The sequence below is a fragment of the Cydia strobilella genome, chromosome 7, assembly GCF_947568885.1.
Source record: "Cydia strobilella chromosome 7, ilCydStro3.1, whole genome shotgun sequence".
Classification (NCBI taxonomy): Eukaryota; Metazoa; Arthropoda; class Insecta; order Lepidoptera; family Tortricidae; genus Cydia; species Cydia strobilella.
In genome coordinates, this window is record NC_086047.1 from 532,591 (window position 1) to 647,320 (window position 114,730).

General features: G+C 36.9%; 2 protein-coding genes and 1 non-coding gene across 3 annotated transcripts; 2 read left to right on the top strand and 1 right to left on the bottom strand.

Annotated features, from left to right (window-relative positions):
• Window positions 1-11,057: 11,057 nt before the first annotated feature.
• Window positions 11,058-78,221, bottom strand: LOC134742762 (neuropeptide FF receptor 1-like). The gene is made up of 9 exons (XM_063675949.1): window positions 78,016-78,221; window positions 48,394-48,536; window positions 33,455-33,681; window positions 31,617-31,719; window positions 29,301-29,398; window positions 26,713-26,881; window positions 26,297-26,412; window positions 16,545-16,625; window positions 11,058-11,234 (listed from the first exon to the last, which is right to left on the bottom strand). Exons 1-9 carry the CDS (start codon window positions 78,219-78,221, stop codon window positions 11,076-11,078), a joined length of 1,302 nt encoding a protein of 433 aa, XP_063532019.1. The 3' UTR covers window positions 11,058-11,075.
• Trnan-auu (transfer RNA asparagine (anticodon AUU)) lies at window positions 29,742-29,814 on the top strand. Its single transcript has one exon. It is a non-coding gene; the product is annotated as a tRNA-Asn (tRNA).
• Window positions 78,222-110,685: 32,464 nt separating the features above from the next.
• Window positions 110,686-112,330, top strand: LOC134742697 (uncharacterized). Its single transcript, XM_063675888.1, has 2 exons — window positions 110,686-110,908; window positions 112,220-112,330. The coding sequence occupies exons 1-2, from the start codon at window positions 110,705-110,707 to the stop codon at window positions 112,328-112,330; spliced, it is 315 nt and encodes a 104-aa protein (XP_063531958.1). The 5' UTR covers window positions 110,686-110,704.
• Window positions 112,331-114,730: the final 2,400 nt, after the last annotated feature.

Genomic DNA, 114,730 nt, shown 5'->3' on the forward strand with positions numbered 1-114,730 from the left:
AACTCTAACAATGACCCTCTTTCAGAGCATGAGAAATGAAAAGAAAAATGTCAATTTCTTTCGGTCATGCGATATTTGAGTAACAGAACCCCTGTGAATTTAGAAGTGCAAAAATTACTGCCTTAGGTGAGACGTGAACTCACGGCCTCTGGATCGATACTCCTGCGCCAACTGAGCCACCAAGACCTAGTGACGAGTACAAGCGAAATGCACGATAACTAAATGTCATCATTCTGATGTCAGTGTACGTTCGAATTGACCTGCTACTCTGGTTCGAATACATGCTCGACTCACGTCAAAAATCTGGAACAGCCGTCGACTGAAGGCCGGTCCCGTTCGGAGCCGTAAACAGTTCTTAATCCTAATGAAGCGACACGAACCACTTTATAGCTTTATGTAGCCTCAGATCCAGTTTATTGCTATCATGGAAAACTTCAAAACAGAGATTAAGTACTATATGCACTCAACTAATGTGAAAGTGTTCAGATATTTAAGAATTAGTCTTGAAACGCGTTTAACACATTCGGTGCGGCACGGCAGCGCAAACCCCAATCCCAGGTAGCAGTGACGTCAGCGACGTCATAATGACGTCATTATGAAGTCATTATGACGTCGCTGACGTCATAATGACGTATAAATGCTACCTGGGAAACTTACTGCCAGTGTTTTACCAGTCAATACTTCCCGTATAGAGAAAGCCAGATTTGATGCAAGGCCTACATTTTCGGTCACGTGGTCACGTTTTACATGATCTTTGGAGTCACACCAACCAAGCCGCCGCCATACAATCGAAATAACGCTCTCGAACCCGCCGTCAAAAGCCGCTTCCATACAATCGAAATAACGCTGTCGAACCCGCCGCCAAAAGCCGCTTCCATACAATCTAAATAACGCTCTCGAACCCGCCGCCAAAAGCCGCTTCCATACAATCTAAATAACGCTCTCGAACCCGCCGCCAAAAGCCGCTTCCATACAATCGAAATAACGCTCTCGAACCCGCCGCCAAAAGCCGCTTCCATACAATCGAAATAACGCTCTCGAACCCGCCGCCAAAAGTCGCTTCCATACAATCTAAGTTACGCTCTCATTTTAAAACGATATTCTGTAATATCATATCATATCATTTATTCAATGCAACCATGGTATTTTACAAAGATGTTAAAAGTCTAATCAAGTACAAACATGGACCCTACTAGGGTGTTGCTTTCTTACCCAGTAGGTAGTGGTGAATAATTGAATATTGGCTTATAACTACAAAAGCTACTATGTGCAATAAATATGTTTGAGTTTGAGTTTGAAAGGAATACCTACAATCTTAACATTTTTCATTATTATGTAAGTATAATATTGCACTCATCACATATCTGTGCTTCTGTACACAATCGAGGCTAAACTGACAAAATCATTCTATATACTCTGTTAATGAATTTATTGCGCATAATAATGTTTTAAATTAATATTAGTCAAATTTGTATTATAAATATTTATTACCTGGACATTACATATGAACTTAGTTATTTTATTATCAATTGCTGGGACTGTATTGTAATTTGTATTGAATTGTAAAGTTAACTTATTGTGCATCCTATTCTAGTTTAATTTAAGTTAATGTAGTTAGTAATTAATTAAGTTAATTTAAGGTAGTCTTATGTAATAAAAATTTAATGCACAGGACCCATAAGGACCCATTTGCATGCTGCCAAAAACAGCTAAAAAGGCTAGACCAATGTAACTTTTATAATATCTATGTAAAACCCTTTTTATGTGCAAATAAATGATTATGATTATGATGATTAAGGTTGGTCTTGGAAGAAATTCTGCAAGGAATATGGGCATAATTGTAATTAGGCCTTTAGTTTTTTTACAAATGTTTTAAGTTTTTTTTTCGTTTCAGATATGTTGGGGAATTTGATTAAAAATGTTTAATAACATGAAGTTTGTTATGAACATTCACGTAACACATACCTATTGCTAGAAATTGTAATACAAAGAAAATGAGCCAGATAACCAAGACACTTTTATATACCTAAATGTATACTATTAGCTTTAGTAAACTAACACATGTTAGATTAACTTAAAACTAACAATAGTAACAATAATGGAACCAGTATGTTGTCTTAATTAAACACATGAAATCAAGTGAAAGAAATAAGAGCGAATATAAGTTTTGTATATACTTCTACTCGCCCTAATTTCTTTGTATTAAACAATACCTACTCGTACCTACTTTTACTCGTATTTGTGATAATAAGGGTGAAACTTGAACAAAATCTACCTGTATGGTCGTGTAACTTTTACTAATTACTAGGCTTTGAAAGTTAACAATTTGTTAACTGTTAAGTTTAACTCTTTCACAAAATCATCGTGCAGAAGAAGCGGGGAACCAATTACTCAACTTGGCAGCTGGTAATTACAACCGTGGCGTATACAGTACAAGCAGCAACACTCTTAACTGTCCATCGGTGGACCTTATGGCTTATGGTTTACGAACAGTCAGAACAGTGTGGTCGATGGTACTTGCAACATTATTCGTTTGAAAGTCAACTGCTGTCCCTAGTCTAGTCGACAAGTTCAAAATGGTTCTTCTTTCGTGTCGAGGTTCCCCTAAACAGTGGATGCCCAGAAAACAGCCCTAACAGCATTAATACGTCATTATGACGTCATCGACATCATTATGACGCCATAATTGCGTCATTATGACGCCATAATTACGTCATTATGACGTCGCTGACGTCACTTTGCTACCTGGGAGCAGTGTTGACAGCCCTGACCGTCGCGTTCCTCAGGTCAAATTCCGAGCAGGAGTACGGGCACGCGGGGCATGGCATCAGGTGCGCCATAGTTTGCGGTGCTGTGTGTTGCAAGCGCATTGAGTAGAGTGGCCGCGAAGAAGTCCCCATACGGCCATGTTCTGTTTACAACGGCCGACCTGGGACCTGAGCCTGTTCAGCGCCTTCCAGATGGGCCATGGTTCCTTGTAGCCGTGCCTCTTCGTCCCACATCACGCTTAGGAGCCTGCTTGTTTATTGCGAAGCGAAGTTCAAAATGGTTAAAAATAGAGATATCTCTACTGCTTATAAAAATACGTGTGTTACCTCATTGGATTCGGAATGAAGTCTAGAAAAATGTGTTCGAAGCGTTTATTTACATATAAAAATTGCAAAGCTATAAAAAAAATTGTTTTTGGCCAATATCTCACAAGCTACATATTATCATCTAAGAAATTAAAACAAATTATTACTCAACAGGAGATAATTAATAATAAAAAAATCTAACTAGGATTTAAGGCGGTCGTCACACTGCTCCGCATCTCGCAGCGGCGTCCGTTGATGCGTTTTTTAACTTTGTATGTAGAATCTTGATTTTGCATAGAAAAATCGCATGGTACGACACACTGGCTCCGCCTCGACGCGCGGAGGTGCGAGACGCACGACGACTCGCGCGCTCGGAGGGAGACGCGGTGCATGCCGCAGGGTATGTCACACCGAGCTCCGCTCGCAGTGACGTACGGATTTTAGTGCAAGAAGGACGTAGACGCAATGGATATCGACGTCGATAAGTTTCTTTTTGAAACTTCGAAATATTGTTTCTATTTAGTTTTATAGTATCGGTTTTAATCATAATCTAAATTCCTTATGGAATTCATATAAAAGTATAATTAAAGATTGAAGTAGTAGATTATTACTTACTTGAGTGTAAGCACAGACTACATACTATTCGGTACTTTATGGTGTAAGCCAAAGCTTTTCTTCCGCCGTAATAGAACGTCGAAAATTTGTGTCCGCTTAGCAAATTATCAAATGACGCGGTTGACATACGGGTGCAATTAACATTTTTTTTCTTAAGGCGGTTCCCTGAGCCAGAAGGCGAAAAATCTCCTTATATGATCCTGTTTTTCTAAGAGGCGTTGATATTCGTAGACGTGGAAAAAATATATGTAGTTCTTGACTATATTATCTTTAATATCATAGCTTCCGATACACGAATTATGACACTTCGCTCGATACATTTAATTCCCAAAGTAACCTTTAACTCGGCCTTTTATTCAAACTTTACTCGGTTATTTATTATGTGATACTATAAATAAAAAAAGAAGAAAAAGCAATCTTAACTTAAATAATAATTTCATAGCTTTCGAATTTCGATATTGTAGGGTAACGTTTTTAAAATGAATAAAAATCGACAAAATTCGATCAAAATTGACACTTGGCGCGCATGGTTTTTCCCGTTCTTTCTTGCGAAATGTGACAGAGACAGCGGCAAACCGACGGAACGGCCTTAAATCTTGGAAATCTCTAGCAAAAGACCCATTTATAGGTCTGGTTTGTAAATAGGGATGTACCCGGTGTCTTCTGCGTTTTATGACTTGATTTTACAAAAACCAAACTTAAAGTATCACCGCCGCGTTCCGAATAAGTTCCGTTTCCATTTTATCGATAAATACCTCTAGCAACACAGCACTGTCTTCACCTTAACGTTCGAATGTGAAATTAACGCGAGACGGAAGCGCGGGACGTCGCGCATCGCAGCTCCGGACAGAGATGCGGAGAAAACTCGGACGTTGGTGCGTTGTCTCCGCATGCGAGTCCGTTGCTCCACGTCTCGCAACGAGACGCGGGGGCAGTGTGACAACCACCTAAGCGCCACTTGTACCATCCCCGATGTGGACCTGCCCGTGTCGGTGAAAGAAACCGAGGGGCTTGCCTGTGCAATTGCGAACGAAGTTCATGATCATCACGAAAGGATTCAGTAAATCCTTTCAAAATGTATTTTCGTCTATCAAAAGTATTCTGCAAAAAGGGAGATTATAATAATCCCTTTCTATTAAGGTAAGTAAAATATTAAGGTAAAAAAGGTTGTGGCAGAATGGATCTGACGTTCGACTTTCATTCCGGTGGTCGCGAGAAATCCTGGCTCGTACAGTCAATTATAAAAATAAGGGCGCATAATACAACTTACCGTAAAATGGGGTGAGTAGGCGTAAAACTGACATTCAATCCTCGATAACATAGAGTAGCGATCGAGTTAGATATGTTCTCTTGTTCTCTGAACGAATTCACAAGGGCTACGCTTTACGTATTGTGCTACTGTAATCTGTAAGCTAATGTATTGTACCTATTTTTTGTGTCAATTTCCATACTGTCGAATTAGGATTTCCTGTAATTGATGGTTGTGTGTATGTAAATAAATAAATAAAAATAAAAATAAAACATTTTATTTTTACATATGCAAACTAATTGCTGTATATAATAAGTGTTCCGGATGTTTGTATTTTAGTTTTTATTTTATTTTGGGTAGTTCCATTTAATAACTATGACGATAAACAGGAAATTCTACCTCACCCCGTAGTCCTTCGTAATTGGGGTGAGATGGGTTTTCATATAAAGGTGATTTTGGAAGATTGTTGGATCGATTTTTTTTATTATGAGTATTACTATAGCTCCATTTTAAATCGGAATACATTATTTTTGTAGCAGTAGCCATAAAACCCATCTCACCCCCTTTCATCCCTTCTCTCCCCATTCATAACCCAACTCTCCCCGCGAACCCTACTCACCCCATTTTACGGTACCCAAAAATATGGACCATAGTTTTTATTTCGCCGACATAAAAGCTATGGGACATATTTTTAGTAAGATTGGTACATTCTGACTGTGCCAATGAGTTTTTCGGTAAGTACTCATGTACGAAATATGTATCAATTGATGTTTACCACTAGTTTTTCGCTGAAGGAAAACATATCTAATGAGGAAACCTGTATAGTGTTCATATGTCTTTCATGTTATTTTAGAATGGCGCCATTCATTTATTACGTAAGACGATTTAAGCGAGCCCGTTTAAGCTAACTGCACAGTGTTAGATAGCATAGTGTGGAAGTATTATTTTAAACGTCATAATTTCATAGAAATTACAAAAAAAAACGCATCGGTGATCTTACGTAAGAACTATGAAAACGCCCCTTGGTAAGAAAAAATAAGATAATTATGCTCGACTCCCCTCCGCCCCTAAATCGTCTTACGGAATAAACGAAATAAATGTGCGTGTGTGTGTGTGTGTGTGTGTGTGTGTGTTTTTGTACTGCCATTTAATCGGTTAACCCTGGGTTAGTGGGATGGTGGAAGTGGGCTAATATAGAGGATATAATATAGAGCGGTACTGTCATAGTAAATTTTGTAGCCACAGTAAATTCACTGCCATTTATCGACACGCGATTAAAACTAAAAATAAAAATATCAAAAAAAATATTTATATGTGGACATTATTTTTACTGCATTAATTTTTTTTATATGATTTTGACCCATGTTCTTTCACTGATACTATCTATGATATGCGTTAAAATTGTTAACGCAGAGTAAGCCAAAGGTAGTGGCGCCATCTGATCGAGAATCAAATTTTCTTAATTTTCGAGGCACGTTTTTTCCTTAGACTGTATCCATCTATTACGGAGTTATATCTCTATCTATCTTTGGTTTTAACGCTTTCTACAAAGAAAAAAAGTCAAAATTACAGCTTAAGATAAACGATTAAGTTATTAGCTAATTGAGGCTCCTAGCGCGTTTATCAATAAAGGGGTTAGTCGCGATAAATGAAAGGTTGTATATTTTTTATGATTTATTTAATTATAAAAATCATTAAGAGTAGGTACTTAATAATTACATTCTTATCAAGTAGGTACATATATGGTACAAATAAGTAAGTACTATTGATAAGTACTATTAGGATTACGTTCATGAAAATATATATTAATACTACGTACATTTTGCTTGGACATTTTAAAATTGTCTGTAGAGTACTTACATATATAGTGATGGTGGAGCGTATCCAGAACAAGTGTGTTTGTTTTTTGTACTGGCGGAAATATGGTCCTTTCTACCCCTTAATTAATGTATGTTTTACTTACGTAAGTAGGGACAAAGCTATTTGTTAGAATGAGATAACGATATTCATCACTCATTCTTTAGTATAGCTGTGTATCTACTTACATAAGTAAAACTTACTTATCTTGGGCCTTACACCGAAATGTTACAATCAGTCGTCACCTTTACCTTCCAGTAATAATGGACTACTTACACAATACCAGAAACCACCAAATAATTGTAGTAACAAAGGCGTGTTCGCATAATAGGTGTACTGTATTATGCCTGACGACGGTACTATAGTCGCACACGTGCAAAGCTACGGCCGTTGTTTGAAATTGAAAGGAATTCCAATTTAAACCGTAGAGGTTGATTGAGCGGTTCTGTGCGTGGGCGATAAGATGCGTTGGGGTAAGATTGAAATGGTTTTTCATGAGGGGTAAGATGAAAAGTCGCCCGTAATGGCATACGGACGATTTTTGTCTTACCCGACCTTACCTAAAACTTGCGTACAAAATACCTCTTTGCCCCAGAACCCAGAACTAACTACACTCATGGACTTTAGAGGAACGCAAGAAAAAAGTTGAATTACTAATTTTGAAATTACTTTAGGTGCTAATCCATCACCTTTTTTTGCGTTTCTTGCCCATGAGCATATTAAGTATGTTTACCTAATGTTTTCTTGAAAATAAATTGGCAAAGTTGTTTATTATAAACCACGGTCAGATAAAAGGCAATTTCAGCAGTGCCTGGATAGAGTAAAAAAAACACAAAAAAAAAGATAAAAAAAAAAAGATTTTTTATATAAAAATTTTGGTTAGCACTATGCATTACAGTTTTGAATGATTCACGGTTAGTTTCACTAGACTTTTATTGACCGGGATATAGATTCGTGACCTGAGGTGACTTTCTAGGATAACGGTCGATCAATATTACAAATCGTAAAGTATTTGGTCTGTAGGTCAGTAAGTTTCGTTTTGTTAGAACTCAAGATAATAATTAATAATTGTAATTTGTGTCTAAGCGTACCCACTGTCGTGTGGTTAGATCGATTGAAAGAGGTTATATTCATTGTGCCAAATAAATGTATTTTGATCACATCTACCATTGTTACAATACAATGGTTAGAACTCCCTACATCATGCCCTCCCTACATCGGGAGCTCAAAAACAATACAAAAGGTAATCACGGTCTATATCCCGGTCAATATAAGTCTATCACTATGCATACTTATTTATTAGAGGTACAACCGCTAGTGCATAGAAGACTAGGACAAACAAAAGAACTTATATCCTATTTCGTATTTATCTTTGGCCTGTTTAGCTTGAATACATTCTTATTACTACTACATATTACTACTATATTAACATTTTTTTACTACTACTTAAACTAATAAAATACGTTCGTTTTCAATGAACACTTTGCCTCACTTAAATAAAAACTTATATTTAATTTTTTACAATATTTACTGTAGCACAAAAGGCTACTTTTACATAACTAAATATATCTTGAAAAACCATAGGAACCCGAATGTAGGTACCCTATAAAGTACATTTTAGAGTCACTATCCCGCCCCTCAACACTATAAACTCAATAATAGTATTTTTGAAATACCTTGGGTACGGTGACAGCCGTCATGTCAATATTTTTTTCAGATCACCTATTCGAAAAAGGGCTTATTCTTCCCCACTAGGAGGGATCAAAGCGGCACTTTTCTTCCCTGCTAGGAGGGATCAAAGTGGCACTTTTCTGTTCTAGGACACGATTTTTTTTTCTTTTTTGCATACTATTTTTTTTGGTAAATTAATATTTAGGAACATAATAATTTCCTCATATGTGATGTGAAAAACAGTATGTGTCACATGGTAGCAAAATTATTTTCCCCTCACTAGCTCGGAAAGCCGTCTTTTATCCTTTAAAACAAGCGGGGAAAAACGCATTTTATCCACTAGTGGGGAAAGTAATTTGACCTTGGATGGAGCGTGTTTAAGTAGCTTGACAGATAACAAAACGTAAAACGCTCATGATAATGGTTCGTTCGATATTAAATATCATTAAATAAATGGTTTGAGAATCTAATAAAAAATACCAAATTTAGCTTTATTTAATAATTTTATGTCATAAACCTTAAAATTCCATAAGAAACGTTACATTTTTTATAATGATGTTAAATATAATTCTGAACGCACAAGTTGAGTCGATGCAATTTCAAAACGCATCGTTGACATTTCATACGTCAGAACAGAAATGTCAACATTGTCAACAAAATTTCTACTGTTCTTCTCACCGGCTCACGTAAAAATCAGAATTTCTAGTGTTTTCTGTTATAATATCGTAAAAAAATTAGTGATTCCAGTGATGAAGATGATCTAACGCCTGTGGATGTTGCACTTTCCTCGCTATAGTGAGGGGAAAAGTTTTGTGTTACACACGGGTGCAAATGTATTTTACTTCTCGTGTGTTGAAACACTCGCTACGCTCAGGATTCTATTTTAGAACCACTCGCTTCGCTCATGGTTCAACTATAGAATCCTTTCGCTTGCTCGTGTTTCAATTCCACACTCGCGGTTAAAATACAACTTTGCACCCTTGTATAACAAATAACTATTCCATCTTGGGCGTTATCACTTGAATCCGTCACTACGCTCAAGATTCTATTTTATTATAGAATCCTTCGCTTCATTCAGGATTCAATGTACGCCCTCGCCGTAAATATGTCATTTTGCTCCCTTGTGACACAATCTACTATTTCGTTTCAGGCTCATAAATTATATGGAGATGACAGCTGTTACCGTACCCAACGTATGTGAAAAATACAATTTATAGCACATATATAATGAATAAAACCCGTTTATAAAACCACTCTTCAACATTTTTTTAGCGTAAGCGTCATCCTAGACCCATAGGCTAAGCTGACAAAAGGACGTCGCGTCACATATAATACATGTCGGCTTTTGACATTTGTACACTGCTACAATGAAGTAAATCAAGGGTTTTGGGCCTATTATAATTAACGTTGTCCTGTTGGTCATCCTAAATATTGCCGGGCGGATAGAGTGGGCAGATCTTCGTGAGCTCGGCGTCGGCAAATGCTGATGGCCTACCGCGAACCACGTTCGACGTGTTGCCTCTCTGTCGCACTTGTAAATTCGTATGTAAGTGTGACAGGGAGGCAACACGTCGAACATGGTTCGCGGTACCCTCTGGTGTGATACCGCTCTGGACCGAGAAAAGTGACGTGCTCTTGTGTTGGAGGCCTAGACTCATTTTGGGTCATCGCGCCAGCCAAGTAATTAGTAGCATAATTAACCTAAATACCTTATTCGTAATTCGTTTAACATTCCTTGTATATGTAAAGTTTGGGGATCCCTAAGGGTGATAGTTCCCGACTACTAGCCTTCACGTTAATCAGTTCTGCAATCGAATACTTTCCGGTGACCTTTAGACAAAGTATGTTTGACAAGTATGTTTCCAAGCATACAAATTTCAGGGTTCAGATTTCTTAACGCATTGTACGTTGCGTACGTCGGTTCAGTTTCTCCCTGCCTTTAATTAGTATGGTGTAAGGCCTTAAGGCCAGGTCACACGGGATGAATACGCAGCACGTCCCCGGCTCTACGAAACGCATGGTACCTACTGTCGTCTGTGAAGGGTTCTGTATTACGTATGTATAGATCTTGGACGGGTTCTAGCCAAGCGACAATTATTGATAGAAAAATTTGAAAACGTTCATCGAAAGTGAAATGCATCTGTCATCCTGATAATTTATTTCATTTCGATCGGCGTTTGTCGATGTACGATTGTCATCTTAGCTAAGCCCCCAGCCATGCGTACCGTTGCAGCATTTCGGCGGACACGTGCAAACCGTGCGGTCAAAGGTCTTAATTGTAATTTAGTTGTCAGCGCTTACGGTTCTTAACAAACACATCCCTCGCAACGTATCCTCGCACATATCTGGTCGTGTTACGCGTGGCGCTGAAGCATCTCGGTGGACAGCGTGCGCGGCGTGCCACGTGCGAACCGTGCCCAAGATATTAGTTGTACATTAGCTGTCAGCGCTGACGCATCTCGGTGGACAGCGTGCGCGGCGTGCCACGTGCGAACCGTGCCCAAGGTCTTAGTTGTACATTAGCTGTCAGCGCTGACGCATCTCGGTGGACAGCGTGCGCGGCGTGCCACGTGCGAACCGTGCCCAAGGTCTTAGTTGTACATTAGCTGTCAGCGCTTAAGGTCGAGTTTCGCGTGGCGCTGAAGCATATCAGCGGAGAGCGCATGCGGCGCGGCGCGGCGCGAGGAACGCGTCACGTTCGAGAGCTGCGTGCGCGCGTCCAGACCGTGCGCGTGCGCGAAGTGCCCGTTTTGCCGGAGCGCGTTCATCTGCAACATAGGGTAATGACACTCTTCTATTGGTGAAAGAATATACTTACATTTTTTGATAGATACTTATAATTTAAAACCATAGACCTAGCATTACATAGACAAGCTATACGCGTGCGCCCGTAAGGGATAGACATAGATGACGTCATAAACGTGGGGATACCATATTGGTAAAAATTACCCCAATATTTGATATCACGTTGGGGCGATTACCCTGGAGGCAAAGTTAGCTTGTTTGACGGTATTAAAAAATTGTTAAATAAAATGTCAATGGGCCGTCCTTTTTAGGCGTATAAACAATGAAATACCTCCTATAATTCGCGCAGGTGGTACAAAACTAAACATGTTTAGTAAATAAAACGTAAAATAAAATGTATTATGGGTTTTAATTTAAAGAAATCACAAATCGCAATCACACCAATTAATGTACACCACATTTAATCTTCACAACATTTGTTTATTTATTTTTTGGAATTAGAAGTACGAAAAAACTTCGAGGTCAAAATTACCCATAAAATTATGTTATTTTCATCTGGTATCCCTAACATGATTGTTATGCAGCTAAATTAAGAAGAAGTTTAAAAATGGCTGACCTCAGACTCCTACCTACCTACGTAATTTGGGCGGATAATTTTACAAATAATGTTTTGTTAATTTGCGTAAATAATTGTGATATTTTTATTGAAATCGTTTGATTCTACATTGCTTTGAGTGTAACGTAATTTTACGATGTTATTCTCACATGTTGCGTTAAGAGGAAGGTGTAAAATACCGTACTTACGTGTGAAAGATTATGATCACATATTTTTGCTCAGAGCGGCTATTACAGCCGATTACAGAACAATTCACCAGTATTTTATCAAAGTTCAAGCATTCAAAACGCTAACCATCACTATATTTCATAAGAGAAAGCACAATTTCATACAAAACAACGATAATTAAACAAGCAACGAACAAACATGACATGTCACGTACTTATTTGTTTGCCACAACCTCGGTTGTGGCAGCGGTGGAAAAGTGAAACTATGACAAGGACAAACAATAACAGCGCTTTCTCTGCTACTCCTACTGAAAGATACATAAGACTATCCCGTTCGTTCATTTTCCCCCACTCCTCATGACCGATCCAGTTATACTAGATTCATGTTTAAAACAAAACACTCATACTGCTCATTTTTTTCACTTGAGAAAGTCGCAAGCTTCGCAAAACTAATGAAAGGACGCTTAGCACGAAGATTGACCAGTCTGTTCCTATCTCTATCGCACGCGCGTAATAATATTGCTGTCTCGCCCATGATGCCGGCGGTCAATGACAATGTGCGAGCGGAACAGCTACAATTACAATTATGCGCGTGCGATAGAGTTAGGAACAGGTGGGTCTAAGCCATGTCTAAGCGTTCTTTCTTTACCAGGTATGTGAGCATTGTGAGCTTCACTGCATGATAATAAAGTGTTACTTTAAAATCTTTAATTTACTAATAATTAATTTATCCTGAAAGTTAAATTAAAATAATTTGTGTTTGTAATTTTTGCTCCTGTACCTGTATATACAAGAACATTAATTATTAACGATGTAAGTACCTATTAATTTGCATGCTTTTTAGCTAAAGAAGGTGAAACGATTGTTTATTTAACCTTACTCTTATTATACCTACCCTTTTTCTGCAAATACATATCTTCAATTTCTATTTCTACACACTTTCAATATTACAATTTATATTGCCAATTTTCTATATTATTATTGCTTTCCTAAATACATTTTAGTCTTTCAGAAACATCAATTCACAAGTTGTTGTTTAGACAAAAAGTAGGTAGTTAAGTTTGAGGAGTCGAATCTATTACTTACGGTAAAAAGGGCCTGAAATGTTTTTTTTTTTCTTTTTTATACCACGTCGGTGGCAATCAAGCATACGGCCCGCCTGATGGTAAGAAGTTACCGTAGCCTATGGACGCCTGCAACACCGGAGATATTACACGCTTGTTGCCGACCCTAACACTCCTTTCCCTCGTTGAGCTCTGGCAACTTTATTCACCGGCAGGAACACAACACTATGAGTAGGGTCTAGTGTTATTTGGCTGCGGTTTTCTGTAAGGTGGAGGTACTTCCCCAGTTGGGCTCTGCTCTAGATCTGGAATGACATCCGCTGTCCTGTGCCCTACCACACAAAGCGAGATGTCATTCACAGTGCCCATACCTCTCTTTTGGACGTAGTTTAAGGACATATCCGGGTCCGGACGCAGTTTAAGGACATACCCAGGTCCAGATTCTATTTGGCCCTGAAATAGTGACACTACAAGATGACAATAATGTGCGTAAGTACGTGTATATTGTCAAATAAAATGTCAGTACCGGTCATGTCAACGACTAACTTCAATACATTGTTTATTGAAATGCTACGCAATCCTTCGTCATTTTATTGTATTCAAAATCATTTTTGTTGCATCTTTGACAATATTTTTTGCCATTTTTATGGTAAAATCGTTTATAATTGCGAAATATTGTATTCTTGTTTACACCGGTGACATTCAATTACTTTTAACGTCTGTTGTCAAAGAGACTCCTTGCCAGTATAATAAATTAGTACCACTTTATATCCGCAACATGGCGGAGCTTAAATAAATTTTGTTTGTGAGGGTCTAAAAGGCACCTTGTATATTATTCGTTTGGCTTTATTCGTAACGAAATCACACAACTTTATTCTTGGCGAAACCCCAAATACATTTTATTGGCAATGTCAGATAAGTGATCGGGATCGGTTTAGCATAATAATTCGTTCTAAATTCAAAGTCTTGAAAAGAGCGATCTGTAAACATTAATTCTACTTGAACTTTTTTGGCAATACGAATTTGGAATTATTGGACTTAATAATTTTAAAACTAACAAAGTCAGAAATCTAGGGGTCACCATGGATCAGACACTTTCCTGGGCGCCTCATGTCACTGAATTGAGCAAAAAGCTGTTTGGATCGCTCCATTCTTTAAGGCGCCTGCAGAACTTTCTTCCACTTGACACCAAAGCCATGCTCGCTCGCTCTCTGTTACTGCCTTTACTCGACTACGGCGACGCTGTGAATCTTGACATGACAGAAGAACTCTTGGACAAGTTAGAGCGCTTACAGAATGTCTGTATAAGATTTATTTTTGGCCTACGGAAGTACGATCATGTATCTTACTACCGTCAAAAACTCAATTGGCTTCCAATCCGCCGGCGTAGAGATCTTCACACTTTCTCTTCTCTTCAATGTTCTTTTTACACCTTCTTCTCCTGTATACCTCTCTCAAAAATTTCAATTTCTGGCTGAAGGCAGTGGCCACCGTCTCCGTTCTAGCGCGAATTTATCACTTGCCATCCCCTCTCACAAATCTCGTGGATACAGCAAGTCCTTCGCAGTGCGTTCAGTGAAGCTGTGGAATGAGCTGCCAGTTTCGCTCAGACAGGCGCAATCGCTTGCGTCGTTCAAGGAGAGGTTAAAGAAGCTATGGTTATCTGATTGATTAATGTGCCTATATTTGTATTGTATGTTGCTTTATATTTTTCTACTTCTTTCCAATTTTTAGTGTATTTTCCCCATTCCTCTTTGTGTAATATATTATATGTTTATCCTATTAATTTTGTATGTATTTATATCCTTTATCTTTCTGGTACCTTGTTGTACATTTTGCTACATTTGTCACCCTCTTTTCACTTTCTCCTCTCATCTACTCAAAGGTTAACTGGAAGAGATCCCTCAAATCCTCGCCTTTGTACATCTTATTATTTGTACCATGTAATTTTTAATATGTATATTTGTACAATAAAGAGTTTACTACTACTACTACTACTACTAACACGGGACTTAATCGCGTACAAACTTACGATTATTTATGGGCTGACGTTTCGAACGTGACGTTACGTTCGTGGTCACAGGAATTCCTCGCCAGTCTGCCTGTGACCACGAACGTAACGTCACGTTCGAAACGTCAGCCCATAAATAAACGTAAGTTTGTACGCGATTAAGTCCCGTGTTAGTTTTAAAATTATGAGTGAAATTCGTGTTAGTTTAAATCAGTATATTGGACTTAAATATTAGTCTAAATGTCTAATTGTAAACGTTATTGTCTAAGCTTTGGATCGACTTGAACAGAACAAGGTGAAGGAGCGTCATTGAAAGTCATATTTTGATAAAAAAGTGACATTGTTGATGATTAAACTTTCGAGAGACATATTTTAAAATATTTAATAAATAAATATTTACGAAGGACCCCCGATGGGTTTGAAACATGTCGCCGATAGCGACGAATAATTCACGTGAGTTAACCCGTTTTCCTTTAAATATTGTTGATGATATAGTGACTGTCATTGCAAATGCCATGCAGAGTTGGCTTGGTCGAACTCTATAAACGTTTTATTTTTCCAATACACGGAAATGTCTATTGAAAGCCAGAATATCAAGCCATATCAGAAAAGTCTCATTGAAGTGAATATCTGAAGTATAGCATTGTATGGAAGCGAAACATGAACCATGCGGCAACGGGATAGCGGAAGCCTTCAAAATGTGCTTCTGGAAACGGATGGAAAAGATTAGCTGTGGAAATGATTGTGTGGAAGGTATATACTATCTTTAATCTGTCAAGTATCTATCGCGGCCTTCTAATTAGTTGATACCTATGACAGACGAAAAAAGACATGCACTGAGATGCCCGTGTAGTGCTCCGTTACCCTCGTGTATTTTGGATACCTGGAAGAATTTTATCCTGGCTGCAACCTCTGTGCGGATCTCGACTTCCGGAGGTGTCTTGACACTGACAAATTTTATCAATAAAATTATGTACGTATTCGTCCCATTCTCAAACAAGCTAGAAGGAGAAAAAATCAAATAATGAGGTTCTTGAATACGGTAAAAGGGAAGAGTCGAGATGAAGAAGTAAGAGGTTTTGATAACCATTGAGAATAGAAGAGGTAAGATGTTGGGACACCTTTTACGATACCAAGATTTCATTAAGACCATTGTAGAAGGGAAAGTTGAAGCAAGGAAAAGAGGGAAGCCAAGAAGAGCTTACATATTGACTAAGTTAAAGAAAAAGTAAACGTCGTGTCGTAAAAAGACAGAGGTCGTATCACCTCTTGTCGGTGGAGCCTCGCGTCTTAAAATCGGGTATTAAATACGTTATTAAATCACATTTACAATCGGGTCTATCGCGAATTTATTTTGTTACCTTTATTTACCGACCCGACCCAACCCGACCCGACCCGACGACCCCGATTGTAAATGTGATTTAATATGTGTTCAAAACGCGAAAGTTTTAAATGTCAAATACGTTAGTAGTTACTTGAAGGTAGCACCGCTTATGGGGCTCGTGGTAGAGCTCGTAATCACTGGACGAGCCCTCGGGCTTCTGCGTGCAGCGCCACTGGAACAAAAAATTGAACGTTAAGAGAGGGAGTGTAGTGTTCCCGATGAAGTTTCTCGGTATGGAGTGAAACATGACGAGTAATTTTCGACTTAAAGTAAGTACTTGAGTGATCGATCCGTTTTAATACTAGTATATTTAATATGAGGGCGTAAATGAGATGAAATGAAAATCTTAGGCAATTATTCGCCCATAGATAAATATAGTTTGTCAAGGGACTGTCTCATTTCAAACATAGACAGAGAGAATCATACTATCTTTGTCTTACACTAGTACTAGCACCCAAAAGAAAAGGATGAGTATAGTTTTTTGTTCCTATTTACTGACAATATTTGCTTGACCAACTATACCTTAAAACTAGCATACATGTTATTATTTTAGATACTTGTAATACGTTTAGTTGTTATTTATAGATAGATATATTTATTTCTAATTGGAAATTACATGTTATTTTCACTTAAAAATATCACAAATTCACAAAAAGATCGTCAAATGTAAACAAAAATTATAATAAGCAACAAAACAAAATATAAGATAATCATACAAACCAATAATGTGAACAAAATAGTAGTTTATGAGACTGCTACATAATGAAAGGCATCAAAATTCGAGTGTGGGTTTATGAAACGAACGTAGTGAGTTTCATAATAGAATCACACGAGTGTTTTAATGCCTAATTATGTACAGTTACATACACTGCTTTATCTACACACATATTATAAAATTCTATGATATATTCACTAACCTCATATTACAGCCGACATAGTTGCTCTCTGGCGGAATTCGCGGATATGAGGTGGCGTCTCCGAAATATCTTTATCGCAAATTTTACACGAAACTTCACTAGAGTTACTTTAAAAACAACAAAACAAATTATTTTTTACTTACAAACTAATTAAAAGATAAACTGCACGTCAAATGGCGGCAAAGAAAACTTTTTTCACGCATGTCACGCATCCGTAGTTTTTTTTTTTAATTCAGAGACAAACTAGAGTGGGGGTCGATTGCCATATCGTTCGATACCAAGCGAGATTTGTCAAATTTGTATGCAATTTACGAATCCGGTTCGTTACAGCCAAATATCATAATGCCCTTTTACATATTTTACTAAATCTGAAATTGTCTTAGTTGTAAAATGCCTAAATTCCCAAATTGACTTATTTTCAGTACAATCAAATTTCATAATAACATCCGATATCTAAATTCGATAGTTGGCAAAATGAACAATAACTTCAAATACCGAATTATTATTAAGACTTATTATTAAATGTATTAGTTTCATAATTACCAAAATTCAAAAATGCCTTTTATAGACAGGCCCAAAGATCAAAATGACACTGTCTCATTATACCTAAAATTTTAACCACGCAGTATAAAAATAGTAACAAGACGAAAATTGGGATGCCGTTGATTATTAATTTAATTACTCATTGCTTAAAAACTGTTAACTTCAACATAATGTTAAATATTTTCCATAGTTACTAAGTTTTAGATATTTTTGACAATGTGACGTTTTTGTATATAGTTTATTTGACTTTTAGACATTTTGGGAAATGGTATAATTAAAATTCATCAAAACATGATCAAGTCAAGTTTTAGACATTTTGGGAAATTTATCAAAACGCGATAGAGTCTAAATGAATTATAGTCATATTAAGAATACGGTAATTTAAGAAGTAGGCGTAAGTCATTTCGAGCTTTAGACATTATGAGAATAATCTGTTTTGACATTCTGATATTCTAGGAACACGTTATTATGATATTTGGCTGTAACGAACCGGATTCCAATTTACATTTCGTTTCGAATAAAACGTCATCTCGACTGATATTAGAATAGAGGTCAACTCAAATTTCTTTGTTTTTCAGAGATGTTCGAAATTTGAATAAAATAATGTTATCGAAATCGATGTTATTATTTAGCAATAATAACATTTTCACAGATAAAACATTTGCTGCAACAAAACAGTTTATCTTAATGTTGGCCATTATTTAAGGATTTTGAAGGCATCATAGAGGGTTTATGATATGTGTGTAGATAAAGAAATAAAATTTATAAATAAAATAGTCAAATTCCGAATTGAAGTAATTTAAAAATATAAAAATTTTAATGGTAATATAATGTGAAATTCAAACGCGATGTAGGTATATTGTTCTATGAATAAATGACTATGCACGATGCATGAATAAATGACTATTACTACATATATATGTAGTCATAGTCATATAGTCATAGTCATTTATTCATTGTCTATATATACAGACAAGTACTTCAAAATGCACGATATCTAGGGAATGCTCCCGGCCTCCCGGGGACTGAGTTTGTATGGCGAGAACCGGGAATTCCCGGTTCCGGTACTGTATTTGTACAGAAAACCAGTACCGGGACCACTCCCTGTCGATATCAGAATGACATCAGTAAGATGTCATTCAGATATCGGTGTACGTTCGAATTGGCCTGCGACAGGCATAATATATGGAGGCGACAAGGAAAGTTAAATTGCTAGCCGAATGTTCTACATACATGGGTAATTGATATTTATTTTGTGGAATTGAATTTCCCTGTAGGTCTAGGCGCATTCGTAATTTCAAAATACTAAATCGATCTGATATCAGTATTGTATCTCGCTCATACCCGGGTATAAGGCAACATCAATCGGGTTTTAGTGAAATCTGAATGGGTCTCCTGTTGAGATTGTTGTTATTATTTGTGGAGATGAAATACCATTAAGGGACGTTACGATGTAGCGAAGTGTACGTTAAGACTCTTAAGAGGGGGCGTAAAGCCACGAAATAGAGGGAACATTAATTAAACTAAACTATTTAGATATCATTTTGACATCAGTAATCCTACCGACTGCGCCATGTCAGGAGATATACAAGCGACACTTAGCGCCTCTTGCACCATCCCACTAACACGGGGTTAAGCGGTTAACCCAGTGTCAAATTGTACTGGTAACCATGTTAACTCCAGGTTTAACCGGTTTACGGTTTAGAGATTTGATGTATTTGCCGGAAATCGGAGAGCGCAATACAAGGATTTATTGTATCAACCTCCTTCACATTCTATTGTATACCACAGAAATGCATACAATATGTGTATAGTTATATTCAACAGTCTTCCTGATGAGCTAAAGCAAATCGATAGTAACCAATTTAGCAATAAGATTACAAAATGGCTGTCTGAACATTGCTTTTATAGTGTAAGGGAATTTTTAGAGCACAATAATTTTTTAAAGCAATTAGAATGATAATTTAAGTTGCATAAATTATGTATATATCTTGACATCTTATTATTAAATTATTTTCCCAAAGACTTTTAAATAAATTATACACTACATCCATTTTGTAATTTGACTTTTTATATAAAAAAATTAACATCGATATTAGTTTTATTTATTCATGGACATTTTATTATTTAATATTCAAATTGTTACCAACTTATTATTAGTTTTTTTAACAGGAATAATTACCCAATGTTTTCATTTCTGTCGTAATATTTTCTATATTGTACTTTAATTTTATGTTAAAGTTATTAAATTGACAATTATTTGCATGTCGTGTCCTCGACTGAATACTGATACATGTAAACCTTTTCTGTTGTCATCTTTTACACGTATTCTGGCAAATAAAGAAATTCTATTCTATTCTATACCCCGGGTTAGTGAATGATGCAAGTGGCGGTAAGTGATACTTTACTTATTTAATGACATCCTAATAATTGCACTATACAGAACCTTATCCCTCCTAGTATAGTTATATAATTATATTAAAGCCTAACCAGGAATATATGATCACGCGCCATGTTGCGGGATTTCACTGGTACTAATTTTTTCATACTATACTGAACTGTCACCCTATACATGAGAATAAACAGCGCCCTCTTGACAATGATCATATATTACTGGTCAGGCTTTAGTTATTTAGTTGTTTTTTTTTTTAATTTTATTTTATACTACGTCGGTGGCAAACAACTCCAGAGGTGTTACATGCGCGTTGCCGACCCTAACACTCCTCTCCCTCGAGCTCTGGCAACCTTACTCACCGGCAGGAACACAATACTATTAGTAGGGTCTAGTGTTATTTGGCTGCGGTTTTCTGTAAGGTGGAGGTACTTCCCCAGTTGGGCTCTGCTCTAGATCTGGAATGACATCCGCTGTCCTGTGCCCTACCACACTTAGCGAGATGTCATTCACAGTGCCCATACCTCTCTTTTGGACATAGTTTAAGGACATACCCGGGTCCGGACGTAGTTTATGGACATACCCGGGTCCAAAGATGGGTGGTTACAGTATCGAATAATACATCTAGATGTATCAGTAATTTGGGCAAGCAATATCCATCGTTCAGCCGTAGGGTTGGTTGATACTGTTAATAGTTTACGCCACACCTGGCATGAACGTTTAAATTAATCGCCCGAGGCCTCAAATCGGTTTGCCACTCCTTGTTTGAATCTTTTGTGCGCATGAGCTTTATACTAGTTTATAGTGACATGGAAAATAGTAGTATAGAGTAGAGAGTATAAGTATGCAACGATTTCGATAGCACACGCAGTGCAAGTGTTATTTTAAACGTCAAACTTGTATGAAGTTATGACCCAAAACTGAAAAGAAAATTAAACGAATAAAATAATTATCGTTCTATAAACTTGTTATTTAACTGTACAGCGAATAAAATCATTTAATTAAGAAAGTGACGTCACTAAGTTTGTGACGTGAACACGACGACACACGACGTCTTGTCACACAAGTCAACCCATGATAATTTTTTTAGAGTAACTGACCTTGTCCTGCTCACGTCGCATGAATCAGCCTGTATTAAATACAGGCTGATTCATGCGACAAATTTTGTATTTATATTCAAATAAATCGTTCTGACGATTGAGTATATATATGTATATAAGATTGTCAATAAACGTTTTTCCAGGGATGTAGGTATCGCAAGTACACACACAGTAATTCGTCCTCATTTCCCACTTCCTTTTCCTCAATTTAGATGTGTACATATTGATACTGTATTCCAGTCACATTAGAATAAGCGAGAGTTCGAATCAGCCGGCCAGTGAAATAGGAATTACTTTTTTTTTATTTAAACTTTATAGTATATATATATATTAGTTTAGTTAAGTTTAGTTATCCCGTATTTTGTTTTTCTTTAATGAGCTATTAAGTGGTGGCAACTGTCGGTTTATGAATTATATATAAGACACTAGTTATAAGAAACATGTACCGTTTGTGCCCAAATAAACATTTAAACATTAAAACATTTATTGCAAAATATATACAACAATGTACAAATCGCACTTAATGCTAAATGGCATTCTCTACCAGTTAACCATAGGGCCAAACAGAGACACCTACAATTGGTGCAGAGAGAGAAATATATTGAATCACTTACACAAGTTGAATTTTATACCAAATTCTAGTTAAATAAATACAAAATGAACAATAAATTGGACAGTAAAAAAAAATATTACAAAAAAAATTAAATCATTTTACGGTTTAGACTCACTTGTTTTAAACGCAACACACGGTCGTCGTGAACGCTGCTTGCACTATTAGTGCTTGAGAAAGGAGACCTAGGCTCTCCGAAACATGTCGCGCGAGTGACTAAAACAAGTGTCTAAACCGTAAAATGATTTAATGTTAGTATGTCTCACAACAGTTTAAATTCGATTACAAAAAAAATATGTATAAGACCTTTATTATCGGTGATTGTTATAGAGACATATATCTTTTTGTTTAGCTATTAGATATATAGCTCCTAACCGCCCTTACTGATGTTTGAATAATCAAGCAAATTGCTCTCTAGATTGTGAAATACGGACGCGATCGGCTTGTGTACTGGGGCCCGTTTCTCGAAAGATATTAGACTAATATTAATTAAGGCCAAGGACAGGAAAAACTGGCTGAATCTGGAGGAGGCCTTCACCCGTAGATGGGTCTCTACACAATAGAAATATAATATATGTTTTTAGTTTTATAAACATATTTTAATATTTTTTGTAGAGAATTAATAAAGGCTTTTTTTTTTATTTTTTTTTATTTTTTTTTTTTATTTTTTTTTTATTTTTTTTTATTTTTTTTATTAGTCCACAAACTGTCAAATCGTATGGGTTACCATGGCAACACACTAATAATAGACTAATACCGTTCGAGAAATGGGCCCCTGACCGGAGTTATGGATATACAATCTAACGATCACTTTATATAACTATTGCGCTACGGTAACTTTCTCATCAGTTTTTGAAGTACCTATAAAGAGAGCCTGGTTTGTATTCTATGAACGCCGAAATATTTCTAAATATTTTTTAGTAAACGAACAAACCTTATTAGGGATATTAAAAAAAATACGTACCTGAAGAAATATCTTTGTCTACTGGTTCGTTTGAAGTGTAAGCTCGCCTTCGCATGATACACATACACCTAATGATCATTAACAGTGGTCCGATACAGGTCCTAACGGGAATAAAACCAAACATACCTCAAAGATGTGGCCAATAATGCCTTTGTCTGGACAAATCCCCATTAGGACAAAGATCTGTCGAATAGTGGGCGTATTGTTTGTACAGGGATTCACATCCAAAATCTGGGTTTAATCGGGTGTTACAGATAAGATAAGATAAGATATTTCTTTACTGTACAACCGTGTTACAGAGGTGTTATGTGGTGTGATACATGTGAGTTTCAACGGTAACCCAATTCGGGTATACAATGGACACTTAAAACTAAATTAAAACTAAGAAACACTTAACTATTATACACGTACATAGCATAGCTATCAGTACAGGGGACACAGTATCATGAAGAATATAATTCAAAGAAATCCTTTAGTGAATAGAATTCATTCTTAATAAGCCATTTTTTTAAACTACGCATAAATTCTATGCCATCTAACATTTTCAATTCATCTGGAAGCTGATTAAAGACGCGGATGGCAGTAATATATGTGCTTTTATCGTTGACTTGAGTTTTATTATTGACTAGAGGTAGTTTTAAATTATACTTATATTGAGAGCGAAGGTTGTCGCGGAGGGAAGCTAATGTTGTGAAATAATTCTTGTTGTTCTTAATAAATTTACAGAGTTCGTATATATATATGCCAGTTAAAGTTAGAAAACCTTTGTCCTTGAAAATATTTCTCAATGATTGTCTGTAGTTCATACGATAGATAGTTCTTAAGCACCTCTTTTGCAAAATGAATGTGGACTGCACGTCTACGGAATTACCCCAGTATATGACACCGTACGTCAATAGAGAATATATGTTTGCGTAGTACGCACTAATAACAACATCTTCAGAACACGTTTCGGATAATATAGATAATGCGTAACATTGACTGGAAATTTTGCTATTGATCTTCTCTATATGATGTTTCCAGGTTAATTGAGGATCTATTGATAAACCTAAAAAAATTATATTGTCTACTTCTTCCAGCAAAGTGCCTGACTCCATCACATTCAAATTTGTCGGAATTTGTTTATAGTTCCTGAACTGCATAAGTGTAGTTTTTGTTAAATTTACTTTTAGGTTTATTGATTTTAACCAACTGACGACTTTCTTTACAGTGTTACTAATATTTGTGCAAAAAGTATCATCTATTGTTTCACCAGAAAATAAATAAACAGAAAAAATACAGATATTATTAAACCGCGATTAAAATAGGATTGGCAATTATATCGTTATTGATATTTTACAGAACATAAGGTGCTACTTTCTCGCACTAGTGCGGAAAGAGCACTTTCGTGCATATGTCGAAAGTTTAAAGGGCCATATGTATTGTAAAACGTTGTACAATACACGTGAGAATAGGTAATTCGCAACTCGTATCGATTTAAAACACGCAGGGAGTGTTCGGTCGTGTTTTAATTTATCGCCACTCGTTTCGAATTTCCTCTTTTCCGCACTTGTATCGTAAATAACTATATCATCATCATCATTCTTTCTTTTCTAGCCTTCAGTCGCCCACTGCTGAGCATAGGCCTCTCTTCGTATACGCCACTTATCCCGGTTATTGATATTATCAATGGTAAAATATGCAGATAAATGAAATTAGCTAGTAAAATGACGAAAAATTTAAACATCAAATTACATAGGTTCAATATGATGTAAAATACGAATGATGATGATGTATTACTGTTATCCCTCATTAGGGACATGGGGTTCGTAGAAGAATGCTCCATTTTTTGCGATCTTGGGCGGCGACTTCCAGCTCTTTCCAGCCGAGTCCAGTTGAACCAGCCGCCTTCTCAACTGATCGCCTCCATGTACTAGAAGGCCTCCCCGACCGTCTACTGCCAGCCGAATGCCAGCGAAGACCCTGCTTGGCCAGATGGTTGTCATTTCCGCCATTTCCTTGCAAGGACTTCCCGTCCTATGGGTTTCTGCTCAGTCATCTGCCATAGTCTGACATTTAAGATGGTTCGTGCCCAGTATAATACGAATACTGGTAGGTAATTAACTAGGTATTATAATATAAAAGAAAATATATCAGTTGTATCACCACCATTCCGTTTCCCGGCAGTTGCTATGGCCGATGGCGGAGGGGAGGGGGAGAGGCATACATTTAAACCGACGATTTTGATATAATCAACATTTCCCGGTAACCAGATATTTAATTTTAATCAGGCAGACGTGTCAGATAACTCTATTAAGCTCGCACGCACGTCAATAATTAAATGATCTAATACAGGTAACTACTTTGATATCGACAGATGGTTTTTATACATTTGATTTTCAATTTTAACACAAACAGAATAGAGTCCATGTTTAAAATATGCCACGCAATCGTTTGCTTCTTATAATATAGACTTTAATATTATTGAGCTAAGGTAGAAAATCAAAACAGCGACAAAGGTGCGCTGATACATCGTTAAGCAATAATTTGATTATCGGGCTTGCTGCAAATGTGGTCAATTTTGAAACGTTCCACTTAATTTAAGAGTTACCAAGTTTGAGAGTTACCGTTCGCGTTTAGTCGCCCCGGGCCCCAAAATATAATGGTAACTTTTTTATTTTATTTATTTATGTAATTTATATTAGTAGGTGTACTACGAGCAGTGACCTGGTCACCCAACTTACGTACCTATGTATGTGAAGTTCCAGCTAAATGGAATATTTGGAAGTGGGTGTAACTTAGCTTGCTGGATTTGACCCGAACATACAAACATTGCAAGTGAAATGACAGCTTGTAAAAACGGTCCACATGACTGAAACTTATCTGAGACGTAGCACTGACAACTTAACAGTTCCAGTGACGTATCCCTATGACGTATGACTCCGCCCGGAACTTTGAATACCGCGCGAACTGCTGTTTTCTAGTCATCATGATCACTATGGGGTCCTCGATCGGTATTACAAAAAACCGGCCAAGTGCGAGTCGGACTCGCGGACGAAGGATTCCGTACCATTACGGAAAAAAACAGCAAAAAAATCACGTTTGTTGTATGGGAGCCCCATTTAAATATTTATATTATTCTGTGTTTAGTATTTGTTGTTATAGCGGCAACAGAAATACATCATCTGAAAATTTCAACTGTCTAGTTATCACGGTTCATGAGATACAGCCTGGTGATAGATAGACAGACGGACAGACGGACAGCGGAGTCTTAGTAATAGGGTTCCGTTTTTACGCTTTGGGTACGGAACCCTAAAAATTAGTACAAATGTATTTACCGTGAATTTAGTTTGCTGGCAGACGCTCCTGCCGCACAGCAGCTTCCTCGCTGAGCGCTGGAAGTTTCTTGTCATCATACAGTACACTATGGGGTTGATCGCGGAATTCGCGTGTCCTAAAAAAAATATAAATCATTAATAATTGGGGACAATTTGTTTATTCACAATACTAAACTATTATCTGATAAAGTATCAAGCGGGAGGCGATGACAAAAAAAATTATAAACTTTATTTGCTGCCATTCCTCAACCCACCAACGGAGCGGCAGCTGACGTTCACGAGGATTCATCATACATAGCCGTTAACCGCTATACGAGTTTTCGCCCGGGAGGCGATGACTGATGAAATTTGCGCCTGGCTCGCGTTCTACATCAGCAACGCCAATAAAAAAAGCGGCCATTATGATTGTAACTCACCTAATAGTAAAGCGTAAGGCAGGAACATACTGAGGTCCTTGGCGTTGACCACGTACATATCCAGCAGCAACTGCATGATGTTGTAAGGGAGCCAGCAAAGAGCGAAAAGGACGGCGAGAAGCAGTAGTATCCACGCCACCCTCTTCCTTTCTTTCATTAGCCTTAGGCCCTGGTCACAAAAAATAATAATGAGGGAGCCTTGCTGAAAGCATAAAGAATGTTTACAGAATATATAGGTATAGTACAAATATCGGATTTCTAACGCGCTTTGCACTTGCTACTTATAAGTACTTACATATAAGAAAAGATTTTTTTTAATGTCACTTCGCAACCAATTTTTCGCATGATATAATTTGGCGAATTGTGGTAACTCAACAGGACAATTTGTATGATTTCCCAACCTAACGGTTACCAACAGTATGTTTGGACATCATCTACTCGACTCTTGATTATTTATTTTATTTTATTTTACTTTTGCAATTGCCAAAATCTGAATGTATGGAATTTTATTAAATTTTTTATCTTTTATCACTTTTACAATGTTATTATTTGATGATGATTATTATTATTATCTTATTTTATTTCTTTACACAAATTACGGTAGATATATTATAATGAAATGTTTTAATAGGTATTAGATAGTAAGTTAAACATTGTTGTTGTGCCCTAACAGGGTGTCATGAATTTACTTACTTTATTTGTAACACCTTATTTTATGTATCATGACTGTGCAATAAGTGAAATATGAAATATCTTAAAAAGCTGCTTTTTAAAACGCCACGTTTTAGGTAGCAGAATGACTTATCGTAAGTCTAATACAAAATACAAAAAGATTTGTTTGCAAGATAAAATCGTACGATGAAAAAAAGTCGGTTCTGGCTGTTTGGTCGCAGTTAACCTAAATACGCTTCTCCTCGTTTTGCTCGTCGTCGCACCTATGTATCTTGACTTTGTCTAATAAGCCTATCAAAAGACCGGTATTTATAGGCCCGTACTCCAAGGATCTACTTAACAATAATTCTATCAATTAAAACGTTATTATAATGAAAAGTTTTCAAAGGTTCGTTGTTTAATTGTGTTCGTTCGGCGAAAGCGCAGAATACAAGGAAAAAGTATTAATTGTAGTAAAAAATAACTCGATGGTATTATCTGTGGTGGTGATTCGTTTAAGAGCATATTCGGTTAAATATGTTCACATAATTTCATGTATATTGACCATAGCGACCTATGCCCCTTCATTAGACGTTTTTTGATTTTTTGATTATTATAAAAGTTAGGAGCGTCAAACGAATTCAAACGAAGGGACGTAGCTGTAGTTGATATATACATGGGCCCATTTCTCGAACGGTATTAGTCTAATATTATTAGTGTGTTGCCATGGCAACCCATACGACTTGACAGTTGTTCGTGGACTAATAATATTAGTCTAATACCGTTCGAGAAATGGGCCCCAGAAAAGGTACCCCACGTCCATACAAATTTACTGAAATTTTTCTGCAGCTGACTGTACATATCAACCTAGCTACATCAAATTGTGTCAAAATATATTCAGTAATGTATATATCCGGAGAAGAAAATGACGACTACGTTATTATGAAAGGCGGTTTCGGGGCGGTCGTCCACTTCGTCTTAAATAAAATACAACAAATTTAAGCAATTCACGTAGTTCACCAAGTCTACCTTAATAGTAGTTAATTAAATTATTAAACTACATCTTAATGAACCTGAAGCTTAAATAACTTTATCGATATTTACATTGGCTTATTATATCGCCCACTGCCATTGTCTATAGTCCGACAAGAAATTGTGGAAAATAAATGGGGGCGCCACTCTACTTAACTGTCATTTTTGACGTAAAATGCCTAAACATGGCAACAATTTAGGATGGATTTTTTTTGTTCCATTTTATTTAATTTCTACTGTTTTATGTCGCACTATATGTCACCATTAAAATATTTTGTTGTTTGTAGTTTCGGTTTCGGTTTATTTCGGTTAATTTGAAGTGGTGTTGTTTTATTCCGTATATCCAGTTGGTGTAACCCAGCTGGGCCCATTTCTTAAACGATATTACACCAATATTATTAGTCAACGAACTGTCAATTCGTATGGGTTACCATGGCAACACACTTATAATATTAGACTAATACCATTCGTTAATGAGCCCCTGAAATGTCGGATTAAAGGTAAAAATAATGAAATTATATCGCGTTAGACACATAACAAATTCTCAAATTATTAAAATCTGAATAAAGTAAGCAATTTAATGAGTTTTCGAAAGTACATCTCCTTACAACAGAGATTTCTCCTCTGTTATATTGTAGTAACTAATTATTTATTAAGAATATTACATATAACGTAATGTACCCGAGTATTGGCTATGAATGTAAATGTTAACTTGAGGCCTTTTTTTAATTTTGTCACCTAGACTTGCTATGCACACGGTGGAATAGTGGCGGGGATTGCAGTAGACCTAATCGCCGTGAGATACTAACTGCATTTTTATCTCGCGGCGAGATACTGCCGCGCCAATCATATGCTAGCCCGGCCGAATATAAAATGATTAAAAAAGCTCCTGTAAGGTGACTGACCTGTTGCATACTGACATTTCCCTCGTCAATGTCAAACGGCGGCTTCACGGAGCACAGCGTCCGGCCCATGAACGCGTAGGACAATATTGTTATTGAACCTGCAACAAAAACCAGATCTGGAGCTCATTTCTCGAACGGTATTAGTCTAATAATATTAGTGTGTTGCCATGGTAACCCATACAATTTGACAGTGCGTGCACTAATAATATTAGTCTAATAACGTTCGAGAAATGGGCCCCAGGTCTAAGCTTAATAGCATCGTTAGCAGACGTTTCTGCTCGAAAAAATATATATAATGGGTAGCACATCGTAACGTAACTGGTGAATTTCCAATATGACTTGGAACTTCAATGGCCGTTTAAGAAGTGTAACGCTCTTACGGTAGATGTCGCTAGGGTCCCCTAGACCAAGTAGTGGGAAGATTTGCTGACTATGGATGGGGTCTTGGTGGCTCAGTTGACAGAGCGCTGGAGTATTGATCCAGAGGCCGTGAGTTCAAGTCTCACCCAAGGCAGTAATTTATCCACTTTTAAATTTATTCTAAGCTTAACTATCAGAATATTTGAATCATGTTATTTAGTTATCGTGCATTTCACTCTTAATTGTCCGTACATTGTATTGGCGCGGGCGAGACGAAAGATAATTAAATAACATGATTCAAATATCATTCTGATGTGATGATGTCAGTGCACGTTCGAATTGGCCTGTATAATTACCATAATAGCATAATAACATAATACCAATTATAGCGGCAACAGAAATACATCATCTGTGAAAATTTCAACTGTGTAGCTATCACGGTTCATGAGATACAGCCTGGTGACAGACAGACAGACGGCCAGACGGACAGCGGAGTCTTAGCAATAGGGTCCCGTTTTTACCCTTTGGGTACGGAACGCTAAAAAATAAAACTAAAAATCATAAACATAACATAAAATACTAAAACATCAATTAACTGAACATATGAAACAGCTACCACCAACACAGGACGCTGACTGAACGTAATTACAAGGTTAAGGATATTGGCACCATTGAGATTTAATTACTACGTAGTAGTACCTAACAATAGTTCAATGATTGGTACAACGTTTCTAATTATATTCCATTCAGAAATTGAGAACTGATTTGTTATATTGATAGTTGATTTTGATTGAGATATATATAATTATAGGTCATACTGAGCAACTTCTACTACTCATAGTCTCAACCAACAGATGTCAGATCATGTTGATGTTTTCTATGAGAGAGCCAATTCCTTTTTCGCGCTTTCGGGGACGCATGAAGACACCCTTCGTGCGCGAGTCCGACTCGCACTTTACCGGTTTTTACCCTTTGGTTACGGAACCCTAAAAAAACAAAGTACAGCTGTGTCAGCTGTGTGCAAAATAATTGCAGTCAATGAGAAAATGAAATTTAAGGAAAAACCATTTTAGATTAATCATATCGGAACTTTGTTTATTATTCTTCTGCAAATCTGCAAATCAATTGTAAACTTTACTTAAATAATAATGACGATAAAAAAAAACTTGAGAACCGGCTTAAACTTGAAAAACTCAATGAAAAATAGGTATAGCTTGACGACCGGTCTGGCCTAGTGGGTTAGTGACCCTGCCTGTGAAGCCGATGGTCCTGGGTTCGAATCCCGAACAGGCATAAGGCATTAAGGGCATTTATTTGTGTGATGAACACAGATATCTGTTTCTGAGTCTTGGGTGTTTTTCATGTATTTATGTATTTGTATATTATATATATCGTTGTCTGAGTACCCATAACACAAGCTTTTGTTATTTGAGCTTCTTCTTCTTCTTCTTCTTTTTCTAGGGGCTATGTAAGGCTCCAGAGCCTATGTATCACTGCGACCATCTCTGATCTATTGTGATCGCCACCTACTACAACTCTCGATCCAAACCTGCAACTTCAAACAGCTGCAGGATCTTTTTGGTTTCGAGAGACTTTTACTGTGGGACTTAGTCAATCTGTGTAAAAATGTCATATAAAAAAAATATAGGTACAACTATGTATAATTATGTCAATTTAGTACTTGCCCATTATTTTAAATAGAATCTTTATTACACCTATGTTATCCAGAAAATATGCAACTTTTCATTACGACGATATCCCTCACTGATACTAAGGGTCCATCATTTCGACTTTGTTGTTGACTTTTGACTTGACCGACTACTTGGTTTGTTTGCTTACTTGAGGCTCTGTTGACAGTGCCGCCCGCCGCCGCCGCCCGACAACGCGTGACTGTCATGTAATTGAATGACCTTTCTAAACTAATAAAAAAATTCACTCAGAAATAAAGAAACTCACCAGGAATAGCATACACGAGGGTGAAGCTGAACATGCCGAACTGTTTCCGCGTGTCCAACTCCCCCCACTCCTCCGTGCAGAAGTGGACGTCTCTCGAAACTATCTACAACGAACACAAATATAGGTGAACCTTAGAAATATTTAAAAAACATATCATACAGTAAAAACTGCTGGAAAAGCGCTGGTGGCCTAGCAGTAAAAGCGTGCGACTTTCAATCCGGAGGTCGCTTCGGTAGGACTTTCAAACCCCGGCTCGTAGGTACTGTTGAAATTTATAACAAAACATAGTAAAATAGATAGCAAATGAGCAATTTATCACAATAATGTGAATATTAAAATAACCAATATATGGAAAATAATACAAATAAGTTTCAAAAATTTAAGTTTTTCTTGACTTCCAAAAAGGAAAAAAAATAAGGGTACCATTCGATTTCTTACATTTTATCAGAAAAAAGATTATCAAGCAACTATATACATAAACGCAATATTTCAGCGACTAAATCGCAATTTTACTTATTTTCCATACATTCAAGATGGGCTCTCAGTGACCTTGACGTCACGTTCACATCGTTTTGTTAGAAGCGTTTCAAGAGTGAAGTACGACTGTCAGACTTTGACTATCATTTCTGACTTTCATATTGCTTTAATGCAATGTGCCCCATATAGACATTTGATCTTCAAAACAAACCTGATCGATTGATACCATTAATGAAAATTTGTCATCTAGCCTATTTTTGATTCACGGAAGTTTTGTTATTAAAATCACTCACCGAAACGTTCAAAAGGCCTTTAGAGATAACAGGTACAGCTTCTCTTTGGACAGTGGCCACCTTGAGCAGTGGAATGAATATTAGCATGGCGGCACACCACAGCAGTAGCAACAGGAGGACTGCTTGCCGCCGGCTCGGGGGCCGGATGCGCGGCTTCTCAGTATGAAGCGAAGTTTATTATATGGTACAGTTTTGTTATTAAAATCACTCACCGAAACGTTCAAAAGGCCTTTAGAGATAACAGGTACAGCTTCTCTTTGGACAGTGGCCACCTTGAGCAGTGGAATGAATATGAGCATAGCGGCACACCACAGCAGTAGCAACAGGAGGACTGCTTGCCGCCGGCTCGGGGGCCGGATGCGCGGCTTCTCAGTATGAAGCGAAGTTTATTATATGGTACAGTTTTGTTATTAAAATCACTCACCGAAACGTTCAAAAGGCCTTTAGAGATAACAGGTACAGCTTCTCTTTGGACAGTGGCCACCTTGAGCAGTGGAATGAATATTAGCATGGCGGCACACCACAGCAGTAGCAACAGGAGGACTGCTTGCCGCCGGCTCGGGGGCCGGAGGCGCGGCTTCTCAGTATGAAGCGAAATTTAATATAATGGTACAGTTTTGTTATTAAAATCACTCACCGAAACGTTCAAAAGGCCTTTAGAGATAACAGGTACAGCTTCTCTTTGGACAGTGGCCACCTTGAGCAGTGGAATGAATATTAGCATGGCGGCACACCACAGCAGTAGCAACAGGAGGACTGCTTGCCGCCGGCTCGGGGGCCGGAGGCGCGGCTTCTCAGTATGAAGCGAAATTTATTATATGGTACAGTTTTGTTATTAAAATCACTCACCGAAACGTTCAAAAGGCCTTTAGAGATAACAGGTACAGCTTCTCTTTGGACAGTGGCCACCTTGAGCAGTGGAATGAATATTAGCATAGCGCCTAGCGGCACACCACAGCAGTAGCAACAGGAGGACTGCTTGCCGCCGGCTCGGGGGCCGGAGGCGCGGCTTCTCAGTATGAAGCGAAGTTTATTATATGGTACAGTTTTGTTATTAAAATCACTCACCGAAACGTTCAAAAGGCCTTTAGAGATAACAGGTACAGCTTCTCTTTGGACAGTGGCCACCTTGAGCAGTGGAATGAATATGAGCATGGCGGCGCACCACAGCAGTAACAACAGGAGGACTGCTTGGCGCCGGCTCGGGGGCCGGAGGCGCGGCTCTGGAGATATGGAGAGCCATCGGTCAACGGACATCGCCGCAATTGTGAATACGCTTGCTGCCACTGCTACACCTGTTAAAAAAAGTATTGTGTTCTTAGTCATATCACAGGGCGGACACGCTATACATCAAAATTCACTTGCGTTTCTATGTGGGAATGGCACGTCTGTACACGCGTCATGCGTCATAGTGCGAGTAAGTTGTAGGGAATGCAAACCGGTTTTTATTTGTATGAAATTTCGTTTAACAACCGGTTTTCCCATACAATTAAAAACCGGTTTGCATTCCCTAGTAAATTGCTTAAAAATAGTACTGAGCGGCCGGCGAACGGCCGTCAATCTGCTGTCGTGGGGCGAGGTAATTCGAGTCGGGGCGGGGCGGTGCGTGGCCGTTCTGTATGATAATACCAATACTTATTCTGTGGTCATATCATGCCAGTCGCAACTTCAAAATTTCTACTGGCTTAGGCTTTCTCAGCGACGGAATAAATATAGACGAAGCTATCAATTTTTGACTTCGAGAACCGGTTTATATGACTGACACATTTAAGTACAGTTTTTAACCGACTTCAAAAGGTGGTTCTCAATTAGTTTTTTTTATGTTTGTTATTCCATAACTCCGTGATTTCACGACCGATTTTGAAAATTCGTTTTTTGATTGAAAGTGTATTTAATATACAGATTGGTCCCGTTTTTTTTATAACTCCTCACTAGTGTAACTCCTCAAATCCTAAAGGCATACCATATAGAGATTTTTAAAATTTTATCAACAAAGTTCAAACCCATAGTTGTTATAAATATCATATCTCAATGCTTTTACAGTGAAATGCACTACAAGTCTGCATAGAGTAAGCCTTTCTCAGTAAAATGCATCACAAGTCTGCATAGAGAACCTAAGCGCATTTATACTCGAAACCTATCTACTCTTTGTTACATTTACATGAAGCATGTTTGCCGCGTAGCGGTGAGGCATACATTTATATCCACAGCAAAAAATGGAATACACGCTTGCATACGAATTTTAGGGGGCTCCCTCTGGTTGCATCATATTTTTAATTGTCATAACACTTTATGCATAAAATTGTAAGTTATAAAAATCATTAGTCAGAATTATTCCTGAGTATAACTGGGTTTTTGTCATGAATGAATTAGGTATGTCATAATTTTTTTAGTCACTAATTTAATTCGAATAAAATTTTAAGTCATATGCTTGATATCCATAATTGTTTTTCGTTCGAAGTATTGCAATGCATAATATTAATATAGACCGTATAAAAGAGGAGATCGAAGGAGAGGAGCCCCCTCCAGTAGGAGTAACGGTGTTATAAAAGAAACTAATCATAGATATAGATTTATTTAGTGGGTAGGTTAGGTTCGTTAGGTTTCTTTACGTGTCCGAAGGACAAACTGCGTAGAAATAGGAGCCCCGTTAGGCATTAGCGGGGCTCCGTCGAAATAAGTGTTTGGGCGGAGATTAGGGAAAAGGTTTTTTTCGAGGAATTGTTGAGTGGCTAAAATGAGTGTCTTCAATTATTTTTGTAACTTTATTAAAGAAAAAAAAATACAAAACATTTATACATAAATATTGATAAATTGTTTTGCTATCTTAAATCTGTCTTAAATTTGAATTATTTAGGTAGTAAATATGGCAAAATTGCAGTGCTGGTACTTGCTTCACAATTCGAAATTATATGAATGTTGCGAATGGTACTTTTTGATGTAATAAGTTAAGAATGAATTTCTTGTGTTACTTATCATTTTCTTTTATATGTTATGGAGGAGGGTGTATGCACGGCTATCAATAACTAGTATGAGACTAGTAAGAGTGAATATGTGATGCGTCGACCTGATCAGAGGCAAACTGATCGTGATATTAAATCCGTCTTGGTCAGGCTCGCAAAATCGTCCAACTCGTTGGGGGTGTTGGCATAAAAATTTACAACAGCCTGCGCCGTGAAATAAAAGAGGCGGCTTCTTACGAGCTATTTGTTAAAAAGTTGAAAGCGTTTTTAATTCACAAGGCATTTTTTACGGTGAAAGAATTTTATACTAATTTTAACATGAAATGATTCCCAATGTATTTTATTTTATTGACATATTTGTATTTTTGATTTTTAATGGTTTTTTATTTTTGACATTTGTATATATAACTATATTGTGTGTTGTGTATTTTTAATTTTATTTGTATTGCAATTTTTGACATGTGTTTTTGACATTAAAGATTGATTGATTGATTGATTGATATGCCTTAAAATCCTTAAATCATTATGGTTCAAAATTATTATGGTACAAAACGTTATATGTAATTACATTTTCACTTCAGCAGCTCGAACAAGCCTACTTTCGTCACTCCCTGGAGTGAGGAAAGTGCGACTTTCCTCACTCCAGGGAGTGAAACAATGTAGCTTTTTAATTTAGTAAAGGCCATGAACTTCATACTTTTATTACATTTTTTTTACGGTACGGTACGGTCCGGTCCGGTCCAGTCCGGTCTCGTCTCGTCTCGTATCGTATCGTATCTTATCGTATCGTACATATTATAATACTTTTTTTTCTGTTTATTCTGTGTAATTCGAAATACATTTTAACCTTTAATATGTTCTCACTACTGAGGTGAAAAATTATGTGTGCAACACGAGAGCAAAGTTATTTTACAAAATAAACACTCGCAAGAAAAACCAACTTTCCTCTCTTATTGCACAAATAACTATTATACGTATCGATAAATATGCTTTTAGTTTGTATCACATTTGATTCATTATAAATAAAATGTATATGACCTAAAAGTGTATGGCAACTGCTGAGTATGGCATCAAATATTATGGCTAAAAATGTATGACACAATATAATATGACTTTTGATTTGTATGCGCAATGATGATTATGATATGACTTTCATTTGTATGCAACCCAATATGGATCATTTTAAAGTGAATGAATAAATGATATCATTTATTTGCTTCAAGCTTTGAACACACAACTCAGTGAACGGCTGTACTAAAACTCGGGTCCATATTGGGTTGCATACAAATGAAAGTCACAGTGAAGTTAGTTCACAGCCGTTCACTGAGTTGTGTGTTCAAAGCTTGAAGCAAATAAATGATATCATTTATTCATTTATTTTAAAAACATGTTAATTTTACTGTAGGTATATACCTACCTACACTCTGAACAATAATTGTTCAGTGAAAGTTACTTCTACTTTTAATTATTAAAAGTCACAAAAACCTAGCGGCCGCCATACAATCGAAGGTACGCCAGGCGTGGCTCACTCCGCGATTTCGTCGCGTCGCTACAAGTACATGCGACCCACACCAATTTTGGTGTTTAACCATAGTAATTGCCGCACGCCGCTACGGAACGGACGCCTGCTCGCGTTTGCGCCACCCGGTCATATCTGTCGTAATGAGGGCTATCGTTTTTTTGCTCACCAGTTGGCGCCTCTGTTGATGGTGGTCCAAAAGACTAAATAACAGCTGTCAGTCATTGAAGTGACAAGTGACATTTGACATTTCGAACTATGGAAAACCACCATCTACACTAGCGCCCCTAGCGGCGAATTCATACGCGTTAGCCCTCATAGATGTGTTTTGGTAGAGTGAACCTTCTGTACCTATATAGTACTAATATTTATTCCGTGGTTACGCTCTCACAAAGAAAATACAGCGAGTAAAAGTTTTGTATATACAGGGTGGGCACAGGGATTCCGACAGACTTTAACCGTGGATTCCTGGCAGTGTTACGAAAGAAAAATGTTATATCAACATGGGTCCAAAATTGCCTAATTAATTTACTTAATTTCTGGAACAAAATAAATCAATTAACGATAGTACTAACTTGTGAACGTATCTTTAGTTTAAAAGAGTGAAAAAGACAACATGCGACACCAATATGACACTTTATGTCTAGTTTATAGCAGGTGACAGGTAAGTTTACTATTTTTAACACTTCTGCTTTGCATGTGTGATTGTTTGTGTCTTGGTATGTATGATTACGTCACATAAGGGCGTGTTAGCCTTGAGTTTTTTTAACTTCGAAATTACTTAAATAATTGAATATCTCGTAAATTAGGCTTTCTATGGCATTGTTATATTACTTTTTTTTATCCAAATAGGCACTAGAATTCATGGTTAAAGTGTGTCGGAATCCCTGTGCCCACCCTGTATAATACTAAACTTGTACTCGCTCTAATTTATTTGTTTTAGAACGAAAACTTCCCAGACTTAAATATACATATGTTAGGTAAATGTTTACCCCAAGTTTGAGGTAATTTAAGCACGTCGTTTTAAAATGAGAGCGTAACTTCCATTGTATGGGAGCGGCTTTTTAGCGGCGGGTTCGTGTGACTCTTAACGTAAACTGATCGTTATTTATGGAATCGCAATTTAAATAGCAAAAAATTAAAATGATTTTGATTTAGATATTTATTTTCAATAATTAATATATCTTCTTCTTCTTCTTCCTCGGTCCCTCATTGCTGAGGATCGCGACCATGTATGCTCCGTCTCCATAGTGTGCGGTCATAAGCCACATGAGTCACGCACTGCATGTTGCCGCCAACCACCCTCTTCACACCATCAGACCATCTCGTGGGTGCTTTTCCTCGCCCGCGCTTGCCATCCATTTGACCCAAGATAATCTGCCTTTCTAGGTCATGCTTCTTAGACCGCATGATATGTCCAAAAAAGCTGAGTGCGCGTTCTTGACATATTGTAGAGAGCCGCGTGGTGATTTTCAGCTCCTCTAGGATGGACTTATTGGTTCTCATAGCCGTCCAGGGTAGGTATGCGTAAGAGTCTTCGCCAACACCACATCTCAAAAGCGTCGATTTTTGCCCTGTCGCGACTTTTCAAACTCCACGTCTCGGCACCGTATACGAAAATCGAGAATACCAGAGATCGAGTCAGACGCACCTTGGTTGAACGACGAATGCTTCTGTTCCTCCAGATCTTGTCGAGGTTCGCCATAGCACTTTTGGCTATACCAGATCTACGGCGTATTTCGCCATCGCAGCCACCGTCACAGGTTATCAGCGACCCGAGATACACAAACTCACTTACTTTTTCATATTTTCTGAGTGCATCGGTGATGGGAAGTAGATTGGCTCGGTCTATCACCATTACTTTCACGACGATATATCTTACACGACACGAATTTATATTATGATCGTCAATATTATTTACTAATATCAAAGATGAATTAATAAAAACAATGATACAATTCATAAAATGATTGAACGATGAAATGATTTTATTCATAAAATTTCTTAAATAAGACAATGATATGATTATCAACAATTTTATCTATTCATGTAAAAATAAAATAAAGGAATAACTAAGTATGAGTATCTCCTGGCCCCTATTGTACCACGGTGACAGGTGCGACAATTGTCGACATCACTGTTACTGACGTCACAGGCCTCCATGGGCTACGGTTACCGCTTACCATCGGACGGGCGGTGTGCTTGTTTGACACCAACATTTTAATTAAAAAAAAAACTCCATTAAGTATATCGCCAATAAATAAGTACTTAATTATTTTGCGAAGCTAATGACAATTGTCACAAGACACACGACAATTGTCACGAAATTCCGACACAGAACTGACAGAACTCATTTCCTGTCAAGAATTAACGATTTTTTTTAAATCTTGTGACAATTGTCATCATCATCGTCATAAACTTACCTGTTTTTTGCCGATGTAATAAAGTTTTTTTAAAATAATACAGTGATGGTGGCAAACTGAAATACGGCCCGCCCGATGGTAAGCGGTAACCGTTTAAAAAATAGGACTAGGAATTTATGATACGGCGAATTCATTATGAAACAAATTAATTACTAAATAGAGTTGATACGTATCGCTTTCCATCCAGTTCGTAGATTAAACAAATAACCACTTTGATAAGCATAAGAAATGAAATATAAATTTTCTGAATCGGCTGTAGGCCTCGCCAAAGCTCGCAAGTTACTTTATGAGGCATTTCCCTACATGAACAAAATGTACTATTCCGAATTGGGCCTGTAGAGATGCAATGATTGAGCTGCTTGATTTGAATTCTCAGTTAGTAATAAGTATAATTATTATTTTCTCCTGATAACGAGTATACGCTCACACGAGTGGGCTAAACTCCAGTTTTTCAAATCTGATTTTTACGTGACCGCTTCTTTAAACGTAGTCCCCATTTTCCTCCCTGGATATTGACATTATGGGATATATTTCTACACAATTTATTGTATATTAATGTCTTAAGAATCACACTCATACGAAACCGCCGCCAAAAGGCCGCTCTGATTGCAAAATTTCGGTAAAAACTTTTGTTTATATTTGGATGAGCTGAGCTAGCTTTGCTATATTGTTTGTAGGTACACGTCATGATCTCATGATAGTAAGAATACAAGTGTTCTTACGTGAACCAATTCTGTTCATTGCGCCGGTAAATCTATCGACAACCCTGAATAAAGAATGACGTGCCCGCAGGGCTCGGAACCGGTATTTTAAAAAAACCCCGAAATAGCCCAATATTTTGAATTATTTTATGCTCATTACGTAGAATGACTGATAATAATATGACATCACGACTGAATCATGTATTTAGGAAACAATTTTGCATTATTAAAACGTCCTATTAAAAATGAAATTATAAACAAAAGAACGAAAAAGAACGTAATAATACCGGTATTTTTGTATGGAGCAAATACCGGTTTCCGACCCCTGCGTGCCTGTGTTAAAAGGCTTTCTGACAAAAGTGATCGATGACAGAAAAAGCAAATTTAATTTTCCAGCCACCAATTGGCAGCTTCCAATTTTTTGCTGGCATTTTATTTTAAAGCCAGACAAGAGAAAACGTGGCATATGACAGAACCAGCTTCAAAATAACAGAAAAAATAAAAAAATCAATTGTGGCCGGTAGGTACAGTATAACATATAATAAAGTGTATAATAATATGATTCAAATATCATTCTAATGTTCTACGTTCAAATTGGCCCGTGAAAACCAAATGACATCATTTTTGATTTCGAAATGTAAATTTGAATTGCCCTCCTTACCCTATCCGTATTTTTACTTAAATTTTAATTTATCTCAAGTTTAATAATAGGTTGTGCGGGTGTCCTGGCGCCAAGCCGGGGCTGCCGGGGAGCGCCATGGTAGAGTGTACTCGATCCCATGGCGCCCTCACAAACGGCAGAGAGGATACGAAACGCCGGAGTGGGTTTAGTGGGTAGGGCCAGGTTCTCCCTCCCCTCTCGCCACTTGAGAGGGGACAGGAGCGGCGAGTCCCACACACACACCCCCATCAAAGGCCTTTCTCGCGGCCGGGGAGACGGTGCGTAACAGCATTCGCCCACTCCGATAACAAAAAAAAGGTTATTATTAAACAGCCGGGCAAAAAAATAAATAAGCGTATGAGGATATGAGTAACATTATGATTGAGTTATTCATGAGTTTTTTTGTTGAACGGCCTGATTCGAACTTTAAGATACGTAAAAAATTTGCTAAAGATACGACATGGATCGGATATGTCAGTGTAAAAAGTGACGTTTCTTCAAACAAAAACCTCACTATTGACACTGACATATCCGGTCCATATCGTATCTTTAGCAAATTTTTGACGTATCTTAAAGTTCGAATCAGGCCGTAAGACGCGGTAGGGTTCGGGTCTCTTATGTAACTCGATCCACGGCCTTGGCGTTTGATCACAGACCACCTCAACAACATACTCGTACGACAATCGCGGACACCAGTCCACCTCAACACATAAGCGCTCCCGTACAAATTTAGCAGGTATGTGAGCGCGACCGCTCATTTCAGTTTCGCCCATAAATACAACCAGGAAAGCGATTTTTGAATTTCGAGCCCTCGATTTCGCATTTTCGCACAACTAGGTATTTAAATTTTACTAATAGAATTGAAATACCACTGGATTTCCAATTTCTATCGCTCGTATTTCAAAAATGAGTATTGCGCCGTTTTCCACACATTTTCGAGTGACGAAATCGAGCGCTCGAAATTCTAATATCGCCCCGCCATTACTCGTGTAAATTAATAGTACATTATGATACAAGTGTGCTAAGTTGGCCATTACACACGAGGCGATATTGTGCGCGCGAGCTATAAGCGAGCGCGCAATAAGAAAGCCTATGTGTGTAATGACCAACGCACACGCGTTTCATACGACGTTTTTCAACACACTTGCGAGAAAAAAAGAAACTCATATTAATCAAATTTTAATAGTTAAAACAGTTAGTATTGTGTGTTGTATCTGTCACACTGCCGGGCGGCGCGGCGGGCGCGCCGGTGCCCGCCAGTCTGACCAATTAAAGAAGGCTCCCTTTCCATGCATATTATTAGCAATCAGTTACCTTCTTAACTCAGTCGGATAATATAATGAAAAAGCACGAGTGGAATAATACACTGAAAGAGCACGCGTGTTTAATATCTAGGATTATGAGCCAAAAATCGGTGGAATAAAAACGTCGTTTTGAGCAAGTGTGTTGAAAAAATATTTATAAAGATTAGCTTTAGAAGTGTAAGTCGCCATCAGATATATCGGAGGAGCGGCCAAGGTGTTCACAATACCTGAACACGCACTCTAACGCTCTGACAATAGAGGCGCGTTCAGATATTTGTGAGCGCCTTAGCCGCTCCAATATATCTGATGGCGACTGTACCTAGGTTATAACAGTACAAAATGGTGTAAAATACAACTAAGTTGTGTTCGGATCGTAGCATTTTACAAATAGGTAAAGTTGCATCTACGTGTGGCGACCTTTGTGGCTACCACCAGTTTGGCACTGACATAAATGCTGTCGAGAACGTAACTTACTTTCTACTCGTATGCATCTCGCTCGTACTCGCATATTAGTGCGAGCGAGATGTATAGAAAGTAAATTACGTGCACGTTAGCGTATATGGCAGTTTTAACACTGTCTGTGACTGATGGTACGGGTGAGTAGTAGCTTTTAGTGCCCTTGCCTTGAGTACTATTGTGTTAAGTTACCACCGGGTTGATGATGAAAACTAATACTTGTACCAATATTTTAACTTTATTCGTTCGCTACCAACATAATAACAACCAATTTACATGAAATAAAACTATGAAAACGGATTATATCGCGTATATTGAATTTATAATACATCCCGACGTTTCGAACTCTTTACAGCGTTCGTGGTCAACGGGTGACTGAGGAAAAATTACAATGTGCAAAAATACCCACATACTAAAATAATGAACAATCATAGACTACAAACTTTAAGGCTGGTTGTACATGCAAAATCGGTTCATAAGGCTAGTTATACACTACAATTATTTTCAAGTAAAGATATATATATATATACGCGATAAAATAAAAAAAACCAATTTACAATAAATATTCCAAAACGTCTACACTGTAACTCGTCTGTACACGAACTGCCCCTTGTCACAGTGTACCCGCCTTTTAATAACAATTCAAGATGGAGGGAACCAGTGACAAGTAAGGGTCAACTGATACTCTTTTTTAAGCTAATCGTAAAAGTAAAAATGATCAAAATATAAGCTATTAATAAATAATGATCCTTACAAACAGTGTTGCTAACAATTGCTATATTAAATGATACGCGGAATTAGAGATGAGTATTTATAATGAGAGAATATAATATTTACACTGATTAATTACAATTGGATATACAAATAAGATTTAGGCTACCGTATTGTAGAAGGAAAATTTAGTTGTGTAGGAATGGTTGTGAGCAGCCAGTATTGTGATGCGCCACAAGCTCTTTGTAGACGCATCATGTTGCGGTGTCTGTGTACTTGTAGTCTGTGCCTGTGATTTTGTACGGTACGCTTTCGCTCAACAAATTCCGAGTAAATCCAATTGTCGCTTGATATTCAATATTTCTTTTTTAATATTTAGATCCGCCTTTTCTGTTCGGTACTATTTCTCTGAAATGTTTTTCAACGATGTCGGCAAGATAATACCGTACACGGCGGGAAGAATTGGATAACTCGATATAAAATTGAAGAAATTTGAAGCTCATGTAATTCTACTTTTTTATTTTTTTTATAGGTATTAAGGATAACAACAGCCATACCAAGACATGAGATTATGCTTACATAAAACAAGGTCAATAACAGTCATCTATTGAGTAACATTATGTAACGATTAAAAATAACAAAAATAACAAAACACAAGAATGTATAATACATTGTACACACAAATATCTCGAGTTGTTATCAATTTCATCTCGCCATGTACCGAATTTATTAACAAATTGATACAGATCGCACTTAAACTATCGTGACACATATTTCAAAATATTTATCAGTACGGTTTTTACTCACTATTATTTGCACAGTGCACGACGTACAACCGCCGCGGACACTCGTGCCTGAGGATGGATTCCCAAAGAATCCGAAACATGTCGCCAAAAGCGACTAAAAATAATAGTGAGTAAAAACCGTACTGATAAATATTTTGAAATTGATACAGGTTGAAAAATAAGTACAATCGGCGTCAAAGTCAGCGTAACGACTAGACTGTATTTTTAGCGATGGCCAGGATTTAAATAAAAATATTAAGAACAAATTGACTTAATTTATTTCGATTTTCACAATTATGATCTTTAACATTAAGTAGTAAACTAATCAAGTAATCGCAATAATTAATAACTAAGGGCCTGTTTCACAATGTCCAAGTAAAGTCCTGAATAATATACTTGCCACTTATCTGACGAATAAAGTCATCGTTGGCGTTTCACAATCTCCAAATAAGCTTTATCTGCTGGATAAAGTGCTTTTTTTGTAGGAAACCGGCGGCGGTTGTGTCGTAGCATGACGTCGTACTCAATCGTCATCTATCTCCTTTTAGTATCAATAATATCTATTGTTATATAGCTAACAAAAAATATATATTTATGTCTCTAAATATACTCTGGCAAACTCACTTTGTCAGTAGATAAAGGCGCGAAATTCAAATTTTCTATGAGAACATAACCCTTTGCGCCTACATTATTTAAATTTGACGCATTTTTCTGACGGAAATGGTTTTGGTTTTGTACACATACTTAATGTCATTACCGGGTCGGGTCAAAGAGGTAACGGATAAACTTGGGTCAGTACTCAAGAAATTCTCCATTAAGACTGTATACACGCCGTTATCGAAGGTAGCAAGTCTTTTACGCAGTCCAAAGGATGTCATTCCGTACCAGAGGGGCTACCGCGAAAACCGAAATTCGCAAATTGCGGGGATCTTTCTCTTTTACTCCAATCAATCAATATCATTTATTAGCAAGAATACTTAATTTTAGTTGCAATGAAGGTGTAATTAGAGTGACAGGGAAAAATGCCCGCAATTTGCGAACTTCGATTTTAGCGGTTATAGCCTAGAATCCCGGCGTCTACAAATTAGAACGCTGTTGTGGAAGTGCGTATATTGGCCAGACTAAGCGTAGCGTTCAAAAGAGGGTGAAGGAACACATAGCGGCTGTTAAAAATCGCCAAGTACATAAATCCGCAATAGCTGAACACTTGCTGACAACTGAAACTAATCACTGGATTGAGCGACATAAACTCAAAGTCCTCTCCACCGAGCGGCACTAAAAAATTTCAACAGGGAAGACGGGTACAAATTATCGTCAATTTAGGGACCAGTGATTCAGATGTTGAAACCAAGGGATCTTCGGACCAGTGTGCGGATATTGTTAGTGTTGCGTGTCGTGCCGGGGGCAATAAACATTAAACAGAAACGGGTAGATAAATTTATTTGTCTACCCCGAACATTTATATAAACTAATGTCGGGTAGTTGTGTTGTTTATCAATATCTCAATTAACATTATGCTGGGACGTCAGTCTACCGTGATCACAGCTCGTGCAACATAGGCGAAACGTCGGAAAAAAGGTAAAATAATGAAATTTAATCGCGTTAGACACGGTAATGATATTAATTATATATCTTGTTACATATCAAATGAAAGACCTTATTTTAAGAATCTCAAATATATATTTTTTGTATCTTTAAAATAAATAGTTTATAAGTTATAAAAAAAAAATGAAAGACCTTTTTTAAGAATCTTAAATATATATTTTTTGTAAATTTAAAATAAATAGTTTATGTTATTAAAAAAAAATGACAAAAAATAACCATCCCCTCCCCCCTTTATCTCCGAAAGTAATGGGTCTAAACTTTTGAAAAAAATACACAAAATAGTCATTTACGTATAGATGACAGGAATACCTATTAGAAATGTGCAGTCAAGCGTGAGTCGGACTTAATTACTTAGTTTTTGATCCGACCCCTACGGTATGTTTTTTAAAGACATTTCATTCACGTTTCACATAAAAAAATACATTGTTAAAAATTGTGTAATGTACGGAACCCTTGGAACGTGAGTCCGACTCGCACTTGGCCGGTTTTTCTTTATAATTTGGCTGTCCGAAAAAAATCCTAGTCACTGTTGCCGACCCGACCCCACTCTCGTATCGCATGTTGTACTCTCAGAGGAAAATTGTATGTAATAACTTTCAGTGGAAATTGTTTTGGCTAATGTGTTAATAGTTATTTACGATACAATTGCGGAAAAGAGGAAATTCGAAACGAGTGGCGATAAATTAAAACACGACCGCAGGGAGTGTTTTAAATCGACACGAGTTGCGAATTACCTTTTCGCACGTGTATCGTACAACGTTATACAGTACATATGGCCTTTTAAATTTTCGACATATTCACGAAAAGTGCTGTTTTACGCACTAGTGCGAGAAAGTAGCACCATATGTACTGTAAAATACCTTTCTTAGGCTATAAGAATTATATGAGTCGCTTAACTTCAAACTCGGGTAAATACAACTGTCAGATTGGTAAATCCAACTGTCAGATTGGTAAATCCAATTGTCAGATTTTGCGATTTTGGTATTAAGAAAAGGTAGAAAGGTGGATTATTTCCTAAGAGGCTCGAATGGATTTACCCGAGTTTGAAGTTAAGCGACACATATATGCTGTTTATTTCCCTAATTAATAAAATAAAATAAAAAATACAGAATAACAGAATTTTATTTTAACTAATCAAAACTTTTATTAAATCACATTTACAACCGGGTCTATCGTAAATTTATTTTGTTACCTTACCTTACCGACATTTCGACACATTTAATATGTGTCGCGAAAGTTTTGAATGCAATAAAACTTTATTTTTATTTTTTTAATCTACATATTTAAAAGGAGCCTTTATCACTGAGACATGTCGGCTCCGTTGGGCCTCTACATTACAGTTTCAATAAGTGTTAGTATACATCAAAAAAAACTGTACACGAATTTCGCAGTTTTAGACAGGCGGTTCCGCCAATATCGTGTGAAAAACCCCAATGTCAGTTACTGCATAACCCCTAGCTTCAAATAGTTGCGCCCTCTTGTCTCGAGTCCGAACACATTCCATTAGGAAGTGCTGTACATCCTCGACAGAGTCGCAAATATCGCAGTTGGGCGACTCTGCTTTCCTCATCAGATGAGCAAACATATTCAATGGATTGTGACCGGACCGAATCCTGTGAGCACGTACAATTTTCGCCCGGTTTAATAAAACTTGTATTGACTAATCACAACTTTATTTATAATATATAAGAAGTCAAAAATGCTAATTTTCCCAGAGATACGACCGATCGATTAGCTAGATCAATTTTGCGCCCCCGAAAACTCTCATATAGCAAAATTTCATCGGAATCGGTAGAGCCGTTTCCAAGATCCCCGAAATTAATGAAATTAGTTTTATCTTGTCCTGTCTTGTCTCGTCTCGTCTCATCTTGTCTTGTCTCGTCTCGTCTGATGTCGACATTACGTGGAGGGGGCGTGACCAAGAGAAGGAAATAAAATGGCACGCTGCGTGACACCTGCGACGGAAGATACCCGCGCGGGGTTTTATTTAACTTTTATCTTAATTTACTCTGTAAAACTATACTTCATTTAAAAATGTTGCTTGTCAGATACCTCGAATAGTTATTTCATATTAAAATTATACTTACTGTTATAGCATGCAGAGCAACGGTATAAAATTGAAAATAAATGTGTCGTTTCCAAGCAAAAAGTCTCACTGTCGCTTGCCATGATGACGCTGTGACAGGTTATTTATATTTAAAGAAGATAACAAGCAAATCTCGTCCTTATGGTAAGCGATAAGGTGGGACCTTTGAATAGACTTCGACACGAATGAAGATTAGATATATTCTCGTGTACCTATTTTTTATATTATTCCTATTTTAACCTTTTAAGGTTATGTTTAGAGTCCGCCCGTGCAAATATAGTGTAGTTTCCGTGTCAACTTTATAGGTGACGTTCAGATCGTAACGGCATCGTTATTACCGTCGCTACATCTGTCAATTTCGTTGATAAAATGAGTGATGACCTTGACATATGACTTATCAGACCTTGCATGTAGTTGACGATCTTGCAGACAGTCTCGCCGTAGAACCAGACCAGCGTCACCGCCTTGCTGAGCTGCAGCGGCATGCAGACGCCCGTCACCAGCAGGTCCGCCGTCGACAGGTTATTACAGACCTTGCATGTAGTTGACGATCTTGCAGACGGTCTCGCCGTAGAAACAGACCAGCGTCACCGCCTTGCTGAGCTGCAGCGGCATGCAGACGCTCGTCACCAGCAGGTCCGCCGTCGACAGGTTATTACAGACCTTGCATGTAGTTGACGATCTTGCAGACGGTCTCGCCGTAGAACCAGACCAGCGTTACCGCCTTGCTGAGCTGCAGCGGCATGCAGACGCCTGTCACCAGCAGGTCCGCCGTCGACAGGTTATTACAGACCTTGCATGTAGTTGACGATCTTGCAGACGGTCTCGCCGTAGAACCAGACCAGCGTCACCGCCTTGCTGAGCTGCAGCGGCATGCAGACGCCTGTCACCAGCAGGTCCGCCGTCGACAGGTTCACCAGGAATATGTTCGTTACGCTGTTGACAATAAACATCAATAATTATCATCGTAATAAAACAAGCACTAAGATAATATGCGTGAGGCTTTTATGTATTTGAAATTTTCTCATTTTGAACACATCTCACGACTGCCGATAATAATAATAAACCCGCGGGGGCAGCTGCTTGTGGCGAGCTGACGGTGAGTGGCGACACCACGATAAACTCAAGTGTGATTTATCTAGCGTGCGGTGGTGATCAATTTATGTTATCCGCAAACTTTTTTAATAAAGCGTGTTTTTCGGTACATTATGTTTCAAATGCTTTTACACGCTGTTTTACTCAACAAAGTTCGGGAATTTACATGAATATTTATCTCACTTTTTGTATATCAATTAGGGTTTGGCGGCAGATGTAAATCAAATCAGAACTTTTTGTTTTATTTTGTTATGTCACAGCTTCAATCGTAGGATGACTCACGTTAGACTTCGTTTTCTATGGAAAGCATCACGTGATCACCTGTCATGTCATAGAAAAGTAAGCGCCGGAAGCTCCGGCCCGGACACGGCCCGGTCTAACGTGAGTCATCCTTAAAACGTAAGGTGACCTGGTTTTATTATTCAATTTGAAAGTGAAATCCGATGGTGAGGAAAAATCAGAAAAATCAGAGTTAGACCGAGATAAGTCTGCAACGATTATAGCACACGCAGTGCAAGTGTTATTTTAAAGTCATTTCTATGAAATTATAATGTACTAGCTTTTGCCCGCGACTTCGTCTGCGTGGAATTAGTAATTTGGGTACCTTAATTCTTAAACCTGCTTTTTAATCCACCCTTTTTTCACCCCCAAATTGGTCCACACTATACATTTCCACCCCATTTTTTACACCCTTAAGGGATGATTTCGGGGATAAAAGTTATTCTATATCCTTTCCCACAGCTCAAACTATCCCCATGCCAATTAGTTTCATCTAAATCGGTTCAGCGGTTATTGATTCCCCATACAAATTTCCACCCCCCTTTTCACCCCCTTGAGGGGTGAGTTCTGGGATAAAAAGTATCCTATGTCCTTCCCCGGGACTCAAACTATCTGTATTTTTTTTTATTTTTTTTTATTACAAAAAGGCAAGCATTTGACCGCAATCTCACCTGATGGTAAGTGCCGATGCAGTCTAGGATGGATCATGCTTACCTAAAAGATGTCTATTAACTCTTAATTTAAAAAGATCCAAGTTATAGTGGACTAGGAATATATTTGCAGGAAGTGAATTCCACTCCTTAGCCGTTCGCTGTATACCAAATTTCAACTAAATCGGTTCAGCGGTTTAAGCGTGAAGAGGTAACACACAGACAGACAGACAGACTTTCGCATTTATAATATTAGTATGGATAAATAACACCTGCACTACTATGCTATCAAAATCGTTGCACTTATCTTAGGGTCGGTTGTACCAAACCGTCTGTCACCGTTAAAGCGTTCGCTAAATTTTATTGTATGGGAAGTTTCATAGTACACGGCCAATTGCTGTTGATCAGTCTGTCAAATGTGGATTGTGCAACTGGCCCTAACTCTAAGCAGTGTGGAAATTTTATCGGAAAATAACGATAAGTTGAGGAGGAGTAGGGATAAGTTCGCCTTTGTACTTCCTATCCTGTGCCATTTGTGTTTTGTACAATAAAGAATTTATACATACATACATAATTTAAGATGCCAACTACAACGTCGGTGCAGTTCCCATACAATTTGCAGTCGGGTTGCAGTCCGTGTACCGGCCCTTAGGTTTTCTATAAAAGTTTAATTTTTTAGGGTTCCGTACCCAAAGGGTAAAAATGGGACCCTATTACTAAGACTCCGCTGTCCGTCTGTCTGTCTGTCACTAGGCTGTATCTCATGAACCGTGATAGCTAGACAGTTGAAATTTTCACAGATGATGTATATCTGTTGCCGCTATAACAACAAAAATTACGGAACCCTCGGTGCGCGAGTCCGACTCGCACTTGGCCGGTTTTTTTTTATTAGAAAAAGGTAGGTGCATTTGCCCGCAATCTCACCTTATGGTAAGTGCCGATGCAGTCTAGGATGGATCATACTTACCTAAATGATGTCTAGTCACTCGATTTAAAAAGATCAAGTTATAGTGGACTGGGAACAAATTTGCAGGAAGTGAATTCCACTCAGCCGTTCGCATGATAAAGCTGGTAATCACGTGACGCGTTCTAAATAAATAAATATTATAGGAAATTCTTAGACAGATTGAGTAAGTCCCACGGTAAGCCCAAGGAGGCTTGTGTTATGGGTACTCAGACAACGATATATATAATATACAAATACTTAAATACATAGAAAACACCCATGACTCAGGAACAAATAAATGTGCTCACCACACAAATAAATGCCCTTACCGGGATTCGAACCCAGGACTATCGGCTTCACAGGCCACTACCCACGCCAGAGACCGGTCATCCGTAGTCATTGGTTTAGCTTTAGATTATTTATTTCATGAAAGGCAAATAAGTAAATAATCATCAGTCAAATTGAATAAATGTGCTCACGGTCAAAATTGTATCGCTAAATAATTTGAAAACCATTATCAAATTATTAAAACACTTAGCTTTTGCCCGCGACTTTACCTTAATTCTTAAACAAATCTGCTTTTTAATCCATCCTTTTTCACCCCCAAATTGGTCCACACTTCCACCCCACCCCATTTTTTACACCCTTAAGGGATGATTTCCGGGATAAAAGTTATTCTATATCCTTTCCCACAGCTCAAACTATCTCCATACCAAGTTTCATTTAAATCGGTTCAGCGGTTATTGATTCCCCATACAAATTTCCACACCCCTTTTCACCCCCTTGAGGAGTGAGTTCTGGGATAAAAAGTATCCTATGTCCTTCCTCGGGACTCAAACTATTTGTATACCAAATTTCAATTAAATCGGTTCAGCGGTTTAAGCGTGAAGAGGTAACACAGAGACAGACAGACAGACAGACTTTCGCATTTATAATATTTGTATGGATAATCTATCCACTTTTATTTATCGCGTAAAATCGGATTATGGAACATGAAATTTCCAATAACCGTTTACGTTCTCCGAGCCGTCATTCCATACACTTTCTATGCGCGAGTCGAACGATCAGCCTAGCCAAGAGACAATTAGGTAGAGTTAGACCAAGTAAAGTCTGCAGCGATTTTGATAGTATACGCAGTGCAAGTGTTATTTTAAACGTCATACTTCTATGAAATTATGGTGTATTAATAGCACTTGCACTGCGTGTGCTAAGCACAGTGCTATCAAAATCGCTGCAGACTTTTCCTGGTCTAACGATAGATATTAGGTACAGTCAAGTGTAAAAATATGGGTGTAGATACTCAAAAATATGTTCCATAGTTCTTAATTCGCTGAATTAAAAACTATGGGACATATTTTTGAGTATGATTTGTGCACCCATATTTTTACACTTGACTGTAAGTACATCGACAAACGAAAATAAATATTTTTTTGTCAAAATTTCATTTTTGGTTCAAGCTTTTATCGCTGGCTGCTCTTTTCTTTCAACAGGCAACTAATAATAATACTCATAGAGACAATAAAAAAAAAATGAATTCGGTTGCGTTATTTTATAACAGAGTTCCTATGGCCACCTATTGTGCCCATTATCAGATTAGCTCGATGGTTACCGTAATATTTGATTGTCACCCAACATATACATGTGGGGTGCGTTGGGATAAGATTGAACGGGTTTACGGGTATGATGAAAAGTCGCCCGTAATGCTTCGGCATACTACACCACATGTGCGACATGGCCTTTTATGTCATCATGACATCTCACCGGCAGATTAGATGGCGCTGATCGCCGCCCATTCCATTCGTCGCCGCAAAGTCGCGTTCAGTTTTATAATAGGGCCGTGTCGTACAGCTCCGTTCGTTCGTGGCCCTCAAATGGTCTCGCCGGAAGATCAGCGCTGACTTTGGGGTTAGCATTATGCCGAGGCGGGACCATTTAGAATAGAATAGAAATCATTTATTCAGACAACACATCAATACAACACATATATAGCAAATACAAGACAAAGATAAACGAAACAGTAGAAATACAGATGTGAAGCCAAAATGGTCTCCACTCAGCAATGCAGCTGGCACGACTAGCGTGGTCAACGGCGCTAGTTTTCTGTGGAGCCAGCGGAGTGTGCGGGACAGCATAGTTCGGGACGGGACACGTTGTGGACGACGTGACATAATAACATAGTGACATAATGACATTTCGTGGTAAACTATTTATTTATTTTTATGTTTATACTTCTTTGTTGTTTTTATACTTTTGTATGTTATAGTTTATCACGAATAAATGCGATGATGATTCTGATTCTGCATACGGACGATTTTTTTGTCTTACCCCTCATGAAAAACCCGTTCGAACTTACCCCAACGCACCCTATGTGTGTGTGTGTGTGTGTGTGTGTGTTTGTGTGTGTGTTTGTGTGTGTGTGTGTGTAAGTTTCAGATCAATCGAATAATGGGAATTGAGTCTAATTTAGCTTGTAAGATTTGACCCGAACCCGTACAATACATACATTGTAAGTTAAATAAAAGCTTGTAAAATGTATCGCGATATTCGGGATGACAGGTGCTACGAAACAACGAACACAAGCGATTATTATCGCGGCAGTTATTTGTAACACCTTATTTTATGTATCATGACTGTAAATATGAAATATAAGGCCCCGTAGGTTCGTGTTCGTCTCTCAATCTCACTGAGCGTAAGTGTGAGTGAGATGGATGTGCGTGCTCGGGACCGCGGATATCATGTTTTTGAATTTTAATTTGTTGCTTGTTTTAAAAAAACCTCATAATGAAATTGCGCATTTTTAGGAGCAATTTTCATACTGTCTGCTCGCGAATTCCGTGCACGGCAGAGGAATGTTAGGAATGTTGGGCGTCATGACAAAGTGATGGTGGCTGGTGTCATTTTGTACGTACGGGCGCGGCGCCTCCCCACCCCCCACATAATTTTGAATGTACCTATAATTTTGATTGTCTCTGTTATTTTTCATATTCAATTATTCATAATGTAAAAAACCGACAATCACAATATAAATTCCTAAGAATCTACCATGTGTAATTTTAAGTGCAATTGTATATTGTGAGATAAATAAATCATATCATATCATATCATAATGACGTCATTGTTACGTCAATATTACGTCGCTGAAGTCACAATGCTACCTGGTTAACTGACTGTTCGTAAACCTTATTACAAAAGGCATAATTTCTACAAATGGACAGTTAAAAGTGTTGCTGTTTGTACTTCGTTGCCCTGGTTATTCCAAGGAACTCGATTCACCCCCGCCCCAATAGCCCATGATAATAACACGACTCGAAGCGGAGTGATTGATAGATCATAATTACTTGGGGAGCGCCAGTCATGTGATTGGCCTTAAATACAACAAGTGAGGATCAGCCTACGCAGGATTATCGGAGAGATATTTCATTTCCTCTTTTAAAATTATGGCTTCACTCCAGTGGGACTATTTCGCCAGTATCTAACGTTAGAATATGCAAGAGTGATAGAGAGGTAGATAACGAAATTTCGAGGTCTTAGGAGCTTTAAATACTACTAAAATTTGTACGGTTAGTACAAGTTCATAATGACGACAGCGACGTCATTATGACGCCATAATTACGTCATTATTACGTCATTATGACGTCGATGATGTCACTTTGCTACCTGGGTAGCTCTTGTAAGGAGATAGCTGGACTTTACAAGGGCCACGTGGGCCTACTTGGCATTAACGCCAGAACGGTGGATAAATTCGTATCTAGATTAAATCTTCATTATCCGCACACTTCCACATTAGTTTACTGCATAATAAGCTATCAGTATAACACTTTAAACAACGTTAATAAGCAAAAACAAAGAAATTAATCCCGACTCGATATCACCAAGATGGCGGTCGAGGGTCGACAAGAACGGAGAAATATTTTCCGGATAGGAATTTCGGAAATTTGACAGGTCTGTAGCCGGAATACGTCTATGGGGAAACGTGACATGGGGCGCTGCAGACTCTGTATGGAGGCAGAGGAGACGCCCTTGCACATCCTCACAGAGTGCCCTTGCCTACCCTAACAGCATTTATACGTCATTATGACGTCATCGACGTCATTAAGACGCCATAATTACGTCATTATTACGTCATTATGACGTCGCTGACGTCACATTGCTACCTGGGTAATTATGGATGGTATAGAAAGGATCGCAATCTCTTATGGCAGAATTGTTTTAAAAGTGACCGCGTTAAGCTTTAAATAATAGTTCCTAATCTCTCCGGTGGCGCTAGTTAGGCTCTGGGATATGAGTATAACATGAACCATATAAGGCAACAAATAACCCGACCAAATTATGTAGGTTGTTTTTGGTAGTATTTCGGTGTATGGTGGCGCCGCCTAATTACTGTTTTTTGATGGACACTTTTCATACATAGAGATTTGGCTCCTTTATACAGTCTCCATGTGGGTAATATTAGCGTACTCGTGACTTAATTCTCGGACACATATTGCGCCCGGAGGAGTTAAAGTCTCGAGAACAAAAAGAACCTGCAGCTGTTTGAAGTTACAGGTTTGGATCGAGAGTTGTAGTAGGTGGCGATCATAATAGATCAGGGATGGTCGCACTGATACATAGGCTTTGGAGCCGGCAGGTCCCATCTGTTATGATAGCTGTATCGTTATTATTAATAAATAAATAGGTAAATTCAACCGGAAACCCGATTGAGGACCGACAATGTAATACCTACTAACAGTTCTGGAGTTACAAGCATCAAATAACACGCCCAAAATAATACAACCTCCAAATATCTCTAAGTTCTCCGATACATTCTTTTATTACAACTTTGTGTGTTTCCTATCTAATCTTTCTGAAGTTTAAAATTCTGTAGGTATCTAAATCAATAGCCTATAAGAGTTTTGAATGATTCACGGTTAGTGTCACTAAACTTATATTGATCGGGATAAATGGACCGTAATTAGTGTAATTACCTTTTGTATTTATTTATTTATTTATTGGTATATTTATTTAATCTTTATTGCACAAAAGAAAAACTTATCGTACAAAAGGTGGACTTAATAATTATTGTTTTTGATCACACGTGAACAAGATGCGTGTAACTGCGTCGAAATATCCGGAGCTCAAAAACAATCACGGTCCATATCCCGGTATAAAATAGAAAATACCCTCTTCACGCTTCAGTCACCAAACTCAAACGTTCCGAAAGACTAAATCCATTAATATTTATCAAGAAATATTAAAATTAAGGTACAAAACACTGTTATTTCCCGTAGCCACTACGCAGTTACAATAGTATTGTTTACAAGGGGCAAAGTTGTTGTTTAACCCATATCGGAGTAAGTGAAAGATTCCAAGATTGAATCACAAACCTACGCTTGAGTATGTGAAGATTCTGCTTTTATGGGTTACTCTAATTATTACTTATACAACAATGGAGGTACTTGCAAGTACTCTGACTTGACTGATCCTTCACGATGTGTCCTCTTTGACTGCCTCGATCTAAGTGAACGAGTCTCACGAGCCGGTCCAACTGGCTCCCGTGACCCACTACCTAGCTACCTACCGTGTTGCCAGGTATTTTCCCAACTACCCCGTACTAATCGGGGTAACGCAATGATGTTGCCACATTATAATTATTATTCAACTGCTATCTGTCATGTAAACATAAATAAATCATGACAAGTGGTTCAATAATTGGAATCTGAATTGATTTTTTAGACGATGTTTAAAAATTCTAAAAAAATAAGTACCTATTTATTTCTTTCAAAATCCGGTAGACAATAATGGAGAGAAAATTGTAGGAACCGATAGCCATTTGTCTTATTCTACCTGTACGTAAAGTACGAGATACGATTTAAAACTTGTCAAAAATCGATGAAAACCTTGGTGAGCCCCTTAAGCGTGTTCTTTACAGTATGAGTGATGAGTCATTTTTGTGTGAGAGGGTGTAAAACTGACGATATAATTATAATGTTAATCTGTGTCGGATTTGATGTATTGGTCTGCTATTTTGGTCCAAAGATGGATTGAATTGCCCTTATTCATAGAATATCGAACCAAAATTGGACCTCATTTCATCTACGCTATTGACCCTTTGTGTATTTCAAGTGTTAATTATTATATAAATAAATAAAATAAATAAATATTTAGGGACAATCTTACATAGACTAGACCTAACCGTCCTAACCCCAAATTAAGCAAATTTTGTACTATGGATACTAAGCGACGATATACATTGTTACATACTTATACAGATATTGAGACAGTTGAGACAGCAGATTGCGTGATGCGTTTTCGGGGTTGACCGAAATTCACCCCTCAGACTATGGACAGACATAACAGAAAACACTGTATATTTACATCCAAAAACTCTGCTGCGCAAAAACTTTTTTTTTATACAAGACTAGCGACCCGCCCCGGCTTCGCACGGGTAGTTCAACCAATTTACATAAAACCTTAACAAATTATACACCTAAACCTTCCTCTTGAATCACTCTATCTTAAAAAACCGCATCAAAATCCGTGGCGTAGTTTTAAAGATCTAAGCATACATAGGGACAGACAGGCAGCGGAAAGCGACTTTGGAAGTAGTGATGGTTTGGACTTCAAGGGAATCAGGGAGAGTTGGTCGACTTAACATGTCATTAAAAAGTGTCAAAATGTACCTACCCCGATCCAGAGTGGCCTGCCTACCTTTACTCCAGAATTTGCACTGAAATACGAAATTAAAATATATTTTTTTATTTATTGTGGTATGTTAATGTGTATTTATTATACGTATATGCTGATTTAAAATAGAACATCATTCATCATCATCATTATCATCATCATCATCATCATCATCATCATAGCCTTTTATAGCCCACTGCAGAGCGTAGGCCTCTCTTCAAGTACGCCACTTGTCTCGGTCCTGAGCTAATTTCATCCATCATTATCATTTATCACTTAAATATAATAGAATAGAAATACTTTATTTGGTTTAAAACATAAAACTTAACCTATTACATCTTATTCTAACACCAAAATGGATGCAACTCAGCATATGCCGATGACCAAAAGATATTTAGCCATGGCGCTGGTTTTCAGGGCAACCAGGGAAAACACAATTAAATTAAATAAAACAAAACTAAACTAACATGTGGGAGAAAGTGGGTTTGTGCTTTGAACAATTAGAGAGTAGGTGTACTACTGGTACTTGTTTGTAAACTTAAAACTTGAAACAAACTTTATAACAAAAAAATATATAATAATAACATCTAGCACTGTACGTCAGCTTATGATTGTGTTGGAAGTTTTTTTTTTTTTTTTTTTAATCTGGTTTTTATGGAGGCTTTGGACACTCTAGGTGAACATGTCAGCCTCATGGGTGCTATCATAGTTCCATACTCAAGGGAGAGGTCAATAAAGTGGTAAACAATGATTGCTTTGTCCGATATAGGTTCTGCCAACCAACAATTGATCTGTCCATTGTGCATGGAGCCCAGACTACCAAAAATTCTTTTTCTCAAGTCCGAATTCCGGACGCATTCCAACAACACGTGAGACAAGTCATCAGTCTTCTGACAGTTTGCACACAGTGGTGACGATTTAACACCCATCATGAAGATCAATTAAATCAGGTTTGAAGATCGATTAAATGAGGTTGTGATATAAACTTAACATATAAAAACTGTTGGAGCACTATTTCCCAGTGCGGAGAAAAGTCATCATCATCATCATCATATCAGCCCTTTATCGCCCACTGCTGAGCATAGGCCTCTCTTCCAGTACGCCACTTGTCCCGGTCCTGAGCTAATCTCATCCAGAAGTGACCCGCAATCTTCCGGATGTCGTCCACCCAACGAGCCGATGGACGCCAGGGGCTTCTTTCAAGAGCGGAGAAAAGTAGGCACACTTTACGGATATATTTGAATTTCTGTGAAAATGTATTCAGATTTTCATTAAATAGTTCTGTTTGATGTCAAAGGTCCTTTCGTACGTGTACCCTCGTCAGTAAGATTCGATACGTAGGTGGTAAGAATGGAGCAATTGCATTCCAGCAATATCCTACTATATCCTATTATTTATATTAGTTGTATTATAAAAGTGGGTGAGTCAACTTTTTTGTGTAACTTGTTGCCATAGTAATTAGGTTGTCCAGGAGAAAAATAGGTTTTCTTCTAAGAAACTGTGCAACAACGCCTACTCTTTCTTTGGGGTTAGGTAAAATGGCAGTCGCCTTAAAAACGAATGCCTGCGCAAATTCTTGGGGTTAGTTGGTCTAAGGGAAAACCTATATAAAGCTAAAGGTTGTCGCAGACTTACCAACGTCTTTATCACGTTTACAAGTGTGTGGGATTCTTTACAAACATTCGCCCGCGTTCAAATTGGCCAATCTCCGAGCGCGTACAAATATTTACATAGCTGATGAGAACGTGATTGACGCTCCAAGTCTGCGTGATCAGTCAAAATAATGGGACGCAAGAAATACGGAGAAGCCTGGGCGATGAATTAATTGAATACCTACCGTGTAATATATCATTTAACCCTTAAATGCATGATTTTTTGTATAACTTTTTAATAAATTGAAATAGATGTGTCATGTTGTATAGATTGAGGGAATAATATTTTGGATAGCTGCATATTGAGCCACGGACCATCAAATATACGATGCATATATACATCATTATGCATTTAAGGGTTAAGACCCTCACCTAGATGGTCTTAAGAGGCCGGTGTCGATTTTAGTCGCAAAAATGTAAAACTGATAGATTTAGTCGGTGAAATTGTACACCTTTTGTTACCTAATTGAAATGACAAGTACTGGTTTCTATTAGCACGTCTTCCTATCTTACCTTTTATCAGATCAATTTTTTGAAAACAGACTCACTAAATTAGTAATGTTGGCTTTTCTGATGGACGTTTAGGTAAACGCGCGTAAAGCACTGACTTTGTCGCTTTTATTTGTAAATTTCGTAAAGTTTGGACGGCTAAACATGGTAATTTTGTATTACACATATCCTGTACTTGACGTTTATCAGACTACATTTTTATTATTATGACTTTGAAGTAGTGTAAATGAAAGTTAGACGAAATCAATTTTCTCCAGAAATTACTTCAAAACAAGTGACAGTTTCTCTGAATATCGACTTAATTTCAACATAATTTTGATACTTAAACAATCTACAACATTTGCTGAAACTATTCTAATACATCAATTTGTATAATTTACCACCATAAATTTTGGATGAATTTTTAAAAACGACCCCTTCTCTTCATGTATTACCGGTGACGCACGCTCGCGACCTCATTATTAAAAGGCAAGGTGAGAAGACGTGCTAATAGAAACCAATACTTGTTATTTAGATATTACGTAACGAAACGTGTATAATTTCAACGACGAAATCTATCAATTTTAAATTTTTGCTCCAAAATCGACTACGGCCTCTTAGACGGAAGTAAGTACTAGTCCATTCAAAAATAAAAAATAATGTTTTTCCACTTCTAAATATTTTCCATCGATATCAAAATCAAAGTGATTTGTTAAGATTTAGTTAGTGGAAACCGTTTTCTCCCTTCGGTCGTGTTTTAATTCATCGCCACTTGTTGCGAATTTCCTATTTTTTATTGCAATGTATCGTAATGTAATATAGTATTATGGTGGGCGTTAGGAGGATAAAGTATGACTCACGTTAGACCGGGCCGTGACCGGGCCGGAGCTTCCGGCGCTTACTTTTCTATGACATGACAGGTGATCACGTGATGCTTTCCATAGAAAACAAAGCGCCGGAAGCTTCCGGGTCACGGCCCGGTCTAACGTGAGTCATCCTTAATACGTTTCTAAAATTGTTTTCTTATAATCTGACTTGCTGTCAAATATGAACATTAACAACAGTTACATATGAAACTAGGGTTATTATATGAAATATTTTTATTTCAGGCAACTAGCGACCCTTTAGAATACATGAAAAAAATATATCTGCAAACTATAAAACACGTTATGGAATATATGTGCCATTTTCAATCAAAAGGGTACTTATTGTCGGTTGTCAATATGGCGCTATTTCCACATAGCTTCAATTTGAAATCACCCTTATCGACAAGCGACAATGTGGTACCTTTTGATTGAAAACGTCACATATGGTTATACGCAACCCCGCAGTCTCAATGAGCCGGCCGCGGAGCCGCCGGAACTTAACACCCTTCGACCAAAACTCCTTCAGTTCAGTTTGGACCCGGGTATGTCCATAAACTACGTCCGGACCCGGGTATGTCCTTAAACTATGTCCAAAAGAGAGGTATGGGCACTGCGAATGACATCTCGCCTTGTGTGGTAGGGCACAGGACAGCGGATGTCATTCCAGATCTAGAGCAGAGCCCAACTGGGGAAGTACCTCCACCTTATAGACCTGTACCGCTGGCTATATTTTGACCCCTAGGTTATAAAAATATTAAAGACAATTCTGTTTTCGCTTATGAATACTTTGTTAAGATGTAAATCTTACATTTTGTTTTGTGTCATATATATAATTTGCTTTTCTAGTAATTTGTTATTTTGTGGTAATAATTTTTTATTTTGAATTATTTTGGAGAAAAAAATATTCGAGAGAAAACATGTAACTGTGTTGCATTTAGGATAGTGTTTTTAGTGTGAAAACATAGTTTGTGTCAATTACGTCCACTGCAATCTGATACTATGTCATAATATTCTAAATGACACAAAAAAAAATTAGAGTTAAAAAAAATTACTTAGGTCGAATTTAATCGTTTAAATAGGTCCATTAAATAATTTTGTGTCTTATTAAGGCATAGCTTCATAAGATATTTGATGATTTTGTTGTAACAGGCTGTCACCGTTACAAAAGAATATTAAAGATATTAGAGTTTACATCTTATTAATTTGAAATGCGGGATAAATAAGATGTATGAATTTGTGTCACTTGCATCCACTGCATAAACAAATATTACAAAAATATTATTTGCGTTCAAACGAAGCTAGCGGGCGGTCTGAATGGGCAACGGAGGCCGTGCAGGGTGGGGCCGCGGCATGACCTTGCCGTACGCAACGCATGTTTACTTCGCCTGTGCGCCAAATTAACGCAACTTATTCAAAGAAGTTACGCAAACAACACAACAACAAGCAACAAGCAAGCAAAGAATGCGTCGAATTATCTTTTACCTATTTAAAACTTATAGATATTGTACAATGTCACCATTATGCAAAAGAACTGTAAGTACATGTTTGATTTGCGAGCGAGCTGGCAACATTGCGCAGGCAAATCTTAAAAATATCGCGTTTACGTGAACGCCACATACATTTGTGACAGTGATAGGGAAAAGGTACCACTAAAGTAAAATTTGGTTATTAATACCGCGACTTTCTTTCATTCTTTGATAAAAAAAAATGCTATTTATGCAACAAGTGCGGAAATCATCTTTACGCACGTGTATCATACAATGTTTTACTATGCATTGTGCGAGTAAATAAAAAACCAGATCATGGCAAATAAGTTTAATTATTAAAAGGAGTGTTTTAAATCGACACGAGTTGCGAATTACCTATTCGCACGTGTATCGTACGTTTTACAGTACATATGGCCCTTTAAACTTTCGACATATGCACGGTAAGTGCTCTTTTCCGCACTAGTGCGAGAAAGTAGCACCATATGTACTGTAAAAAAAAAAGAAAACAAAAAGCACTAGTGCGGAAAAGCAGTACTTTCCGCACGATATGGCTCCGTAGGAAACGCACTTTTCGAGCACATGCATTGTAAAAAAAATATAGGACTGTATCTCCTAAACCATGCGTCGTAGCGCATAAATAATAAAATTTTCGTTCCCCTTTATGTAACCCAAAAGTAATACATGAAAAATACAATGAAAAAAAAGAAACAAAATCTTTATAGGGCTGTATTAGCTGTATCTCCTAAATCGTGCATCGTAGCGCAAAAATAATCAAATTTTCGCTCCCCTTTAAGAAGCCCCTAATTAAGATTTAAAAACGCAAAAAAGAAAAAAAGAGGAAAAAATCTTTATAGGGCTGTATCTCCTAAACCGTGCGTCGTAGCGCAAAAATAAACGTTTCGGTCCCGTTTATGTAACCATTAATTTATATTTAAAAAAAAACGCAACAAAAAAAAACAAAAAAAAAACTTTATAGGGCTGTATCTCCTAAACCGTCGTAGCGCAAAAATAATCAAATTTTCGTTCCCCTTTATGGAACCCCAAACTAATATACAAAAAACACAATGAAAAAAAAAACAAAAAAAAATCTTTATAGGGCTACATCTCCTAAATCGTGCATCGTAGCGCAAAAATAATCAATTTTTCGTTCCCCTTTAAGAAACCCTTAATTAATACTTTAAAAAAAAAAAAAAAAACAGGAAAAAATCTTTATAGAGCTATATCTCCTAAACCGTGCGTGGTAGTGCAAAAATAACAAAATTTTCGTTCCCCTATACGGCACCCCAAAGTAATATACAAAAAACACAATGAAAAAAAAAACAACAAAAAATCTTTATAGGGCTGCATCTCCTAAACCGTGCATCGTAGCACAAAAATAATCAAATTTTCGTTCCCCTTAAGAAACCCTTAATTAAAACTTAAAAAAAAACAGGAAAAAACTTTATAGAGCTATTATAGCTATATATATAGATATAATATCTCCTAAACCGTGCGTGGTGGCGCAAAAATAATACAAGTTTCGTTCCCCTTTATGCAACCCATAATTTATATTTAAAAAAAAACGCAAAATTTAAAAAAAAAATCATTATAGGGCTGTATCTCTTAAACCATGCGTCGTAGCGCAAAAATAATAAAAAAAAACCCTTTAAGAAACCCGTAATTAATACTTAAAAAAAAAACCAGGAAAAAAACTTTATAGAGCTGTATCTCCTAAACCGCGCGTGGTACCGCAAAAACAATAAAATTTTCGTTCTCCTTTATGCAACCCATAATTTATATTTAAAAAAAAACGCAAAATTTAAAAAAAAATATCTTTATAGTGCTGTATCTCCTAAACCATGCGTCGTAGCGCAAAAATAATAAAATTTTCGTTCCCCTTTATGCAACCCATAATTTATATTTAAAAAAAACGCAAAATTTAAAAAAAAAATCATTATAGGGCTGTATCTCTTAAACCATGCGTCGTAGCGCAAAAATAATTAAAAAAACCCCTTTAAGAAACCCGTAATTAATACTTAAAAAAAAAAACAAAAAAAAAACCAGGAAAAAAAAACTTTATAGAGCTGTATCTCCTAAACCGTGCGTGGTACCGCAAAAACAATAAAATTTTCGTTCTCCTTTATGCAACCCATAATTTATATTTTAAAAAAAACGCAAAATTTAAAAAAAAAATCATTATAGGGCTGTATCTCTTAAACCATGCGTCGTAGCGCAAAAATAATAAAAAAAACCCCTTTAAGAAACACGTAATTAATACTTAAAAAAAAAACAAAAAAAAACCAGGAAAAAAAAACTTTATAGAGCTGTATCTCCTAAACCGTGCGTGGTACCGCAAAAACAATAAAATTTTCGTTCTCCTTTATGCAACCCATAATTTATATTTAAAAAAAAACGCAAAATTTAAAAAAAAAATCATTATAGGGCTGTATCTCTTAAACCATGCGTCGTAGCGCAAAAATAATAAAAAAAAACCCTTTAAGAAACCCGTAATTAATACTTAAAAAAAAAACCAGGAAAAAACTTTATAGAGCTGTATCTCCTAAACCGTGCGTGGTACCGCAAAAACAATAAAATTTTCGTTCTCCTTTATGCAACCCATAATTTATATTTAAAAAAAACCGCAAAATTAAAAAAAAAATCTTTATAGTGCTGTATCTCCTAAACCATGCGTCGTAGCGCAAAAATAATAAAATTTTCGTTCCCCTTTATGCAACCCATAATTTATATTTTAAAAAAACGCAAAATTTAAAAAAAAAATCATTATAGGGCTGTTTCTCTTAAACCATGCGTCGTAGCGCAAAAATAATTAAAAAAAACCCCTTTAAGAAACCCGTAATTAATACTTAAAAAAAAAAAACAAAAAAAAACCAGGAAAAAAAAACTTTATAGAGCTGTATCTCCTAAACCGTGCGTGGTACCGCAAAAACAATAAAATTTTCTTTCTCCTTTATGCAACCCATAATTTATATTTAAAAAAAAACGCAAAATTTAAAAAAAAAATCTTTATAGGGCTGTATCTCCTAAACCATGCGTCGTAGCGCAAAAATAATAAAATTTTCGTCCCCCTTTATGCAACCCATAATTTATATTTAAAAAAAACGCAAAATTTAAAAAAAAAACATTATAGGCCTGTATCTCTTAAACCATGCGTCGTAGCGCAAAAATAAATAAAAAACCCCTTTAAGAAACCCGTAATTAATACTTAAAAAAAACAAAAAAAAAAACCAGGAAAAAAAACTTTATAGAGCTGTATCTCCTAAACCGTGCGTGGTACCGCAAAAACAATAAAATTTTCGTTCCCCTTTATGCAACCCATAATTTATATTTAAAAAAACGCAAAATTTAAAAAAAAAAAACTTTATAGGGCTGTATCTCCTAAACCATGCGTCGTAGCGCAAAAATAATAAAATTTTCGTTCCCCTTTATGCAACCCATAATTTAAATTAAAAAAAAAAACGCAAAATTTAAAAAAAAAAAACATTATAGGCCTGTATCTCTTAAACCATGCGTCGTAGCGCAAAAATAAATAAAAAACCCCTTTAAGAAACCCGTAATTAATACTTAAAAAAAAACAAAAAAAAAACCAGGAAAAAAAACTTTATAGAGCTGTATCTCCTAAACCGTGCGTGGTACCGCAAAAACAATAAAATTTTCGTTCCCCTTTATGCAACCCATAATTTATATTTAAAAAAACGCAAAATTTAAAAAAAAAATCTGTATAGGGCTGTATCTCCTAAACCATGCGTCGTAGCGCAAAAATAATAAAATTTTCGTTCCCCTTTATGAAGCCCCAAAATAATATACAAAAACACAAGAAAAAAAAAGAAAAAAATAATAACAAAAAAACTTTATAGGGCTGTATCTCCTAAACCGTGCATCGTAGCGCATAAATAATCAAATTTTCGTTCCCCTTAAGAAGCCCTTAATTAAGATTTAAAAACGTAAAAAAGAAAAAGAAAAAATCTATATAGGGCTGTATCTCCTAAACCGTGCGTCGTAGCGCAAAAATAATCAACTTTTCGGTCCCCTTTATATAACCATTAATTTATACAAAAAAAACGCAAAAAAAAGAGAATTTTTTTATAGGGCTTGATCTCCTAAACCATGCGTCGTAGCGCAAAAATAATTAAATTTTCGTTCCCCTTTATAAAACCCTAAAGTAATATACAAAAAACACAATGTAAAAAAGAAAAAAAACAATAAAAAAACTTTATAGGGCTGTATCTCCTAAACCGTGCGTCGTAGCGCAAAAATAATCAAATTTTCTTTCCTCTTTATTCAACCCTTAATTTATATTTAAAAAAAAAACGCTTTCACTAAACTGCTGTAACTCGGAAACTTAGAATCCACAAAGGGGACTACTAAATTATGACACATATTAAAGCCTGACCAGTAATATACTATGATCATTGTCAAGAGGGCGCTGTTCATTCTCATGTATAGGGTGACAGTTCAGTATAGTATGAAAAAATATTGTATTTAATGAACATCATCATCATTGTAATTAATGTTGCTTGTCACGCTTAAACATAACAAAAATCATAATAAATTTCGTCTTAAAATAAACTTAAAAAGTCTACTAAAAATCGAAACAAAAGTATTTTTTAAGTCGCTGATGTGACATTCTCAATCAAAAGGTAGGTACCACTTTGTCGTTTACCATAAAGACGAAATTTGATTATATCTTTATACAAATAACCTGTCAGAGAAAGTGGTACCTTTTGATTAGGAACGTCACAAATGTTGGTCAGTATGAGGAGTGCAGCCTACAGTTTATTTTTAATTATATTTATATACCTACTACGGTAAGATTGATAAGACAATGTAATTATGCCTCCGAATGAAATAAATACACTGTATCGCAAAACTAAGTGGCGAGACAGCTCATAATGCCATCTCTTTCACTCTTGGTTGGTCTTAACAAGGGTAAAGGAGATAGTATTAAGATCTCAGTCGCCAGCTGATATTGCGGCAAGTATAATAAGCACCCCACCCGCGTAGGTACCCTTCCCCGCGCACGCCCTTCTTGCTCAATTGAGTTTTATTTTGCCAGATAGTAAAAAAAACCGTGGATCAAAATGACCCAAATTATGAATGATGTCTCAATGTGGTATTATAATATTGTAGACGTAAACTTAATAATATGAATTTTTTTTTGTGGCAGATACAGGGTGTTAATTAGAAAAAATTTTTTTTTAAATAAAAGCGGTGGATGAATTTGACACAGATTTGTTTGAATAACATATAACAATGTTCTGTAAAGTACAACACTTCACTTACCGACTCTAATATTTTTTTAGGCGTTTTAGGATCAATATTAGGTATTTATTAAATGCCATTATACCCGTGGATGAAAATGACACAAAATGCGTGTGTACGTCGGAAGCCACTTTGCCTTTACAGGGAAACAAAGAATTTCGTCTCTAATATTTTTTTTACAGAATGCTGATTGAAAAAAGAAATACCTAAATTTCTACCTAAGCAAATACCTAGGATGACACAAAATATTATTTTTAGGTTTAGTATATGGTCTGGAAACTATATATAAAAAATAAGCAACATTAATATTCTTATAACCTCAGAAGTTATTGGTACAGGTCTATTACAGAAAACCGCAGCTAAATAACACTAGACCCTACTCATAGTGTTGTGTTCCTGCCGGTGAGTAAGGTTGCCAGAGCTCAACGAGGGAGAGGAGTGTTAGGGGTCGGCAACGCGCATGTAACTCCTCTGGAGTTGCAGGCGTACATAGGCTACGGAGACTGCTTAACATCAGGCGGGCCGTATGCTTGTTTGCCACCGACGTAGTATATAAAAAAAAAAGTCGGAACCCTCAGCACAAAAGAATTAAACTTCGCATTGTGTCGAGATTCCAACTTCGCGAGTCGCGACCCTCATGACGAATACTTTACGATGTCATCGTCTTTCTCAAAGAAAAACTTGATTACGCGTTTCCGGGTTACGACATGAAACATACCTTGATTGCGCGTTTCCTGATTATTAGGTACTACACAAAACAGCGTTGGGATAATGTCCCTAGTTACATACAATATATACAAATACTTGAATACATAGAATATATCCATAATTCAGGAAGAAGCATTCGTGGAAAACACACGTGACTTAGGTAGGATACCTATACTTCTTAGGTATCGCTATGAAAATGTGTTCTACAAAATTAAGAATGTTGCAGTGCCCTACCAGGGTGTCATGTACCTACAAATGTATTTATTGTAACACCTGTATTATGATGAACATGATAGCAATAAAGATATGAAATGACACTCAGAAATCGTGCTCTTGTATGTGAATATTTTGGGATATAACATATGACCCACATCTGACCTTTTTTAATAATCTTTGGTAAAACGATATTAATTATAAATCCAGTGTCATTGAAACATGAACTCTCCTTCCTAACAGCATTTATACGTCATTATGACGCCATAATTACGTCATTATTACGTCATTATGACGTCGCTGACGTCACTGCTACCTGGGCTTATACACTTTTAATTTTGTTTAGATATGTTTGATGTTTATTGTCTACGGCACGACACACAAAATAGGAATACTTTATTTTGTATTTCCAGTTGTTGTGTTACCTTGTTATCGACTTGTTTAATTTATATATCTACCATTTGCACAGTTAGGAATACAAAAACATCCCAAGAAATTATTACCTGTAAAGTAACATGTCAACAGTTTTTATTGTTGTGCTCATTTTGTTATTACGTACCTCTAACATACATAAGTATTTTGCATTACTGTTAACAGTCTACTATAGCCTACATATTTTTTGCATGTGTCGACCTATCTCAAAAAGTGAAATGTAATATTTCTTTTGAGACGAATAAAAATGTCTTTAACCCGAACGCTATATGTTTGACACATACTCAGTTCTATTGTCTTCGGTTACCGCGATAGTTACTCATGAAATAAAACTATGAAAACGGATTATATCGCGTATATTGAATTTATAATACATCCCGACGTTTCGAACCCTTTACAGCGTTCGTGGTCAACGGTTGACTGAGGTAAAATTACAGTGCAAAAATACCCACATACTAAAATAATGAACAATCATAGACTACAAACTTTAAGGCTGGTTGTACATGCAAAATCGGTTCATAAGGCTAGTTATACACTACAATTATTTTCAAGTAAAGATATATATATATACGCGATAAAAACTTTTTACTACACCACTTTTTTGCACTTTGTAATTTTTCCTCAGTCACCCGTTGACCACGAACGCTGTAAAGGGTTCGAAACGTCGGGATGTATTATAAATTCAATATACGCGATATAATCCGTTTTCATAGTTTTATTACATACTCAGTTAGTTCGAAACCGTCGGTTGTTACTTGAAATAGTCACCGTGGGACCGTGGAAGCGGGGCCCAGGGACCGGAGGGTGCAACTTTGGTAATAAGGTACGTTACGTTGTTGAACTTAGAAGTTGACTGGGATATTAGAGTTTAATATATTCATGTTGCTAACTATTAAACCATATTTTGCTTTATGTATCCCAGAGGGACGAGTTCACTTTGAATTTGTAAATTGCATATTTCCTTTGTTTATTTTTAGGTTAGGGTTTTTTAAAATACGAGTATAAAAGTAAAATATAAAAAACACCTACAAAACAATAAAAACGGACAAGTGCGAGTCGGACTCGCCCACCGAGGGTTCCGTACTTTAAGTATTTGTTGTTATAGCGGCAACAGAACTACATCATCTGTAATAATTTTATCTGTCATCACGGTTGATGAGATACAGCCTGGTGACAGACAGACGGACAGACGGATAGACGGACATAGGAGTCTTAGTAATAGGGTCCCGTTTTTACCCTTGGGGTACGGAACCCTAAAAATTAAACACATTTTAAAAAACCTAACCTAGGATGCCGCCAGCGGCGGGGCAGGACCCAAGCTGGTAGTCAGGGCCGCAGAGAGAGGAACCGAGGTACTATTCTCGCCGTGTCCAAGATATGCCTTCTGCATCTGACCCTTGATCCAGCCACCTCGCGAGAGTCTCGCATTTATTTTATTATTATTGTAATTTCAACTTATCCTCATCATCTTCCTCGCGTTGTCCCGGCATTTTGCCACGGCTCATGGGAGCCTGGGGTCCGCTTGGCAACTAATCCCAAGAATTAATTAATTTCAACTTATCCTACGTACAGTAAAGGGTTTACAAACATACATGTATACTACGAATAGTTAGACTTAGTACGTTGTGAAGTGCATTGGCCAAAAAAAAACTTAACGCTTAATTTTTTTTTTCGATTTATCGCGACATTTTGTAACTTGAGACCTATTTTACTTACACAATACCTAATAGGAAAACCGTGCGGAATATAATGGAAATGACCCAGCAGAAACTAATCTCACAACAAACAAAACTCCACCGGGCGGAATTCATTTCCCGAATACAAAAGAAAATTTCACGTCTCAATACAAAACCAATGAGTTTTGACCCTTGGTTGACTGGACTTAAATCATTGCAAATGACCCATAGAATAACCCCTTTCAAGGAATATTTCCAATCATCCTGTATTTCCTTTGACCAGGGGCCTACTTGCATAATAAAATACAAGCTAATAATTGATCTTGTATTATGTACCTATATATTATGTAAAATCACTAATACTCGTAGTATTAGCTTGTATTTTGTTATGCAATAGGCCCCTGGTGTGTATTTTTTAACCTAGCTTGAGCTTTTGAAGAAACCTTTGGTGAGTAAAACAACGCCATTTTATTGTTTAAGTCAGCTACACCGCCGTTTAAAGGTTGTCGCACACCTAAGAGCGTTTTTACATTGTATGGACGACATCCGGAAGATTGCGGGTCACTTCTGGATTAGCTCAGGCCCGGGACAAGTGGCGTATTGGAAGAGAGGCCTATGCTCAGCAGTGGGCGATAAAGGGCTGCTATAAATGATTTAATTTAATTTGATTTAATTTCATGGCTTTACGACCCCTCTTAAGTTTTTTTAAAGTGGCATAGCACAAGTTATATTTCATAATCTAATCTATAGCATAATATTTCGCTGCTATGAATGCCGACAGTCTGAATGCATTGAAAAGATGAACATAAATATTGGCTTCATTTCAAATGCTGTTTTTGGCCCGTTTTCAACCCGACTGCCATTGTTTTCGCTATGTGTTTGTAGCTGTCGGCAGATGGTTTTATTTATTTACATTAGTATTAGTATCTTAAATCACATTTAAAATCGGGTCTATCGCGAATTTATTACCTTTATTTACTGACGTTTCGACACAGGTTTCACACGAATCTCTGTTTTGACATTTTGCTGGGACATCAGTACGACTACCATCAGTTCGGCACTGACATAAACGCGAGCGTAAACGTAACTTACTTTCTATGCATCTCGCTCGTACTGACATATTAGTGCGAGCGAGATGTATAGAAAGTAAATTACGTAGACGTTAGAGTATATGTCAGTTTTGACACTGTCAGTGACTCATGGTACGGGTACAGTTAGCCGCGACCACGACCAGTGAAACCTGTGTCGAAACGTCGGTAAATAAAGGTAACAAAATTAATTCGCGATAGACCCGATTTTAAATGTGATTAATATGTGTTCAAAACGCGAAAGTTTTAAATGTTATATTAGTATCTTCTCTGACATTGTGCTTTGGGGGCATTTTCGATCTCTAATGTATAATTTAACCGTAGACTATACATTTATGGTGTCCCTTATTTTGCGATCAGAAATTAATAACGCATACCCTTTCAATCGGTTCCTTTTGCCCCAAAACACTAAGAAAATAAATATCAGGTCATTCCTGTAACTGTAACCCGTACCGACTTTCATACGATTGTCCCATACAATGTATGAAAATGACCAAAATTTTATTTTATTTTTATTTTTTTTGCGTATCAACCGCGTATACCTTGTATGCCTGCGACCCCAAAATATCACATGCGCGTTGCCCTTTAGCAAGTACACTCCTGTTTTAGGGTTCCGTACCCAAAGGGTAAAAACGGGACCCAATAACTAAGACTCCGCTGTCTGCCTATCTGTCTGTCTGTCCGTCTGTCACCAGCTGTATCTTATGAACCGTGATAGCTAGACAGTTAAATTTTCACAGATGACGTATTTCTGTAGCCGCAATAACAACAAATACTAAGAACAGAATAAAATATTTTTCCCCTCACTAGCTCGGAAAGTTGTCGTTTATCCTTCAATACAAGCGGGGAAAAACGCGTTTTATCCACTAGTGGGGAAAGTAATTTGACCTTGGATGGAGCGTGTTTAAGTAGCTTGACAGATAACAAAACGTAGAACGCTCATGATAATGGTTCGTTCGATATTAATTATCATTAAATAAATGGTTTGAGAATCTAATAAAAAAAAATACCAAATTTAGCTTTATTTAATGATTTTAAGTCATAAACCTTAAAATTCCATAAGAAACGTTAGATTTTTTTATAATGATGTTAAATATAATTCTGAACGCACAAGTTGAGTCGATGCAATTTCAAAACGCATCGTTGACATTTCATACGTCAGAACAGAAATGTCAACATTGTCAACAAAATTTTTACTGTTCTTCTCACCGACTCACGTAAAAATCAGAATTTCTAGTGTTTTCTGTTATAATATCGTAAAAAAATTAGTGATTCCAGTGATGAAGATGATCTAACGCCTGTGGATGTTGCACTTTCCTCGCTATAGTGAGGGGAAAAGTTTTGTGTTACACACGGGTGCAAATGTATTTTACTTCTCGTGTGTTGAAACACTCGCTACGCTCAGGATTCTATTTTAGACTATAGAATCCTTTCGCTTGCTCATGTTTCAATTCCACACTCGTGGGTAAAATACAACTTTGCACCCTTTTATAACAAATAACTATTTTTAATTGGGGCTCCTATACAGCAAACGTGTTTTTTTTGCCGTTTTTTGCGTAATGGTACGGAACCTTTAGTGCGCGAGTCCGACTCGCACTTGGCCGGTTTTTGCAGAACCTTATACTAAGAAAGAAAGAGAGAGAATAATAAACAACAATATTTGACATTATTATAAGCACAATTTGCAGTGAATACCAACATTTCTATCCGAATACAAATCGGTTAGCGGCAAATCCGAACCATTGGCACATTGAACAGGGATAAAGATGAAATCCTTATAAATGGCGGCATCAAACACACGACACACAGACTACGCAGACATATAAATATACTCGTATCGACGGAGCCAAGAAACCTAATAAATAGTTCAAAGGAGTAACTAGAATTTTCTTTATTTACCTTTTTCTGCGTCAAAGGAAGCATTGGGACATAAATTAAATCTTTCTACATAGTTAGCCATTGCTGAGATCCTTGAACATATATATTTTACTACCCCTTTCCTCCCAAATGGGAGTACCAAATGGTACAGAATTTAATTCGTCAACATGTTTTATCTATTAGTTATTAAACATGGTTTTGTTTATTATTACACATAGCGGCAGTAAAAAATCGCCAAGTAAACAAGTCCGCGATCGCCGAACATCTACTTACATGCGGCGCAAATCACTGGATTGAGCTTCATAAACCAAAAGTTGTCTCCACTGAACGCCATTATTATCCTCGAGTTGTGCGAGAAGCGATTGAAATCAAGAAGCACCCCAGAAATTTTAATAGGGAAGATGGTTTTAACTTATCGGCAACTTGGGGACCAGTGATCCAGAAGTTAAAGCCAAGGGATCTATCTTCGGATGTGTGCGCGGATGTGAGTGTTGTGTGTCGGACTATTGACAATAATTAACTTTTATGTGTAGTGGGTGGTTTGAAAATGTGATGTCTACCTCGAACTTTAAATGCACTTTTCGTGGGGTAGTCACACAAATCTCTGTTTTGACATTTTGCTGGGACGTCAGTTAGCCGCGACCACGACCAGTGAAACCTGTGTCGAAACGTCGGTAAATAAAGGTAAATTCGCGATAGATCCGTTTCTAAATGTGATTTAATATTTGTTTCTCCTTGGATATCACGGGCCTATGCATCCCGGTCTTTTGATAGGCTTGCGTGGGGATATAAATCCAACACGTAGAGGCCCCTTGGAGAGCTTTAATGTCATGTAGAACGCCTGCTGGAACCCGTTCACAGGCGCAACAATAGACACCCATGAACCGGTCGCAGCAGACATTGGGACTATTGTAGAAAAAGTGAACAGTATACCGGTCTATGGATTGAAGTTTGGGTGGACAATGAGACTGGGCTATTGTAAAGAAGTCCGGACACCTGCCATAACAATGTTAAAACACGTTATCGAGGCAGGTGGTGACTTGCCGCTGACTAGATGGGCCCCTGAAACTGCCGTCGTGAAGACGACCAGGAGCAACACCGGTGTGAGCGGCTCAGGGGTGTCGAGAGGTGTGCGCCGCTTTCTACCCAGTGACTGTTAACAGCCACTGTGCCAACTCGCGTCTTATGCATCTTTCACTTCCACCCCTGGAGCATATAGCTCTTACGACTCCCCTCTGGACGGCCAATGAAGGCAAGCCAGAGCTGAGAGTCCTGCGGGTCCCCTTGGGGTCCACTCCGACCGACGAAGACACGCCGGAGACGGAGACCCTGACCGACTCTCTGGAGCACTCGGGTCCGTGGGGTCGTCACTCCCCAACAGCTCGCCACAAGCTGCCCTATATTTGTTTATTATTAGTTTTATTTTTAAGTATGTAGTTGTATTTAGGCCAAATATGTAATACTGTTATTTAATTAAATTCTAGCAATTAGCAATGTAATTTTATATGAATTGTATTTTTACTTGACTAATCATTATTACTGAGACTGGGTATATAGTATATATCTGCGACAGAAAGTAACTAATGCCTCAAGATTGGATACATGGCTGTGGCTCAATCTGCAATACCTAAATCTGGTTCCCGAAACAATATATATGCGTGAGTGGGACCTAATCGAAACAGAACTGTAGTAGGTAGTTAGGTCGTTTGTAGGCCCTAGGTATGTAGGTATTTACGTTAACTAAGTACTTATAAACTTTAATAGTATTTCTTGAATGTACTTTGGATTACAATTAAGGTAAAAGTATCGTTATTTATGGATTGGGGAGTTAAATATATCGGGATGCAAATTGTGCAAAAAATCCATTTCAAATCAATGTAATGTAATTGCTTATCGTAAAAAAAGAAAAAAAAACCGGCCAAGTGCGAGTCGGACTCGCGCACGAAGGGTTCCGTACCATTACGCAAAAAACGGCGAAAGAACCACGTTTGTTGCATGGGAGCCACATAAATATTTATTTTATTCTGTTTTTAGTATTTGTTGTTATAGCGGCAACAGAAACACATCATCTGTGAAAATTTCAGCTGTCTCGTTATCACGGTTCATGAGATACAGCCTGGTGACAGCCGGACGGACAGACAGACAGACAGCGGTCTTAGTATAATAATAGAGTCCCGTTTTTACCCACTTTCAAAGTATGAGTAATTAAATAGTTATTTACGATACAAGTGCGGAAAGTAGGAAATTCGCAACGAGTGGTGATAAATTAAAACACGACGAGAAAGTAGCACCATATGTACTTACTGTACATACATTTTTTTGTGTCTGAACGTTTGCTGTGTTATAATCCGTATGGTTAGAAACCAAAACACAAACAGTGGAAAAGGCAGACAAGGAGAGCCGACCCCAGATAATGGGATAAGGCTTAGGACAAGAAGAAGATAGTCCGTATGGTTCAGGTTCGATTGAAATAAAACTATGAAAACGGATTATATCGCGTATATTGAATTTATAATACATCCCGACGTTTCGAACTCTTTACAGCGTTGTCACCCGTTGACCACGAACGCTGTAAAGAGTTCGAAACGTCGGGATGTATTATAAATTCAATATACGCGATATAATCCGTTTTCAGGTTCGATTGTTTATTTAATACTGCTATTTAATTTATTTGACGTTGTCTGTGTTTTTGACGTTGATTGATGATCGGTTTTATCAGGGGACAAAGGAATGCGGAAATATTCAAACGTAGCTTTTTGAATGGTGTTTGATCTTTATTGAGCTGATTATTTTAACAATACAGTTAATGAGTGGAAATTACCAGATTGTTCATTGATTGAAATGATCTTTTCATTAAAACTGGATCTTCATCATAATGAACAGATATTTTGTTGCCAGGCGTAGATGTTCAGATAAAAAATATAATAGGTAATTGTTTGATTTTGAACAGGAAAATTAACCAGATATAAACCAACCTATAAATTAAACCAGATGGGCGACGTTACGCTCGCACTTACGATCGACTATTATATGGGGCATTTCCTATGAAAAGGGACCTTATTTTCGATGGCGCTTACGCCGCACAGCGTCGCGCGGCATTGTATTTATATCGGAGCATCGTTTATAATGGCGTAAGCGCCATTCACAATAAGGTCCCTTTTTATAGAAAATACCACATATCATTTCTGTATCTCCTTAGATTTCACCCACCCGGTCATTTGATAGACTTGCGTGGGGATATAGATCCAACACGTAGAGGCCCCTTGGAGAGCTTTATGGATGACTCACGTTAGACCGGGCCGTGACCGGGCCGGAGCTTCCGGCGCTTCGTTTTCTATGGAAAGCATCACGTGATCACCTGTCATGTCATAGAAAAGTAAGTGCCGGAAGCTCCGGCCCGGACACGGCCCGGTCTAACGTGAGTCATCCTTTAATGTCATGTAGAACGCCTGCTGGAACCCGTTCACAGGCGCAACAATGACACCCATGAACCGGTCGTAGCAGGCATTGGGACGATTGTAGAAAAAGTACGGTATAAAGGTCTATCGGCGCGATTCGGGAAAGATTCACTAGATATGAAATAGTAAAGATATGTGACGTCCCACGGATAAAGGTACCTTATGGCGGTTGGCGCTTACGCTATTATTAACGCCGCTCCAATTAATATTGGATGGCGCTTACGTCGCATAGCGTCGCATATCTTTACTATTTCATATCTAGTGAATCTCTAATTCATTTCCCGAATCGCGCCGTAAGGATTGAAGTTTGGGTGGACAATGAGACTGGGTTATTGCAAAGACGTCTGGACCTAACATACTTTTTTGCTAGCAGTTTTTTGTGATGGGTCAAAGTTTTACGCAAATTACTTTTCTAGTTAGAAAACTTACGAACTAATGACATGCTTATAATCTAATTAAACTAAGTAATTATGGGACATGTCAGCAAATAAATACAATTTCAATAATAAAATTAAACAAATTAAATTATATGATATTAGTCAATGTGACTATTAGTCGAAATGGCGATATATAAAATGTACTTGCTATATTATTTTTTTACGTTATATTAATTGGAAATACGCATTGGTTTGACTAAAGCAAAGGGGGTGCCGACACAGAAAATTTTTCATCGGAGTGATGTTATTATGACACCTATTTTTTATTGTGTTATCGTAGAGAATACGCTAAAATAAGCATGTTTTGTGGGAAAAACTTTTCTCTAAAATCAAAAATGGCCGAGATATTTGACCCGCAAGTTGAAACCACTACTTGACAAATAAAAATCAATCATTTGGAACAGTAAATTTAAGTAACAGAGACAAGATAGGTGCGACGACGAGCGAAGCGAGGAGGAGTGTGTTAGGTTGACCGCGATGATCGCGATCAAACAGAACAGATATGTTGTTGTAGCTACTAAAAAATTCTAAGTCTTTTTTTTGCACCCCTTTGCTTTAGGCCAACCTAAAACCGGTTATTAACTGAAACTTCATACAAATAAAAACCAGTTACATTTCCTTATTTGCAGTATATTATTCTCCATCTTGTTAGAGCCTTCCGCTTCAGGATATTCTAAATGTAAATTGACTCTTGGCAAAGCTGCTTATTATGCCGTCTTCTTGGAGTAACTGACGTGCTATGAGTTATTTTTACAATCTTTTATTTAACTTGCAATGTTTTTATGTCCGGGTCAAATCTTAAGCTAAATTAGACCCACTTAACATTATTATATTGAGCTGGAACTTCGCACTGCAAGTTGGGTGACAATGCAATATTATGGTACCATCGAGCTGATCTGATGATGATGGACACAGGAACAGGAGGTGGCCATAGGAACTATATGATAAAACAACGCAACCTAATTGGTTTTAGGTTTGTTAGAACTGTCTCGATGAGTATTAGTCGCCTCTTGAAAGAAAAGTACAGTTAGCGATAAAAGCTTGTATCAAAAATTTACAAAAATTTTATTAAAAGATGGTCGTTCACCCATCTAAGCTTGAAATATACTTTACCATAAAAATATCTAAAAAAAACTTACTTTTTAGTGTAGTTGCACTTCACGGCGACAACGATGAGCAGTACGTTAGCTGCGAGCGACAGCAATATAACAGGCACGTAAAGCGCAATCAGCACAGGCTCCGGCCGAAACAAGATATCCAGCTCATCCAGCTGACTGTCCAGCACGTCCAGCAGCGACGAGTTGCGTTCCAGCCCCAGCCCTATTAGTGACACATTGGACACCATCTTTGATTTGTCATTTTTCACTACACTTACACTTTATCGTTTAGACACTTTGTATGAATTTTGCATTTTTAAATACGTTTCACTAATTGGTGTACTACCTAAATTAGCAAATAAAATATTTTGATTTTGTTTTTTTTTTATTTATGTTTCGTTTTACCTCAAATAAATATTTTCTATTTCTATAATAGTTCTAAGATGTACAACGTATGCTAATTGCTACATTAAAAAAAATATAAAAAACAAAAAGTTTTATCTAAATATACCTTTCCCTAATAGATATTTGAATCCGCCGAATAAAATATCATTAAGATTAGACAACGTATGCTAAATAAAAATAAAAATATATAAAACAAAAAGTTTTATCTAAATATACCATAGATATTTGAATCCGCCGAATAAAATATCATTCTGTTTGACATCAACTAAAGGCCAGTGGCAACAACAACAATAAGCGGACTGATCAAAGTCACTTAGCACTGCAGTGAACTCTGAAACTTTCCACAACTCTGCCCTTCTAGATAATTTTTCCAAATATAGATAAATCACTTTTTACATTCTAAAGTATATTTTTGTAAACAAGTTTTGGGAACAAATCAAATTATTTTATTAAATATTTTGATTTGTGTTTTTTAAGTAAATCTGTTTGTGAAATAAACTATTCTATTTTATTCTATTCCAAGTAGTCACACTACTAGATATAAATTAAAAACTGTAATAGATGTTATATATTAAAGAAAAAGTGACGAAGCCCTCCAGTGGTGAAGGCCGGACTCGAACCGGCGTCTTTAGCTATCGCGGCTAACGCCATGAACCCCTAGGCCACCCCGCCACGGCGCTATTAGAGCTGGTCAAAGACGCCTAGTCTTACTAAGATGGCATATAGTCGAGAAATTCGGACGGGCACCGCCGTGGCGGGGTGGCCTAGGGGTTCATGGCGTTAGCCGCGATAGCTAACCGCCGGTTCGAATCCGGCCTTCACCACTGGAGGGCTTCGTCACTTTTTCTTTAATATATGACATCTATTACAGTTTTTTATATTTTTGTAGTTTTTAATATCACTTTTATCACTTTTTGCTAAGCTGCTACAAAATGGTAGTTACTAGGGAATGCAAACCGGTTTTTATTTGTATGACATTTCGGTTAATAACCGGTTTTTTCAGACAATTAAAAACCTAATTAATTGTCTGGGAAAACCGGTTAATACTGCCCGTGCCGTGGCACACACAATGTTTTTCATTACTTGTGAGGAAAAAAGGAAGATATATAAAACTTCTGCCTAATTTCGTACGCACATTACAGCCCTGTGTCGAAATTTTAAGATTTAGATATGGACCTGTTAGCAACACTGTTTGTAAGGATCATTATTTATTAATAGCTTATATTTTGATCATTTTTACTTTTACGATTAGCTTAAAAAAGAGTATCAGTTGACCCTTACTTGTCACTGGTTCCCGCCATCTTGAATTGTTATTAAAAGGCGGGTACACTGTGACAAGGGGCAGTTCGTGTACAGACGAGTTACAGTGTAGACGTCTTGGAATATTTATTGTAAATTGGTGGTTAGTATGTTGGTAGCGAACGAATAAAGTTAAAATATTGGTACAAGTATTAGTTTTCATCATCAACCCGGTGGTAACCTAACAATCAGAAGCTGGATCCAACAAAAATCGATAAGATTTTGTTTTGCCACGCCCCACGAACGTAAGGTTTTTTTTTCCGTTGGTATCAGTGAGTAAAACATTATTTACCGGAAAGTATGTTCAATTATGGTAAGTCAGTCATAATTTTTATGTATTACTTTTACCTTCTTTCATTTTAAATAAAACTGGTTAGATAATCTATCGTCGTTTAAGATAATATCATTTAATGTAGTAATTTTGGCATATGTATGTGAAGAAAGAACGTACGAACAAATAACAGGTATTCTCAGTAATAATAAAAATTAAAAATATGAAATTTTAAAAGCTACAGTTGTCTATTAAGCGTTTTTGACTACATCATATGAGTTAGTGAAAAGTCGATCGTGTCATTAGAATGTTTCTTACTTTTATTTTATGAAAATCGATTGTATGATGCTGTAACACATCGATTATTTCAAGTTCAGGCTAAGGATTCATTGTTTAGTTTTCTGCGTAGCAAAATAGCATAGCATAGCAGAAGTGTAATAGCAGACTACAGTAGGATATTGTTTTATACACATTAAAAATTTACGATCTTTGAGGTCAGTTTGTGGTACTAAAATAGGCTAGATGACAAATTTTCTGTAATGGTATCAATCGATCAGGTTAATTTTTAGGATCATATTCATATTCCTTTATTGATAAAATTATAAATTTTACATGTCATAAATATTAGCAAGTAAATATATGTCAGTTTAATTACAATTCCTCCAATGTCTATATGGGACCCATTGCATTAAAGCAATACAAAAGTCAGAATTGATAGTCAAAGTCCGACAGTCGTACTTCACTCGCGAAACGGTCCTAACAAAACGATATGAACGTGACGTCAAGGTCACTGTGAGCCCAACTTGAATGTATGGAAAATAAGTAAAATTGCGATTTTGTCTGTGAAATATTGCGTTTATGATTATCTTTGCTGTACAATCTTTTTTTGGATAAAATGTAAGGAATCGAATAGTACCCTTACTTATTCCTTTTTGGAAGTTGAAAAAAAACTAGATTTTGAAACTTAGATCCTGTATTTTCTTATCATTTCCATATATTATTTTAATATCAATATTATTGCGATTCATTGCTCATTTGCTATCTATTTTACTAGATTTTGTTATACAATTTAACATGTGTCATCATCCCTATTGTATAAATACATTGACTTAGTAGCCGTGAAACCGATGAGTGAACTAAAATGATAACTTGTCAATTGAATATCTCTTAATTAATGCTGCGTTTGAATAAGAAATGCCTCTAATTCCAAGTGGTTAAACGCGATTTGCGTCAGTGTCATAATTGTCCCGAATGTAATCTGTTCTTAAACTAAAATAAGCTTCAAATATTTTCATAAGGAATTAATGATGTAGCTGTCGAAAAACGAACCTTAAGGTGACTGTCCATTTTTGACTGCCGCTGCACTGCAGTTGCGACGTTACGCGGTGCCGCATTACTGTAGCAGCACGACTGCGGCTGTTGCGGCGTGCAGTCGCGACAGCGTTCGTTGATGGCTTGTCAATGTCAAGTCATATAATGTCAGACGTACAAATAAAATACTAATTTGCTTTTGTATTTTTTACGTGAAGAAGCGAGTGACGATAATGCTACATGCTACATGAAAAAGAAGACCAGTTTGCCTTTCTACAATAGTCAGAGTCCGACGAAGGCAGCTACGCCGTATTAATAAAAAATCTGATATTTAATGGTGATCGTTTATTCAGATAATATTGCCGATTAAATGAAAAGCAATTCAATATTGAATGAGACTTAATAATTGACGAAATACAATCAAATTACTCAAATGAAATTAATGCAGAGGAAAAATTATTCTAAACATTAAGGTAAGTTCACAATGTGAAATTTTCTTCCCCATCCTCTTGCCTGAATGCGTGACCACCGCACACAGCAAGCTGACGCAAACGGGACTCATGTAGCTCGTGATATATACTACTTAATCCACCTGCATCACGTATAGGTACCTACTCGGCCGTCAGAAACGTACGGCTGGATTTAGAAGTCTGTGATAAACGTCCCCTCAAAACCATGCCAGGTAGGCTCTTTATCAGGTCTTTCATTGATTTCTGCAGTGATTCGTGGGTTCCGGAGATGGCTATGCGACACGTAACAATAAATTATTCAATGGTGGGCAGACAGTCGTTCCGTATTAGCAAAATATTACAGATTTATCTTTCTAAGTATCCATATTAAGCCAATTTTACTTTCTTTAGGTACCTAACAGTGAAGTATGATGAATAAAATAATTTGTAAGAGCTATAAGTAATTGCGCAATTTACACTTCATATTGTCCAGTTTCGTATTTCAAACTGAAACACCAAATTTAAATCTTATAATTCCTCTCGTGTTGCAGATGTCCCACTCTTCATGATATGACCGCACCATCCATATAAAACTTGACGGGCGAGACAAGAAATCCTTAAGCTATTTCCCTCACCTTGGCCGATAGAAAGAACTGTTAATAAATTAATTTGAATAATAAATGGTTTCCTCCTGTTGGTGTGATGAAAAATTACGTGTTGCACTGTAACAAAGTTTGTTTAACCCTCATGCCTTGAAATCCCCGCAACTGTCAATATTCTAAATTTTAAACCATTCGCTTCTCTCGTAGTTCAATTTTGTATCCTTTCGTACGTTTGGGTATCAATACCATGAGGTATTAAACTAAATCTTTGCCCCTTGTAATAAAAAAATAATGATTGCTTCTTTTATTTAGCTCAGGAATGGCTTTGCAATGACAATATGAGAAAGTGTGACCATAAACGACATTATATAATTATAGTTTGTCAAAGGACTGTCTCATTTCAAACATTAGATGACCAACTATAATATGATAATTATTACGACTAGAGTTGCCAGGAATATTCGCAACTCCGAATAGTTGCGAATATTCCTGGCAACTCTATTCGGCCACTTTGCCGAATATTCGGTATTATATTTGCCTATCTATCGCTCGTGCCCTGTCGAGCTTATAGGCCTTATGGCTATCCTCGCAAAACTACGAAAAAATAATAAGAACAGATTATTTATAATGAATTTATCATGAAATGTTTTAAAAAATCACATAGGAAAATATAGGGACTCTCTCAATTGAAACAGACAGAGAGAATCATATACTATCTTTGTCTTGGGCTAGTATACTATAGCACCCAAAGGAAATGGATGAGTAGATTTTTGGTTGTTCTTATTTACTGACAAATTGGGTTTGCCCTTCGAGCAACACGGAAGGGAGTCGGCATTCGCGCATTCTGTCGAGGTACAAGATCAATTGTGCATGCATACAACTAGCGCGGTACGTACAACACACACCTCGTGTTGCACACAATAATTGTGTAATGTGCTCTTTATTATAAAGAGATTGAGGTGTGCAAGACTTGTCTTTGACGTGTGTCATTTTCTATGTATTTGTGTCATCATTAGAGATTGGATTTTGTAAGTAGTGAGTGAGAAGTGCGACTGTGTGCACGTTTTCCTCCGTAAAAAACGATTTGTACGGTAAGATATCGCTTGGGCTCCTCCCTTCCGACGTGTCGGAAGCCGGTGTTGCTCGAAGTGTTTGCCAGACTATAGTTAACTTCCGAATTTGACGCTCTCTTTTCGGACCTATCATTCTAGTTTCCTGACTGGCTCTGTGATATGGCTCAATCTAGGAGGATATTACCAAACGGAGCCGCCACGTCTGTAATTTGCTGTACAAAAACGTCGGCCAATTTTTGCGGGGGAGGGGAACGTCAAATATATACGTAACGTCAAAATAGCCATGTCAGGTAAACGTCAGTCCATACATTGTGTATGACCATTGGCCGACTATTTTCGACAGAGGGGAATGCCAATGGCTACTCCGTTTTGTTATATCCTCCTAGGGCTTAATATAGATTAGCAAAAAAGTTTACAGTAGGTACAGTCGTGGCGGCTCCGTTTGGTAATAGTCGCCTTCGGATATATCGGAGCGACCGAGGTGCTGAACATGCACTCTAGCGCCTTGACAATAAAGGCGTGTTCAGATATTTGTGAGCTCCTTGGCCGCCCCGATATATCTGCGATATATGGCGACGGTACCATCGGGATTCTTTATCCGTGGGTGTAATAAGCTCCTTAGAACGTAGTGGTTATATCCTCTTTGCTTAGACCTACTAATATCTGTGACCAAAGACATTTCAGTGCAGGTGACAGATTTGACGTGCGGTCTGCAGCCGCAGTTGCTATTAATACACCAAATACGCAAAAATGGCCATGCTACGTGCGGTCGGTCTTGTCATTCATTTTACTATGGAAATTGACAATAACACCGGCGTGTCGGAGCAGTAGTGCAGCTGCGGTCGGGAAAACGTTAAAATCACCATATTACGTGCAGTCGATATCGTCATTCATTTTACTATGGAAATTGACAATAACACCGACGCGTTCAGGCCGCTGCAGTAGTGTCGGAGCAGTAACGCAGCTGCGGTTGCAAATGGACTGTCACCTTTATTCTAATTTTGCCAACTCTGGTATGTTAAATCTCCAAGTTATGGAGCAGAGCATATGTCGTATTTTCCATATTGTACACTCCTCATATATATATCTCGTAACTTTATGCGCTGAGCATTCAATTATTTTTGTGTCAATGTACCTATACACCTACTTATGTAACCCAATATTCATATGCAAATAAATCACTCATCATTCATACGAGGTCGTTGGGAAGTCGATATTATTATTGGATTAACTCGCATATTTTGAAAATTTAAAAACTCATTTACCCGTTTTCTATTATTTATTGAGAATATTTTGAATGTCGTATAGTGTATTATATGGCAGTAACTACATTTTATTATTTATGTTTTGTAATAATACTAATTCATACGTAAATAAAAAAAAATAAGGGACCTTAATTGGAATCATATAATGTATATAATGCGTAAAAAAATGGGCCTTGCCCCGCTGCCGGCGGCCAGGTTAGGTTTTTTATAATGTGTTTATATATTTTTTGTACTGTTTTGTAAGTGCTTTTATATTTTAATTTAATATCCATATTATAAAAACACTAACTTAAGATGAAAGATATAGAGAATATAATGCGTAATAAGTAGTCGGTTATGTAGTCAAGTCACATGTACTCATATGTAGTCACATGTAGTCACATGTAGAGTCACATGTAGAGTCACATGTAGAGTCACATGTAGAGTCACTTGTAGAGTCACTTGTAGAGTCACTTGTAGAGTCACTTGTAATCACATGTAGAGTCACTTGTAGTCACATGTAGTCACATGTAGAGTCATATGTACAGTCAGCTATATTGAGTAATTCTCATAAATAGAAATCATGGCGTACGTGTAGACGCTAGTATCAGTAAATACGAACATACATCTTGTGAAATCGATGTGTATAGTTACCGCACGTGGATGAACGTGTGAGACCTTGAAGTGCGTGGATGAAGGCGCTACTTTTATTACAACTCTCATAAACATATTTACAACACTAAAATAATGAGTCAACCATGTAAATATGTATAACATACAAATAAACAATAATAATAAAAGGAAAAACTTAATAACGTCGCTACACGCTAATATGTGGAGTTCTCATTCAAGTGCAATTTAGATTAAAACTGAATAAATTACAGATAATGTGAATGAAATATCATATTACATGTGTTATACATTACTCGTACTTGTATTTTTGTGTACACCTACTAAAAAAATAAGACGAAGGAGTTATACACTTGACTAATAAAAGGAACCCAGCGTTATTATCGCTCGTTCATAAATATAAAGGAAATCGATATACGCGTACATTAGTGATACCTGTTTTCTTAATGTTCAATTTGAACTTGAGCGCGTTAGCCATAGAGTTGAGACATTCCATATATATATGAAAACTCTGCTTATTACTGAGGAGATATGATAAAATCTTTGCAAAAGAAATAACATGATCTTATAAGTTTCGTTCATAAGAGAATCTCATTTCTTCCGTTATTTAAATCACCATAGTGACATGTAATTATGTACATATAAAATAGTAATTAATAAGGTGCTTCGTTTTCAATATGCTGTTTCTGTTCAATGTTATCTTGACAAGTAAACATGATGTAAATTCTAGTCTCATATTTTATATTCTAATATGTAGTGTGTTAGATGACTGATAATTCAGAAGAAAGTACCATTTATCCAAATGTCAATTTCAATACAACTAATAAATTGACAAAAAAATTCTTAATTTAATAACGGTTCTTAATTTGAATAATTATTTACGAATACCTATCTCGATATAGTAAAATAGTATTAAAAATAATATGAAAGATAAATTGTATTCGACATATATACCCACACTTTATTTTGCCCAGGGTTTTATACGTGAATTATGACAGTAATATTAATAAAGTCTTGTTTTCGTAAAGCCAAAATAATTAAAAAAAAAAAACATTCCAAGCATACATATTGAAATAAATACATGCATTAATTGTGGAATCTGGAATTTAGTCTGAATAACGAATTAGGATAACAAATGCACCGTAATACCTATTACAATTTGTTTCTAAAAAAATACGATTATATTTGGAAATTAAATACTTTAAATAAAGTAATTAATTAAATTCATCTTTTTTTGTGACAAGGAATTTGTTCTTGTAATGAATCACGTTAGTTTATTTGATGTTCTTAAATTTGGTTGAGTATTCATGAGTCTTTAATTTCTATAATAATGACCTAAAGCGGGTAACCGTCAAAGTAATATAATTTAAAAGAAATTATCGAATAATCTTAATATTGAAACGGGGCTTACTCGTTTACACTTCCGTTTATTAAGTATATGAATGAAATATTGTCAAATAATGGGCAGCCTAAACCAAACAACATAATTTGTTACTCATAATTATTATTATTATCAAGAGGTTTTTTATCTCAGCATATGCTTGCATTCATGTTGACTACGGGTTGGACCCGAAGATATAAAATCAAAACCATGCATTGTTTATATAGGTGTAAGACTTATTATGTTAAACTTTCATTATTAAACGTTATTGTACAATACATGATATAATACATGACTAAATGACTAATAAATTGTGGACTATGTGACTTTAATAATTAGGTAAAATACTTGGTAGCAATGTCGTTTATGTACGAAAATATCTGAAACGTGTAGCAATATTAATCCATTACAAGCTTAAATCGATATGAATACTAAACCAACAAATGAAATAAATCAATAAAATAAAACCACGAGTCTTAAGTATTCAATAATAATTTGAAAGGAAGTCTTGAAATATCGTCAATACCAAAGGGTTTACTATTGCTCAACTGCTGTTGACAATAGGTACATCGTAATATGGACAATATTCAACATTAAGTACTGCCTTACTGTTGGGTGTTAACTTATTAAAAATATTTGATAGATGAAATGGTTATTTAGGATAGTACATACATCTTGATAATTATTATAGATCTTACTATTCATTTTTTAATAATAAGGTATATTTGTTGTCTGATCTCTATTTGGTACCTGGACATGTTTTTCCAGGTTGCTTTATTATTATTAGAAGATATATATTTGCTATCGAAAACTTCTGGCGATTTGTGAATGCATAGTTAAAAAAAACTCGTGATCAGCTCAAAATTGCTGACCTATGTCATTAAATAAAGTGTAACTAAAAAAAAATACTAATAATATTTACATGATTAGAATAAGCGCAACATAGTCTGCGTTATATGTAGTATTTATGTTGGTGTGATATTTAATACATTTATATTCAATTCAGGTACTGAAATATGCCGTATACTGCGGTGATCAGTGATTAAGCAAGAAAATATATCTGAACTGAAATATGCCGTGAATTCGGTGATCAGTGATGATACGAAAATGAATGTTTATGCTGAAATATGCCGTATACTGCGGTGATCAGTGATTAAACAAGAAAATATATCTGAACTGAAATATGCCGTGAATTCGGTGATCAGTGATGATACGAAAATGAATGTTTATGCTGAAATATGCCGTGAATTCAGTGATCAGTGATGATACGAAAATGAATGTTTATGCTGAAATATGCCGTATACTGCGGTGATCAGTGATTAAACAAGAAAATATATCTGAACTGAAATATGCCGTGAATTCGGTGATCAGTGATGATACGAAAATGAATGTTTATGCTGAAATATGCCGTGAATTCGGTGATCGGTGATGATACGAGAATGAATGTTTGTACTGAAATATCATCATTATTTCTGTTTTGGAAATGCACCTGTCGTTTAACGTGACAAGACTGGCGGATACCTTTAAATAACACTTAATCCCCTTTTGTCGATGATGATGATAATTTAATGATGGAAAAACACAGATCAAAAAGAAGTCTCAATACGTCACAGAGGATATTAAACGCTTCCTGAGCGTTGTTCGAGCTAGTAAACTCACAAAAGGAGAGAGCCTTTATACTATCATGAAACTTTCTAATATTATCTCTACAATAGTCTTGATTTCATTAAAGGTTTAAAGCAGTTGATTGTGCCAGGTCATGATCAGATGATTAATGTTGCGTTTTGAGTATGAGATCTCGTCTACGGTGACGTGACGCGTATATATGAAGGAATGTGAGATATCGTCTACGGTGACGAGTACACATAAGAAGGTATGAGTGATCACGTCTACGGTGACGAGTACACATAAGAAGGTATAGATGATCTCATCTACGGTGAATTAGACACATGACAAGGAGAAGGAGTGTGTGACCTCGTCTACGGTGACGTCCACTAAAGAAGGAGCGTGTGATCACGTTAAAGGTGACGTGCACACTTGCAAGGAATCGACGTCTACGCTGAAAAATTGTATAAATAAATCGACGACGATGAGTGTGCAAGTTTTGAAATAATGGATTGGATTATAAAAGTGATACATTGTCCTAGAAAGTCTTATTTTATTTTAGTTTCATTTTTATATGCTTATTGCTTATTAATGATGTATAAGATTAAAGTTACATTTTAGAAGACTAGTCTTGTTAGACGTGTTTATTGAAATTAAATCCTTAATTTTGTAGAGATTCAAAATAATTGCATGAGGCCATACGCCTTTTGTAGAATGGCCGAGCATTAATCGGAATTCGGAATAGGGACATTCCTACATCAGAATGGCCGTCTGTTAGCAACACTGTTTGTAAGGATCATTATTTATTAATAGCTTATATTTTGATCATTTTTACTTTTACGATTAGCTTAAAAAAGAGTATCAGTTGACCCTTACTTGTCACTGGTTCCCGCCATCTTGAATTGTTATTAAAAGGCGGGTACACTGTGACAAGGGGCAGTTCGTGTACAGACGAGTTACAGTGTAGACGTCTTGGAATATTTATTGTAAATTGGTTGTTAGTATGTTGGTAGCGAACGAATAAAGTTAAAATATTGGTACAAGTATTAGTTTTCATCATCAACCCGGTGGTAACCTAACAGACCGCATCGCAAAGCAATTGTGGAAACTCACAACGAGTGGCGATAAATTAAAACACGACCGAAGGGAGTGTTTTAAATCGACACGAGTTGCGAATTACCTTTTCGCACGTGTATTGTACAACGTTTTACAGTACATACGGCCCTTTAAAGTAGTACAGTGCTAGTTACCGCACTAGGGCGGTAAATTAGGACCATGTGTACTGTAAAAATACATTACAGAAAGCAAATAAATTTCTATTTCTATTTAAAACCAAGGTCGAAATTTAGGATCCATGGACCGCATCGCCTTGTAAATTGTAATAGCACGTTTTACGAGCAAATGTGATGAAAAATCGTTTACGATCTCATTTTAAAACGACATTCTGTAATAACATCTGTCTGTCTGGTGTAACACCTTTCGTTGCTAGAATTTCTAATAAATAAGGACGGATATTCGTTTTACGAATAAAACTTATACTACTTTGATAAATAATATAAATATAATGATAAATAGTATCTTCACGATTTTTACTCATTATTATTCACAACGACGGGACTTAATCGCGCCAAGTGCGGGTAGTTCGAAAAACTCGCGAGTTGATGTCAACTTTAGCCAGTCTTCTCCGAGACCACGTGGACAACGCCGCCTCGAAACGTCGGAGGTAAATTTAAAACTTATTTTACGCGATTAAGTCCCGTCGTTGTGAATAATAAATAGTACCTTTTCATGTAATCCTGTCATTTTAAAATGTATTACTTCAATTGTAGAGGAGCGGTTTTTTGGGCGGGTTCGTACTTCGTATGATGAGACTATAGTTTGGTGCAACTGACCTTAGGTGCTTTAATTGCATCTGCTGCATTTACCTACTGTTTGTTGGAGTAAGGCCATCACTGGCGCTAATGGACTCCAATTGTTCGTTAATTGCAATTTGATTGACATATGATAAACATATTAATACGGAAGGATCGACATTTGAGCACAGAATAAGTTATAGTATTATCATACAGAACGGCCACGCATCGCCCCGCCCCGCCTCGAATTACCTCGCCCCGCGACGGCCGTTTGCCCGCCGCTCAGTACAATTTTTAAGCAACTTACACTATGACGCATGACGCGTGTACAGACGTGCCGTTCACACATAGAAACGCAAGTAATTTTTGATGTATAGCGTGTCCGCCCTGTGATTTGAGCTTACTGTGGAACTGTTCAATAGTGTTTATTCCAAGAATCAAAGATTGCTAAGGATAATATTTATGTACCCGGGCGGCCCTGTAATATAGGAGCAATAAATAAGGCTGTAATCAAACTGACCAACATTTATTGAGTTAAAAAAAACTTGTTTTGATTTTTATCACACTTTGAAGTTTAGAGTTTAGAATGATTCACGGTTAGTTTCACTAGACTTATATTGACCGGGATATACTCACTTCACTCACTCACTTCACTGACTCACTTCACTCACTCACTTCACTTTCATTCACTCACTTCACTCACTCACTTTCACTCACTTCACTCACTTCACTCACTCATTCACTTTGAAGTTTATTCTGCGCAATATGCTGCGAATTTAGTTATGTTAAGCGTGACAACTTGACAAGCACTGTCAGTTATTACAATGATGATAGCGTACATTGAAGATGATTATTCATTTGTATGATTAGATTAGATTAGATTAGATTAATTTATTTCTTATTGGGAATTACATGATATTTAACAATGTCACAATGTATCTAAATAACATGAACTCACAAAAAGATCGTCAAATTGTATAAAATAATAATTCAGTAAAATAATTAAAAAATAAATAAAAACAAACAAATCATAACAAAATAAAAAATTAAAAGTCAAATACAGTGAGATAAAATGTCAGAAAGTAATGATAGTTATACTAAACACAATGTCAAAAATTATCTCTTCAGAGTATAAATAAGCGGTCAAAACATATATATTGCTAGGGCACCCTAGTTAATATGATGTCAGAATTAATAATAGTATTGCAAAGTCAAATTAAAATAAAATTCTAATTAACAAAGTAACTAAAACAATAAGAAATAAAAAACAACAATAGAACATAAAATAACAATGTCAGATTAAATTATTATAGAAAAAAATATTATACATTTTAATCGCGTTTCAAGTTTGTGTATTCTTTAACAGAATACAGCGATTTTGTTAATAACATTTCTTTGAGTCGGCGTCCAAAAATATCATCAGAGGTTTCGTTTCTGAGACTAGCGGGTAGGCGTTCATAAAATGCAGGGCCGATTACGCGCGGTGATTTGTCGAGCAGCGCCAGTCTACGCCGCACAGGCAGCAGGCGCCCGGTCTGGCGGGTTATTCTGCATGAGTTATTTGACCGTTTGAAACTGTCTATATTACGGCGTGTGAACATTATGATTTCGTACACATATAGCGAATAGTGTGTCATAATGCTATATTTTTTAAAAAGGTCTTTGCACGAGTACCTCGAGTTTACACCTGCTAATACGCGTATGGCTCGCTTTTGCAATTTAAACACTCTGTCAGAATGTGTTGAGTTGCCCCACAGAACGATACCATAGGACATAAGTGAAAATAAATAGGCATAATAGATTTGGAGCAATGCGTCACTGGAGACAACTGGCTTTAGTTTGCGCAGTGCGAATACAGCACTGCCCAGCCTTTCGCACAAGTTGTCAACGTGCCCCTTCCACTTCAGTCCGGCGTCAATAGTAAACCCAAGGAACTTGCATGAGTCACAGCGCGGTATCGGAATCTGCATTTGCGGAATGTTAACCTGGCTACTGGCTGAAAACAACAATACGTTTGATTTTTGGACATTAAGGATGAGGCCGTTTGCCGAAAACCACTCGTGGAGTTGGCTGCATGTATTTGCAATCATTTGCTCCAGCTGCAGGTATGTATGCGCCCTCACCACCACGTTTGTATCATCAGCAAAAAGTGCCATCATACCTTCGGCAACAGAGGTAGGAAGGTCATTAACGAACATTAAGAATAAGGTATTTCCGAGCGACGAGCCCTGTGGTATGCCCAGTTCCAACATGAAGAGGAAGTCTAATTTGATGAGTATAATAAACATGTTTTAATTATTATTTGGTGTTACAGGACAACAGGATCCACTCGATATATCGTTCGTATATGAAAGTTAATTCCTTTTCCGCTTTTAACTCTTACAATACACTGATTTAAACTTTCACAATTTGTACTCATTATTATTCACAACGACGGGACTTAATCGCGTAAAATAAATTTTAAATTTACCTCTGACGTTTCGAGGACGGCGTTGTCGCCGTGGTCTCGGATTTTACGCGATTAAGTCCTGTTGTTGTGAATAATAATTCTTACAATAATAAAATAAATCGCGTTTATATACAACAAACAATAATACATAAATCTTACAAATCTCTCACTACACAAAATAACTACGCCTATGTTATAAGTTGTGAATCGAATCGTTTTTTAATGGGTGTGGTGGAAAACATGTGGCAAATTATACTATTTGTGTATTTTTTGCTAGTAAAATAAATTGCCAACTTGACAAAAAAGAATGAATATAATATAGCAGGGATTAGTAGGTAGAATCTGTATTTATTCAAATGGAAACGAAACTCAATAACATGCGAAAGCAGAAAAAAGCAATATCCTAAAGTACAATAGAGCTGACAGGCCAATTCGAAATTACACTGACATTAGATTGATATTTGAATTATATTATTTAGTTATTGTGCGTCTCGCCCGCGCCAATACGTGTAAAGATAAGTACAAGAAAATGCACGATATTTGAATGACATCAGTTAAGATGTCAGTCCGATATCAGTGTACGTTCGAAATGGCCTGTTAGGGTTTAGGGTGCTAGATCAATCGAGGAAAATGTAACGGCTTTATTTAGATTTTATGAGATGTTGCGTCGTTGATACTTTCATCTTGCTAGACTGACAACAACATGAGACTTGATAATAATATTTACATTTGGTACTGTTTGTTCAATAAACACGAATCAACATGAAATTAATGCAAAAAATTAGAAATCGGCAATTTATTGTACCTAAGTAACAATTTTATAAAGATATTCGAGTTTCATTACGTAAAAACTACCTAAACATACTTTTTATCGCCCAAACCAAATGTAGATACCTATATAGAACACTTTTATTAAATTCCTTTCGTTATAACGAGAATAAAGATGTATAGCAACTATATACCTACCTACAAAAATGCATTGTTTTACGGCGTAAATAACAAAAACTTATTTTTCATGAATTTTTCCATAGCCGTAGCCGCGTGCTGTGACGTCGCAGGCCGGCCGGTGTTTTTTGTATTGGAAATTTTTACACGCTGTCCTAACTAGTTATTTATATTAAAGTTACATGAAAAAATCATTTTATTGTAAAAGTGAGTATAACATATAAAAATTACATCATAATTTCATTGACATCGACTTAGAATAAGTTACACTTGTCCTTGCACTTTTTAAACGTCGTGAAACCGAATTGCACCCGTCTAATCGGGGTATGATGATGATCCCACGCCCACATCTCTAAAAACTTTTGCTTGGAGAACATTCACGGGTAACTAGGTAACTAACGGATAACGATTTAACAACTTATCTTTAGAAATACCTCAAAAGCCACCCGAGAAACTCCTTAGCCCCATTTACTGTTCAAGTTTCCTTTGATTAATATGGAATTACTTAGTGTTCAGCTCGCAATCAAATTAATTCGACGCACGATAACTAAATGACACCATTTAGATATCAGTGTACGTTCTAATTGGCCTGTCATTTTGAATAGCAAATTCATCAAATGTACCATTTTCGAACGAGACGGTGTTTTTTTCACTTTTGCTTTATTTCCAAAATTTCTAGAAAATGCAGTTTTTCAGTTTTACTAGCGTTACACAATTTGATAGTGGAAGAAATAGAAATAGAAATGATTTATTTGATCTGAACACAATACAGAAATTAAACACATAAATCAAGATACGATGAGCAAATAACAAAATGGGGCCCATTCATCATGTGTCATGGTATCTTGTGTTATGAACAGGGACCGGAATACCCTAATCGAGATTTTTAATCGAGTTATTTAAACGCTTATTTTGAGAAACCTTATAATTCGAATTAATTGTATCACTGGTTGAGCTTGTGAAAGATTAACCCGATTTATAATTAATTGCGAATATAGGTTAACGACTGAGCACAAACTAAATTAGTTAACATTCGTAGATTAGATCGAGTTTAGTTAAAATGTATAATCTCCTCGATACAATTAATTTAATCAATTTATAATTCTACTGCGTGATATAAAGGGGCCCACTGACTATCAGTCCGCCGGACGATATCGGCCTGTCAGTTAGAACAAAAATTTGACAGTTCCGAACAACTGACAGGCCGATATCGTCCGGCGGACTGATAGTCAGTGGGCCCCTTTAATCTTGTATTCCATAATGTAAGGTTTAAATTTGCAGACCATTTATCCAAAATCATAGTAAGGCACTGCTGTTTTGACAACATTATTGAAACGCGACACATGGAGTGGTAAAGATGTAACCATGACAACCGACATAATTATGCGCTTAGTTTCAATGAGGGCTATCGTTTTTTTGCTCACCAGTTGGCGCCTCTGTTGATGGTGGTCCACCTTCTTCTTCTTCTTTTAAAATTATGGCTTCAGCCCAGTGGGCTATTTCGCCAGTATCAAGGTATTAAGAGGTTTAAAAACAACAAAAATTGTACGGTTGTACAAGACAGTGTACGGTGATTTGTTAGCTCTTGTAAATCGATAGCTAGACTTTACAAGAAGCACGTGGACTACCGGCCGTTGACTCCAAGATGGTGGTTAAACGCGCTTCAAAATTAATTCTCCATTCACTGCACACTACCACATTAGTTTACTGTATAATAAGCTATCGATATTACACTTTAAACTATATTAATGAGCAAAAAACAAAGTAATTAATCACGATGCTAACTATCAAGATGGCGCTCGAACCGGAAGTCCCCGATGGTGGTCCAAAAGACTAAAGAACAGCTGTCAGTCATTGAAGTGACAAGTGACATTTGACATTTCGAACTATGGAAAAGACCACCATCTACACTAGCGCCCCTAGCGGCGAATTCATACGCGTTAGCCCTCATTAACCAAATCACAAACTCCATCAAAGCGCTTACACAATACCTGTCAGTTAAACGATTAATTCATCATAAGATTCATACTTAGGTGTGCCTGAATTGGTATTGTTTATATTATATGTATGTAACATACAGGTTGGCACAAAATACGTAGACAAAAATATTGAGAATATTAGAATCTTTTACAAAATATCATTAAGAATTAAAATGTATATCATTTAAATAAAATATACAAAACAGCCCGAAAAAGAGATGGCGCGACGGCTTGGACGCATTTTATTCGGATTGGCGGGAAAGTACAAGCGACAGGGTTGAGTGGAGGAAAGGGGGCGCTTTTGCCCAGAAGTGGGACACTAAATTAGGTTAACAAATAAAAAAACGTACATGTGTGTGAACTCGTATGGCCAAAGATAAAGATAAAGAAGTTTCAGCTGGATAAAATAAAACGTACAATCTTTTCGTTTACACTGCTTTCTTTTCTACTTCTACAAAAACAGGCAAAACCGTAAAACCATGAAATGAAATTTTATTTAACTAGACTAGCTGTGCAATAAAATAAATAAGTTAAGGTTAGATGGGGTAAGATAAACACTGGGGAAAGACAAACACTTCTAGGGAATCCTCATACTGTTTCTCTTGCCCCGAGCAAAATAAACTTTATTTGTCTTACCCCACATGACCTTAATATTAATAGAACCATTTTACACAGATCGACCTAGCCCCAAAGTAAGCTCAGTAAGGCTTAAGTGTTGTGGTGACTAGCTCAATAAGGCTTAAGTGTTGTGGGTACTAGACTAGCTCAATAAGGCTTAAGTGTTGTGGGTACTAAACTAGCTCAATAAGGCTTAAGTGTTGTGGGTACTAGACTAGCTCAATAAGGCTTAAGTGTTGTGGGTACTAGACTAGCTCAATAAGGCTTAAGTGTTGTGGGTACTAGACTAGCTCAATAAGGCTTAAGTGTTGTGGGTACTAGACTAGCTCAATAAGGCTTAAGTGTTGTGGGTACTAGACTAGCTCAATAAGGCTTAAGTGTTGTGGGTACTAGACTACGAAAGTTTAAATACGAAGATATAGTATTTATGTGATAATGTCCTGAATAAATATTACCAATTACCGAGATACAGGCTGAAATTTTAACTACCGTTCATACTCTACGTAGTGACTTTATAGGTCATACTGAACAACTTTTATTATGGGACCACTGCCGAAATTGCAAAAAAAAAAAATTAATACAGTTGCTCAAAAAGTGCTACTTTTCGTGGCTGTTTAGCGTGCGGAAAGTTGGTTTTCGCAAACTAGTGCTTTTTACTTTTCCAATTTTTTTAAATTTTTACTTGTTCCAATTCATGACTACTTATTGATCCTTTAAACGTCGTAATCAACATAAAAACCTACTGTTAATGTAAGAATACGAAAAATATGCATATTTCATATTTTATTACTTACCTCTTCATCATTATAAGTATTATAACACGTTTATTTTTTATTGTTGAAAAACCGTTGTCTGAATGGAACGGAACGCCTGTCAAAGAAGAGGCGTATTTTCTTATTGCAAGAATGTTTTAAGTTTTCAAAGGCAACATTCGATATTGTTTTTAACGATATTTAGGTAATAATAATATAATGTTTTAATATTTACAATTGTTTCTGTCTTATAGAACATTTCATTTGAAAAAAAAACTTTCATTGAAGTGGGTTCAATAATAATAACAAAATCTATTCTAGTCGAATAAAAGCTAGAAAAACACCTCATCATAATGTCAATGTCAATGATGTCACAGAATTAATAATATAAAAGTTTCGAATTCCATTCCTTACTTGTTGCTTTTCTTATTTTTTCGCAACTGTATTAAAAAACGTCGTTCGATACACGTGCGGATATGTCATTCTTTACTCGTCCCGAGTCTTGCCACTCGCCTACGGCTCGTGGCAAGATATCTCGGTACTCGTGGTGTAATGACATACTTTCCGCACTAGCATCGAAATGTACTATTGGCTGCATCATACATTCCGGCTGATGTGATGCTGCTGATTGCTATGGGACAGCCAACAAATTTTTCGCGATTTGGTCATTGGTCCCATAATAAAAGTTTCTCGGTATGACCTATAAAGTCACTACGCAGTTTGAACGGTGGATGAAATTTTCGCCCTGTAGTACTGCCAAACTTGCAATTATTTTGATCACCCAACTATGCTAGCTAAATTGAGATGATTTCTGATTTCTAAATTAGCTCCATTGTTTACCTATACGTGACTCTTAATACATTTTGGCATATAAGCTGAGCGGTTTATTATGTTAATAACATAGTGTGATTAAAAAGTTAAAAGCGAGAAAAATCTGCACGTGAATACGTTTTAAACGTAATTTCTGTTTGTTTTATCATGATTTCTTAAAACAGGGCCTTATTTTTATTAACAAAGTTGTAGAATTCAAGAGTATTTGCGTTATATGCCAATAAATTTTTAAATAAAAATTAAATGTTTAATTAATTAAATGAAGCAAATAATCAAGTTTTAGCTAGAGTTAGTATTTTAGTAGCCTATCCCCTAATAGTCAATAATTATAAACTTCTAAAATTTAGTTTACTGCAACCAACAACTGCATTGCGTATCGCAAATTGCAATCAATAAACCTGCAATCAATTTATTTACAATAACGTCTAAGCACTTTTTAGAAACATAAGTGCAATTTCACACCACAAGTCACTCACGTTCGCGGGCATAGAACGAAAGCAAAGTTGACGAAACTGCGAACACGCCCGCTTTTCGTCGCTGTCTGAGATCAACTGAACACGCTTGGCGCTGAAAATGTTTTCGCTATATCTCCTTGCAATTGCCATTGCTTTACGAGACAACATTTCCATCTGCACTACTTAAATGGTTAGCAGTCCTCAACTGTGCGTTTCTCCAGAAAATTCCTGCCTCGCACAGCTAAACTGTGGAATGAACTGTGGTATTTCCGGACCGATACGACTCAAACCTTTAAGAAAAGATTTTATCCCCATCTTAAAGGCCGACAATACACTTATATCCTTACTGGGGGCGACGGATTTGTCTGCTCGTTTGCCTCTATATCATAAGAAAAAAATATCACAAAAAAAAACTGATGTTGAAATTTGATTCCTCACAAATCTCACAATTAAATAAAAAAACTGACCAAGTGCGAGTCGGACTCGCGCACGAAGGGTTCCGTACGCAAAAAACGGCAAAAAAAATCACGTTTGTTGTGTGGGAGCCCCACTTAAATATTTATTTTATTCTGTTTTAAGTATTTGTGGTTATAGCGGCAACAGAAATATAACATCTGTGAAAATTTCAACTGTCTAGCTATCACGGTTCATGAGATACAGCCTGGTGACAGACGGACAGACAGACGGACAGCGGAGTCTTAGTAATAGGGTCCCGTTTTTACCCTTTGGGTACGGAACCCTAAAAATATTGACAGTCAAACTAATAAACTGAAATAAATGTCATATACTAAGAAAAAGTGACCAAGGCCTCCAGTGCCCTAGGCTGGAATCGAACCAGCGTGCCGTGCGTGTGCCGAATGTAAATGGCACAAACCCCTGCCGCGATAGCAGAGGACGCTGGGAGACAGACGGACAGACAGCGGAATCTTAGTTATAAGGTCCCGTTTTTACCCTTTGAGTACGGAACCCTAAAAAAGGTTGTGTAAGTTCGTTTAACTCGCGTACCGAGGTTCAATTATCTTAGTAGTTCTCGAGATATTTAGCGATGTGACAGACTGCGAGGTGGAAACAGTCGCAAATAAGGGCTCCTTCCTAACTACGATACGATACGACGATCGGTCGCCTAACAAAGTAAATGAACATATGTAGGTACACTACATATGACCCGGATTGCCACCATGGAGGATGGAGGGTTTACGCAATGTGTGGTCGGGACGGTGTAGTTTGTACTAATTAAGGAGTTAGCTTTAGCACCGTTGTCTAAGTAGATAGCCTAGCGATCGGAATTAACACCATACAGGGTTTACACAATGTGTGATCGTGACTATCGTCCCTAGAGCAAGGTGATAGCTTGGAGCTGACCCGGTAGTCAACTTATTTGGTTCGTGACCCAGCGACCTTTTATACCACTCGACGGAGTGGGTGAAGCGATGCTCTCAGGGCTCGGCGTCACCTCGCGGTGAGGGTGTTGGGCGCGCGAATCTGGAGCGCCCGACAATTGCATCGTAGACAAAAAATGGAGTGGCGTCGGCATCACTGAAATGCGCGACCGTTGCAATGCAGAAAAATGGCGTGGCGCCGGTGCTAGTGGAAGAGCCGGCGAGATCTATTACCTGCGTTACCTACGCGTCGAGGTCATTTTGGGTCGAGGTCGAGTTTGCTGGTACTACAGTTTCGCAGTGAAGCTAAATAAAAGTGTGTAATAAAAATAAAATGCTGTTTTCGGTATACTGTACTGAAAAAAAATTATTATCAATTTTTTTAACATGCAGAAACGTCTGCGAGCGATACTCCAAATTTTATATTAAAGAAAAAAAAAATGGAAAAAGTTACACTTCCGGCAGGATTTGAACCCGCAACCTCCGCAATCCGTGCGTTGCTCTTAACCAATTGAGCTACGGAAGCCTACCAGAACTTGCAAATCTTTCCATTCCTTCCCTTATGTATACACGCCTTTGGGGTGGCGTCAAGCGACATCTTCCGTAAGACGATTACATCTTTTTAACGGCACCGGAGTCTCAAGTTGCATTGAGAATTCACCAGTAACAATGTGCTAACCCATACTAAAATAATTTTTTTAACATGCAGAAACGTCTGCGAGCGATACTCCAAATTTTATATTAAAGGAAAAATGGAAAAAGTTACACTTCCGGCAGGATTTGAACCCGCAACCTCCGCAATCCGTGCGTTGCTCTTAACCAATTGAGCTACGGAAGCCTACCAGAACTTGCAAATCTTTCCATTCCTTCCCTTATGTATACACGCCTTTGGGGTGGCGTCAATCTGTCGTTCTGGTAGGCTTTCGTAGCTCAATTGGTTAAGAGCAACGCACGGATTGCGGAGGTTGCGGGTTCAAATCCTGCCGGAAGTGTAACCTTTTCCAAAATTTATTATGTATATATATATATTCAGGGATTTCTTACTAGTTTTAATTAATGTAAGTAAAAATATATATTAATGTTGTAAAATCTCTTTATTTACATACAAGATATATACAGTGGTAGCTTTGGACACTAGGTGAACATGTCAGCCTCATAGGTACTTTCATAGTTCCCTACTCAAGGGAGAGGTCAAAAAAGTGGTAAAAAAAAGTTTTAATTGGCTTACCAACACCTATTTCTAATTTCAATGCCTACTTGGCAGTTTCTAACTAAACAACCTTATGTAGGTAAATGCAAATTCTCCGCGCTCCCAATTAAAAGTTCTACGAGGGTTGTGTAATACTGTTTTAGGGCACTTTTTTGAATGTTAAAATATATTTTAGATAAATAAGTAGGTATCTAAGCTTAGATCGCTTGATTCAAGGCTATCCTTAGGTACTTATTAAAAACAAGTTGTATTAGAGGTATGGTAAAGCTTATTACTTATTAAAAAGTTTTAAAAACTTAAATTTTATGATAAATACATTTTCGCAAAAGTAAATTAAAACTTATATAACTACCTTATTACACCTATTATGCCTAAATGGTTGTTTGTACATGAATGGAGTGAGCACTAAGCTTACTTATTTCCATTAGAGATGAACTATAAGCCAAGTCAACGGCAGTAAACTAGTAATTAAGTTCATTTGACCTCTACCCGTACCTATACTGCAAGCCTCCGATTTCTCTGAATTTACTTTCCATTAGTTAGTTGCGAGGGCTGCATCCGACTTTAAAACTTCCTTTATTGGTCTACAGCAAATAAACAGCTTATTTACAATACAAACGGTGGCCTGCTAACGCTATACAAGCTATTTCAATGTCGTAAGGTCTCTTTGCGTTTGGCTAAACGATGGAATAAGTTCGTCTCGGGGGCGCGAATTGAAAGCGAGGTTAAACGTGCGTATTTTACAGTCTTGTTAGACACTCGTTGTATTTCATGACGCGTAAAGTGGATGCTTTTTTCGGGGACATTAACCGGTTAGATGAACTTTAGAAACGATAGGTACAATCGCGGACATTCCCGGTGAACCACCTTAAGGGCAAAAATCGTTTAAACGTCTTGCAGACGGTCAGGCGATATCATAAAATGACATGGCACTTAAAAATGTGGGTGTTGAAAAAAAAAGTTAGCTCAGGTAGTTGCTTGTCGTCCATTGTCTTTGTGATGGCCAGCATTTGCAAACTAAGGTAAGGATTCCAAAAAGCATTCTAATTATCTTTATGGGGAGGCGAAGCTTGGCCTGAACAACAACAACTAGTAAACTGTCCTTACTACCTATTGTTTGTCTCATTACCTGTTTTTACCCTTTTCATCATTAAGATAAAGAATCTTAAATATCGTAATTGGTTATCTCTATGGCAGAGTTTAGCTCGCTCGTAAGGATCGAGGTATAATGTTCTGAAGTGGTTCACCGGCAATGTCCCCGATTGTACTTAGAACTTAAGGAAAAGTATTTTTTTTTTATGATAAAGCAGTCAAACGAGCAGACGAGTCGCCTGATTACAATTAAGTACCGTCGCCCGTGGACACCTTTTCTTGAAGGTTTGAAGGTCGTATCATAAAAACAAAGGCACAGTTGAGGTATATCTAAGTGGTTAAGACTACTTAAGACTGTTGTGAATGTAGTCGCGTAGAGCGATAGTGGAAAGAAGCGGCAGGGATTAATCCGAAACAATTCGCCCCCGTTATATATGCAATCAAGAAATATATTTATACAACTGAAGTAGGAATACTTCGGTTTATTTGTAGTTCTAAGACAGCAATATTGTGGATCTTCGTAGCATAAAAAGCAAAGCGTATTTTCGTGGAGCGTGAAGAATGCTGCATAATAAGGTTTTATGCGAAGGTCCATGCCAAACGGATTTTTCATATTCTCGCGCGGCGACCCGAATTTTTTTGGTTTTGTACAAGGAGTAAGAAATGTTTTATTATTTTTCATGCTGTGTATATTTAATGTAGACGTACTTTTTGGTAAACAAGTTTGAACTGAAATATATCATTAATACTAGTATTTAAATACTTTTAAAAAACCGGCCAAGTGCGAGTCGGACTCGCACACGTCGGGTTCTGTAAAAATTTAACGTATTTTTTATTTTTTGTTATATTTTTCTGTATAGTTTACAGATTTTTTCCTGTGCTTATAGTGTAAGACGAAATTACTTGCTAAATTTCATATTTCTAGGACAACGGGAAGTACCCTATTCATTTTGATTCCCTTGAGAGTATCCTTTTTTTACGTTCTTAGAAGTTTCATTTTGTCACAGCTTAAGGGACTATAGACCTAAGGTATAGTATATGGCTTTAATTTCAACTCTATACCTCCACGCGTTCCCAAGATAAAGGGTTTTGACAGACAGACGGACGGACAACAAAGTGATCCTATGGGTTCCGTTTTTTCCACTAATGAGTGGTCGAGGGTCGAGGCAGGAATTGAATCGGCGTCTGAAGCTTAAGCGGCTATCGCCCTGACCACTAGGCCACCCGGTCACGTCGGTACCCGTCACAAATTCTCAAGTAGGTACTCTAGGTACATGCAATCTTTGAAATTCTAGGCGCCTTTGAACAATACCTGCTTGGACCTTCTATAAGGTCCAAGCAGATACATAATTCCACTCACTAGTGGAAAAAACGGAACCCATAGGATCACTTTGTTGTCCGTCCGTCTGTCTGTCAAAACCCTTTATCTTGGGAACGCGTGGAGGTATAGAGTTGAAATTAAAGCCATATACTATACACCGTGTTTTTTTTTATTTCCGTTAATTTTAAGGGGAGATTCTTCAGGTTAAATAAAGTTAAATTCTCTAAGAAACTAGTATTTTAACTCTTACAGTTTTTGAGATATTCAATAAATAAATTTAATTGCTGAGCCTGTGTAAAAGATTCTTCATTGCCTTCAAATTATATTTATTTTTTAAGTTTCGTCAGTAAAGAGTTTTCCATTGATAGCTATTCACTACAAGAAGGTTACTGAGGTGAGTTAGTTTGACAATTCCGACATTACCTACTTTTCTTTCATTACGTGTCACACTAACTTTTACGTAACTCTAAAGGACCTTTTACAATGCAATATTCATTTATTTTGTATGAAGAAGGAAAAAAATATTTTTTTTCGAATTTTACAAAAAGCGATATGATATACCAGGTAGCTTCTATTAATGTACCAAGCAACGTGTCGAATTTAACGAAAATAAAAAAAAAACACGGTGTATACCAAATTTAGAATTATTTGAATTTATAATTACGACTGACATGATATATTATTGTATTTCCGTTTTCGCTTTAAGATATATGTATGCTATGATTTGTTTTTATGTTTAAACGATGTTTACTTTTGTAATTTTATTTTATGTACTCTGGACGTGTAATTTATTTTATCAATAAATATATAATTATGAATAATATGAATATAATTCCGTACGATATAGCGAGATGCTGCTGCTTTCTATACAACTAGGGAATAAATTAAACCTTATTTATTAAATATTTTGAATTGCGTTTTTAAGTAGTAGTATATAAATTATGAAGTGACATAGACGTCATATACTAAAGAAAAAGTGACCAAGCCCTCCAGTGGCCAAGGCCGAACCGGAGTTTTCAGGGTGCGTAGCCAACGTGAAATCGTTAACGCTCCGTAGCGAACGAAACACAACTGTCACTGTCGCACTAGTGTAGAAGAGTGATAGAGAGAGATGACTACGATACACTATGGAGCGTTAAAGATTGGCACGTTGGCTACGCGCCCTCTTACACAGCTAACGTCCTGACTAACTAGGCCACCCCGCCAGTGACAGTGGCGAATATTTAATAAAGTAATTTAAATTGTTCCACAGTTGTAAACAATTTTAATTTTGGCATGTAATGAAGACACAGCGAGGATACTCGTTTTTGACATTTCTCACCGTAGCTCGTAGTATAAAGTTTGTACTATAATCTTTTTTTAAGTTTTGTAATAATCGAATTTAAACTGTTGTGAGACTTGTGAGACATACTAACATTAAATAATTTCACGGTGTAGACTCACTTGTTTTAGTCACTCGCGCGACATGTTTCGGAGTGCCTAGGTCTCCTTTCCTCCTTCAGTACGCAATACACGGTCGTCGTGAACGCTGCTCGCACTATTAGTGCTTGAGAAAGGAGACCTAGGCTCTCCGAAACATGTCGCGCGAGTGACTAAAACAAGTGAGTCTAATTATTTATTATTACGAGCCCACTGTGTCTCACTGCTGGGCAAAGGCCTCCCCCCTCTTCTTCCACTCCTCCCGGTTTTGAGCTATATCTGGCCAGTCACTCAAAAAGGAGTCCAAGTTATCCCGCCATCGCCGACGAGGTCTGCCGGATCCCCGGTTTGACTCTTGGGGCACCCATTCTGTGGTTATTTTGGCCCACATGTCATTCGGCATGCGGCAGACATGACCAGCCCAGTCCCACTTTGACTTGGACGCTTTCCGAGCTACATTTATTATTTGAGTTTTAGAGCGCAGCGTGGTGTTCCGGATGTCCGGAGTCTTAACCGTGAAATTATTTAATCTTTGTAATAATAACGAACGTACACTACAGTCCAGTGTACTTTACAGTCTTGACATAAATTTGCGTCACTTGAAGTAGTATTATGAATAAAACCCTACTATTAATGAATTAGGAAGTAAATTTGAATGCTGATTAAAACTGATGCCGTCTGACTTTTCAGGATCGTGACTGGGAATGAAAATAAATTCCTTTTTATGAAATAAGGTATCAGAAATTAAAATAGAAAATATACCGTTCTAATTCCCCTATTTTTAAACAAAATTAAAAAACCGGCCAAGTGCGAGTCGGACTCACACACGAAGGGTTCCGTACCATTAACTAGGTATAAAAACGGTCACAATACTGACCTCGCCCGACGTTGCTTAACTTCGGTCAAAAATCACGTTTGTTGTATGGGAGCCCCACTTAAATCTCTATTTTATTCTGTTTTTAGTATTTATTGTTATAGCGGCAACCAAAATACATCATCTGTGAAAATTTCAGCTGTCTAGCTATCACAGATCACGAGATACAGCCTGGTGACAGACGGACAGACAGACGGACAGCGGAGTCTTAGTAATAGGGTCCCGTTTTTACCCTTTGGGTACGGAACCCTAAAAATATTGACAGTCAAACTAATAAACTGAAATGTCATAATACTAAGAAAAAGTGACCAAGGCCTCCAGTACCCCAGGCTGGAATCGAACCAGCGTGCCGTGCGTGTGCCGAATGTAAATGGCACAGGCCCCTGCCGCGATAGCAGAGGACGCTGGTTTGATTCCAGCCTGGGGTACTGGAGGCCTTGGTCACTTTTTCTTAGTATATGACATTTTTTCAGTTTATAATTTGTATAGTAGTGTTTCTACTTAAAATAAAAACAAATTAAAATATATGTAAATAATTTAATTTGTTCTAATACTAAATATATTAATAACGGGTCACTCACGTATTTTAAGTCGAAAAACGCTCGATATGTTTCACGGAGAAGAGGAGGTTTAATATGTCTGTGTCTCACGGAAGTTTTGTTATTAAAATTGTTCTAATACTTCTAACAGTAGTCAAACTAATCTTAAATTATTTATTAAGAAACAAACAGTCTTATATGTATATTAGTAGGTATTTCTAAAAATAATTAAAATCAAAATTACAAACTAAATTAAAAACTAAACTTAAAAATAAACTATAAATAGAAAATTTGCCCCAAATCACCGTCTATTGGTACCGTCTAACTAATCTTTATTTCATGTGTATCTATTTTTTTTTCGTAAATCAAACTTTCTAAGCTACGTATCTTTGGTAATTAGTAGAAAAGCTACTTGAAGTACTTAAACAAAAAAACTTAATTCCATTAAGACTCACAAAAACCCATTTAGTGGTTTATTTTTAGGGTTCCGTACCTCAAAAGGAAAAAACGGAACCCTTATAGGATCACTCGTGCGTCTGTCTGTCCGTTTGTCACAGCCTATTTCGTATGTACGAACTTTCACTTTGGCAAAGTAAACACATCCACTATTTTATATTGTAAGATTGTATTTTTAGTTTTTGTTATGTAATCACGTTGATTTTCTTTTGCTTGTACCAAATACTAGTGTTATATATTATTTTTTTATATAAATAATACATTAATCAGCACATGTACGACATGGCCCTCTATGTCATCATGACATCTCACCGGCAGATTAGATGGCGCTGATCGCCGCCCATTCGCCGCCGCAAAGTCGCGTTCTGTGTTTTAAAATAGGGCCGTGTCGTACAGCAGAGCTGCGTTCGTTCGTGGCCCTCAAAATGGTTTCGCCGGAAGATCAGCGCTGACTTTTGGGTTAGCATTATGCTGAGGCGGGACCATTTCGTGGTAAACTATTTATTTTTATGTTTATATTTCTTTGTTCTTTTATACTTTTGTATGTCATAGTTTATCACGAATAAATGCGATGATTCTGATGATTCTGATTCTGATTCCTATTTTCTCCGAAACTACTGGACCAATTAAGTTGACATTTGGTATACTACATATGTAAGTTTGTGACCCAAAGACGGACATGTAACGTAAACAAATGAATTTTAAACATGGGGGCCACTTTTGGGGGGCAAATGAGAAAAATTAAAAAATAAAGTTTTTCAAACTATATCGTGTTACATATCAAATGAAAGAGCTCGTTGTGAAAATCTCAAATATATTTTTTTTATAATTTTAGGATAAATAATTTAGAAGTTATTCATGAAATTAGGCAAAAAATGACCATTCCCCCCCTTTATCTCCGAAACTACTGGGTCTAAAATTTTGAAAAAAATTGACAAAATAGATCTTTACCTATAGATTACAGGAAAACCTTTTAGAAATTGCAGTCAAGCGTGAGTCGGACTTAATTACTTAGTTTTTGATCGGACCCCTACGGGTTTTTTAAAGACATTTCACTCACGTTTAACATAAAAAATAGATTGTTTAAATTGTGTAATATACGGAACCCTTGGAACGCGAGTCCGACTCGCACTTGGCCGGTTTTTGTTATCTTAATTAGCTTTTAATGGATTTTATTGAAAGCTTTTTCATTTGTACTAATTTCATTCGTTCATTATTTACCAAAGCATTCATTAAAATACTTAAAAACTGTGCACTTTAAACAACAATCTTTATTTCAGTAGGTGTTATTTACACGAAAGGATTCATGTGGTACCTACTCGGCGGTGCCATCGCCAAAGGTAGCTTTCGTTTGTAAGACTTTCTTTAGATAAGATAAGATAAGTTAAGATAAGATAAGATAAGATAAGATAAGATAAGATAAGATAAGATAATCATTTATTGCATAATTATCGGTTGTTACAGAAAGGTGGATTACATGACATGTATTTTAGTGGAATCACTATAATTTGCCTTAAGGCGTACAATATTTGTTTACTTAAATCTATATTACCTAGCTATGTATTTGTACTATTTACAATGTTTTCATTTGCCATATTTTGCTTTTAAGCCTAATTTTACATAATAAGAAAAAATAAGGCAAGTGCTGTATAATATAAAATTACCAATTTGTAAAGAAATCTATAATGAAAAAATCATTTACATTGTAAGGCATCTTTTTTTTTCAATACTTTTACGAAACATTATTTATTTGTTTATTTAAACTTTATTGCACAAAATATTTGTTACATTAGAAGCACTTGGCTTTTGCTTTCCCACGAAGTGTGATTTGGTTGAGTGCTAATTTTTTTTTTTTGTTTTTTTTTTTGCACTTGATATATATATTTAATATTTATTTAGTAGTATATATTTATGTATGCTCGTACATATTTATTTTATTGTATAATGCTATTGATGTATTTTAATTATTCGTAAACGTTAATATTGTAGTTTTCCTTTTTAAATATTATTGTACGTTCTATAAGTTCGCCTTTGTACCTAAATTTATATTAATTTCATGTTAACAATTTTTTTTTGTACAATAAAGTCATTTACTACTACTACTTGGTCATAAGGCACATATGACCAAGTTTTTTACTATCCGGTCACGTAGTATTTGAACTAAAGTAGCCGTGTCTTGAATACAACTTGGTTCATGAAAAAAAAAGTTAGCGGCAAGGTGACAGGAGTCCGGTTCGGAGGTAACAACTTTTTACGGTTTTGATACGACCTCGAAGAACGCTCACACTGATAATGTGCAAGAATTTTATAGTAAATTTAACATAAAATAATTCACATAGTATTATTTTATTGACATTTTTGTATTTTGGATTTTTAATGTTTTTTTGACATTTAGATTTTTGACATTTATATTATTAGAGGAGAAATCACCATACATCATTAAATAAAGGATTTAATACATAAAACCACGGAAAACAGGCATAGCTTAGGTAAATCACACTCCGACGCCGCAATGGCGAGCGATCCTCGTTTGACAGTTCGGGACGCGCCACACGTAGTGTGACCATCGACACCAATCGTAGGGCTGCACCCGAGCAATCCACATAATTGGTTATCAGCATATATTACTATATTTTATTTCTTAATGTGTGATTTTGTTATATAATTCAGGGTGTTGTGTATTTTTTAATTTTATTTGTATTGTAAATTTTGACATGTGTTTTTGACATTAAAGATTGATTGATTAATTGATTGATGTGAAATGAAGTGAAAATCGTGCGTGATGCACGCCAATTACCGAGACGAGCGTCAAGGTCGTATCAAAACCAGTTCAAAATCTTTAATAGCCTCCTAGCCTGGTCGGTAGTGACTGCCTGCGAAGCAGAAGGTCCCGGGTTCGAATCCAGGTAAAGGTATTTGTTGATTTGTAAGTCTAAACCGTAAAAATATTTAATATTAGTATGTCTCACAACAGTTTAAATCGATTCGGGTATTTGTTTGTGTTTAACACGAATAAATAAGGTACAAAAACAATAAATAAATAAAAAATATTACAATAAATCTAAATAAAAATAAAACTAAACCAAACTAAATCTATAAAAGGCCCCTGCGGCAAGGTCCCGAAGATGCTGGCTGCGTTACCCCGCTGAACTGCCAGACTGATGCGTTGAGTTGAGCGAGGTAACTGCCGGTTCTCCGGCAGAAAGGTCTCCAAAGAGACTCAGAGCCCCAGAACCCCACGGCCCAGGGTCTATGTATCTACGTATGTATTTATCTATGTAAGCATGTATATAAGTACTCATCTAGTGCCTACTTAGTACTTACCCATAGTACAAGCTTTGCTTAAATTAAATTAAATATCTTTAATTTTCAAGCAACTAAGACACACTAACATACATAAAATAATAAAAATAAGTTACAATAATAAAAATCTTAATAGCTAAATAAAAATCATCTAGGCGACACAATTTTCTGTAGCGTCACCTATTCCGGTGTAGGATTCGGCAGTTTTTTTAATACTACGTCGGTGGCAAACAAGCATACGGCCAGCCTGATGTTAAGCAGTGTCCGTAGCCTATGTACGCCTGCAACTCCAGAGGAGTTACAATCGCTTTGCCGACCCTACCACCGGACCTTCGTTGAGCTCTCTGGCAACCTTACTCACCGACAGGAACACAACACTATGAGTAGGGTCTAGTGTTATTTGGCTGCGATTTACATTCCCACGGTACTAGAAGATTAGAAGTCTCTTAGTTTGGGGTTAGGTTAAACTGTGTAAGATCCCCAAATATTTATTTAGAATCGACCTCCGTTCAATTTTCATCACCCTCAGACTAAGCGCTATCAATATTTTATTGCTTTTTTCCCCTAACTGTAAAGTCAAGGATGGAAGGATACAGAGCCGGAGCAGGAGCATCGCCGTCGAGTCGCTTGCCTATCGGTGTTCTATCGGATACATTCCGGGGAGTGCGCATAGGAACTGCACGACTTGATCCCACCTTCCCCTTTCCATCATCGGACATCCAGGCGCGGGGAGCGAATGCACCCGTTCGTGGTCCACATTTCATTTGTTCGGACGAAACGTTTTACCTCCTCCTTTTTGGTACGGACGGCTAATGAATGGAATGCGCTCCCGCCATCTGTATTCCCTGATCAATATGACCTCGGTCTCTTTAAAACAAGAGTGAATAGGCTGTTACTGAACAGGTGAGCTCCATCTTAGGCCTTGTCTTCACTTTCCATCAGTTTATAATAAATAAATAAAAACTCATGTTTTATTTCAGCTCACAATGCGTTCACGTCTCCACCAGACGCTTTCAAAAAAGCTGAACGCGTTTTGCGACCACTGTACGCTCCATGGGGCGTATTACCTGAAGAAAGGAAAAGGCACTGTCGTGCTGTGGAGCCTCATAATTGTGGCTGGCTTTACGCTGTGGGGCGTGCTTGGGCACATGATCTATCAGAAGTATAGCTCCGACCCCACCGTCACTGTGGTAAATATTTTCCCGGGAGTGACGAAAGTGCGACTTTTCTCGCTCCAGGGAGTGAAACAAAGTAGCTTTTTAATTTAGTGAAGGCCCTGAACTGCCACTTCTTACTTTTTATTTTTATTCTGTGTAATTCGAAATACATTTTTATCTTTAATATGTTCTCACTACTGAGGTGAAAAATTATGTGTGCAACACGAGAGCAAAGTTATTTTACATCTCGTGTTTTTGAGTCCCTCGCTACGCTCAAGATTCTAACTTAGATTTTAATTCTTAATTATTAATAATTAAATTCTAACTTCAATTATAATATCTTTCGCTTTCTCGGGACTCAAAATAGACACTCGCAAGAAAAACCAACTTTCCTCTCTTGTTGCACAAATAACTATTGTATTGTAGAAGCTTTTATTTAGCTTGCAATGTTTGTTAGTGTCATATCTTGCACGCTAGATTAGACCCAATTCCCATTATAAGATTGAGCTGAAACTTCACTTACATACGTAAGTTGGGTGATAATGTAATATTATGGTACCATTGAGCTGATCTCATAATGGATACCGGAGGTGGCCTATGACCACCAACTATGATAAAAAAAAATGTTATAGGAGGCAAACGAGCTGACGGATTACCTGATGGTAAGCGATCACCGCCGCCCATGGACACCCGCAACACCAGAGGGGTTGTGAGTGCGTTGCCAGCCTTTAAGATGGGAGTACGCTCTTTTCTTGAAAGTTTGAAGGCGGCAGTTCATTCCGCAGTTTAGCTGTGCGAGGCTGGAAGTTTCTGGACGCACAGTTGAGGACTGCCAACCATCTAAGTGGTGAGGATGGTAATGTTGTTACGTAGAACGATAGCATAACGCAACCTCATTGTGTTTGGCTTTGTTAGAATTGTATTAAGTATTAGTTGACTGTTGAAAGAAAAGTACAGTGGGCGATTCGAGCTTGCATAAAAAATTAAATTTTTAACAAAAATCTTATTTAAATTAAGACGAAAGTGGACGAATGCGCGACAACGCCTTTTCATACAAATGTAGTCCCTATTTTTCTCTCTGGATATTAACATTAGATGAAATAATTTACACAATTGGATATGGATTATGGAGTAACCACAGCTATGTCCTTTTATTAGTTTTTTTCGACTTTTTAATGATTTTCAGTTAGGTTAGGAATTTGTTTTTCGCTCGTAACTTTTATAAAAGATCGAAAAATTGCGTAACAATATTTTCCAAAATGACAATATCTAGAAGGGAAAATGGGAACTACGTTTGTATGGAGAAATCCCCGTAAGAACGGTACGTTTCGTTTTATTTTATAGGTGGAGTCCACCTACTACGGAACTGACCAGATTCCCTTTCCATCATTCATGATATGCGACCCAATGCCACTGTATGGACCTAAAGCGGGGAACGTATCTCGTATATTGTAGGTGTATAATACTTTAACAAAATAATATTTTACAGTACGTTATGGTGCTACTTTACCACACTAGTGCGATAATTAGCACATTACTACAGAATAAATAATAGTGCTACCGTACAGAAATAATTAATAATTGTTTTAGCAACAGCCGAGGTTATGGTGCCAGTCAGATAAACGACTTTTTTGACAGTTTTATTGAGATTCATGATGTTCATTATATGCCGCCAACGCATGTCAGGAAAATGCATGCTCTTCTGCAAGATCTTGGATTTACTCTGGAGATATTATTATTTGAAATGGTAAGAAACATCTTTTTTAATACAGTTGCTCAAAAAGTGCTACTTTTCGTGGCTGTTTAGCGTGCGGAAAGTTGGTTTTCGCGAACTAGTGCTTATTACTTTTCCAAATTTTTTAAATTTATCCTTGTTCCAATTCATGACTACTTATTGATCAGTGTTAATATTAGTTCCCTTTAAACGTCGTAATCAACATAAAAACCTACTGTTAATGTAAGAATACGAAAAATATGCATATTTCATATTTTATTACTTACCTCTTCATCATTATAAGTATTATTATACGTTTATTTTTTAATGTTGAAAAACCGTTCTTAATAAGTTGTCTGAATGGAACGGAGCGCCTGTCAAAGAAGAGGCGTCGTAAATAAAAATAATAATAATCGTAAATAACGATATTTAGGTAATAATAGTACATTGTTTTAATATTTACAACTGTTTCTGTCTTATAGAACATGCATTTGAAAAAAAATCTTTCATTGAAGTGGGTTCAATAATAATAACAAAATCTATTCTAGTCGAATAAAAGCTAGAAAAACACCTCTTCATACTGTCAATGGTAATGATGTCACAGAATGAATAATATAAAAGTTTCGAATTCCATTTCTTGCTTGCTTTTGTTGCTTTTCTTATTTTTTCGCAACTGTATTAAAAAAACGTCGTTCGATACACGTGCGGAAATGTCACTTTACTCGTCCCGAGTCTTGCCACGAGCCGTAGGCGAGTGGCAAGATATCTCGGTACTCGTGAAGTAATGACATACTTTCCGTACTAGCATCGAAATGTACTATTACATTTGACTGTCTTCTAGCCTAGTCGGTCGGTAGTGACCTAGTGACCCTGCCTATGAAGCAGGAGGTCCCGGGTTCGAATCCCGGTCAAGGCATTTATTTAATTCAGAAATAATATCAGACATTAGCGTCCTTATTTATTTCTCTAAGATTATAAATCACTTAAAGCGAGAAACAAACAAAGTTTTACTAGACTTATATTGACCGGGATATAGACCGTATTTTTTTATAAACATTTATTTACATACAAGATATATACAGTGGTACTACGTAAACGAAATTAATAACTAGCTTAAATCTAAAATAGGCCCTTGAGGCATTGTACCAAGGATGCTGGCGGCATTTCCCCGCTGTATCGCAATGCTGATACGTTGTGCGAGAAAGGCGCCAGCTCTTCGGTCACCAGTTACGTCAACCAGACGCTTCGCGATTTCTGCAAACAACTTATGCGCGCTGGGACCCCATGGACCTAGAGTTTCAACTCCAAATGGAACGAAAAATTAATTATTATTATTAACCGTAATTACCTTTTGTGTTATTTATAAGTTCCCGATATTTCGACGCTATCCTTTTATTTTATTTTATCAATCAATATTTTATTGCAAATTCACAAAGTAATTGTACAGGTGGTAAACTTATAAGCTAGGTCTTTGTGAACCCTGTTGGGCACTGCAATATACTATAACTATAATTTACAATTCCAAGGCGAGGAGAATTTTTGATTAATTATTTTAACATACAATAATTATAAGCAAATGTAAAAATAAGAATTAAAATGTCAAAAATACACTCTTCGTGGCATAAATTTTAAGTTTTAATTCCAATGTCATTTGTCATTTATTATTCAAAACATTAAGTATTATATTAACAAGAACAAATAATCTATAGATATTATTGAATTATAATATGTCATTAAAAATTCGCTTATTGTAATATGACTTATCTAATAATAACTGTTTAATTTTATTTATATATATATTATCATTTTCTTCTTCTTTTATAGAGTCCGGGAGTTTATTATATACTTTAATAGATATTACTAAAGGGCTTGATGACAGCAGTTTAAGTTTACAAGGTGGTGGGATTAGTCTATTCTTGTTACATATGGGCCGTGTAAAAGGTAGGTCCTCTCGTTTTATATAGAATTCCCTGTACTTTCGAACGAACTTACACATTTCTAATATATACATAGATGTAAGGGTCAGCAGTCCAAGTTCAGAAAAATAAGGTTTGTGGGTTTCGATTTCGTCAAGTGTTTTATTTATTAAGATACGAACAAGCTTTTTCTGAAGGGTAAAAAGTAATGGAGCGTTGGTACTA

Coding starts and splice junctions, on each gene's coding strand:
- LOC134742697 (XM_063675888.1), top strand. CDS start 110,705: ATGCGTTCACGTCTCCACCAGACGCTTTCAAAAAAGCTGAACGCGTTT. Junction 110,909..112,219: donor CCGACCCCACCGTCACTGTG/GTAAATATTTTC, acceptor TTTATTTTATAG/GTGGAGTCCACCTACTACGG.
- LOC134742762 (XM_063675949.1), bottom strand. CDS start 78,221: ATGGTGTCCAATGTGTCACTAATAGGGCTGGGGCTGGAACGCAACTCG. Junction 31,720..33,454: donor AAGGCCTTTTGAACGTTTCG/GTGAGTGATTTT, acceptor TGTTCGTTGTAG/ATAGTTTCGAGAGACGTCCA. Junction 29,399..31,616: donor CCTCGTGTATGCTATTCCTG/GTGAGTTTCTTT, acceptor TTTTTGTTGCAG/GTTCAATAACAATATTGTCC.